The following is a 144,179-nucleotide window of genomic DNA, read 5'->3' on the forward strand; positions in this document are numbered from 1 at the left end:
TTGCTTCTAGATGGGATACTGGTCAGGGTCCTCTAAAGAAATAGATCCAACAGGATGAAAGGAGGGGTGGGGAGAGAGAGAAAAAGAAATCCACAGGGCAGGCCTAGAGGTGCAGGGAAGGGTTGATGCTGCAGTTCATGTCCAAAGACCTTCTGAAGGTTGAACTATTTCCGGCTTAAGGATGGTCAGCCTGATCTTTCTTGAGGCCTCAACTGATCGGACAAGGCCCACTCACTCCAAAGAGGGACATCTACTTTATTCAAAGTCTACTAATTTAAATGGAGAAGGAAATGGCAACCCACTCCAGCATTCTTGCCTGGAGAATCTCATGGACAGAGGAGCCTGGAAGTCTGCAGTCCATAGGATCACAAAAAGCTGGACATGATTTAAATGCTAACCTTATCTAAAAAACACCTTCACGGCAACATCTAGACTGGTGTTTTGATCAAATATCTGGGTATCATGGCCCAACCAAGTTGACACATAAACATGCGTGTGCCTCATACTAATGTACTTCACTCGGAGAAGCTGCCTCTGAATGGGGGAGGAGGGGGGAATGTGTGGAAAGCTGCCACCTAAGCTGTGGAGCCCAGGAGAGACCAGAAGAGCTGGAAAGGTGCTGTTGTGGGGGGGGGGGGGGCGGGAAAGGAAGGCTGGCCACTGCCTTGCCTTGGAGGGGGTGCTCAGCAACACCAAGGGGCTGCCTTCCCACCCACAGAAGGTGGGCTGTGAGGCGCCTCCCAAGAGAGTGGAGGCAGCTCCACCAGCATGGGGTCCCCTGGAAGTCGTCACCACACATTTGCAGGTGGTGGTACTGTGATTTTCATCCTCATCTTACAGGTAAGTTTGCTGAAGCACAAAGTGAACCCACCACCCAGGTGCACACAGGAGTCACATGAAGATCCAGGACCAGGGTGAGGGCTCCCGCTCCAGAGTCAGAGATGCTTTCCCTCTTCACCATTCAGCCTCCCTCTGCATGAGAGTGAAAAGAGCCCTAAGAACTCAAGGCTGACATGGTTGAGACCTTGGAGGAAGGAAGTAACAGCTGCATTCTTTTCTCAATCAGCCCTAGTATCTCAGCAAAGGAAAGAGAGCTGCCTCTCCAAGCCCAAGACAAAGGTGCCCACTTCTGTGCTTGTTGGCATTGAGGGGAGGCTCATTTGTCCTGTATCACTTGACAGATTGTGGCTTCAGCGAGAAGCTACTGATTCCTCCATACCTGGCGACTCCCCATCACTGGAAATTTCCCAGCGATGGTTTCCCTTTCTTGCAGAGGTCCATTTCTTCTTCTCCAAGTCTAGACACCAGTTGTCTCAAGTGAGCACATCTTGGGGAGGACACATGTGGTGGCAGCAAGCTGAAGGGAGGCTTCATGGAGACTCAAGGAAGTGGGAGCTTGTGTCCCAGCCAGCACAGCTTCTCTGCAAACAGCAAGTGCCAGGGGAAGACCAAAAAATGCTCTTCACTTTGACAGACCAGCCTGTCTTGTGTTTGCTCAGGGCCTCTCTTGAGTCAGCAGGCCTGGTACTCTCCTTGACACCCATACACCTGCATAGGGAAAGTCCATTGAAATTGGTGTTCTAAAAGCTCTTGACCTTTGGCCGCCGCAGAGGTTTGGATGTAATTGGAGGGAAGGGGTGCAGCCTGGTCACTGGGATTATAGGTGCAGCCCCAGTGAGAAGTGCACCCCATGGGAGTGCAGCATCACTGTCCTGAGAGCTTGTCAGCCACTCGGGTGGAACTCTGTGACCACCCAGACCTCCTGGATCATCATCTGCCTTTCTGCCGGTGGTGAGTTTGCATGTGGAGTTTGAGAAATGCAGCTCTAAAGAGGAGCAATCCTGCTGCTTCTTCAGAAACAGGCGGTGATGAGGGGGACCTCAAAGCAGGCGCACACGTAGGTTTCAGGAAGCCAGGGAGCAAAGCAACACAGTAAGTCTCCTCCATCCTCTGCCTGCGCCCTGGGGCCGTGGACCTGCTGGGAGGAGAGCCAGGGCCCAAGGGTGGGCGTGGGACACCTGTGGGTGCTCAGGCAGTGTCTGGACCGGCACCAGCTCAGGGTGCCCATGACAGCTCATCCCCTCCCTCAGCCCTTCCCCTGCTTTGGGTGAAGGGTATGTTTTCATTAATTTGTCAACAATCATACACACTAAATAGAGATTCCTAAATATGCTGCTGACCTCTCCAGTTGGTATCCAGATGTAATGATTAAATGACCACTACAGCAGTGCTTCAAGTGGGGGTGTTCTCAGAGGGCTCAGGTGGCAATGAGGGGAAAGGTGGGGTCAGGAATGGTTGTTGGCTTGTGGCAACACTGGTAGGGAAGAGGCTCCCACGCTGGCTGCAGGTGTGTGACCCTGGGGCTGGCTGGCACTCACTAGGCTGGGCCTTAGCTCGAAGAGATATCTCTGAGCTGACTCTGCCCTAGCCTCCTCCCTGCCTTGATGCTGTGAGTCTTCCTTCTTGAGACCACTGGAAGGGGAACCATCGATGCTGGCAACAGTGTCCAATCTGCAGAGGCCACGGTCCTGCCGGGACTGTTCTCGGGTGGGGGACGGGACCTGTGGCTCTGGGAGCCTGAACTTTGGCCCCTCTCAGAGGACAAGTTATCCTGAAGGAGGACAAACAGGACTTTCAAGAGGGAGGGACATACCCAGAGACCCCGCAACCACACCTGCCTTCTGGATTTGGTGGCCTCCTGGGAATGCCAGACCAGGGTCACAGGAAAGAGGCAACACGTGCCTTTCCCTAGGTCCTGTGGTCTGGGTGATGGGATTGAGGCCATTCGGGGACTCGGGACTCAGCTACAGATGCCAGCCTCCCCAGGCAGCACAGGAGACTAGGAGGCCTGCCCACCTCCAGCAGGGGCTGCAGAGCCTCAGGAGGATGTGCCACAAGAAAGACTGTGCACCCTGGGATCTGTGCCCACCCTCCCTGTGGCCACCTTCTAGAACGTCAGGCCATCGGTGAGAGACTCAACCCCACCCACCTGTGTGAGGAGAAGGCAGCCTTTCTGGATGGCCAAAGAAAAAAAATGAAAGAGTGTTTTGGCATATGCACTGTCTCGGCCACGCCCTGTCTCACACATATGCACAACCACATGAACACATATGCTCACCCACATTGACACACTCACCACGAGTCACCCAGATGGCTACATTGAGAAACCACATGGCATCCGGTGCACAGGTGCTTCTTGAGGCCCCCTGTGGCAGTCAGTGAATGGCATTCTTGGAAGAACACAAAGGTGATGCCTGGGGTCTCCAGAGGCTTTGTGCTAACCCCATAAGAGACCACAGAACTGGGCCCTGTGTGCATGGAAGCTGAGGGTCTGCCTAAGGGGGTGGTTCTGGCCCTACAGGGCTCAGGCTCCTTAACTGATTCAAGCTGACAGAGATGGGTGGGGGAGAATGCAGAGCAAGACCCTTCCTCCCAGAAGTGCCCTGAGGCCCTGCCAGGGAGGGTTCTGAGTGCCTGGTGAGGGCTGGCCTGAGTCTGCTTCCCAGGAGTTCCAGTACTCAGCTTTGAAAAAGGTGGCTCCTGGGTTAGGTTCCGTGGTGGACAAATTCTGAAAACAGTAGCCACTCAACTCCCACGACTCTTCTAGGGTCACAGGGTGTACTCAGCAAAAATGTAAAAGATTTTGTAATTAGAATGTTGGATTCCTACTGCAAAAACAACCCAAACAAGATCCATACAATCTTTGTGCTAGAGCCGGTCTCCCTCCTGGACCATGAAGCCCAGCTACAGTCACAAAGATGAAAGTGTGGGAGCGGCCAGAACTGTCAGCAATCAGACACCTGCCCCTTCACAGGCGGAAGTCCCTCCCTTGGGCAGCCCTGCCTCCCAAACCATCCTTCTCAGCTTGGCACCCAAAATGTATACTTAGGGAAATTGGTGGTGACTTAAAAAAATCTTCTGCTGCCTTCTTGGTTGATCTCATATGGACACCCTATCAGGCATAGCAAGGGCTTGTGTGACCCCGCAGTCTGCTGCCCCATTGGTTCCTTGCAAGGTGGTGGATGTGTAGCTTGTCCTGCTCCTGGACTGCAAAGCTCAGCTTCCCCTCCAGGACCCGCCCATTGTGTGCACTTGTGTGAAGCAGGGATTCATAGATGAGCATCAGGATAGCGGATGTGTTGCTCTACATTTTTCCAACAGAGCTGTCCTTTAACCAGGATCTCTGCTGCTGCTGCTAAGTCGATTCAGTCGTGTCGGACTCTGTGCGACTTCATAGACGGCAGCCCACCAGGCTCCCCCATCCCTGGGATTCTCCAGGCAAGAACACTGGAGTGGGTTGCCATTTCCTTCTCCAATGCATGAAAGTGAAAAGAGAAAGTGAAGTCGCTCGGTCGTGTCTGACTCTTAACGACCCCATGGACTGCAGCCCACCAGGCTCTTCCATCCATGGGATTTTCCAGGCAAGAGTACTGGAGTTTGGTGCCATTGCCTTCTCAGAACCAGGATCTCTACACTGGGCCAATAGTGAGATCCAGAATTCAAGGAAGGATATTGTCTTTTGCATCGGAGCATCAAATGCTATTACATCGTCACTATTAATGACCAGAAAAGCTAAAATAAGCTCACTGCAAGCCTTCTAATCTATAAGGCCCCCGTGCCTGCCTGATTGTCACTTCCTTGGTGACCAATGGGGTCACACTGGAGCCCTTGTTATGTATGGTAGATTTTCTAGGTGGCGCTAGTGGTAGAGAACCCACCTGCTAATGCAGGAGACTAAGAGAAATACATTCCTTCCCTCAGTTGGGAAGATCCTTTGGAGGAGGGGATGCAACCCATCCAATATTCTTGCCTGGAGAACCCCATGGACAGAGGAGCCTGGTCCATAGGGTCGCACAGAGTTGGACACAACTGAAGTGACTTAGCACTCATGCATGCAGAATTTTTCTAAAAGGAGTTTTGTACTCATTATGGAAACTCAGAAATTTAGATTTTACCTATTCTTGAGCTTTTGAGCTAAAAAGAGGGGGAAAAGGTCAAGGAAAGACATTGTCTTTTGCTTTGGAGCGCCAAGCACTATTACGTTGTCACTATTATGGACCAGAAAAGCTAAGATAAGCGCACTGGAAGCCTTCTAATCTATTTATACGGCCCTTCCTGCCTGCCTGATTGTCACTTCCTATTATTTCAAAGTCACCTTTGGTCTCAGTTTGTATAATACCAAGAGCTGTATAATACCATCCTGCCCAGGAACTTTTATTTAGTTCTTGATACTGTCCAAGCGGTGGCTTTTATGAAGCATGCTGACAGCTTTAGCCTTCCAAAGGAGCACAGATTTAAAAGGAGCCTGAGACAAAAAGGGGGCGTGCCGTCACAGCCCTTTCCTTTGCTAGAGCCTCAGGGGTGGGGCCTGGGGGCAGGCTCCATCCCCACTGCTGTTCCCTGGCCTTCCTCTCACCCTGGCATCCCTCCTGACAGCCACAGGGCAGCAAGGCCAGTCCCAGTGGATTTTCACAAAGAAGGAAAAGGAGCCCCATGTGCAGCCTTGACCTGTTTCCCCTCCCCCTTCCCCATCCCCAAACAGACAGGTCTGCAGAGAAGCCAGGTGCCCCTACAACCTCCACGCCACCTCCAAGCCAAAGCTGACCCCAGGATCCTAGAGGTCGCACTGGGCCACGTGGTCTCCTCTTTCTTCCTGCGACCTGCCTGGTAACCTCACTTGAGCTGAGTCCTGTCTGAATCTCAGCCATCTGAGCCTGCAGGTCATGCAGGGCCCATGGGTCAGGGTCTCCATCACCTCTGGCCTCCATTCCCCTACCCACATTTTCTCTCCCATCCTCTTCCCAGGGGCCTAGTTTTCCTCTGACATTTTACAGAAAGGCTTATAATTTTATATTTTGCATTTAATAAGTTTTGTTTTCCTCCTTTCGTTAGCACTAATTAATTTTATCGTCACAAAAACATCATCTGTGAGGTAACATGCAAGCAGGGATTCTTACCCCCATTTCACAGACTGGGACCTGAAACCAGAAAAAAAGGCAAACATGCTAAGACCACACAATGAGGAGGAGCCAGGAGCTCCAGAGTTTCAGGGGACTTCAAAGCAGCTAATATGCAAGGCTTTCCTCAGCCTGCACTGCTTTTGTCGTGAATGTAACGCCCACTCATTCTGAATTCGGAATATCTTGGTTGTTCTGTATTTTCTCAACTGGCAGGTAATGAAAGAACAATCACTGTCTAGGGAAAGTGCACACATTTTTTGTTTCTTTTCATTTAAAAAAACCTCCTTATAAAAGGTTACGAATCCCTGAGAAGGGCCAAAGTAGGGTGTACATTCTGCCACTTGTACACAAGATAATTTTCAGGGCATGTTTGCATGCCCAGTCGCTCAGTCACGCCTGACTCTTTGCGACCCTATGGACCATAACCCATCAGGCTCCTCTCTCCATGAAATTTCCCAGGCAAGAATACTGGAGTAGGTTGCCATTTCCTGCTCCAGAGGATCTTTCAGACCTAGGAATTGAACCGGCATCTCCCGTGTCTCCTGCATTGCAGGTAGATTCTTTACCACTTGAGCCATTGGGGATGACCTTTCAGGGCTATACCAACATTTTTATTTGAATGTGCCAGCCTGCATTTATGACTCCATTATGACCATTTATGTCTATTTATTACATTTGTGGTAGGAGGGGTGCAATCATGATAAAATCAAACCCCATATCCACTGGGTGGGCAACCCATAAACTGGAGAACAATAATACCGAAGAAGTCTTTGCACTGTTGTGAAGATTCTAGGCCCTGGGGATCCGGCAAAGGGACTGGAAATCCCCAGGGAATCTGACTTTGAAGGACAGTGGGATTTGATTACAGCACTTATGCAAGACTGGGGGAAACATAGACTCTTGGAAGACACAAACAAAATCTGTGCGCACCAGGACCCAGGAGAAAGGAGCAGTGACCCCACATGAGACTGAGGCAGACTTGCCTGTGAGTATTTGAAGGTCTCCTGCAGAGGCGTGGGTGGAAGCGGCCCGCTGTGGGGACAGGAGGCGTGTGTCCTTTTTGGAGGTCACCAGTGGCCCTACTATAGAGATTGCAGACTCTAGGACTGGGTCACCTCAGGCCAAACAACTAACAGGGAAGGAGCACAGCACCACTCATAAGTAGACAATTGGATTAAAAATTTACTGAGCCTGATCCAGCCCGCTAGAGCAAGACCCAGTTTTCCCCACAGCCAGTCCCTCCCACCAGGAAGCTTCCGCAAGCCTCTCATCCATCAAAGGGCAGACAGAAGAAGCAAGAACTATAATCCCATTTATGACAGTAGTATTAAAGTTGGGGGGAGAATATTCAATAAAAGTAGGTTGATATAAAGAAAAGGCTGGTAGGTATGAGAAATGGAGTATTTCTTGCTGTATCAGTAAGCAAGGATGTCACAGTTATCAGCGATGCTAGCCCTCCTGTGATCCAGCCGCTCTTGCCTGCAGCCACTCCCTACAGTGAGCACTGAGGATCTCAGGAAGTGAAGAAGCACAGGAGGCTGGCTACAGACAGCCAAAGAGCATATAAAAGGAATGATTTCTGTGAGTCCAGACTCTTGCATCTTCCCATACATAGAAAAGGGCTAAATTCCTTCACTTCAGAAATCTAGTTTTCTTTAATTCACAAAAATACTTTTGATGTTCAGACAACCTGCCCTTTGTTGCAAACTTCTGTATTTATAATCTGACTCCTCCCCTCCACCTCCTTGTAGCAGTTTTCTCAAGGTCACGTGAGATGCTGTCTCCTAGACTTGAAGCCCTAAAAATTCCCACCAAATAAAATATAACTCTCAACTTTTAGGTTGTGACTAATATTTTTTAGGTCAACAAGTGTTCTGGGAGAGTGCTAATTGCAGGAGTAAAGGATGTTTGTCCAAACCAAGCTGTCTGAGCTACGCAGTCAGGATGTTGAAGACAGAATCACTGATGAATGAATGAAATCCATTACAAACCATCAGGTGGGAGGCGTCTCTGCAAAGGTGTCCATGTGAGGTTAACACAACCGTTAGGGCCTGAGAAGGTCCCTACCCTGTGATTCTTGAAGTCCCTCCAAGAAGAGCCCCATGAGGACAATGCAGCAGAGAAGCCCTGGGGCAGTTCTGCCAGTTATTCCTCTCCTCCCAGGATCCTCTCTCCACAGGCCCCTGGGACTGCCTCCTGCAGCGGTGGCAAGACACTCACCCCATGTCACCACGTGAGGGCCACATCAAGGGGAAAACCTCTCTCTCCTGAAGGGTACGCCATTTTCACCATTATTAGGCTGTGAAATCCAAAATTCATTCTGAAGAGTTGTAGGCTTCAGAGTGATTCAAAGTTTGAATGCAGATCTCCAACAGTTGTTCCAGTGGATTTCATTCATGTGGACAACTTGATGCTGGTTGGGCCAGAGAAAGGACTAAAGTAAGCAGAAATAATAAAAGCAGCTCTACCTGTACACACCCACAGACCCCTGCCTACAGGAGCAGGTGCAAAGAGTTACAAAGTAGCCCAAAGTAGCAGAGCTGTAAGGACCAACCTGGTGAAAATCTGTGCCCCATAATTAATAGAGTGCAGCCCAGAGGAGCAGCAGGTGGACCAGCTGAGGAGATGCACAAAAATCCCAACAGAAGATTCTTGTGCTGCCTGCTGGGTTCCCAAATGACTGCAGCAGGCTTACAGTTTACAAAAAAAAAAAAAAAAACAGGCTAGCTTTTTAAATTCTTCCTTTCTTGCTTTGTAACAATGAAAATATGAGGTGGAGCTTTGTTATGAGTTGACTTTTTCCCTGTCTCTATTTATGTATAGAAATCTTACTGCCAGTACCTGAGAATCTTGTCTACAGTGACCCAGGGTGATTAGCAAAGATGAGGTCACACTTGAGTGGGGTGGGCCCCTCAACCAATATGACTGTTTACAATAAAGAACACCACACAAAGGAAAGAGGAAATGCACACAAAGGGAAGGAGATGGAGAGAGACACAGGGAGAAGAGGCTGTGGGCAGACCAAGGTCTCAGAAAGAACCAACCCTGGTCATACCTTGATCTCAGACTCCTGGCCTCCAGAACTGTGTGGCAGTGTCCTTCTGCTGTTTAAGCCTGCCCGTCTGTGGCAGCTCCTAGGCCACAAGTATATGCTTCTTGTAAATTCTTTATGATACACATGAATAAAAGAATTTTTTTAATTTAAAACAGAAAACAAGTACAATAAAAAAATTGCCTTTCCCACATCCTCAGAAATGCAGATGACCCCACCCTAATGACGAAAGGCAAAGAGGAACTAAAGAGCCTCTTGATGAAGGTGAAAGAGGAGGGTGAAAAAGCTGGCTTAAAACTCCACATTCAAAAAATGAAGATCATGACATCCAGTCCCATCACTTCATGGCAAATAGATGGGAAAACAATAGAACCAGTGAAAGACTTTATTTTCTTGGGCTCCAAAATCACTGCAGATGGTGACTGCAGCCATGAAATTAAAAGACGCTTGCTTCTTGGAAGGAAAGCTATGACAAATCTAGATAGTGTATTAAAAAGCAGAGACATCACTTGGCCAACACAGGTCTGTACAGTCAAAGCTATTGTTTTTCCGGTAGTTGTGTAGAGATGTGAGAGTAGGACCGTAAAGGAGGCTGAGTGCTGAAGAATTGACGCTTTCGAACTGTGGTGCTGGAGAAGACTCCTGAGAGTCGCTTGGACAGCAAGGAAATCAAACCAGTCAATGATAAAGGAAACCAACCCTGAATATTCATTGGAAGGACTGATGCTAAAGCTGAAGCTCCAATACTTTGGCCACCTGATGTGAAGAGACAACTCATTGGAACTGACCCTGATGCTGGGGAAGATTGAGGGCAGGAGGAGAGGGGGGCAAGAGAGCACGAGATGGTTGAAAGGCATCATTGACTCAATGGACATGAGTTTGAGTAAACTCTGGGAGATAGTGAAGGACAAGGAAGCCTGGTACGCTGCAGTCCATGGAGTCACAAAGAGTTGGACATGACTGAGCAACTGAACAACAACAACAATAACATGACTCAAGGATACATTTCTATCATATAATCTAAAATTAAAATAAAATTCTTTCCAAAACACCCCTGACTGAGAAACTTTATCCTGGTATATGCTATGCAAAAATGGATTAGACACAGTGTCTCTTTCGAGAGTTTATTCAGGTATAATTGGTGTACAATAAGCTTCACACATATAAAGTATACAAACTGTAAAATTTGTAAACCATGAAAGTTCAGCACAACCAGGACAGTGAACAGAACCATCTCTTCCAGAAGTTTCTTCTGTCACCTCTGCAATCCTATTCTTGTTCCCTTCCTTCCTCTCCCCCAGTCCAAAGAAACCAGTGATCTGCTTTCTATATTTTCTAGAATTTTATATAAATGGAATTATGGCATGACATTTTAATATTCTCTTTACTTCTCTCAGCTTAATTATTTTGAGATTTTTTTTTCTCCCATGAGCTTACATGTATCAGTAATTCATTCCTGTTTATTGTTGAGTAGTAGTCTACTGTGGGATATGACTTTATTCATTCATTTCTTGACAGGCATTTGCAACATTTCTAGTTTTAGGCTATCCAAATGTACTGCTGTGAACATTTGTGCGTTAAGTCTTTGCAAGGACAAAGGTTTCTTCTCTCTTAGTTAAGTACCTAGGGGTGGAATGGCTGGCTCATATGGCATATGTTTAACTTTTTGGGAGATCACCAGATGACTTTACAAAATGCTATAATTTGTTATGTGTCCACCAGCGTGCATGAGTGTTCTGGTTGCGCACACACTTGCCAGTGCTTGTAGGGTCCACTCTGTTCTCGTACGTGTGCAATGGTGTCTCACTGCACAGCGCAGGAACTTTGGTGTGAGCCATTCCCCAGAGCCTTATGATGGAGACCCTGTGTGGAACCAGGATCACAGGTAAATGTTGGACCTACCTTTGCTAACGAGTGAGGGAACAGTGAAGATGGTGCTAAAAAGCGTGATGCCTTTCCTTCTGACACACAAAATAAATTCTAGGTGGATTACATCTGCAGCAAGGTCCTACCATATAACACAGGGAACTATATTCAGTATTCTGTAACAAACCATAATGGAAGACAATATAAAAAAAAAAAATATATATATATATATATATAAAACTAAGTCACTTTGCAATAGAGCTGAAATAACACAGCTTTGTAAATCAACTATACTTAAATAAATTGTTTTAAAAAATTAAAAATTTCGGGTAAAAAGTACTACTGTTTGTTCCATAGCAAAAATACACAAATGTGTGAAGAGAAAATGCTCCAACCCACACCCTTGCCCACCTGCTCCCAGGCTCCTTCCGTCTCCCCTCTGGGCCCAAAGTCATGTCCTGGGCTCCAGTCACGCAGGGCTGCTGGCCATCCCTGGGGATGAGCCCTTGCACACGTCAGCAGCTTTGCCGTATGTCTCTGCCAAGAAGTGCTTCCCTGTATTACCCACCTCCAACAACTTCTCTCACTCTGAAGGATCCACAGTGAATAGGTTCCTCATCCCTGTGAACCAGCTGTTAACTCCCAACCTGTGTGTTCTTACAGTTACCTGTGTGTTCTTACAGTTACCTGTCACATTGCTTGAAATGAACAGGTTATAGAGGTTGGCCTCCATGCATCTGTGTGTCTCTGCTGGGTGTCGAATTTGCATTTTGGAGGACTGTGTTCCTGGTACCCAGCACAAAGCAGGAACCAACCAGTGTGTGCCTAATAAAAGAAGGAAGCATGTGCTCGTGTTTAAAACATACAGGACATTGTAGTGGGTAGCCATCCAACCCTGAGTGAGTTTAGCTCACTACCACAACCCTCCCTATCACAAGACTAGACCCCCTGACTGGGCACTCCTGGCTCCACCTCCCCTCAGGAAATTCATGGGTTGCTGTTGAGATCCCCAGGCCCTTGACTGATTCTTTAAGATTCATGCCTCCCTAGAGTTGGCAGCTTTGCTATACAGCCCCAGTGGGCTTTGATATTACTGTGTACTTTTAATTAAACATTACCTAATGCCATGACATAAGAGTGGAAAAAGAGAGTGGTAGTTTCTATGAAAAACAATTCCAAAGCTTTGGAAAGACTCAGTAATTGTAAATCATGAAAAAAAAAATAATGTTTCATTATATGTGCATGGTAGAACTTTAAAGATGGGAGAGGGAGTAAAAATCCATAGGAATCTGCGTTTAGAGTCGTGTGCAAATGTCTTAGTTTCTCACATCACTTTAAATAAGCTGAAATTGGTCTGTATAGTCTCTATACAGATAATGCGTTATGGCTGTGTGTGCTTTAGACAGGAAATGTGGATTGAAAATTATCAAATCAGATGATCAGCATGTATATCTACATATTTAAATTTCAAGCTAAAATAAAATGTTATATGTATATATATATATATATATTATTGTTGCTTCTTCAGTTGCTAAGTTGTGTCTGACTCTTTGCCAACCCATGAACTGCAGGACACCAGGCTTCCCCGTCCTTGACTATATATTAACATATATATATATATATGTGTGTGTGTGTGTGTGTGTGTATACATATATACATATATGTAACATATATATGTGTGTGTGTATATATATATATATATATATGGCTTCCCAGGTGGTGCTAGTGGTAAAGAACCTGCCTGCCAATGCAGGTGGAGAAGGAAATGGCAACCCACTCTAGTATTCTTGCCTGGAGAATCCCATGGACAGAGGAGCCTGGCAGGCCTTGGTCCATAGGGTCCCAGAGAGTCAGACACAACTGAAGTGACTAAGCACGCACACCAATGCAGGAGACTCAAGAGATGTGAGTTTGATCCCTGGGTTGGGAAGATCCCCTGGAGGAGGAAATGGCACCCCACTCCAGTATTCTTGCCTGGAGAATCCCATGGACAGAGGAGCCTGGTGGTCTACAGGGTAGGGTCGCACAGAGTTGGACACGACCAAAGCAATTTAGCACATATGCATGCATATATGTATATATGCACATGTATGTGTTATGTGTGTGTGTACATACATACATACATATGTACATACGCTTCCATATATACACATTTATATGCATATATGTATATGTATATTTGTGTTGGCATGAGTGTACAGGTGTTTTATATATATATACACACATACATACACTTACATGTATATACATTTATATACATGTGTATATATATCAGAGAAGGCAATGGCAACCCACTCCAGTACTCTTGCCTGGAAAATCCCATGGACGGAGGAGCCTGGTAGGCTGCACTCTATGGGGTTGCTAAGAGTTGGATTCAACTGAGTGACTTCACTTTCACTTTTCACTTTCCTGCATTGGAGAAGGAAATGGCAACCCACTCCAGTGTTCTTGCCTGGAGAATCCCAGGGATGGGGGAGCCTGGTGGGCTGCCGTCTATGGGGTCGCACAGAGTCAGACACGACTGAGAGATGCAGCAGCAGCAGTATATATGTATGTTTGTGTGGGCATGAGTGTACACACACACACACACACGTATAATGATTTTCTACTTTAATATATGATTAAATGATTTTGGCTCTTTACTTACAAGTTACTTGTCTTATATGTGTTAGATAAGAGAGTTCCTATTAAATACATAATTTATATAAATAAATACACAATATATAAATATAGATTTTAAATATTTATGTGTATGCATTAAACATTATACTTCTGTGTAAATATATTTTGTGTACAGAATACTTTTTTGCATATGGATAAGTAGTATATAAAGTGAACACTTGTTTTGCTTTTAATTTTTATTTTGCTTTGGAGTATTGTTGATTAACAATGTTTTGTTGGTTCCAAGTGTACAGCAAAGTGATTTCAGTTATACATATAAATGCACCTATTCTTTTTCAATATTTTGTATTTTTGTGTTTGTAAACCCATGACTGATTCATATCAACATATGGCAAAAACCACTACAATATTGTAATTAGCCTGCAACTAAAACAAATAAATTAAAAAAGAAAAAGTATTTCCTCCTCATTTCTAGGACAGATGGCTATAGCTGCTGGGTTCCCAGGAAGCCAGCTCTGAGGTGGAGTCGGATAGGGAAAACCTTTGGGAGCATCGCCTGTGCAGGAGAGACAGGAATCTGGATCAGGAGAGGAGGAGCCGGGATGAGAAGAAGCTGAGCAGCGCAGCGGTCCTGGGTGCTCTGGGCTTGTAGAGGTCATTGTCATCCCAATGGGGAGGGGGTGGCAGGGCCCAGACCTGCAGCAGGACGTGGGCTGTGCAGCAGGATGAGGCCTTTGGGGAGTCACCGAGCTGGGAGGCCCTGCTGCCAAGGGGCTGAAGGCTAGAAGCCGACTGCCCTCAGCTCCCCTGAGCTCGGGCAGTGAGCCTCGATGCAGGGATTCCAGGCAGTGCAGCCCAGGATCCTCCGCAGGAGTGGTTGGCTTTGTTCTAGAATGAGTTTCCTCCATCACATGGAGGGGATTCCAAAGTACTTACCAGAATGTGCCTGCATTCTGAGTCACTTCAGTCATGTCCCACTCTTTGCGACCCTATGAACTGATCCTGCCAGGCTCCTCTGTCCACGGGGATTCTCCAGGCAGGAACACTGGAGTGGGTTGCCATGCCCTCCTCCAGGGGATCTTCCCGACCAGGGAGGGAACCCACATTTCCTGCATTGCCGGTGAATTCTTTACCGCTGAGCCACCAAGGAAGCCCGCTTACCAGAGCACTTGGATGGAAAACTGGTCCTTTCCTTATTTTCATGCCATTTCTCTTTTTCTTCATCTCAAAATGTCACAGAGGACAGATCCAGTCACCAGTGGTGAGCACGCTATAGGGGAGAACTCCCTTTTTACAAAGGGGCTGAAGAATATTTGGACTGAAACCTCACAGTACCCACACACACAGTGACACACACATAAACACATACACTCAGGCAATGCGAAGTGGCTCTGCCCTGCTAATGACACACAGATTCTTACATGGAGCTGGGAGGAGGGAAATTCTAGCCTCCTAGCTCTTCATCCTACTCAAGGATTCCATGAGTCCACAGTCTTAGGGAGGGGTGGCTGCTCCGCTGTTGGTGGGAGACAAAAACTCTACAGCCATGACGACAGGTTACAAGTGTTGAAAGCCTGGTAACGGGCCTGGGTGGAAATTCTGGTTGCGTGAGACAAGTTTCTTTCCCTCTCTGAGCCTTTCTTTCTGTTTCCCAGCTCTATACAGTGAACAGTGAGATCATTCATACTAAAGTGCATGCTGCCCGGTGAGAGCCAAGTTTAGAAAAGCAGTTGCTATACTGTCAGCTACTGTTTGTCTTCAAATATGCTCAAATACATAAATATGTGTGTGCAGAAAACCAAAGTGAACAGTGGTTATTACTGGGTGGGGAGATTATGGGTGAATTTTTTTCACATAAATTCTTTCCCATGAATTTTTTCAAGAGATATTACATTGGTATTCAGAAAGAAAAATAATTTTTAAAAATAATTAAGGTTTACCTAGATAAAGTACTTTGCACAATGCCTAGGAAATGGCAAGAGTTCAATAAAGTCTAACTCTAAGTATAAAAAAAAATAAAATAAAATAAAATAAAAATAATTAAGGTTAAAAATCATACTGTTTTCTGCCATGGGTGAAGTCAACAGAAGAGTCAGTTTTGTGGCCTGACTCCCCCACCTCAGGAAGGAGAAAGTATCATGAAGGCACTTTTACCAGGAGGTCTCAGAGAGGCCAGATTACTTGCCTTAGCTCTGGAACAGTGGCTAACATGCTGTAGGAGACAGGGCTAATGTTTTCAGGCCCCAAATTATCAGGTGAACCCATACTTTTCCCCCAGCTCATGTATAAGTTTTAGCACCCAATTACTTCTCCTTTAAGAAGAAACAGATAAAATTTAGTCAAAGAATGGTAACACTTACCCAGCACAGAGGAGGTCCACCTGCTACTGCCATTGGAATGGTCTGGCCCCAGAAGAGCTCTCTGGTCATTGTGTGACCTCAGCCGTACTCTTGGAGGCTGCCTAGGAGAAGTGCTGGGTGTTCAGATGGGGCTGCCAAGCTGTGTTGGGAACTCCCTGTGAATCCTGAGATAATGAGGAACATGAGGTTTTATACCTCGAAATTTGGACAAGCTTGTCTTGAAGACCACCTCTGTGCTGAACCTATGCAACTTTGCAAAATGCATTCTGTAGCTTGGATTGGAAGCTGCAGACTCACTCCTGATGAGGTTGCCCTCAGGTCTCTGGTTGTCCCCACCTTCCTCCTTGTTGTTGCTTTTCAGAAGCAGCTAAGTTGTGTCTAACTCTGTGCCCCATGGACTGTAGCACACCAGGCTCCTCTGTCCTCCAAGTTCTTGCCTGGAGAATCTTCCTCCCTAGGCAATTCATAATCATGTCACCTCACCTTTCCTTCCGTTTTTCTTTTAAAAATTTGAGGTCATTTTTCTCTCTTCCAATTTCCTTTTTTTTTTTTTTAAATTTAACAAAGCATATTTCTTGTAAAAAGTGACATAGTAAACAAAAGAAAAAATCATAAAGCAAAAGTTAATGGTTCATTATCACTTACATGCCCTCATCATTTCATCCTGAAGTTTAAGGTATTCTCAAAGTTGTCATGTCATCCCTAGGAGTCAGACAGTATAACCACCTAGGCTGACACATTTTTATTTCATTCATTAACATTTTGTTCCTTTATGATGATGATCCTCTGTTAACTTCTGGTTGTTCAGAGAGGGAATCATCATACAGCGGCATCCCCTCATAGGCCACGGTTTAGCTGCTCACACTCCATGTTTCAGATTTGTGCCATTCAGGACACCTGGAGTGACACTGATTCTGAAGTGGAAGAGAAGCTCTGCACCAAGCTGCAGAGGGCAGTGGTTGGCCGGAGGTGGGGGTTGGGGGAAGAGTGGGCACTCCCGTTTGCTCCACAACTGTTCATAGATGCAGGTCGTGGGTCTGTGGAGACCGTAAGACCATTCACCCGGTATCCTCATTCATATTTATGAAGTCTTCTTAGAAATAGTTTTCTCTGAAACTTCAGCAATGTAAGTTTGAAGGGTTTTCTTAAAGTCATACCACCTTGGGGAGGGAAAGAAGGAAATTAAGAGAACTAAACTGTGTCCAGACTATGCTTATCTCAAACTATCTTAACCGTTAGAATCTCACATCTCCCCCCTTGTCCCTTGCCTTACACTGGAGGCCTCACCCTACTGCTTAGTCAGTTAAACAGGCTGGGAAGATGGCTGATGTTGTGAGCCTGCAGTCTGCCTCTCAGTCACTGCTGGACGAGGCTGAGGCTCAAAGCCGCCTTCCTGCAGTGCTGGCACTTTCCAGAGTCATCACTTCCTTGGGGGCAGCACTTCATGTCATCAGCCATGAGTCTGAGGCCACAGAGGTGACCCAGTGATCCAGAGTGCTGGACAGGTAGTGCAGAGCTGGCACAAGGCCACAGACAACACCGAGTAACACCAGATGGGCAAAGCAAATACTGCTTCTGTTGAAGCCAAGTTTCGCATGCATGTCCCAGGCTTTATGGTCATTTTACCCCAGAGTTCAACTCAGCTGTTCTCCATTCCACCCTCAGTCTCTGAGCCACGCTGGACCTGAAACCAAAGACATGTACACCCACTTGTACCCACCCTACACTGTCCCTCAACTGTGGGTTCCCTTTCCTATAGCCCCAAGCTCCGCTTCCTTCTGCTGGAGCTCCTGCTCTGGGCTTTCCTCTCCAGTCTCCCATCCCTGTTCTCTATAGAGTGAGGCCTTCCTTCTTCTTGTCTGTCCCCTTCTCAGACGTCAGAGGGGCCAGTGATGAAGAGTGTCAGGAAAGAGGGCAGCCAGGTTGGAAGGAACAGATGATGGGTAGGAGAAGTTAGGATGAAAGAAGGAAGGATGCAGGGCATGTCCTGGGACACAGCAAATGATGCTCCCCAGGCCTGTTCAGAGGTATCCATGTGCCCTGAAGCCCCAGTTTTATGCTTCCTTGATTAAGTTCCTGACAGTTGACTCACAAAAGCATTTGTTGGATTCAATTCTAAGCAAAGTAAAAATGGGAGAAGCCTTTTTTTGCAATATAATCACAGTGAAGCAGATGACCAATGGTGAGTACAGGGAAGTGCTGAATCATCCATTTCCCCCATGAGCTCAAATGTAAACCCATGGAAGCAACCCAAGTGTTCATGGATAGGTAAATGAGTAAATAAGATGTGGTACATATGTACAATGGAATACTACTTGGCCATAAAAAAATGCAATGCTGCCATTTGTAGCAACATGGACGGACCCAGAGATTATCATACAAGTGAAGTGAGTCAGTCAGAGAAAGACAAATATATCACTTGCTGCTAAGTCACTTCAGTCGTGTCCGACTCTGTGCAACCCCGTAGACGGCAGCCCACCAGGCTTTCCCGTCCCTGGGATTCTCCAGGCAAGAACACTGGAGTGGGTTGCCATTTCCTTCTCCAGTGCATGAAAGTGAAAAGTGAAAGTGAAGTCGCTCAGTCATATCAGACTCTTAGCGACCCCATGGACTGCAGCCTACCAGGCTCCTCCGTCCATGGGATTTTCCAGACAAGAGTACTGGAGTGGGGTGCCATTGCCTTCTCCGATATATCACTTAGTGGGATCTAAAAAATAATGCAAGTAAGTTTATTTACAAAACAGAAACAAACTCACAGACATAGAAAACAAACATGGTTACCAAGGGGGAAAGTGAGGAGGGGAAGGACAAATTATGAGTTTAAAAATAACAGACACGTTAATAGATACACTGAAGTGAAGTGAAGTGAAAGTCGCTCAGTCATGTCCTATTCCTTGCAACCCCACGGACTGTACAGTCCATGGAATTCTCCAGGCCAGAATGCTGGAGTGGGTAGCCTTTCCCCTCTCCAGGGGATCTTCCCAACCCAGGGATTGAATCCAGGTCTCCAGCGTTGCAGGCAGATTCTTTACCAGCTGAGCCACAAGGGAAGCCCAATATATACATGTGAAGTGAAGTGAAAGTCGATCAGTTGAGAAATACACTGCTGCTGCTGCTGCTGCTGCTAAGTCACTTCAGTCATGTACGACTCTGTGTGACCCCATAGACAGCAGCCCACCAGGCTCCCCTGTCCCTGGGATTCTCCAGGCAAGAACACTGGAGTGGGTTGCCATTGCCTTGTCCAATGCATGAAAGTAAAAAGTGAAGGTGAAGTTGTTCAGTCGTGTCCGACTCTTCCCGACCCCATGGACTGCAGCCTACCAGGCTCCACCACCCATGGGATTTTCCAGGCAGGAGTACTGGAGTGGGTTGCCATTGCCTTCTCCGAGAGATACACTATTATATTTATAATAGATAAACAACAAGATCTTACTGTATAACACAGGGAACAATATTTTGTAATAATAATGAAAAAGAATATACATATATATATATGCACACGCACACACACACACACACACACACAACTGAATCACTTTGCTGTACACCTGAAACTAACATAATATAATAAATCACCTATTTGTTGCTGTTGTTCAGTCACTTAAATTGTGTTCGACTCTTTGTGATCCCATGGACTGTAGCACGCCAGTCTCCTCTGTTCTCCACTATCTCCCAGAGTTTGTTCAAATTTATGTCCACTGAGTCAGTGATACTATCTAAGTATCTCATCCTCTGTTGTCCCGTTCTCCTTTTCCTTCAATCTTTCTCAGAATCAGGGTCCTTTCCAATCAGTCAGCTCTTCAAATCAGATGGACAAAGTATTGGAGCTCCAGCTTCAGCATCAGTTATTCCAATAAATATTCAGGGTTGATTTCCTTTAGGATTGACTAGTTTGATCTCCTTGCTGTTCAAGGGACTCTCAAGAGTCTTCTCCAGCACCACAGTTTGAAAGCATCAGTTCTTTGGCACTCAGTTTTCTTTATGGCCCAACTCTCACCAAGTATACATGACTACTGACTATACAGACCTTTGTCGACAAAGTGATGTCTCTGCTTTTTAATATGCTGTCTAGGTCATGACAACCCACTCCAGAATTCTTGCCTGGAGAGTTCTATGGACAGAGTCTGGGAGGCTACAGTCCACAGGGTCACAAAGAGTTGGACACGATTGAGCACGCATGTGTTGATGAGGCAGCAACAATTGTGGGAGCTCACCAGGGACTGTCCGAGGAACTTCCAAGGAACAAAGGTCTTTTAATCATCTATAGTTAAATTTTAAAAAGACATTTAAAAAAATATGTAAGCACAGACTCCAAATGATTTCTGCTGTGCCCTTCACAGCTAGACCCTCAGCGAGCCCCTGCCCAGCACCTTCAGTCCTATAGACCATCTTGTCCCCTTCCCAGGTCTGGACATTGTCCCTTTTTACACTTTGCTTGTTGTGTTAACAGCCCCTTGTTTCCTAGTAGGTATCCCTGTGACTACTTGCCCAAGGCGGTTCACATAGAACTTGTAGTCAGAATCCTGTAAGACTATTTCCCTGGAAGCAGCTTCAAGAAGAATCCAGGCATGAAGGGAAACATTTCCACTTAGCAGCACCTTCCAATGAGACATCATCCACCACAGCTGCTCTCAGCTGTGAACTGTGAACTCCCAACAGCACAAAGTATTTGCTCTAATGCTGTGCTAAGAGTCCTAACCAAACTTGTGCTTGGCTTGCAACTGCAATAGGTTGGTCCTTGAAAGTGACTTCAGCCGCCATGTTGAGTCTTTGCTCAAGAAAGCACGAAAACACTCATTGTCTCAACCTCCATTGCCAAACCACTTTCAATACTTCTTCACTTAACCCTTTCTGCAATTTCCCATTTACTCAGAGTCCCAAATCGCCTTCCTCAGACTCAGCAGTCTCAGTCTGTTTCTGACAGGTGAACAGGAAGCTTGTGGGCACCAATAGCTGGTGAGTGTCTGCCGCCAACACACAGGCCAGGATGGAGAGAACTTGGCTTCAGAGTGGGCAGGACCCCTAGGAGCTGGGCAGCATTCTCAGGGTGGCCCCAGGCCCAAGTTAGTGAAAGGCAGACAAGCATTCAGGTCCCAGACATCGAAGTATCTTCTTCAACACTCATGGGGGCTGGTGGTGCCTCTGAGGGGGAGCTGGCTGTGGCCGAGACTCTCTGGAAAGAAGAGAAGACAGACTGACAAGCCCAATGTCTATGCCACTGAACCCACACCCAGGCACAGAACAGCTTAGCCTGGGCCCTGGTCAGGGCAATCTGATCATGGTCTTGGCAGATTTACCACCTCAGAAAATCACTCTTTCCTCTTTAAATTTTAAAAAATGTTTTATTTTTCCCATGGCTTTTTTAGAATATATTTTTTATTTTTAAATTGTGGCAAAATACATATATAATAAAGTTTACCACCAGAATCATTTTAAAGTGTATGCTGTAATGAGTTTAAGGACATTCACACTGTTGTACAGCCATCCCCTCCAGCCATCTCTCAAAAGTTTTCATCTTCTCTGATTGAAATTCATCCCCATTGAACACAAATTCCATTCTTTGCTCTCCCAGCCCTTGGTAACCACTAGCAGGTTTCTGCTTCTGTGAATGTGACTATTCTAGTGACCTCACATGAGTACAATCAAATGCATATAAATTTTTGATCCCTAAATAAAAGAAGTAGGGGAGTGCTTATGCTTAGGGCCAAAGAACCTAAATGGGCAGAGTGCTGGGTAGACGTAACAGTCCCTTTCTCAGTACTGTATTTCATATGCCTAAGATACATGCTTGCTCATATGCACCTGTAAGTCTGACTGTCTCAGACTGAGAAGCCTACAAGGCTTGTCACTGTGATCGCTACATTCCCAAGTCCTAGTAAAGAGCCTGGCACACAGCAGGGGACATAGAATGGTGCATTTCCTAAGCTCTTGAACACAGACATACTTTCCCCAGACACATCCAGCTTCCACCAAGTTCTCCACACGCTTCTTGTCCATAGACGGGCTTTCTGCACAGAACAGAAAAACACTTTGTCTTCTCTTGCTACATTGCCTCGTGAGATTTGCTGTGGACTACTAGATGAGGCATTTCTCATGCCTGCTGCCTGGTCCCATCTCTGCCCTAAGCCCACAGGGAAGCATAAATGACTCTCCTTCTAAGCTGGAATGTTTCCAAATAACCACAGACAGATTAGAGAAAGGCAGGAGTGCCTGTTAAGGAAATGAACTTGGTGTGAGAGAATAAGCTTCGGAGCATGCAGGGAGCCCATCTGAACAGTGACGGGGAGGGCCATGTCTGCTCATCCCACATGGCTGATGGGCATTAGGCTGCACTTTGGGGATGACTTTCAAATCATCAGCTGTTAATTTCAACCTAAAGAGGTTCAGGAAAATGCCTGGAATAGTCAGCTCAAGTCGCAACTCACTTCCACTGGAGATGGACCTTACAGTCAACATGTCCAAGTCCTCATGTTCCTGCAAGGAAGGGTCTGGTGCTGTCACTGATCGTGACACTCGAGTGCAGAGAAGGTGGTCAGAAAGTCTAGGGCTGGATTGTGGGTTCTCCACTTGACACAAAGGAAAAAGCAAATTTGGAGGAGGGTGGTTGTTAAACCATGTGGCAAGGCCAAGGTCTCAAATCTCAGAAGAGTATTGCACCTAAATGTTCATTGACAGATAAATGGATAAAGTTGGGCTTCTTTCATAGCTCAGTCCGTAAAGAATCTGCCTGCAATGCAAGAGACCCAGGTTCAATTCCTGGGTTGGGAAGACCCCCTGGAGAAGGAAATGACAACCCACCCCAGTATTCTTGCCTGAAAAACCCATGGACAGAGGAGCCTGGCGGGCTACAGTCCATGGGGTTGCAAGAGTCAGACACGACTTAGCTACTAAACCACCACCATAAAAAAGAATGAGATGATGCCATTTGCAGAAACATGGATGGGCCTGGAATGATTATACTAAGGGAAATAAGTCAGTGAAAGACATATATCATATGATATCACTTATATGTGGAATCTAAAAAAATACAAATGAACTTATATACAAAATAGAAACAGATTCACAGTCATAGAAAACAAACTTATGGTTACCAAAGGAGACAGGTGGGTGGGAGGGTTAAATTAGTAATTTGGGAATAATATATATGTATATATTTGTTGCTGTTGTTGTTCAGTTGCTCAGTAGTGTGCAACTCTTTGTGACCGCATGAAGTGCAGCATGCCAGGCTTCCTTCTCCTTCACCATCTCCCTGAGTTTGCTCAAACTCATGTCCATTGAATCTGTGATGCCATCAAACTGTTTCATCCTCTGTCACCCCCTTCTTTTCTTGCCCTCAATCTTTCTCAGCATCAGGGTCTTTTCCAATGAGTCAGCTCAAAACAACAGGTGGCCAAAGTATTGGAGCTTCAGCTTCAGCTCCAGTTCTTCAAATGAATATTCAGGGTTGATTTCCCTTAGAATTAACTGGTTTGATCTCCTTGCGGTCCGAGGGACTCTCAAGAGTCTTCTCCAACACCACAGTTCAAAAGCATCAATTCTGCAGCACTCAGCCTTCTTTAGGGTCTGACTCTCACATCCTTACATGACTACTGGAAAAACTAGCTTTGACTATATGGACCTTTGTCAGCTGAGTTATGTCTCTGCTTTTTAATATGCTGTCTAGTTTGGTCATAGCTTTTCTTCCAAGAAGCAAGTGTCTTTTAAATTATGGCTGCAGTTATCATCCACATTGATTTTGGAGATCAAAAAAATTAAATCTGACACTGTATCCACATTTTCCCCATCTATTTGCCATGAAGTGATACGACTGGATGCTATGATCTTTGTTTTTGAATGTTGAGTTTTAAGCCAGCTTTTTCACTCTCCTTTCACTTTCATCAAGAGGCTCTTTAGTTATTCTTCACTTTCTGCCATAAGAGTGGTGTTGGCATCTGCGTATCTGAGGTTATTGATATTTCTTCCTGCAATCTTGATTCCAGCTTGTGTTTCATCCAGCCCAGCATTTTGCATGATGTACTCTGCATATAAGTTAAAAAAGCAGGGTGACAATATAGAGCCTTGACATACTCCTTTCTCAATTTTGACCCAGTCCCTTTTTCCATGTCCAGATCTAACTGTTGCTTCTTGACCTGTATACCGATTTCTCAGGAGGCAGGTAAGGTGGTCTGGTATCCCCATCTCTTGAGGACTTTTCCACAGTCTGTTGTGATCCACACAGTCTGTTGGCCACCTGATGCGAAGAACTGACTGATTTGAAAAGACCCTGATGCTGGGAAAGATTGAAGGCGGGAGAAGGGGATGACAGAAGATGAGATGCTTGGATGGCATCACTGGCTCAATGGACATGAGCCTGAGTAAACTCTTAGATTTGGTGATGGACAAAGAAGTCTGGTGTGCTGCAGTCCATGGGTCACAAAGAGTTGAACGTGACTGCACAACTGAACTGAAGAGTTCATGATGAAAGTGAAAGTGAAAGTCGCTCAGCTGTGTCCAACTCTTTGTGATCCCCATGGACTGAATTCTCCAGAATACTGGCATGGGTAGCCTTTCCCTTCTCCAGGAGATCTACAAAAGATAAAGAGATCTCTCTGGCCTATGTCCATCATGGCACAACAGGTCCACCCACATTTAATACAGGCTCTGCTTCCCTTTTTTCAGCTCTTCTCAGCTGAGAAGCTTCCAAATTGGAAAAGGACTATGTCAAGGTTGCATATTGTCACCCTGCTTATTTAACTTACATGCAGAGTACATCATGCAAAATGCCAGGCTGGTTGAAGCACAAGCTGGAATCAAGATTGCCGGGAGAAATATCAATAACCTTAGATATGCAGATCACACCACCCTTATGGCAGAAAGTAAAGAGGAACTAAACAGCCTCTTGATGAAAGTTAAAGAGGAGAGTAAAAATGTTGGCTTAAAACAAAACATTCAAAAAACAAAGATCATAGCAACCAGTCTCATCACTTCATGGCAAATAGATGGGGAAATAGTAACAGACTTTATTTTCTTGGGCTCCAAAATCACTGCAGATGGTGACTGCAGACATGAATTTAAAAGATGCTTGCTCCTTGGAAGAAAAGCTATGACTAACCTAGACAGCATATTAAGAACTGAGACATTGCTTTGCCAACAAAGGTCCATCTAGTCAAAGCTATGGTTTTTCCAGTAGTCATGTATGGATGTGAGAATTGGACTATAAAAAAGCTGAGTGCTGAAGAACTGATGCTTTTGAACTGTTGTTTTGGAGAAGACTCTTGAGAGTCCCTTGGACTGCAAGAAGATCCAATCAGTCCATCCTAAAGGAGATCAGTCCTGGATATTCATTGGAAGGATTGATGTTGAAGCTGAAACTCCAATACTTTGGCCATCTAATGCAAAAAGCTGACTCCTTGGAAAAGACCCTGCTGCTGGGAAAGAATGAAGGTGGGAGAAGAAGAGGATGACAGGGATGGCTGGATGGCATCACCAATTCGATGGACATGAGTTTGAATAAATTCCAGGAGTTGGTGATAGACAGGGAAGCCTGGCTTGCTACAGTCTGTGGAATCACAAAGAGTTGGACACGACTGAGTGACTGAACTGAACTGCTTTACTTTGGCTATGTCCATTGAAGTTCAAGGCCTCACGAGGCTAACAAAGTCTTTCAGGTGTTTTACAAGTTCCAAAAAGTGATGAAATGATGAAAGGGTATTTATTTTGGGATTTCCTGACATTCGCAAAAAAAAAAAAAAAAACATTTTGAATGTAGACTTCAGTACTTCTAAAACTAGCAACATAACATTTCCTTTAAAATGTCAACAAACTTTCAAAAAACACTGCAGTCCTGGCCTGTCTGATCTACAGTAAGCTCCAAAGTGAGTTGAGAAGATATATACAAAAGCTATCTATCTATTGGCTTGTCAAGGACTTACTGGCCAAAGCAAAATTACAGAGATGACATCCCTACAGAAGTCTTGTGTAGAGAAAAATTTCTTCATGGATTCTGTGGAAGAGACCCTGATTCAAGGATTTAAGTGCAGGTAGTGTTTTGGGGAGTTGATGCAGAAAAGACTGCTAGAGGGTGGGGAAGTCAAAAGGGAGGAAATACAGTCTGCAGGGTAGAGGGTGGGAGAGTGGGGAGTGGGGTATAATCAAGCAAATAATCACAGGGACAGCTTGAGCTTATCTCAGTAGAGATCTCTACCCACAGTGGTAAAGACACCTCAAAGTTATTCCAACCAAGGGGTGAGGAAGCATTGTAAATTATTACCATAAATTTTAATGTTCATCTTTATCCTGTGCAAGGCTTTAAATGCAAATATCAGCATTTAACTCATACAGAATCATCAAAATTATGCAATTTGTATTTGGTAGTTCACAACACATTTATATCTCTTATCAGAATGGTGGCCACATAAAACTAACTCATCTGGGTTTATTTCATCCATTCCTTCCACCCTCCACTGGCTACCTTTGGCTCACTGATGAATAAAGACGGCCCTAAAGGAGAGATGGGTTGGCATATCTTTCCATTTCCTTCTGTCTCTTCACTGTCAGCATAACCAATTGGCTAATATGGGAAGTAGCAAGAGTAAGAAAGGATGAGATAGGGTTGGCTCCTGAATCTGCTCTCTGCAGAAGAAGCAAGTTGTGATGTGATCAGAAAATGTGACCTCCTGGACTGTTGGCACCTCTTTACTCAGTCAGGGATGTGACACGCTTAACCTTGTACTTACTCTCTCCCAGCATCCTGGATCCCTAAATTCTGGGCTCGTGGGCCATTGGGAAAGCTTTGTGGAAACTGGGGAAGCAAGGAACGACAGTGGGGATCACATACCCCATGGGAATTTCCTCTGCTCAGGCCTCATCACTTTCGCTTACAAAAGCCCAAGGATAGAGCTACTCTAATCTCATGACAAGGACAGAAAAGCATTGAACCCGGAGCAGGGTCCTTCTGAATGTGAGAACCCCTGGAAGGCTGGTCTTGGCTAGCCCTCCTGTGGTACATCCATGCCGTGCCAGAGGGATGATGAGAGAAAGCCTTGGGCAGAGATGCAGATGTCTGCCACCTTCACTTAATGTGCAAAGGTAGGTGCTAGAGCAGGTGCAGGGTGATGGGCAGTCTCCAAAGACATCTCTGAGCTTTAAACAGAAGAGCATTGTACTTCAGGGTTTGTTTGCTGAGTATGCTGGACTCACCATTTCCTGCAATGTAGATGAGAGTCAGGAGATTTGTCACAGGGATATTTTTTATGTGTCAGCCCCATCAAAATGAAGATCACATGTTTCCCTCATCAATTTACCCTTTCCCATAGTTTTAAAAATCGAGGTATGGTATATTTCCAATATAGTATTAGTTTCGGGTATAAAATATAGTGATTCAAAATTTTTTAAAGATTATACTTCACTTACAGTTATTATAAAATACTGGCTATATTTGCTGTACTATACATCACCTCCTTATAGCTTGTTTATTTTACTTTTAAAAATTATCTGTATTTAATATTGAGGTATAGTTGATATACAGTATTATATAAGTTTCAGGTGTATAGCATAGCTATTTATGATTTTTTTTCTTTTTTAAATTATTTATTTTTAACTGAAGGATACTTGTTTTTCAGAATTTTGTTGTTTTCTGTCAACAAAACAGAAAGGTTTTTTAGAGGTTATACTCTATTTATAGTGCTTATAAAATATTGGCTTTATTCCCAGTTCAGTTCAGTTCAGTCGCTCAATTGTGTCCGACTCTTTTCGACCCCATGAATCGCAGCACACCAGGCCTCCCTGTCCATCACCAACTCCCGGAGTTCACCGAGACTCACATCCATCGAGTCAGTGATGCCATCCAGCCATCTCATCCTCTTACGTCCCCTTCTCCTCTTGCCCCCAATCCCTCCCAGCATCAGAGTCTTTTCCAATGAGTCAACTCTTCGTATGAGGTGGCCAAAATCCTGGAGTTTCAGCTTTAGCATCATTCCTTCCAAAGAAATCCCAGGGCTGATCTCCTGCAGAATGGACTGGTTGGATCTTCTTGCAGTCCAAGGGACTCTCAAGACTCTTCTCCAACACCACAGTTCAAAAGCATCAATTCTTCAGCTCTCAGCCTTCTTCACAGTCCAACCCTCACATCCATACATGACCACAGGAAAAACCATAGCCTTGACTAGACGGATCTTTGTTGGCAAAGTAATGTCTCTGCTTTTGAATATGCTATCTAGGTTGGTCATAACTTTCCTTGCAAGGAGTAAGCGTCTTTTAATTTCATGGCTGCAGTCACCATCTGCAGTGATTTTGGAGCCCCCAAAAATAAAGTCTGACACTGTTTCCACTGTTTCCCCATCTATTTCCCATGAAGTGATGGGACCGGATGCCATGATCTCCGTTTTCTGAATGTTGAGCTTTAAGCCAACTTTTTTGCTCTCCTCTTTCACTTTCATCAAGAGGCTTTTGAGTTCCTCTTCACTTTCTGCCATAAGGGTGGTGTCATCTGCATATCTGAGGTTATTGATATTTCTCCTGGCAATCTTGATTCCAGCTTGTGCTTCTTCCAGCCCAGCATTTCTCATGATGTACTCTGCATATAAGTTAAATAAGCAGGGTGACAATATACAGCCTTGATGTATTCCTTTTCCTATGTGGAACCAGTCTGTTGTTCCATATCCAGTTCTAACTGTTGCTTCCTGACCTGCATACAGATTTCTCAAGAGGCAGATCAGGTGATCTGGTATTCCCATCTCTTTCAGAATACAATAAATCCGTATGACTTACTTTTTTAAATTGGAAGATAGGTGCTTTACAATATTGTACCAGTTTCTGCTGTACAACACAAATCAGCCATAAGTACATATGTATATATCCCCTCCCTCTTGAGTCTGCCTCCCTCCCACTCCCGTCTCACCCCTCTAGGTCATCACAGAGTGTCAGGCTGGGCTCCCTGTGTTATATAGCAGCTTACCATTAGCTATCTGTTTCACATATGGTGGTGTATATGTCAATGCTACTTTCTCGATTTGTCCCACCCTTTCCTTCTCCTGTTGTGTCCATAAGACCATCCTCCTCTACATCTGTGTCTCTATTTCTGCCATGCATATAGTTTCATCAGTACCATTTTTCTAGATTCCATATATATACATTAACATATGATATTTGTTTTTCTCTTTTTTACTTATTTCACTCTGTATAACAGGTTCTAGGTTCATCTACCTCATTTCAATTGACTCAAATTCATTCTGTTTTATGGCTGAGTAATATTCCATTGTATATGTATACCACAATTTCTTTATGCACTCATTTGCTGATGGACACGTAGGATGGTTCCAAGTTCTGGCTATTGTAAATAGTGCTGCAGTGAACACTGGGGTACTGTGTCGTTTTGAATAGTGGTTTTCTCAGGGTACATGCCCAGTAGTGGGATTGCTGGGTCATATAGTAGCTTTGTTCCTAGTTTTTAAAGAAGCCTCCATATAGTTTTCCATGGGGGTTGTATCATTGTTCATTCCCACCAACAGTGCAAGAGGGTTCCCTTTTCTCTATATCCTCTGCAGCAATTATTGTAGATTTTTTAATGATGGCCATTCTGACTGGTGTGAGATGATACCTCACTGTAGTTTTGATTTGCATTTCTATAATAATGAACAATGCTGAGCATCTTTTCATATGTTTGTTGGTCAGCTGTATGTCTTCTCTGGAGAAATGTCTCTTTAGGTCTTCCACCCATTTTTTGATTGGGTTGTTTGTTTTTCTTATATTGAGCTGCATGAGCTGCTTGTATATTTTGGAGATTAATCCTTTGTAAGTTGCTTCATTTGTAATTATTTTCTCACATTCTGAGGGCTGTCGATTCATTTTGCTTATAGCTTCCTTTGCTGTGCAAAAGATTTTAAATTTAATTAAAATATGCTTGCTATTTCAGTTTAAATAAAACTATTTGTTTATTTTTGCTTTTATTTCCATTACTCTAGGACGTGGGTCATAGAGGATATTGCTGTGATTTACATTGAAAGAGTGTTCTGCCTATGTTTTCCTCTAAGAATTTTATAGTTTCTGTTCTTATACTTAGGTCTTTAATCCATTTTGAGCTTTGTGTATGTGTGTGTGTGTATATGGTGTTGGGAAGTTCTCTAATTCATTCTTTTACACGTAACCATCTAGTTTTCCAAGCATCACTTTTTGAAGAGGTTGTCTTTTCTCCATTGTGTATCTTGCCTCCTTTGTCAAAGGTAAGGTGCCCACAGGTACTTGGGTTTATTTCTAGACTTTCTATCTTGTCCCATTGATCTATATTTCTCTTCTTGTGCCAGTACTATATTGTCCTGATGACAGTGACTTTGAAATATAATCTGAAGTCAAGAAAATCGATTCCTCCAGCTCCACATTTCTTTCTCAAGATTGCTTTGGTGATTCAGGGTCTTTTGTTGCCATACAAATTACAAAATATTTTGTTGTAGTTGTGTGAAAAATATCATTGGTAATTTGATAGGGATTGCATTGAATTTGTAGAATGCTTTGGGTAGTATAGTCATTTTCACAATATTAATTTTTCCAGTTCAAGAACATGGTATATCTTTCCACCTGTTTGTGTCATCTTTGATTTCTTTCATCAGTGTCTTATACTTTTATGCATACAGACATTTTGTCTCTTTAGGTAGGTTGAAGGAGACCAGCCCTGGGATTTCTTTGGAAGGAATGATGCTAAAGCTGAAACTCCAGTACTTTGGGCACCTCATGCAAAGAGTTGACTCATTGGAAAAGACTCTGATGCTGGGAGGGATTGGGGCCAAGAGGAGAAGGGGACGACAGAGGATGAGATGGCTGAATGGCATCACTGACTCGATGGACGTGAGTCTCAGTGAACTCCGGGAATTGGTTATTGTCAGGGAGGCCTGGCGTGCTGCGATTCATGGGGTCGCAAAGAGTCGGACATGACTGAGCGACTGATCTGATCTGATCTGATTCATAGGTATTTTATTCTTTTTGCTGCAATGGTGAATGGGATGGTTTCTGTAATTTTATTATCTGATTTTTTTTGTTGTTGTTGTTGGTCTATAGGAGTGCAAGGAATTTCTGTGTATTAATTTTGTATCCTGCAACCTTTCTAAATTCACTGATTTGCTCTAGTAATTTTCTGGTGGCATCTTTAGGGTTTGCTATGTAGAGCATCTGTTGCTTTCTTCTATTTCTTTGCATTGATTGCTGAAGAAGGCTTTCTTATCTCTTCTTGCTATTCTTTGGAACTCTGCATACAGATGTTTCTATCTTTCCTTTTCTCCTTTGCTTTTCGCTTCTCTTTTCACAGCTATTTGTAAGGCCTCCCCAGACAGCCATTTGCTTTTCTGCATTTCTTTTTATGCAAAGAAATAGAGGAAAACAACAGAATGGGAAAGACTAGAGATCTCTTCAAGAAAATCAGAGATACCAAAGGAACATTTCATGCAAAAATGGGCTCGATAAAGGACAGAAATCGTATGGATCTAACAGAAGCAGAAGATATTAAGAAGAGGTGGCAAGAATACACAGAAGAACTGTACAAAAAAGAGCTTCACGACCCAGATAATCACGATGATGTGATCACTGACCTAGAGCCAGACATCCTGGAATGTGAAGTCAAGTGGGCCTTAGAAAGAATCACTATGAACAAAGCTAGTGGAGGTGATAGAATTCCAGCTGAGCTATTCCAAATCCTGAAAGATGATGCTATGAAAGTGCTGCACTCAATATGCCAGCAAATTTGGAAAACTCAGCAGTGGCCACAGGACTGGAAAAGGTCAGTTTTCATTCCAACCCCAAAGAAAGGTAATGCCAAAGAATGCTCAAACTACCGCACAATTGCACTCATCTTACACGCTAGTAAAGTAATGCTCAAAGTTCTCCAAGCCAGGCTTCAGCAATACGTGAACCGTGAACTTCCTGATGTTCAAGTTGGTTTTAGAAAAGGCAGAGGAACCAGAGATCAAATTGCCAACATCCACTGGATCTTGGAAAAAGTAAGAGAGTTCCAGAAAAACATCTATTTCTGCTTTATTGACTATGCCAAAGCCTTTGACTGTGTGGATCACAATCAACTGTGGAAAATTCTGAAAGAGATGGGAATACCAGACCACCTGATCTGCCTCTTGAGAAATTTGTATGCAAGTCAGGAAGCAACAGTTAGAACTGGACGTGGGACAACAGACTGGTTCCAAATAGGAAAAGGAGTATGTCAAGGATGTATATTGTCACCCTGTTTATTTAACTTCTATGCAGAGTACATCATGAGAAAGCCTTGGCTAGAAGAAGCACAAGCTGGAATTAAGATTGCCGGGAGAAATATCAATAACCTAAGATATGCAGATGATACCACCCTTATGGCAGAAAGTGAAGAGGAACTCAAAAGCCTCTTGATGAAAGTGAAAGAGGAGAGTGAAAAAGTTGGCTTAAAGCTCAACATTCAGAAAACGAAGATTATGGCATCTGGTCCCATCACTGCATGGGAAATAGATGGGGAAACAGTGGAAAGAGTGTCAAACTTTATTTTTCTGGGCTCCAAAATCACTGCAGATGATGACTGCAGCCATGAAATTAAAAGACGGTTACTCCTTGGAAGGAAAGTTAGGACCAACCTAGATAGCATATTGAAAAGCAGAGACATTACTTTGCCAACAAAGGTTCATATAGTCAAGGCTATGGTTTTTCCTGTGGTCATGTATGGATGTGAGAGTTGGACTGTGAAGAAGACTGAGCGCCGAAGAATTGATGCTTTTGAACTGTGGTGTTGGAGAAGAGTCTTGAGAGTCCCTTGGACTGCAAGGAGATCCAACCAGTCCATCCTAAAGGAGATCAGCCCTGGGATTTCTTTGGAAGGAATGATGCTGAAGCTGAAACTCCAGTACTTTGGGCACTCCATGTGAAGAGTTGACTCATTGGAAAAGACTCTGATGCTGGGAGGGATTGGGGGCAAGAGGAGAAGGGGACGTAAGAGGATGAGATGGCTGGATGGCATCACTGACTCGATGGATGTGAGTCTCGGTGAACTCCGGGAGTTGGTGATGGACAGGGAGGCCTGGTGTGCTGCGATTCATGGGGTCGAAAAGAGTCGGACACGACTGAGCGACTGATCTGATCTGATGTAGAGTATCATGTCATCTGCAAACAGTGAAAGTTTTATTTCCTCTTTTCCAGTCTGGGTTCCTTGTATTTCTTTGTCTTCTCTGCTTGCCATGGCTAGACCTTCCAAACTTATATTGAATAACAGTGGCAAGAGTGGCACTCTCATCTTGTTCCTGATCTTAGTGGAAATGTTTCAGTTTTCCACTATCTAGAATAATGTTTTCTGTGGATTTGTCATGTATGGTTTTTACTATGTTGAGGTGGGCTCCTTCTATGCCTACTTTTGGAGACTTTTTAAAAAATCACAAATGGGTATTAAACTTTGTCAAAAGCTTTTTCAGCATTTTTGTTGCAATATTGAGATTATCATATGATTTTTATTTTTCAATTCATTAATAGTATATTAATAAATCACAAGCATTGATTTGTGTACTTTGAAGAATCCTTGAATTCCTGGAATAAACCCAATTAATTATGTTTATTGACCAGTTTAATGTGTTATTGAATTCTGCTTGTCAGAATTTTGTTGAGGATTTTTCCATCTACATTCATCAGTGATATTGGTCTGTAATTTTCTTGTGGCATCTTTGTCTGGTTTTGGTATCATGATGGTGGCTTCATAGAATAAGTTTGGGAGTGTTCCTCCCTTTACAAGTTTTTGTAAGAGTTTGAGCAGGATAGGTGTTAGCTCTCCTGTAAATGTTTGATAGAATTTACCTGTGAAGCCATCTGGTCTTGGGCTTTTGTTTGTTGGAAGATTTTTGATGACAGTTTGACTTCAGTGCTTGTGGTTGATCTGTACATATTTTCTATTTCTTCCTGGTTTAGTCTTGAAGGTTGTACTTCTATAAGCATTTGTCCATTTCTTCCAGGTTGTCCTTTTTATTCTCATATAGTTACTCATAATAGTCTTTTATGATCCTTTTATTTCTGCATGGTCTGCTGTAACTTCTTTTTCTTTTCTAATATTATTGATTTTAGTCTTTTCCATTTTGTTGAGTTTGACTAATGCTTTGTCAATTTTATTTATCTTCTCAAAAAAACAGCTCTTAGTATTAATGGTCTTTACTAGTGTTTCCTTCATTCCTTTTTCATTTATTTCTGCTCTGATTTTTAATGATTTCTTTCCTTCTACTAAATTTGAGGGTTTTTTTCCTTCTTTATCTAGTTGCTTTACATGTAAAGTTAGGTTGCTTTATGCTTTTTTCTTTCTTGAAGTATAATTGTATTGTTACAAACTGCCTCTTAGGACTGCTTTTGCTGCATCACATAGGCTTTGAGAATAATGATCAATTGGAAAGAAATAGAGGAAAACAATAGAATAGGAAAGACTAGAGACGTCTTCAAGAAAATTAGAGATACCAGGGGAACACTTCATGCAAAACTGGGCAAAATAAAGGACAGAAATGGTACAGACCTAACAGAAGAAGAAGATATTAAGAGATGGCAAGAATACACAGAAGAACTATACAGAAAAGATCTTCATGACCCAGATACTCACGATGGTGTGATCACTCACTTACAACCATACATCCTGGGATGCAAAGTCAAGTGGGCCTTAGGAAGCATCACTACAAACAAAGCTAGTGGAGGTGATGAAATTCCAGTTGAGCTATTTCAAATCCTGAAAGATGATGCTGTGAAAGTGCTGTCCTCAATATGCCAGTAAATTTGGAAAACTCAGCAGTGGCCAAAGGACTGGAAAAGGTCAGTTTTCATTCCAATCCCAAAGAAAGGCAATGCCAAAAATGTTCACACTACTTCACAATTGCCCTGGTCTCACATGCTAGTAAAGTCATGCACAAAATTCTCCAAGCCAGGCTTCAATAGTATGTGAACTAAGAACTTCCAGATGTTCAAGCTGGATTTAGAAATGGCAGAGGAACCAGAGATCCAACTGCTGACATCCACTGGATCATCAAAAAAGCAAAAGAGGTCCAGAAAAAACATCTATTTCTGCATTATTGACTATGCCTAAGACTTTGACTGTGTGGATCACAACAAACTGTGGAGAATTCTTCAAGAGATGGGAATACCAGACTCCTGAGAAAGGTACTGAGAAAGGTACCGAGGCATATCTGCCTCCTGAGAAATCTGAATGTGGGTCAAGAAGCAACAGAACTGGACATGGAACAATGGACTGGTTCCAAGTTAGGAAAGGAGTACGTCAAGGTTGTATATTGTCACCCTGCTTATTTAACTTATATGCAGAGTACATCATGCAAATTGCCAGGCTGAATGAAGCACAAGCTGGAATCAAGATTGCCAGGAGAAATATCAATAACCTCAGATATGGAGATCATACCATCCTTATGACAGAAATTGATGAGGAACTAAAGAGTCTCTTGATGAAAGTGAAAGAGGAGAGTGAAAATGTTGGCTTAAAATTCAACATTCAAAAACCTAAGATTATGGCATCTGGTCCCATCGTTTCATGGCAAATAGATGGGGAAACAATGAAAACGGTGACAGACTTTTTTGTGGGGTAAGAGAGCTCTAAAATCACTGCAGATGGTGACTGAAGCCCTGAAATTAAAAGACACTTGCTCCTTGGAAGAAAAGCTATGACCAATGGAGATAGCATATTAAAAAGCAGAAACATTACTTTGCCAACAAAGGTCTGTCTAGTCAAAGCTCTGGTTTTTCCAGCAGTTATGTAAGTATTAGAGAGTTGAACTATAAAGAAAGCTGAGCACCAAAGAACTGATGTTTTTGAGCTGTGATGCTGGAGAAGACTCTTGAGAGTCCCTTGGACTGCAAGGAGATCAAACCAGTCACTCCTAAAGGAAATCAGTCCTGAATATTCATTGGAAAGACTGATATTGAAGCTGAAACTCCAATACTTTGGCTACCTGATATGAAGAACTGACTCTTTGGAAATGACACTGATCCTGGAAAATATTGAGGGCAAGAGGACAGGGGGGACAACAGAGGATGAGATGGTTGGACGGCATCACTGACTCGATGGACATGAGTTCGAGTAAACTCTGGGAGCTGGTGGTGGACAGGGAGGCCTGGGTCACAAAGAGTCAGACATGACTGAGTGACTGAACTGAACTGATAGGTTTTGGGTCATCATGTTTTGTTGTCATTTGTTTATAGGTATGTTTTTATTTCCCCTTTGGTTTCTTCAGTAACCTGTTGGTTATTTAGAAGCACATTGCTAATCTCCATGTGTTTGTGTTTTTCATAGATTTTTTTCCCTGTAATTGATATCTAATCTCATAGCATTGTGGTCAGAAAAGATGTTGGATATGATTTGGATTTTTTTAAATTTACTAGGATTTGATTTGTGTCCCAAGAGGTGATCTATCTTGGGGATTGTTCCATGTGCACTTGAGAAAAAAAGTGTATTCTGATGCTTTTGGGTGGAATGTCTTATAGATATCAATTAAATTTATTTGGTCTAATGTGTTATTAGGGCTTGCACTTCCTTGTCAATTTTCTGTCTGGATGATTTGTCCACTGGTGTAAGTGGGGTGTTAAAGTTCCCCACTATTATTGTGTTACTGCCAAATCCCCTTTTTGTAGCTGTTGATGTTTGCCTTATGTATTGAGGTGCTTCTATGTTCAGTTCAGTTCAGTTGCTCAGTCGTGTCCGACTCCTTGCAACCCCATGAATCGCAGCACGCCAGGCCTCCTTGTCCATCACCAACTCCCGGAGTTCACTCAGACTCACGTCCATTGAGTCAGTGATGCCATCCAGCCATCTCATTCTCTGTCATCTCCTTCTCCTCCTGCCCCTAATCCCTCCCAGCATCAGGGTCTTTTCCAATGAGTCAGCTCTTTGTATGAGGTGGCCAAAGTATTGGAGTTTCAGCTTCAGTATCAGTCCTTCCAATGAACACCCAGGGCTGATCTCCTTTAGGATGGACTGGTTGGATCTCCTTGCAGTCCAAGGGACTCTCAAGACTCTTCTCCAACACCACAGTTCAAAAGCATCAATTCTTCAGCACTCAGCTTTCTTCATAGTCCAACTCTCATATCCATACATGACCACTGGAAAAACCATAGCCTTGACTAGACAGACTTCTGATGGCAAAGGAATATCTCTGCTTTTTAATATGCTATCTAGGTAGGTCATAACTTTCCTTCCAAGGAGTAACCGTCTTTTAATTTCATGGCTGCAGTCACCATCTGCAGTGAAATAAAGTCTGACACTGTTTCCACGGTTTCCCCATCTATTTCCCATGCAGTGATAGGACCAGATGCCATGATCTTCGTTTTCTGAATGTTGAGCTTTAAGCCAACTTTTTCACCCTCCTCTTTCACTTTCATCAAGAGGCTTTTTAGTTCCTCTTCACTTTCTGCCATAATGGTGGTGTCATCTGCATATTTGAAGTTATTGATATTTCTCCCAGCAATTTTGATTCCAGCTTGTGCTTCTTCCAGTCCAGAGTTTATCATGATGTACTCTGCATATAAGTTAAATAAGCAGGGTGACAATATACAGCCTTGACAATATACCACACAATTGCACTCATCTCACACGCTAGTAAAGTAATGCTCAAAATTCTCCAAGCCAGGCTTCAGCAGTACATGAACTGTTAACTTTCAGATGTTCAAGCTGGTTTTAGAAAAGGCAGAGGAACCTGAGATCAAATTGCCAACATCTGCTGGATCATTGAAAAAGCAAGAGAGTTCCAGAAAAACATCTATTTCTGCTTTATTGACTATGCCAAAGCCTTTGTGTGGATCACAATAAACTGGAAAATTCTGAAAGAGATGGGAATACCAGACCACCTGACCTGCCTCTTGAGAAATCTGTATGCAGGTCAGGAAGCAACAGTTAGAACTGGACATGGAACAACAGACTGGTTCCAAATAGGAAAAGGAGTACGTCAGGGCTGTATATTGTCACCCTGCTTATTTAACTTATATATGCTTCTATGTTGGGTGTATGTATATATTTTTTTTTTCTTTCTAAATTCCATATACATGAGTTAGTATACTGTATTTATGTTTTTCCTTCTGGCTTACTTCACTCTGTATAATAGTCTCCAGTTTCATCCACCTCATTAGAACTGATTCAAATGTATTCTTTTTAATGGCTGAGTAATACTCCATTGTGTATATGTACCATAGCTTTCTTATCCATTCATCTGCTGATGGACATCTAGGTTGCTTCCATGTCCTGGCTATTATAAACAGTGCTGCGATGAACATTGGGGTACACGTGTCTCTTTCCCTTCTGGTTTCCTCAGTGTGTATGTATATTTTTAATTGCTATATCTTCTTCTTGGATTGATCCTTTGATCATTATGTAATGTTCTTCATTGTCTCTTGTAACAGTATTTACTTTAAAGTCTGATATAAGTATTGCTACTCCAATTTTTTCTGAATTCCATTTGCATGGAATACCTGTTTCCAATGCCTCACTTTCAGTCTGTATGTGCCCCTAGGTCTGAAGTGGGTCTCTGTGCACAGTGTATGTATGGGTCTTGTTTTTGTATTCATTTAGTCAGTTTTGTCATTTGGTTGGGGCATTTGGTCCATTTACATTTAAGGTAATTCTTGATATATATGATCCTATTATCATTTTTAAGTCTTTTCCTTTTCTTCTGTTTCCTTTTCTTTTCCTTCTCTTATGTTCCTTAACATTTGTTATAAGGCTGGTTTGGTGATGCTGAATTCTCTTTCACTTGTCTGTAAGGCTTTTGATTTCTCCATTGAATCTGAATGAGATCCTTGCTTGGTAAATAATCTTGCTTGTAGGATTTTTCCTTTCATCACTTTAAGCATATCCTGCCACTCACTTCTATCCTGCAGCATTTCTTCTAATAGATCAGCTGCTAACCTTATGGGGATTCCCTTGCATGTTATTTGTTGCTCTTCCCTCGCTGCTTTTAATATTTTTATATGTGTATAAGTTTTGTTAGTTTGATTATTAAGTGTCTTGGCATATTTCTCCTTGGGTTTACCTTGTGTGGGACTTTCTGGACTTGTGTGGCTATTTACTTTCCCATCTTAGGGAGGTTTTCAAGTATAATCTCCTCGAATATTTTCTTATACCCTTTCATTTTGTCTTCTTCTTCTGGAACCCCTATAACTTGAATGTTGGTGTGCTTAATGTTGACCCAATGGTCTCTGAGACTGTCTTCACTTTTTTTCATTCTTTTCTATTTATTCTACTCTGCTTCAGTTATTTTCACTATTCTGTCTTCCATCTCACTTACCCATTCTTCTGCTTCGGTTATTCTGCTATTGATTCCAGCTACTGTATTTTTTATTTCAGTTGTTGTGCTGTTCATCAATAATTATTTGTTCTTTAGTTTCATACATCGCAGAAGATGAGATGGTTGGATGACATCACCAACTCAATGGACATGAGTTTGAGTGAACTCCAGGAGTTGGTGATGGACAGGGAGGCCTGGCGTGCTGCAGTCCATGGGATCACAAAGAGTCAGACTCAACAGAGTGACTGAACTGACTGACTGAGTCCTTGTAAGTCCTTGTTAAACATTTTTTGTATCTTCTTAATCTGTGCCTCCATTTTATTTATTTGTGCCTCCATTCTATTTCTGAGATTTTGGTTCATTTTTACTATCATTACTGTAAATTCTTTTTCAGGTAGACTGCCCATTTCCTCTTCATTTGTTTGGTCTTATGGATTTTTACCTTTTTCCTTCACCTGCTGCATATTTCTTTATCTTCTCATTTTGTTTGACTTACTGTTTGGGGTCTCCTTTCTGCAGGCTTCAGGGTAATAGCTCCTCTTGCTTGTGGTGTTTGCCTCCAGTGAGCCTTGTGCAAGCTTCCTGGTGGGGAGAAGTCGTGCCTGTGTTCCCGTGGGTAGACCTGGATCTTGTCTCTTTGTTGGGCAGTGCTGCATCCAGTGGTGTGCTTTGGGTTGGGCTGTCTATGAGCTTAGTATAGCTTTAGGCAGACTTTTTGCTAATGGGCAGGGTTGCGTTCCTATTTTGCTAGTTGTTTGGTATGAGGCATCCAGCACTAGAGCTTGCTGGCTGTTGGTTGGAGCTAGGTCTTAGTATTGAGATACAGGCTTCTGGGAGAGCTCTTACCAATTAACATTCTGTGCAGTTGGGAGTTCTCTGGTGCTTCAACATTCTGGACTCAGGTCTTCCACCTTGGAGGCTCATGCCTAACCCCTGGCTAGAGCACCAAGACCTTGCAAGCCACACAGCACAAAAGAAAAGGAGGAAGGGGGGGAAAAAAAAAACAAGTAAATAAACAAACAAAAAAAGTGGAGAGAGAAAACCCCAGGCAAATGGTAAAAGAAAAACTAAACAGCCAAAAACACACAAAGAAATACACTCAGAAAAAGTAAGAAGAGAAAAAAAAAATAAGAAAGAAAAAAGAGGAAACAAAAAAGAAGAGAGTGATCAAATCAATAAGACAGCCCAGAAAGGGAAACAAAACTAAAAACAACTAGCAAAAACAAAAAATAAAGAGGAAATCAAACACAGAAAACAAACTAAAAAGGGGCAAAGAAAACATAAAGCAAGCAAAAATACAATGAAAAGGAAAAAATCTAAAAACAAAATAGAGATGGAAACAAAAGGAAAAGTTACCAAACATCAAAGAAGTACAGTAAAAATAGGAAAATATAAAATATAGTTAAAATAAGATTCAAACAAAAGAAAAAAGAAAAACATGGGAAAAAGGGAATATAACCAAAAAGTACAGTAGAAATAGTAAAAGTAAAATTAAAATATATTTTAAAATTACAGCATAAGAAATAAAATGGAAATAAAATAAATATTAAAAGAATAATAAAAAGAACATCAGTAGAATGGAAGCATATATATAGAGAGAGTAGTAGGAAGAAGAATATTTTCCTGTAGCCTCAGCTGTCAATGCCCTTACCTCCACAGTGAGCCTTACCCAGTGTGCCTACCCAGGAAGTCCTTCAGTATTTCTAGGAAGGTCTCTGGACCTGCTGTGCACAATGTGGGGCCAGCTCAGGCTTTGATCTGGCCTTATGCCAGCATGTGCTTGACTCCAAAATCTGCAATTGCCCCCAAAGTTCATGGCCTCAAATGTGAGAACACACATTTTCTAGGGTTGGGAAGATCCCCTGGAGGAGGAGGCATGGCAACCCACTCCAGTATTCTTGCCTGGAGAATCCCACGGACAGAGGAGCCTGACTGGCTGCATTCCATGGGGTCACAAAGAGCTGGACATGACAGACTGAGCGACCAAGCACACAGCTCACAGATGTAGAGTTTACTAAGCCAATTGCGGAAATTTAACCTGTTGCTCCTGCAGCTGCACACGAGACTCTTCCTCTTCACTGGTCACACTTCCGGAACTCAGTTTCAGTTTTGGATCTGCCTCTGTTTGTGTGCTGTCCTCTGATGGCTGTTCTCTACCCAGATGAGAAGGTGAAAGCTGTGGTTGCCTGGGGCTCAGTGGCTCATTCAGGCCAGGCAGAGTGAGTGATATGGCAGTCCCAGTCGGAACATGAGGGGAGTGCCTGTGGTGGCAGAGGATGTCAGGGAGTTGCTACAGCTTGAGGTGGGCCACGTGTTCTCCTGGGGGAGTCGTACCCGGACCATAGGATGCATGGCAGTGCCAGGCTGCAGGCTTCTGGGAAGCTAAGGGTGGTGACCTGCGCTTGCTCACACGTTTGTAGAAGCCGAGGCAGGTCTCCTGCCCACCTCTGAACTTGGAGATAGCCACCAAAGTTTGTACCGCCTCTGGAGCCTATGTAGATGGTGCCCTCCCGTCTGTGAGCGCACGGAGTTAGAGGTTCCTGGGCTGGCCCACCCTTTCCATGCACCCCACGACAATGATCTCTTGCCTCTCCAGCAAGCCCAGCTTTTCCTTGGACTTCCTCAGGTGTGTTATATTAGCACCCCCAGGCTGTCTTCACAGCAGTCAATCCCTGTCATCTCCCTGGGGTCTGACCTCCAAGGTCTATGCCTCAGCACCCAGCCCCCACCACCCCGGCGGGCATGCAAACAAATGTCTCATGCTGAGGGGTGTTGGTTAGCACCAACATCTAAGCAGAATTTTCTCTGCTTTGCTCTCCACATGCCTGTTGCTTCACTCCTCTGAGGCTCTGAAACTTCCCCCTGTCCCCACCAGTGAGGGGATTCACTTGTGTGCAAAAAATTTTCCTCCTTCACAGCTCCCTCCTAGAGGCACAGGTTCTGTCTGGATTCCTTTCTCTCTCTCTCTCTCTCTCTCTCTCTTTTATTTTATTTTTTTAAATTTCTTTACCCTACCCTGTTATGTGGAGATCATCTTACCATTTTGGCAGTCTGAGGTCTTCTGCCAGCATTCAGGAGGTGTTCTGTAGGAGCTGTTCCACATGCAGAAGTATTTTTGATGCATTTGTAGGAAGGAAGGGGATCTTCATGTCTTCTCTGCCATCCTGAGGGCCTCACTTTTGTTTATTTTATATATTGTAGTTTACATCTGTATGTTTCTATGTGACATGTGACGTTGCAACAAGCTGACAGCTGCTTGTGAGGTGCCTGCAGCACTCACAGAAGAGAGACAGAGAGTTGGGCAGAAGAGAGAAAGGGACAGCCTCTGTATGGGAGGAACACAGAAGCAGAGGAGCAGACGGAGGTCAGAGGGACAGAATCTGCTCGTTTTCCAGAATCTATCCAGCTTAATTGGAAAGCAGAGCCTACATAGGGATGAACGGAGGTGGCTGGAGAATGTTCTCTCTGTGTTGATTACAAGGGCTGGAGAGGCATTGGTGAATTGGGCTGACTGCAAGGAGAGTGTATATGTTGATAGCTTCTGGGTAAGCAATTTGATCACATGTATTTAGAACTTTAATAATGTTTATACCCTCTGCCCAGGAATTACTCTCTTAGGAGTTTATTCTAATAAACATTTATTCAAATACATTTACTTGGGAAAATTATACACAGTTCAATAAGGAAAAATCTTCCAAGTTTCCAGATGAAGCGGTGCTGTGCAGCTAAAAGATTATTTTGCTTTGGAATAATAATTACAAACCTGGTAAAGAGTTAGACAGGTACATGTTCCCATGTGTCCATCAGAATCCTGATCTGTACCTGTGACCTGGGAGAATTACTGCGGGGATGCCTTTCACTGTCACTCTACTATAATGTAGCGACTGCACAGAGATGGCCATGAAACTTTACATGCTTTTTTAACTGGGACTCTCTGGGAAACTGGCTCTGATTATATATAGCATCTGCCAATTTCTGTGGTGTAAATACTTCCCCTGTGGCCTATATCAAGCTACAACAGGAGGTCCCTGAAGATGGGTTTGGGCTGAGATGAGCACAGTCAGTCTCCTGAACCATCCAAGAAAACTCAGCCCACTTCTGGGGAAAAGTGATAGTATGTGGTGAGGACTCCACAAGGACTGTCTTTGTGTTTGAAGGTAGCTTTTTGCTCTTCTCAGTTTTGCAGGGGCCGGGGGCAGGCAGTGTGACACCCACTAGACACCATCCCTAGAGAGGGAAACCCCTGCATTTGAGGCAGTCAGGGGTTGGAGTTCCTGCTGCTCTTTGGGGAGGGGGTGCCTTGTGCTTGATTTCCTTGTTGGTCCAGGAGGTGCTCCCCCTTCATATGCCCCACCTCAGGGCAACAGGGCCAGCTCTGATCGCTGGCCTTGCTCCTATCCTCCCAGTCTTCCAAGGATGGCAGGGACAGGCTGACTCCTTGGGGACATTTAACAGTATACAGAACAGGAAACAGGTCCTAATGGAGAGGAAGGACAAGGAATCACAGAGCAGGGGGGAGCTGCAGGAAACACTGGGTGTTCTTGTGCCATCCTTGGATAGAAGTGGGATGTAGATGGCCAGGCCCAGGAATCTAAGTTATTGACAAACTTCACCATCCTGTGTTTTCAAGGGATGCAGCCACACCATGAATATGAACTAAGAGGAAACCAGAGTGACCATGTCCTTGTCTGTCCTTGTCTGTCATCCCCACTGGCTTCTGCTTCTGAGCTGCAGTCACAAAGCCCATCACAGCCAGAGCCATGAGCAAAGCACACCTGGATAGGGATCCTTCTCGGTGTGGCCAAAGTGTCTGAAGGTATTTCCAAACTCAGATTATATTTTCACACTGCTATGATCTAAATTTTCTCTCTCCTCAAAGTTCATATGCTAATCCAAATGCTCAAGGATGATAGCATTAGGAGATGGGATCTTTGGGAGGTGATTAAACTATAAGGATGGAGCCTTCAGGGATGGGATTGGATTTTTATAAAAGAGGCTCCAGAGAGATGTCTCAGCCCCTCCATGTGAGTATACAGCAAGAAGGTGCACATTATGAACCAGGATGCAGCCTCTCAGCAGACCAAGATCCCACCCACACCTTAATCTTGGACTCCCAGCCTCCAGAACCATGAGAAATAAACTTCTGTTGTATAAGTCATCCACTCTGTGCCATTTTGTTATAAAGCCCAAAGGGATTAAGACACAGACATTCATTTCCTCTCGGAATATTTATTAAGCACCTACTAGGTGCTAGGCACAACTGTGGACACTCAGGATACCCCAGTTAACAGTAACAACAAAAAATAAATAAGAATTCCTACCTGTGAAGATCTATTTTTTGCAAAGACAGATGATCAATGATGTGCTGTATTGAAGGTGGTCAGTGCTTGAGAAATAATAGAGCAGGGCAAGGGGATGGAAGTACAGTCTGCCCTTGGAGTCTGTGGGTTCCTCTCTACATATTCAATCAACTTTGGATCAAAAGTATTCTGGAAAAAAAAAAAAAAAAACTAATGCCAGAAAGTTCCAAAAAGCAAAACTGGCCACATGTAGCAGTTATTTGCATTATATTTACAACTATTTACATAGTATTTACATTGTATCAGATGTTATAAGTAGTTATATTGTTGCTGTTCAGTCATAAGTTCAATTCAGTTCAGTTCAGTGGATCAGTCGAGTCCGACTCTTTGCGATCCCATGAATCACAGCACGCCAGGCCTCTCTGTCCATCACCAACTCCCGGAGTTCACTCAAACTCCTGTCCATCAAATCGGTGATGCCATCCAGCCATCTCATCCTCTGTCATCCTCCTCTCCTCTTGCCCCCATCCTTCCCAGCATCAGGGTCTTTTCCAATGAGTCGACCCTTCACATGATGTGGCCAGAGTACTGGAGTTTCAGCTTCAGCATCAGTCCTTCCAATGAACACCCAAGACTGAACTCCTTTAGGATGGACTGATTGGATCTCCTTGCAGTCCAAGTGACTCTCAAAAGTCTTCTCCAACACCACAGTTCAAAAGCATCAATTCTTCATCTCCAACTCTGAGATCCTATGGACTGCAGCAAGCCAAGCTTCCCTGTCCTTCACTGTCTCTCAGAGTTTGCTCAGATTCAGGTCCATTGAGTCTATGATGCTATCTAACCATGTCTTCCTCTGCTACCGCCTTCTCCTTTTGCATTTAATCTTTCCCAGCATGAGGGTCTTTTCCAGTGAGTTGCCTCTTTGCATCAGGTGGTCAAAGGATTATTCAAGACTGATTTCCTATAGGATTGACTGGTTTGATCTCCTTGAAGTCCAAGGGATTAAGAGTCTTCTCCGCACCACAATTTAAAAGCATCAGTTATTCCCCATTCAGCTTTCTTTATGATCCAACTCTCACATCCATACCTAACTACTGAAAAAAACACATAGCTTTGACTAAACTAACCTTTCTCAGCAAAGTGATGTCTCTGCTTTTTAATATCCTGTCTAGGTTTGCCATAGCTTTCCTTCCAAGGAGCAAGCATATTTTAATTTCATGACTGCAGTCAGAGTCGCAGTGACTTTGGAACCCAAGAAAATAAAATCTGGTGCTGTTTCCACCTTTTCTCCTTCTATTTGCTGTGAAGTGATGGGACAGAAAGCCATGATCTTAGTTTTTTGAATGTAGAGTTTTAAGCCAGCTCTATCATTCTCCTCTTTCACCCTTACCAAGAAGTTCTTTAGTTCCTCTTCACTTTATGCCATTAAAGTGGTATCATCTGCATATCTGAGATTGTTGATATTTCTCCTGGCAATCTTGATACCAGCTTGAGCTTCATCCAGCCTAGCATTTCATTTGATGTACTCTGCATATAAGTTAAATAAGCATGGTGACAATATACAGCACTGATATACCCTTTTCCCAATTTTGAACCAGTCCATTGTTCCATGTACAGTTCTGTTACTTCCTGACCTGCATGCAGGTTTCTCAGGAAACAGATTAGGTGGTCTGGTATTCCCATCTCTTTAGGAATTTTCCACAGTTTGTTGTGATCCACACAGTTAAAGGCTTTAGCATAGTCAATGAGGCAGAAGTAGATTTTTTTCTTGAATTCTCTTGCTTTATGATCCAATGAATGTTGGCAATTTGATCTCTGGTTCCTCTGCTTTTTATAAACCCAACTTGTACATCTGGGATTTCTCGGTTCACGTACTGTTGAAGACTAGCTCAAAAGATTTTGAGCATAGCCCTGCTAGCATGTGAAATGAGTGCCATTGTATGGTAGTTTGAACATTCTTTTGCATTGCCCTTTTTGAGGATAGGAATGAAAACTGACCTTTTTAACCTTTTCCAGTCCTGTGGCCACTGATGAGTTTTCCAAATTTGCTGGCATATTGAGTACAGCATCATCATTTAGGATTTGAAATAGCTCAACTAGAACTCTATTACCTCCAGTAGTTTTGTTCATAGTAATGCTTCCTTAAGGCCCACTTGACTTCACACTCTGGGATGTCTGGCTTTAGGTTAGTAACTACACCATTGTGGTTATATGGGTTATTAAGACTTTTTGTATAGTTCTTCTGTGTATTGTTACCCTCTTCTTAATCTCTTCCACTTCTGTTAGGTCCTTACTGTTTCTGTCCTTTATTGTGCCCATCCTAGATAAGTAATCTGGAGAGTTTATAATATATGGTAGGATGTGCACAGATTACATGCAAATATCATATCATTTTATAAAAGGAGTTTGAACATGCATGGATTTTAGCATCTTTAGGAGTGAAGGTGGGTGAGACGGTTCTGTGGGTACTGAGAGATGACTGTACTTGATGGGCACCAGGGAGGAAATCCAAAACTCTCCCTTAATTTTCCCATCAATCAGCCACATAATTTAGTGAAGTAATGTGTTGGTCCAGTCAGTCTCCAGCACAGAGCCCACTGGGTCCTGTTCCCACATTCACACTCCCATGGCTGCATCCAAGTCTCACTGCTGTGGAAACTAAGTCCTCTCTAAGGGATTTACCAGCATGTCCCAATGGCACAGGTCACTAGGTCCCTGCGAGACACACTCCCTTCCTTGGTGAATGAGACAGAAATCCTGATCCTGACGGGGCTACATTTGTGGTGGAAAAATGCAAACTGTTCCAAACATGGGAGGAAGGGTTGGAGACAGCTGAAGGTTCTGGAGTGTGTGGAAGGGTATGTGGAGGGGAGGAAGGTCAAGGGAAATGCTACAGAGGAAGATGAGCCTTCCTCAGGTAGACGAGGGAGACAAGGAGCTTCCAGAAAAGGAAATACTCGAACACTTTCTCCATTCTTATCTGATCACCTGCAGATAGTCAGGTCCCCATTTACCTTGTCCACTCCCTCCTTAGTCCCTATGGGATGAGGACACAGTCAGTGCTAGGTAAATACTTATTATGAGGAAGAAGAGAAGGGAAAAACACAAGGAAACACTCTTCAGCTGGGAGACAGGCTAGTCTGGTAGAGCTGAGGTGGGAAAACCAAGAAAAGAGGTGAAATTAGAAATTCAGAGGAGGCAGAGGCAAGAGAAGACCTGGTGTGCTGCAGTACATGGGGTCGCAGAGAGTTGGACACAACTGAGTGACTGAACTGAACTGAACTGAACTGAGAGGCAAGAGTCTGGTGTGACATAGTGAGGAACTAGGCTTCATTCTGAAGGGGTGATGGGAACTCTTAGAGTATTTTAAGAAGGAGAGAACACATGATTGGTGTTACATATTAGAAAAATTGCCCTGGAAGTGGTAGGCCAGATGGACATGGAGCAGAAAGGGTAGTTGGAGGGTTGGACAGGATATGTGCCTTCAGACCAGTTTAGAAAACTTGGGAAAGCTGGAGCGGCACGGTGCATCGAGCAGGGTGGTCAGGCCAGGTAGGCAGGGGTGGAGGGAGGGCAGGGCAGAAAGAAGGAGTGTCATGTTGCTTAAAGATGCATTATGTTTCTTCAAGAATCAAGACTGCACATTGAAAATATTTTTTTCATCCATCCTAATTGGCATTTCTCCAGTTACATTTTTTTTCAGGTCAGAAATTTGTGGTAAATTAAAGGAAAACGCCAACTTAGTGTATGCAAAAAGTCCCCAACAGTGTAACAGAACTGTGTTAGATCAGTCCTGGTGAAACTGCAGAGATCTAGCCTACACTCTGCTTTGCACCCTCCCTCTCAGGCACTGCCCAAGAAGGGTGCCCCTCTGTGCTGACCATGGTGAAGGCTCAGTCCACTATAGGTTTTAATGACAGGGCTCTGGGTTAGCATCTCTTCCCATTCAGACTTGGAGTGAGAGTAGCCCTACCTTTACATACTCTAAATTCTCTTTTTGTGGTTGTTTTTCTGAGCTTCAAAATTTAACATGGGAACTTGCTTGTGAGCTTCATTTCTCTTGCTCAAATTGGATTTCTGTTCATGAAGTTCCTTTTTATATCAACAAACAGATTCCTCAGGAGGCCAAAAACAAACCTGGACTTGACTACGTAGCAATATTATGTTGACTATATGATGGTAAACATAATCAATTTTCCTCGCAAATTTTTATTATGAAAAATTTAAACATAAAGAAGAATTGAAGGACTACTACAGTGAACATTCACATATCCACCAACAATATTCAATATTCCACACTTTGTCATGTGAACTTCTTTACCTAACCTAGCTGCACTTTTTATGGACCTATTAGAAAGTACATTACACTACTTTACTTCTTCAGCATGCATCTCTTAGGGAAAAAAAGAATTCTCCATGACTACAACAGCATCAGTTCAGTTCAGTTCAGTCACTCAGTCGTGTCCAACTCTTTGCAACCTCATAGATGCAGCATGCGAGGCTTCTTTGACTATCACCAACTTCCAGAACTTGCTCAAACTCATGTCCATGGAATTGCTGATGTCATCCAACCATCTCATCCTCTGTTGTCCCCTTCTCCTCCTGCCTTCAATCTTTCCCAGCATCAGTATCTTTTCTAAGAAGTCAGTTCTTCACATCAGGTGGGCAAAGGATTGGAGCTTCAGCTTCAACATCAGTCCTTCCAATGAATATTCAGGACTGATTTCTTTTAGGATGGATTGGTTGGACCTCCTTGCAGTTCAAGGAACTCTCAAGTCTTCTCCAACACCACAGTTCAAAAGCATCAATTCTTCAGCACTCTGCCTTCTTTATAGTCCAACTCTCACATCCATACATGACTACTGGAAAAACCATAGCTTTGATTAGACAGACCTTTGTTGGCAAAGTAATGTCTGCTTTTTAATATGCTGTCTAGGTTGGTCATAACTTTTCTTCCAAGGAGCAAGTGTCTTTCAATTTCATAGCTGCAGTCACCATCTGCAGTGATTTAGGAGATCCCCCCAACAACAACAAAAAAGATCTCTACTGTTTCCAATGTTTCCCCATCTATTTGCCATGAAATGATGGGACCAGATGCCATGGTCTTAGTTTTTTTAATGTTGAGTTTTGAGTCAGCTTTTTCACTCTCCTCTTTCACTTTCATTAAGAGTTCCTCTTCACTTTCTGGCATAAAAGTAGTGTCATCTGCATATCTGAGATTATAGATATTTCTCCTGGCAATCTTGATTCCAGCTTGTGCTTCATTCAGCCTGGCATTTCACATGATGTACTCTGCTCATAAGTTAAATAACTGCTACTGCTACTGCTAAGTCACTTCAGTCGTGTCTGACTCTGTGCGACCCCATAGACGGCAGCTCACCATTCTCCCCTGTCCCTGGGATTCTCCAGGCAAGAACACTGGAGTGGATTGCCCTTTCCTTCTCGAATGCATGAAAGTGAAAAGTGAAAGTAAAGTCACTCAGTCATGTCTGACTTTTAGTGACCCCATGGACTGCAGCCCACCAGGCTCCTCCATCCATGGGATTTTCCAGGCAAGAGTACTGGAGTGGGGTGCCATTGCCTTCTCCAAAGTTAAATAAGCAGGGTGACAATATACAGCCTTGAAGTACTCCTTTCCCAGCTTGGAACCAATCTGTTGTTCCATGTTAAGTTCTAACTGTTCCTTCTTGACCTACATACAGATTTATCAGGAGGCAAGTAAGGTGGTCTGGTATTCCTTCAACAGCATAATTACACTTAACTTCAATTCCCTAATATCATCTAATATCTTCTACATATTAGCATTTACCAGTTGTGTCTAAAATGTTTTCTAATTAATGTATTTCTTTTAAATGGAGGCTAATTACTTTGCAATATTGTGGTGGTTTTGCCACACATTGACATGAATCAGCCATGGCTGTACAAGTGTCCCCCATCCCGAAACTCATCCCACCTCCCTCCCTACTCCACCCCTCTGGGTTTTCTCACAGCACTGGCTTTCAGTGCCCTGTTTCATGCATCAAACTTTGACTGGTTATCTATTTCACATATGGTAATATACATGTTTCAATGTTATTCTCTCAAATCATCCCACCCTTGCCTTCTCCCACAGAGTCTAAAAGTCTTTTCTTTACATCTGTCTCTTTTGCTGTCTTGCATATAGGGTCATCCTTACCATCTTTTGAAATTCCCTATATATGCATTAATATACTGTATTGGTGTTTTTCTTTCTGACTTACTTCACTCTGTATAATAGGTTCTAGTTTCATCCATCTCATTAGAACTGATTCAAGTGAGTTCTTTTTAATAGCTGAGTAATATTCCATTGTGTATATGTACCAGAGCTTTCTTATCCATTCCTCTGCCAATGGGCATCCAGGTTGCTTCCATGTCCAAGCTATTGTAAACAGTGCTGCCATGAACATTGGGGTACACGTACCTCTTTCAATTCTGGTTTCCTTAGTGTGTATGCCCACCAGTGGGATTGCTGGGTCATATGGCAGTTCTATTTCCAGTTTTTAAAGGAATCTCCACACTGTTCTCCATAGTGACTATATTAGTTTGCAGTCCCACCAACAGTGTAAGAGGGTTCCCTTTTCTCCACACCCTCTCCAGCATTTATTGTTTGTAGACTTTTTGATAGCAGCTATTCTGACTGGGGTGAGATGGTACCTCATTGTGATTTTGATTTGCATTTCTCTGATAATGAGTGATGTTGAGCATCTTTTCATGTGTTTGTTAGCCATCTATACGTCTTCTTTAAAGAAATGTCTGTTTAGTTCTTTGTCCCATTTTTTGATTGGGTCATTTATTTTTCTGATATTGAGCTCCATGAGATGTTTGTATATTTTTGAGATTAATTCTTTGTCAGTTGCTTCATTTGCTATTATTTTCTCCCATTCTGAATGCTGTCTTTTCACCTTGCTTATACTTTCCTTCATCATGCAAAAACTTTTAAGTTTAATTAGGTCCCATTTGTTTATTTTTGCTTTTATTTCCATTACTCTGGGAGGTGGGTCATAAAGAATCTTGCTGTGATGTATGTCAGAGAGTGTTTTGCCTATGTTTTCCTCTAGGAGTTTTATAGTTTCTGGTCTTACATTTAGATCTTTAATCCATTTTGAGTTTATTTTTGTGTATGGTGCTAGAAAGTGTTCTAGTTTCATTCTTTTACAGGTGGTTGACCAGTTTTCTCAGCACCACTTATTAAAGAGATTGTCTTTTCTTCATTGCATATTTTTCCCTCCTTTGTCAAAGATAAGGTGTCTATAGGTGCATGGATTTATCTCTGGGCTTTCTATTTTGTTCCATTGATCTATATGTCTGTCTTTGTAGCAGTACCATAGTGTCTTGATGACTGTAGCTTTGTAGTGTAGTGTGAAGTCTGACACGTTGATTCCTCTAGTTCAATTCTTCTTTCTCAATATTTCTTTGGCTATTCAAGGTTTTATGTATTTCCATACAAATTGTGAAATTATTTGTTCCAGTTCTGTGAAAAATACCATTGGTAGCTTAATAAGGATTGCATTGAATCTATGGATTGCTTTGGGTAGTATACTCATTTTCACTATATTGATTCTTCTGATCCATGAACATGGTATATAAAAGACAATAAAAGTTGTCCATTTTATTGGCATATAGTTGCTGATAGTAGTTTCTTACCATCCTTTGTATTTCTGTGTTGTCTGTTGTGGTTTCTCCTTTTTCTTTTCTAATTTTGTTGACTTGATTCTTCTCTCTTTTTTTGTTGATGAGTCTGGCTAATAGTTTGCCTATTTTCTTTATCTTCTCAAAGAACCAGCTTTTAGTTTTGCTGATTTTTGCTACAGTCTCCTTTGTTTCTTTTTCATTTATTTCTGCTCTATGTTCTGCTCCATCTATTCGTGTCACCTTTGATTTCTCTCATCAGTGTTTTATTGTTCTCTGTATATAGGTCTTTTGTTTCTTTTGGTATATTTAGTCCTAAGTATTTTATTCTTTTTGTTGCAATGGCAAATGGGATTGTTTCCTTAATTTCTCTTTCTGTTTTCTCATTGTTAGTGTATAGGAATGCAAGGGATTTCTGTGTGTTAATTTTATATCCTGCAACTTTACTATATTCATTGAGTAGTTCTAGTAATTTTCTGGTAGTGTCTTTAGGGTTTTCTATGCAAAGGATCATGTCATCTGCAAACAGGGAGAGTTTTACTTCTTCTTTTCCAATCTGGATTCCCTTTATTTCTTTTCCTTCTCTGATCAATGTTGCTAAAACTTTCAAAACTATGTTGGATAGTAGTAGTGAGTGGGCACCCTTGTCTTGTTCCTGACTTTAGGGGAAATGCTTTCAAGTTTTCACCATTGAGGATAATGTTTGCTGTGGGTTTATCATATATGGCTTTTATTATGCTGAGGTATGTTCCTTCTACACCTGCTGTCTGGAGAGTTTTTATCATAAATGGGTATTGAATTTTGTCCAAGGCTTTCTCTTCATCTATTGAGATAATCATATGGTTTTTATCTTTCAATTTGTTAATGTGGTGTATCACATTGATTGATTTGTGAATATTGAAGAATCTTTGCATGCCTGGGATAAAGCTTACTTGTTAATGATGTATGATCTTTTTAATATGATGTTGGATTCTGTTTGCTAGAATTTTGTTGAGGATTTTTGCATCTATGTTCATCAGTGATATTGGCGTGTAGTTTTCTTTTTTTGTGGCATCTTTATCTGGTTTTGGTATTAGGGTGATAGTGGCCTCATAAAATGAATTTGGCAGTTTACCTTCCTCTACAATTTTCTGGAAGAGTTTGAGTAGGATAGGTGTTAGCTCTTCTCTAAATTTTTGGTAGAATTCACCTCTGAAGCCATCTGGTCCTGGGCTTTTGTTTGTTGAAAGATTTTTGATTACAGTTTCGACTCCTGTGCTTGTGATGGGTCTGTTAATACTTTCTATTTCTTTCTGGTTCAGTTTTGAAAGGTTATGCTTTTCTAAGAATTCGTCCATTTCTTTGAAGTTGTCCATTTTATTGGCATATAGTTGCTGATAGTAGTTTCTTACCATCCTTTGTATTTCTGTGTTGTCTGTTGTGGTTTCTCCTTTTTCTTTTCTAATTTTGTTGATTTGATTCTTCTCCCCTTTTTTCTTTATGAGTCTGGCTAATGGTTTGTCTATTTTCTTTATCTTCTCAAAGAACCAGCTTTTAGTTTTGCTGATTTTTGCTATAGTTTCCTTTGTTTCTTTTTCATTTGTTTCTGCTCTAATTTTTATGATTTCTTTCCTTCTACTAACCCTGAGGTTCTTCATTTCCTCTTTTCCTAGTTGGTTTAGGGTATTTATTTGTTTTCTCTCTTGTTTCTTGAGGTAAACTTGTATTGCTATGAATCCTCTCCTTAGCACTGCTTTTACTGAGTCCCATAGGCTTTGGATGGAGAAGGAAATGGCAACCCACTCCAGTATTCTTGCCTGGAGAATCCTAGGGACAGAGGAGCCTGGTGCCATCTATGGGGTCTCACAGAGTTGGTCACGACTGAAGTGACTTAGCAGCAGCAGCAGCACAGGTTTTGGGTTGTCATGTTTTCATTTTCATTTGTTTCTATGCAAATTTTTATTTCATTTCTGATTTCTTCCATGATTTGTTGGTTATTGAGAAGTGTGTTGTATAGCCTCCATATGATTGTATTTTTAATAGTTTTTTTCTCCTGTTGCTGACATCTAATCTTACTGCATTGTGATCAGAAAAGATTCTTGAAATTATTTCATTTTTTTTGAATTTACTAAGGCTAGATTTATGGCCCAGGATGTGATCTATCCTGGAGAATGTTCCATGTGCACTTGAGAAAAGGGTGAAATTCATTGTTTTTTTTTGGGGGGGGGTGGGGATGACCTATAGATATCAATTAGGTCTAACTGGTCTATTGTATCATTTAAAGTTTGTGTTTCCTTGCTAATTTTCTGTTTGCTTCATCTATCCATAGGTCCAAGTGGGGTATTAAAGTCTCCCACTATTATTGTGTTACTGTTAATTTCCCCTTTCATACTTGTTAGCGTTTGCCTATGTATTGAGGTGCTCCTATGTTGGATGCATATGTATTTATAATTGTTGTATCTTCTTCTTGGATTGATCCTTTGATCATTATGTAGTGTCCTCCTTTGTCTCTTTTCATGGTCTTTACTTCAAAGTCTCTTTTATCTGATATGAGTATTGCTACTCTGCTTTGTCTTGGTCTGCATTTGCATGAAATATGTTTTTCCAACTCTTCACTTTCAGTCTGCTATGTCTCTTGGTTTGAGGTGGGTCTCCTGTAGACAGCATATATAAAGGTCTTGTTTTTATATCCATTCAGCCAGTCTTCATCTTTTGATTGGGCTTTCAACCCATTTACATTTAAGGTAATTATTGATAAGTATAATCCCATTGCCATTTACTTTGTTGTTTTGGGTTTGAGTTTATAAAACTTTTTTTGTGTTTCCTGTCTGGAGAAGATCCTTTAGCATTTGTTGAAGAGCTGGTTTCATGGTTGCTGAATTCTCTCAGCTTTTGTTTGTCTTTAAAGCTTTTGGCTTCTTCATATTTGAGTGAGATCCTTGCTGGGTATAGTAATCTGGGTTGTAGGCTTTTCTCTTTCATCACTTTAAGTATGTCCTGCCATTCCCTTCTGGCTTCTTTCAATAGAAGAGCTTCTATTGAAAAATTAGCTGTTATCCATATGGGAATCCCCTTGTATGTTATTTGCTGCTTTTAACATTTGCTCTTTGTGTTTGGTCTTCATTAGTTTGATTAATGCATGTCTTGGGGTGTTTCGCCTTGGGTTTATCCTGTCTCAGACCCTCTGGGTTTCTTGGACTTGGGTGGCTGTTTCCTTCCCCATTTTAGGGAAGTTTCCAACTATTATATCCTCAAGTATTTTCTCATGCCCGTTCTTTATGTCTTCTTCTGGGACTCCTATGATTCGAATGTTGGGACATTTAACATTGTCCCAGAGGTCTCTGAGGTTGCCCTCATTTCTTTTAATTCTTTTTTTCCCCTCTCTGCTTCATTTATTTCCATCATTCTATCTTCCACCTCACTTAACCTATCTTCTGCCTCAGTTATTCTACTGTTGTTTCCCTCCAGAGTGCTTTTGATCTCAGTTACTGCATTATTCATTATTGACTGACTTTTCTTTATTTCTTCTAGGTCCTTGTTAAATATTTCTTGCATCTTCTCAATCCTTGTCTCTAATCTATTTATCTGTAACTCCATTTTGTTTACAAGATTTTGGATCATCTGTACTATCATTATTCTGAATTCTTTTTCAGGTAGACTCCCTATCCCCTCCTCTTTGGTTTGGTTTGGTGGGCATTTATCATGTTCTTTTACCTGCCAAATATTTCTCGGACATTTCATTTTGTTTAGATTTCTGTATCTGGGGTGTCCTTTCTTTGGCTGGAAGTTCACGGTTCCTCTTTATTGTGGAGCCTGCTCCCTGTAGCTGGGGTTGGACAAAGTTTCCTGGTTAGGGGAGCTTGCATCTGTGTTCTGGTGGGTGGAGCTGGATCTCTTCTCTGAATTGCAATGAAATGTCCAGTAGTGAGTTTTGGGGTGTCTATAGCTTTGGCATGGCTTTGGGCAGCCTTTCTTTTAATGCTCAGGGTTGTGTTCCTGCTCTGCTGGAGAATTAGCTTGGTATGTCTTGCTATGGAACTTGTTGGCTCCTGGGTGGAGCTTGGTTTCAGTGTAGGTATGGAGGCTTTTGGGTGAGCTTTTGTCTATTAATGTTCCCTGGAATCAGGTGTTCTCTGATGTTCTCAAGTTTTGGAATTAAGCCTTCTGCCTCTGGCTTTTAGTCTTATTCTTACAGTAGCCTCAAGGCTTATCCATCCATACAGCACAGATGATAAAACTTCTAGGTTAAAGGTGAAACAGTTCTCCACAGTGAGGGACACCCAGGGAGGTTCACAGAGTTACACGGAGAAGAGAAGAGGGAGGAAGGAGATAGAGGTGATCAGGAGAAGAGGGGGAGTCAAAAGAGGAGAGCCCAATCTAGCCAGTGATAAGTTTCCTAAGTGTTCCCCACCGCCTGGAACACCCAGCGAGATTCACGAAGTTAAGTAGAGAAGAGAAGGGGGAGAGAGGAGATAGAGGTGACTTGGGGAAGAAAAGGGAGAGTCAATAGGGGAGAGAGCAATCAAACAAGTAATCATACCCCTAAGTGAAAATGGATACTGAAGATTAAATTCTTAAAGGTACAAAATTGATAACAAATACCAAAAAGCAAAGATTAAAAATCTAGAGTAGAGTTTAGACTCTCAAAAATACAATATTAAAAATACAAAACAAAACCAACCACAAAAATTGTAAAAAAAAAAAAAAAATATATATATATATATATATATATATATGAAATTTACATTAAAAATAGGGTCATTTTGGGGGACAAGCGAGGCCTATGGAGAGCTGCTGCCTGTGTGGTTGCCAGCAGGACCTGCTGGGTTTCACACGTGCCTGTCTTCCATTCATTCACCCTTTCTATTCTGCGTGCATGCCTCAGAGAATGCACATGGGTCTAGATCTGTCTGTTCTTCTGAGTCTTTACCGTCTGGAAGATCTCACAGACACAGTTTATTGAAAATAGAAACTTAACTTTTCAAGTTAATTTTCCATTTGATTTTCTCTTTATCTCTTCTACTGGCTTCCCTCCCAATTTAGGAAAACACCCCTACTCCAAATCCCCCGCCTACATAGAAGAGAAAACAGAATCTAATCAGGAGGTTGCTAACCCAGAACACTATATTAAACACCCTTTACAGAACAGATGGGCACTCTGGTTTTTAAAAAATGATAAAAGCAAAACTTGGCAAGCAAACCTTTGATTAATCTCTAAGTTTGATATTGTTGATGACTTTTGGGCTCTGTACAACCACATCCAGTTGTCTAGTAATTTAATGCCTGGCTGTGACTACTCACTTTTAAAGGATGGTATTGAGTCTATGTGGGAAGATGAGAAAAACAAATGAGGAGGATGACAGCTAATTACTCTGAACAAACAGCAGAGACGAAGTGACCTCGATTGTTTTTGGCTAGAGACACTGCTGTGCCTTATTGGAGAATCTTTTGATGGCTACAGTGATGATGTATGTAGAGTTATTGTTAATGTTAGAGCTAAAGGTGATAAAATAGCAATGTAGACTACTGAATGTGAAAACAGAGAAGCTGCTATACACGTAGAGAAGGTGCACAAGGAAAGGTTACGACTTCCTCCAAAGACAGTGATTGGTTATCAGTCCTATGCAGGCACAGCTACTCAGAGTGGCTCCACCATTAAAAATAGGTTTGTCGTTTAAGAAGACACCTTCTAAGTATTCTCATAGGAGACTGCCTCAAGCAATTGAAATTTTGGAACCGAACCAAATCCTCTTCAAAAGAAGCGTGGACTGCATTTAAATTTGATTTCCATCTAAATGTGGCTAAGATATAAGAGAAGTCTCATTTGCCTTTGTCTTAATACTTCTGTGTACATATTTTCTTCTTCTTCTTCTTCTTCTTTTTTTTTTTTTTTTGAGTGTCCATTATCCCAATCAAAGAATTAAGTACACATCATCCCCAGAATCCATAAATGTGTTCCTGTTCCACTCTGTAATAGCTTAATAGAATTAACCATTACAAACACATTTGACCCATCTACACTATTAAAAAAAGAAAGAAAGAAAGAAAAAGAGCTTTCATTTCTATTCCTGACAAGACAATGATTTTGTTTATGTTCTATTGTATGCAGGAGCATATTTTGCTGATTTGAAAGAGTATGATGCATACAGTTTTCTGGCAATTTTCTTTGTTTCTTTTTACAGCATTATCTTTGCTATACTCTTGCTGATGGTTGCTAGATTTTAATTTATTTTTTTCCCACTTGATAAGATTAGTGATTCTGATTTCAGTTTTTCATTTGTTTTGCTTTAGTTTTTCTTTCTCATGTAATATTGGTGAAGGATCCAGGAATATGACACAAAGGTGGAATAAACATCAATTTTGTGCATTCTTTGGTAATCTTCTTTTGTAACTTAACTACACTTTACTAAAAATTTATGCATTTCATTCAAATCAGTGATCTATGTTTTTGTGATTTCCTAAGCTTAATTGTGGATTATAAAAAGAAAGTAACATCATAATTCATTCTTAATTAGAATTAGTATGTCTGTTTTTGTATCTTAATGCTGTATTTTAACACTTTGTATTATTTAGGTTATTTTGTTTTGGTTAAAAAATTGGGTCAAGTAGAAAGGCAGTCCCATTCATATTAAGACAGTGTACAAAACTGTAAATAAAATGTGTACAGTGAATTTTCTTTTGGCAAATGGAATTGTCCTTTTATTTCTCCATCTCTGTAGCAAGAATTTGTACTTATTATTGCAAGACAGTCTCTATTGTGTCTTCCACATGAGCAGCATAAGTTTGGAGCATAAGTTTGCTTATTTAGTTTATTTTAATTTTTAATAAATTGAATAGGGAGCATCATAAAAAATAGTCTTTTTTTGCAAGGTAATAGGTTATAAATATGAAAATTAAAGGAGTAATAAAGAACTTAAATTTTAAAAAAATTAAAAAGTGGTAATAGTAAAAATACATCTAGGAATTTCTCTGGAGCTGTTTTGGGCAGTATGGGATCAATTCAGTTTGACAGTTCCTTGTTCCAGCTTGTGCTTGTTTTCAAGCATAAGCTCCTTCCAATGCTTAGTCAATGTTAATGACGGGGTTTTAATCTGTCGCACCTGTCACTTCCAGAGCAGTTTCTTCTTTATTTTGGATCCTCTTTTTGCAAGTCTCTTCAGTGTCTAATTTCCGCCCTGACACAAGGGGGCAAAGGTGGTCACTTATTTAGGCTCACTTGTTCAGCCGTGCTGTGGGAAGGGAGAAACACTGCAAAAAAATATCACTGGCATGTGTGGGGAGTGCTCGCAGTGTCTTGGCCACAGTGGGTTTGCTCCCACTCACAAGGCATGTGCTTTCCCAGTCTACAGTGCTCAGGCTCCAGGTTGTTCTGCAGGGGAACTGTCCAAAGTGGGCCCTGGGTTTCGTGCACTTCCCAGGTCTAAGCCACTTAGGTTCAGGTTCTTGGGTACTCCACAAGGGCACAGACTCAGTTGGGCCTGCGTTTTGTGCCCTTCCCAGGTCCAAGCAGCTCCGGTGACCAGGTGCTTGGTGAGCGCACTGTCCCATGTGGTCTCTGCATCTTAATCACCTCCCCAGTCCCAGCCACTTTGTTTCCAGGGTGCTCCACGGGAGCACTGCCTCAGATGTGCTGTGTGTCTCCTCTGGGGAGCTGATCTCAGGCTGTGACCCTACTGGCAGATGTCAACCATCCAGGAAGATGTGGTTAGCAACTGGGAGCCTGCTCACAGTTTGGTGGAGGATGCCAGTCTCTGTGGCCAAGATTGCAGCAGCCCCTTGCCTTCTAGCTCTGGGTGTCGCTCTCCTACCTCTCAGCCTCCAGCAGGGGTGGGAGGGGGAGTGGGAGAGGGGCCTGTATGCAGCTGGCTAGCTCTTCTTTGGTATTGGAGCAATCCTTTGTTCTGTGAGCAGGCCGGTGTGCACGTTAGAGCCTTTCGCAGGAAAGTTCTCTTTCTTTTCTCTCTGGCAATTCCACAGTTTAGGTTGCCGTCTCCCATTAGCTCCCTCAGATTGTCCTCAGGGCACTCAGGCCCGGTCCTTATCCTAAGCACTGATTATGCAGCCCATGCCTCTCTGTCCAGCCCCCACTCCCAGGTGGCATACACGAGCGTCTGGGCTACTTCTCCACTGGCCCTTGTGGTTAGGCGTGTATTCTGTAGTTTTTTTCTTCTCCCAGTTACTTTGCTCTCTGAGAGTCCAAAACTCCCCACAGACCTGCCTGTGAAAGGGTTTCCTGCTGTTTGGAAACTTCTCCTCCTTCAGGACTCCCTCCCCAGGACAGGTCTCTGTCCTTAACTCTTTTGTCCCTCTTTTTGTCTTTTATATTTTGTCCTACCTCCTTTTGCAGAGATTGGTCTGCCTTTCTGGGTGCCTGGTGTCCTCGCCAGCGTTCAGAAGTTGTTTTGTGTAAGTTGCTCAGCATTCAAATGATCTTTTGATGAATTCACAAGGGAGAAAGTGGTCTCCCCTATTCCTCCACCATCTTGGGACCACCCCCTCTCTGAAATGTTTTTTATAGCTCAATTAAAAAAAAAAAAGTAGGTGCAACCAAGATTGACATGTTGTATTTGGTGACTGCATCTTCTCAGTCCTTTTTGATCATGATATTTGGAAGAGACTAGGACAATTGCCTCATGAAATGTTCAAGTTCTGGATTTGATGGTGATGTCATTTTTTGCATCATTTGACAGTCTCCTATAAACTAGATGTCAAAACAAAGCTGCACTTGGATTTAGTGTAGACATTTTCATCAAGAATACTTTAACTTGACTAAAATATTTCCCTTTTTAAAACTGTGCCAAATTGGATTTGATAGCCCCAAGAATACAATGAGGTCATGTTGTAGCCATGTTGAAGATCTTCCATACTCCTCCATCTGTGTCTGGGTGTCAGAACTATGGTAAGTTACTTCACTGAAAAATCCATGAACATCACCACTGTTCTAGGTGGTGGAACAGTGTAGATATGGATTCCAAGGTGTTTTTGAATCAAAATAACCCTGAAGCTTCAGTTTAGCACTTTAGCTTCTTAAATTTTCTTTAGCAATGACATTCACATTGTCATGTAACAATCACCAACATCCATCTGTCTTCCAACTTCTCAGCTTCCCAAGCTAAAACTCTGTATTCATTAATGTACAACTCCCCATTTTCTTCTCACTCCCCAGCCCATGGCAACCATTCTTCTTTCTATCTCTGTGGGTTTGTTTTCTCTAGCTACTTTGTATAAATGGAATCATACAATATTTGTCCTTTTGTGACTGGCTACTTTTCACTTAGCATAAAGTTCTCAGAGCTAATCCATGCTGTAGCATGTGCCATTCTATTTTAAGACTGAATACTATTCCATTGTATGTATAGACCACATTTTGTTTATCCATTTATCTTTTGATGAACTTTTGAATTATTTTCTTTTGGCTATTGTGAGTAATGCTACTATGAACATAAACGTGCAAATGTGTTTGAGTTCCTGCTTTTAAAGCTTTGTGGTATATACCTAGAAGTGGAATTGATGGATTTTATGGTAATCTTATGTTTTTTTTAAACTTATTGATAACATAACCTTTAAGTATGGCAAGTAAAAGTATGATGAAATTTCTATACATAATATTAAAGAAGTCACAAGGACAATTTACACATTTCAGTTAAGGTCACATTTTCCTCAGGTAAATAGAATCTGTGAAGCAGCTTCTTGATCCCAGTTTCTGAGACCAGCATCTCAGTGAATGGTGCATAATCTTCATTAGGACCCATGTAAATGCTTCCAAAGTGGGCCAATCTGCAGGGGATAGTCCAGGCAGATGGACAGTGAATTATAAGAACCAATAGAACAGATGACAAAAACATTCATCAAAGCTGCCAGATCCAGCAATGTACAAATTCCAGAGATGTTATTAATAGGATGAAAAGAGGTAAACTTTAGATACTGGTTCAGATATGCTAACTAAGGGGGAAATCACACAGACTTTGAGAAAGCAACTCTCTACATTGTACTGGCCATTTTATTTTATTTTATTTTTATTGATGGCAACAGAGAACTCAACATGTCAGAAACTGGGCCAGTCTCTCTTTTTTAAAATTCTTTTTTGGTTTTTACTCAGACTAGTCTGAGGGAATTTACTCTTTTATGTTGTTGAAAAAAGGATTTCTGAAGGAGGAGAAGAAACTGAAATCTGAAGGAGGAAAAAAATAACAAAGAAAATAAAAGAAATGGAGATGAGCCAGCATCTAATAAGTAAATGGATAGCTTTGCATGTATGTATATGTCCTGTAAGTATCTCCTTCTCTGGAATCAGTGGGTTCCAATGCCAGCAGACACTCTGAAAGCTGTCACCGAACTCTGCAGTAGGAAGGTAGGGAACGATCAGCCAGGCCTCCACATGATCTAGGGGCGGTCCTAAAACCCAGGGACAGGACAGGGAAGGCCAGCAGACTGCCTCTGCAAATAGGAGAAAATGAATTATTCACTCTGGAAAATAGAGTCATCCAGAGATCATGAACTCCTTAATGCAAAATTCAAACTTAAATTGAAGACAGTAGGGGAAACCACTAGATCATTCAGGTATGACCTAAATCAAATCCCTTATGACTATACAAAGGAAATGACAAATAGACTCAAGGGACTAGATCTGATGGAGTGTCAGAAAAACTATGGATGGAGGTTCATAACAGTGTACCAGAGGTGGTGACCAAATCCATCTCCAAGAAAAAGAAATGCAAAAAGGCAAAGTGGTTGACTAAAAAAGGGCTTACAAATAGCTGAGAAAAGAAGAGAAGCAAAAGGCAAAGGAGAAGAGGAAAGACATACCCATCTGAATGCAGAGTTCCAGAGAATAGCAGGGAGAGATAAGAAAGCCTTCCTAAGTGAACAATGCAAAGAAATAAAGGAAAACAATAGAATGGGAAAGACTAGAGATCTCTTCAAGAAAATTAGAAATACCAAGGGAACATTTTATGTGAAGATGGGCACAATAAAGGACAGAAATGTCATGGATCTAACAGAAGCAGAAGATATTAAGAAAAGAGAGCAAAAATACACAGAACTATACAAAAAAGATCTTAATGACCCAGATAACCACGATGGTGTTATCACTTACCTAGAACCAGACATCCTAGAGTGTGAAGTCAAGTGGGCCTTAGGAAGCATTAGTAAAAACAAAGCTAGTGGAGGTGATGGAATTCCAGCTGAGCTATTTCAAATCCCAAAAGATGATGCTCTTAAAGTGCTGTACTCAATATGCCAGCAAATTCGGAAAACTGATCAGTAGCCACAGGACTGCAAAATGTCAGTTTTCATTCCAATCCTAAAGAAGAGCAATGTACTCTGGAAGATAGTGAAGGACAGAGAAGCCTGGTGTGCTGTAATCCATGGGGTCACAAAGAGTCAGACATAACTTGGGGACTGAACAACAAGAGATACTTTGCTCACCCAGCTTAGGATCTGAGGATCTGAAGTTAATATGTTCTCCAGACAGAGTGCTTAGGGAGCTGTTGACCTGTATACCAGCCCAACAGAACTCTGATTCTCCATGGACAGCAGCAATCACCAAGCAGGACCTGGGTGCCTGAGAAGGAGGACTACAAACAGAAGTCACTTCAGCATGAGAGGGCTTTCCTCCTGAGGCAAGACTAGATCACAAACACCAACATGGCCTTCTTTCACTGTTTTAATTTTCACTCCATTGCTTACCACGTGGATAATAGCTGGAGTCACACAGAGGAGCTTCTGTTCACACAGATGCTGCACCATCCATAAGCCCTTCACATGCCACTTTTTTGGCCATATAGAATCAGCAGCAAAGACCAGATGGGGCCCTGCATCTCTTTTCAACAAAATTAGACACATTTTTGCCTTACTTTTCCTGCTCTTCTTGACCCCTGGCTGTCAGTGCTCTCTTTCAGTCCTGGGGACCATCATAGCATGGAAATTCAGGTCTAGGGAACAAGGCTGAGTGTCTGATGCTGGGGTCCATGGTGCCCAGGATACTAGTGGGGACAGATGGGGCTTGACTCAGTTCCATTCTCATCATGCTTCCTCCCTCCTCAGCAGCTGCTGATAACACTCCCTTAAGCTCTCCTGAGAGACAACTGGCTACACTGTGGGCCCATGTCTCTCACCTCACTCTGGTCCTAGGCACAGATGCACTGGACAAAAAGCTCTTCTGCAGAGGTCATCTGCATGACTTTTTATATCAAATGTTACAGCATCTCCTGAAGAGGGCCTTAGTGTAGAAAATGAGGTGCACAATTGGGCACATGATAATTGCATGCATAGTCCATGTAAACTGTCCTTGATGTTCTCCCAGCGACCACTCAGGTCACATGTAGCACTGGGCTCCTTTTTGCGAAGTTCAGGCCTAGAAACAAGTGATCTCTGATTTGTTCCTTCTATGTATCTGTTCATTCCCTCACATCTCTATCTGAGAAATGATTGCTGGGCTCTGAGACTCTGCCTTGCTTCTGCAGTCTCTCTCAGCTTTGGATAATGAGATTTGGATGTATTGGAAGACTTTCTTTAAAAATATCTGCAGTACCTCCCTACAAATCATGGTCCATTAACCTGTAACTGCTTTTGGAACATCCCAAGGCTCACACAGAAGCTTTATTTTCTAAGGTGCTTAAACTTATGTGATCAAAAAGAACTATACAGACAAAGAGTGCTCAGTTGCTAATGTGTGTCCTACTCTTTGCAGCCTCATGGACTGTAGCTCACTAGGCTCCTCTGCCCATGGAATTTTCCAGGCAAGAATACAGGAGTAGGGCCATTTCATACTCCAGGGGATCTTCCTGACCTAGGGATCAAACCCACATCTCTTGCATCTCCTGCATTGGCAGGCTGATTCTTTATCACCATACCACCTGGGAAGCCCATACACAAAAGGAGAAGATGATAATGCTAACATGACTTTTTTGATTCAGCATCCATAGTCAGAACTGACATTTATACCCCAAATTATTATAAATGCTTCTGTTTAATTTTTCCCAACTATGGAAGTAATAAATTGTTCTAGCAATGATAAACTGAGCAATTCAGACCAGCTCTTGTTCTAGGAAAAGCTAAACTATCTGGATTATGCTAAAATATATCATCTTAAAAGCATCCAAAAGTTACATATATGTGGGCATGCTGTCACTTCAGTTGTGTCCAATTGTTTGTGACCCTATGGACTGTAGCCCACCAGCCTCTGTCCAGGGGATTCTCCAGGGAAGAATGCTGGAGTTGGTGGCCATGCCCCCCTCCAGAGTATCTTCCAACCCAGGGATCGAACCCAGATCTCTTATGTCTCCCACATTGACGGGAAGGTTCTTCACTACTAGTGCCACCTGGGAAGCCCCATCCAAGAGCTAACTAGAGAGTAAAGAACTATTCAGACCACACTTTAAAAGAAGACAAAAAAACAGAAAAGGTAAGCCAAAGACTCAGAGGTATTTTCCCCTGGGAATCTTCTCTATACACAAACAGCAAGAAAACTGATTTTTAGGTCAGAAGGAATTCAAGTCAAAACTCCAAGCCTCCTAAAATAGGACTGCAAATAGACCACATTCACATACAGTCAGGGCTCTAAAGGCCAACACTTCCAGGGTGAGAGTGAAGTGGACATAAATAAACCTGTGCCTAGACTTGCAGCTTGCCTTTGATCTCTCTATGTGCCAAAGGAACCTCAGGCTTTGAATAGGATATAAGGAGTCCTAGCTGAGTGGTACATCCAAATCCTGACATATAAATTGGTGGTGCATACAGAAATTGGAGTACTGTCTTACTATTAAAAGAGATTATGCTGGGGAGTAAACTCCAGGATATATTTTTTAAGAGAAAAGAAAGATGGAAAAAATCTGTTGCATGTAGCATGCTTCATTTATCTGGTCAGGGTAGAGGTAAAATATACACATATTACATGTAATATATAGGTACGTATGTATATGTGAGCTTATATTTTTGAATACAAAATAAACAATAGATTGTTCTCAGTTTAGTGTGTTTTACAAATTTGACTTTGGGGTTATATGTTTTCTACAATTGAGCTATTTCAAATCCTGAAAGATGATGCTGTGAAAGTGCTGCACTCAATATGCCAGCAAATTTGGAACACTCAGCAGTGGCCACAGGACTGGAAAAAGTCAGTTTTCATTCCAATCCCAAGAAAGGCAATGCCAAAGAATGCTCAAACTACCGCACAATTGCACTCATCTCACGCGCTAGTAAAGTAATGCTCAAAATTCTCCAAGCCAGGCGTCAACTGTACATGAACCGTGAACTTCCTGATGTTCAAGCTGGATTTAGAAAAGGCAGAGGAATGAGAGATCCTATTGCCAACATCTGTTGGCTCATCAAAAAAGTAAGACAATTCCAGAAAAACTTCTGCTCTATTGACTATGCCAAAGCCTTTGACTGTGTGGATCACAACAAACTGTAGAAAGTTCTTAAAGAGACGGGAATACCAAGCCACCTTACCTGCCTCTTGAGAAATCTGTATGCAGGTCAAGAAGCAACAGTTAGAATCAGATATGGAACAACAGACTGGTTCCAAATTGGGAAAGGAGTACGTCAAGGTTGTATATTGTCATACTGCTTATTTAACTTATATGCAGAGTATATCATGCAAAATGCCAGGCTGGATGAAGCACAAGCTTGAATCAAGGTTGCTGGGAGAAATACCAATAACTTCAGATATGCAGATGACACCAATCTTATGCAGAAAGTGAAGAATATCTGAAGAGCCTCTTTAATCCATTTTGAGTTTATTTTTGTGTATGGTGTTAGAAAGTGTTCTAGTTTCATTCTTTTACAAGTGGTTGACCAGTTTTCCCAGCACCACTTGTTAAAGAGATTGTCTTTTCTCCATTGTATATTCTTGCCTCCTTTGTCAAAGATAAGGTGTCCATGGGTGCATGGGTTTATCTCTGGGCTTTCTATTTTGTTCCATTGATCTATATTTCTGTCTTTGTGCCAGTACCATACTGTCTTGATGACTGTGGCTTTGTAGTAGAGCCTGAAGTCAGTCAGCTTGATTCCTCCAGTTCCATTCTTCTTTCTCAAGATTGCTTTGGCTATTCAAGGTTTTTTGTATTTCCATACAAATTGTGAAATTATTTGTTCTAGCTCTGTGAAAAATATCACTGGTAGTTTGATAGGGATTGCATTGATTCTATAGATTGCTTTGGGTAGTATACTCATTTTCACTATATTGATTCTTCTGATCCATGAAAATGGTATATTTCTCCATCTATTAGTGTCTTCTTTGATTTCTTTCATCAGTGTTTTATAGTTTTCTATATATAGGTCTTCAGTTTCTTTAGGTAGATATATTCCTAAGTATTTTATTCTTTTTGTTGCAACTCAAAATGGACTAAAGATCTAAACATAAGACCAGAAACTATAAAACTCTTAGAGGAGAACATAGGCAAAACACTCTCCAACTTACATCACAGCAGGATCCTCTATGACCCACCTCCCAGAATATTGGAAATAAAAGCAAAAATAAACAAATGGGATCTAATTAAAGTTAAAAGCTTCTGCACAACAAAAGAAACTATAAGCAAGGTGAAAAAACAGCCTTCAGAATGGGAGAAAATAATAGCAAATGAAGCAACTGACAAACAACTAATCTCAAAAATATACAAGCAACTCCTGCAGCTCAATTCCAGAAAAATAAATGACTCAATCAAAAAATGGGCCAAAGAACTAAATAGACATTTCTCCAAAGAAGACATACAGATGGCTAACAAATGCATGAAAAGATGCTCAACATCACTCATTATCAGAGAAATGCAAATCAAAACCACAATGAGGTACCATTTCACACCAGTCAGAAAGGCTGCAATCCAAAAGTCTACAAGCAATAAATGCTGGAGAGGGTGTGGAGAAAAGGGAACCCTCTTACACTATTGGTGGGAATGCAAACTAGTACAGTCACTATGGAGGACAGTGTGGAGATTCCTTAAAAAAGTGGAAATAGAACTGCCATATGACCCAGCAATCCCACTGCTGGGCATACACACTCAGGAAACCAGAATTGAAAGAGACACATGTACCCCAATGTTCATCGCAGCACTGTTAATAATAGCCAGGACATGGAAGCAACCTAGATGTCCATCAGCAAACGAATGGATAAGAAAGCTGTGATACATATACACAATGGAGTATTACTCAGCCATTAAAAAGAATACATTTGAATCAGTTCTAATGAGGTGGGTGAAACTGGAGCCTATTATACAGCATGAAGTAAGCCAGAAATAAAAATACAAATACAGTATACTAACACATATATATGGAATTTAGAAAGATGGTAACGACAACCCTGTATGCAAGACAGCAAAAGAGACACAGATGTATAGAACAGTCTTTCGGACTCTGTGGGAGAGGGAGGGAGGGGATGATTTGGGAGAATGGCATTAAAGCATGTATAATATCATATAAGAAATGAATCGTTAGTCCACGTTCGATGCTGGATACAGGAAGCTTGGGGCTGGTGCACTGGGATGAACCAGAGGGATGGTATGAGGAGGGAGGTGGGAGAGGGGTTCAGGATGCGGAACACGTGTACACCCATGGCAGATGCATTTTGATATATGGCCAAATCAATATAATATTGTAAAGTAAAAGGGGGGAGGGAGGAGGGTTCAAGATGGGGAACACGTGTATACCTGTGGCAGATTCATGTTGATATATGGCAAAACCAATACAATATTGTAAAGTTAAAAAATAAAAAAAAATATTTCAACAACAAAAAATAATAATAAAGAAGAAAGGGAATAAATTAATTAATTAAAAAATAATAAAGAGCCTCTGATGAAAGTGAAAGAGGAGAGTGAAAAAACTGGCTTAAAGGTCAAAATTCAAAAAATACATCATGGCATCCAATCCAATCACTTCATGGCAAATAGATGGGGAAACAATGGAAACAGTGACAGACTTTATTATGGGGGAGCTCCAAAATCACTGCAGATGGTGACTGCAGCCATGAAATTAAAAGATGCTTGCTCCTTGGAAGAAAAGCTAGGACCAACCGTGATAGCATATTAAAAAGCAGAGACATTACTTTACCAACAAAAGTTTTTCTAATCAAAGGTATGGCTTTTCCAGTAGTCATGTATGGATGTGAGATCTGGACTGTAAAGAAAGCTGAGCAGCAAAGAATTTATGCTTTTGAATGGTGGTGTTGGAGAAGACTCTTGAGAGTCCCTTGGATTGCAAGGAGATCCAACCAGTCAATCCTAAAGGAAATCAGTCCTGAATATTCATTGGAAGGACTGATGTTGAAGCTGAAATTCCAATACTTTGGCCACCTGATGAGAAGAGCTGACTCATTTGAAAAGACCTGATGCCGGTAAAGATTGAAGGCAGAAGAAGGGGACGACAGAGGATGAGATGGTTAGATGGCATCACTGATTCAATGGACATGAATTGGGTAAACTCCGGGAGTTGGTGATGGACTGGGAGGCCGGCGAGCTGTAGTTCATGGGATCGCAAAGAGTCAGACACAACTGAGCCACTGAACTGAACTGAACTGAAGAAGGAAGTGTATTACATGAGCAGAAAGCAAGGAAACTTTCAGCCTCCTAGGGTCATGCCAAAAAGACTCAGAGTCTGTCTGAAGAGGCTTCCAATGGACAAGATAGGAGAACTGTAGCCTCAAGAAAGCTAATAATGCTACAGGCTAAAAACAAATCAAACTCATTAAATCCATTAAATCATAAGGATAATAATAGTAGCAACAATAACAAAATTCTGGGCTCATTTTGTTGATGCCTGGAGGCCAGTTCATTCTTTTGGAATAAAGGGAAAGAATGAAAGCTTTTATTCTGCTTTTCCTATTCAAATTGTACATAAGGGCATGCAATCAATAAATAAGAAATTAAAAGAAAAAGAAGTATATTTGATTTACAAAATTGTGTTAGTTTCAGGTGTACAGCAAAGTAATTCAGTTTTTTATATATATGTGAATATATATATATTCTTTTTCAGATTCTTCTCCTTTATTGGTTACTTTATGATAGTGAATGGAATTCTATGTGCTATACAGTAAATCCTTCCTTTTTATGTTTAGTAGTGTGTATCTGTCAATCACATACTCCTAATTTATTCATCCCTTTCCTTCTTTGACCTTTGGTAAGACCATCCCCATGGAAAAGAAATGCAAAAAAGCAAAATGGCTGTCTTAGGAGGCCTTACAAATAGCTGTGAAAAGAAGGGAAGTGAAAAGCAAAGGAGAAAAGGAAAGATATAAGCATCTGAATGCAGAGTTCCAAAGAATAGCAAGAAGAGGTAAGAAAGCCTTCCTCAGTGACCAATGCAAAGAAATAGAGGAAAACAACAGAATGGGAAAGACTAGAGATCTTTTCAGGAAAATTAGAGATACCAAGGGAACATTTCATGCAAAGATGGGCTCAATAAAGGACAGAAATGGTATGGACCTAACAGAAGCAGAAGATATTAAGAAGAGGTGGCAAGAATACACAGAAGAACTGTACAAAAAAGATCTTCATGACCAAGATAATCATAATGGTGTGATCACTCATCTAGAGCCAGACATCCTGGAATGTGAAGTCAAGTGGGCCTTAGAAAGCATCACTACAAACAAAGCTAGTGGAGGTGATGGCATTCCAGTTGAGCTATTTCAAATCCTGAAAGATGATGCTGTGAAAGTGCTGCACTTAATATGCCAGCAAATTTGGAAAACTCAGCAGTGGCCACAGGACTGGAAAAGGTCAGTTCTCATTCCAATCCCAAAGAAAGGTAATGCCAAAGAATGCTCAAACTACCACACAATTCCACTCATCTCACACGCTAGTAAAGTAATGCTCTAATTCTCCAAGCCAGGCTTCAGTAATACATGAACCATGAACTTCCAGATGTTCAAGCTGGTTTTAAAAAAAGCAGAGGAACCAGAGATCAAATTGCCAACATCTGCTGGATCATGGAAAAAGCAAGAGAGTTCCAGAAAAGCATCTATTTCTGCTTTATTGACTATGCCAAAGCCTTTGACTGTGTGGATCACAATAAACTGTGGAAAATTCTTCAAGAGATGGGAATACCAGACCACCTGATCTGCCTCTTAAGAAACCTGTATGCAGGTCAGGAAGCAACAGTTAGAACTGGACATGGAACAACAGACTGGTTCCAAATAGGAAAAGGAGTCCATCAAGGCTGTATATTGTCACCCTGCTTATTTAACTTCTATGCAGAGTACATCATAAGAAATGCTAGACTGGAGGAAGCACAAACTGGAATCAAGATTGCCAGGAGAAATATCAATAACCTCAGATATGCAGATGACACCACCCTTATGGCAGAAAGTGAAGAGGAACTAAAAAGTCTCTTGATGAAAGTGAAAGAGGAAAGTGAAAAAGTTGGCTTAAATCTCAGCATTCAGAAAACTAAGATCATGGCATCTGGTCCCATCACTACATGGGAAATAGATGGGGAAACAGTATCAGACTTTATCTTTTTGGGCTCCAAAATCACTGCAGATGGTGATTGCAGCCATGAAATTAAAAGACGCTTACTTCTTGGAAGGAAAGTTATGACCAACCTAGATAGCATATTGAAAAGCAGAGACATTACTTTGCCAACAAAGGTCTGTCTAGTCAAGGCTATGGTTTTTCCTGTGGTCATGTATGGATGTGAGAGTTGGACTGTGAAGAAAGCTGAGCACCGAAGAATTGATACTTTTGAACTGTGGTGTTGGAGAAGACTCTTGAGAGTCCCCTTGGAGTGCAAAGAGATCCAACCAGTCCATTCTGAAGGAGATCAGCCCTGGGATTTCTTTGGAAGGAATGATGCTAAAGCTGAAACTCCAGTACTTTGGCCACCTCATGTGAAGAGTTGACTCATTGGAAAAGACTCTGATGCTGGGAGGGATTGGGGGCAGGAGGAGAAGGGGACAGCAGAGGATGAGATGGCTGGATGGCATCACTGACTGGATGGACGTGAGTCTGAGTGAACTCCGGGAGATGGTGATGGACAGGGAGGCCTGGCGTGCTGCGATTCATAGGGTTGCAAAGAGTCGGACACGACTGAGCAACTGAACTAAACTGAACTGAACTGAACCATAAGTTTGTTTTCTATGTCTGTGCATCTGTTTCTGTTTTGTGAATAAGTTCATTGAATTATTTTTTAGATTCTACAGATAAGTAATATATTTGTCTTTTACTGTCTGACTTACTTCACTTAGTGTGATAATTCTATTTCCATCCATATTGCTGATGACAGTATTTCATTCTTTTTTATGGCTGACTAACATTCTATTGTGCCCTGGTGGCTCTGTGGTAAAGAATTTGCTTGCCATTGCAGGATAGGCAGGTTCAGTCCCTAGGTCAGGAAGATTCCCTGGAGAAGGAAATGGCAACCCACTCTGGTACAGTTGCCTGGGAAATCCCATGGACAGATGAGTTTGGCGGGCTGCAGTCCATGTAGTTGTGAAACAGTCGACATGACTTATCAACTAAAAAGCAACAACAATTCTGTTTCATTAATCATTATGTCTATTTCTATGACAATACCATGTTGTTTTGATTACTGTAGCTTTTTAACGTTGTCTGAAGTCTGGAATGGTTATGCCTCCAGCTTTATATTTTTGTTTTGTTTTTTTGTTTTTTCCTGATTGCTTTGGCAAGTCTGGTTCAAAATTGGGAAAGGAGTAGGTCAAGGCTGTACATTACCACCTCCTTGTTTAACTTATCTGCAGAGTATATCATGCAATATGCCATGCTGTGTAAGTCAAAGGCTGGAATCAAGATTGCTGGGAGAAATATCAATAACCTCAGATATGAAGATGACACCAATCTTATAGCAGAAAGCAAAGAGTAACTAAAGGCCCTCTTGATGAAGATGAAAGAGAAGAGTGAAAAACTGGCTTGGGGAAGGCGCCAAGATGGCGGAGGAGTAGGACGGGGAAAACACTTTCTCCCCCACAAATTCATCAAAAGAGCATTTAAACGTGGAGTAAATTCCACAAAACAACTTCTGAATGCCAGCAGAGGACATCAGGCACCCAGAAAAGCAACCCAACTCCTCGAAAGGAGGTAGGAAAAAATATTAAAGACAATAAAAGAGACAAAAGAGGGAGGGACGGAGTTCCGTCCCGGGAAGGGAGTCTTAAAAAGAGAGAAGTTTCCAAACACCAGGAAACCTTCTCACTGCCGAATCCGTGCCGAGCTTTGGAAGCACAGAGGACAACATAACAGGGAGAAAAAATAAATAAACAATTAAAACTCGCAGATTGCGAGCCCTACGGTAACTCCTCCAGCGGAGAAGCAGCGCAGACGCCTGCATCCGCCATTAGCAAGCGGGGGCTGGGCAGGGAGGCGCGGCACGGGCTGCATCGCTGAGAGTAAGAATCTGGCCTGAATACCTTGAGCACTATCTGAGCGAAATAATTTGGGCTAGCAAACCAGACTGTGGGATATCTACCATGCGAAAAGCCAGCCCTAACCTAAGACACCACCAGCCCGCGCACGGAACAAAGGACTAAACAGAGGTAGCCGGCTGCAAACCTTCCCCCTCCGGTGACAGGCAGCCAGAGCCAGAAGGGGACAATCGCAGCCCCAGAGAGACATTATCTATAAAACTGGCTTCTTTGCTAACTAAAACTTATTGGGGGTCTGGATGGTCAACATCTGCCTGAGAAGGTGCGCCGGTTTTACACCCAGATAACTAAGTGGCGGGGAGGCGATAAGTCGCAGCATTGGCGCTCGCCAAACACCTCATCACCTGAGCTGCTCGGACCTGGGAAGAGCACAAAACGCAGCCCCAACTGAGTCTGTGCCTCTGAGGACTACCTGAGTGCCTGAACCTGAGCGGCTTGGACCTGGGAGGTGCATGCAACCCAGGGCCAGCCTCGGATTGTTCCCGGCGGAACAACCTAGAGCCTGAGCAGTGTGGGCAGGGAGGCTACACGCGCCGTGAGCAGGGGCAGACCCAGTGTGGCTGAGGCACTGCGAGCGCACGCCAGTGTCATTTGTTTGCAGCATCCCTCCCTCCCCCCCCATAGCGCGACTGAACAAAGAGAAGAAATACAGCTCCACCCACCAGAACACCGACACAAGCTTCCCTAACCAGGAAACCTTGACAAGCCACCTCTACATACCCACACACAGCGAGGAAACGCCACAATAAAGAGAACTCCACAAACTGCCAGAATACAGAAAGGACTCCCAAACTCAGCAATTTAAACAAGATGAAGAGACAGAGGAATACCCAGCAGATAAAGGAACAGGATAAATGCCCACCAAACCAAACAAAAGAGGAAGAGATAGGGAATCTACCTGATAAAGAATTCCAAATAATGATAGTGAAATTGATGCAAAATCTTGAAATTAAAATGGAATCACAGATAAATAGCCTGGAGACAAGGACTGAGAAGATGCAAGAAAAGTTTAACAAGGACCTAGAAGAAATAAAAAAGAGTCAATATATAATGAATAATGCAATAAATGAAATTAAAAACACTCTGGAGCCAACAAATAGTAGAATAACAGAGGCAGAAGATAGGATTAGTGAATTAGAAGATAGAATGGTAGAAATAAATGAATCAGAGAGGATAAAAGAAAAACGAATTAAAAGAAATGAGGACAATCTCAGAGACCTCCAGGACAATATTAAACGCTACAACATTCGAATCATAGGGGTTCCAGAAGAAGAAGACAAAAAGAAAGACCATGAGAAAATACTTGAGGAGATAATAGTTGAAAACTTCCCTAAAATGGGGAAGGAAATAATCACCCAAGTCCAAGAAACCCAGAGAGTACCAAACAGGATAAACCCAAGGAGAAACACCCCAAGACACATATTAATCAAATTAACAAAGATCAAACACAAAGAACAAATATTAAAAGCAGCAAGGGAAAAACAACAAATAACACACAAGGGAATTCCCATAAGGATAACAGCTGATCTTTCAATAGAAACTCTTCAAGCCAGGAGGGAATGGCAAGGCATACTTAAAATGATGAAAGAAAATAACCTACAGCCCAGATTATTGTACCCAGCAAGGATCTCATTCAAGTATGAAGGAGAAATAAAAGCTTTTCAGACAAGCAAAAGCTGAGAGAATTCTGCACCACCAAACCAGCTCTCCAACAAATACTAAAGGATATTCTCTAGACAGGAAACACAAAAATGGTGTATAAACTCGAACCCAAAACAATAAAGTAAATGGCAACGGGATCATACTTATTAGTAATTACCTTAAACATAAATGGGTTGAATGCCCCAACCAAAAGACAAAGACTGGCTGAATGGATACAAAAACAAGACCCCTACATATGTTGTCTACAAGAGACCCACCTCAAAACAGGGGACACATACAGACTGAAAGTGAAGGGCTGGAAAAAGATTTTCCATGCAAATTGGGACCAAAAGAAAGCAGGAGTCACAATACTCGTATCAGATAAATTAGACTTTAAAACAAAGGCTGTGAAAAGAGACAAAGAAGGTCACTACATAATGATCAAAGGATCAATCCAAGAAGAAGATATAACAATTATAAATATATATCCACCCAACATGGGAGCACCGCAGTATGTAAGACAAATCCTAACAAGTATGAAAGGAGAAATTAACAATAACACAATAATAGTGGGAGACTTTAATACCCCACTCACACTTATGGATAGATTAACTAAACAGAAAATTAACAAGGAAAAAAAAAAACAAAAAACATGTATCTATAAAGCTCACTAAAGCAAAGCACAGTAAAATGAGGTATGGCAATAAAAATAAATAAATAAATAAATTACTATGTTTAGACATTTTAAAGTAAATCTCATTTTTGAGTTCACATAATTAAATCTTTTTGTATAAAGAGAAAAACTGAAATTAAAAAAAAAATCTAAAAAAGAGTCGGTATATGTATATGTATAGATGATTCAGTTTGCTGTACTGCAGAAACTAACACAACACTGTAAATCAACTATAGTTCAATAAAAATAAAAAAAGTAGTATTTGGACATTTTTGTCACCTATATTTAATATGCACTCCATAAGGAGGAAATGGAAAATACATGTACAAGTTTGGCGAAATATCTTCAAAAAAGTAGAAGGTTAAAATGGAAAAATTAGCAGGAAAGATTTGAGAGCTCCTAATATCCACTATTAGGTTCGTGACATTGTACAGGAGAAGGGATCAAGACCATCCCCATGGAAAAGAAATGCAAAAAAGCAAAATGGCTGTCTGGGGAGGCCTTACAAATAGCTGTGAAAAGAAGAGAAGCAAAAAGCAAAGGAAAAAAGGAAAGATATAAGCATCTGAATGCAGAGTTCCAAAGAATAGCAAGAAGAGATAAGAAAGCCTTCTTCAGCGATCAATGAAAAGAAATAGAGGAAAACAACAGAATGGGAAAGACTAGAGATCTCTTCAAGAAAATTAGAGATACCAAGGGAACATTTCATGCAAAGATGTGCTCGATAAAGGACAGAAATGGTATGGACCTAACAGAAGCAGAAGATATTAAGAAGAGGTGGCAAGAATACACAGAAGAACTGTACAAAAAAGATCTTAAAAAAAAAAAAAACTCAACATTTAAAAAACAAAGATCATGGCATCTGATCATATCACTTCATGGCCAATAGATGGGGAAACAATGGAAACAGTGACAGACAATTTTTGGGGGCTCCAAAATCACTGTGGATGGTGATGGGAGCCATGAAATTAAAAGACATTTATTTGCTCCTTGAAAGAAAAGATAAGACAAATCTAGACAGTGTATTAAAAAGCAAATGTATCATTTTGCCGACAAAGGTTCATATAGTCAAAGCTATGGTTTTTCTAGTAGTCATGTATGGATATGAGAGTTGGGCCATAAAGAAGGCTGAGTACCAAAGAATTGATGCTTTCAAATCATGGTCCCAGAGAAGACTCTTGAGAGTCCCTTGGGCTGCAAAGAGATCAAACCAGTCAATCCTTAAGGAAGTCAATCCTGAATATACATTAGAAGGACTGATGCTGAAGCTGAAGCTCCAATACTTTGGCCACCTGATGCAATGAGATGACTCATTGGAAAACACCCTGGTGCTGGGAAAGATTGAGAGCAAGAGGAGAAGGGGATGATAGAGGATGTGATGTTTGGATGGCATCATCAACTCAAGGGACATGAGTTTGAGCAAACTCTGAGAGATAATGAAGGGCAGGGAAGGCTGGCATGCTGCAGTCCATGGTGTCACAAAGAGTCAGACAACAACTGAGCAACTGAACAACAACAATGACATGTTTAAGGAGATTCATATGGGTGCCAAGTTGACAATGGGTGAAATTGTGAAGGATAATTTTGTGTCAACTTAGATGGATCATACTACTCAGATATTTGATCAAACAGCTGGATGTTTCTCTGAAGGCCCTTTTAGGATGAAACTGACATTTAAATTGATAGACTTTGAGTAAAACAGATTACACGCCATAATGTTCGTGGACCTCATCCAGTCAATCGAAGCCTTAATAAAACAAAGACTGACTTCTCCTGAGCAGGAAGAAATTCTGCCAGATGACTGTCTTTGGGTTTGAATTGCAACCCTGCAATTTTTGGACTTACCAAGCTTCACAATCACATGAGTCAATTCCTTAAAATAAACATCTTTATATGTGTGTGAATGTGTGCACACACACATCCTGTTGGTTATGTTTCTCTGGAGAATTTCCTAATACACTAGAAACTCTCACTGAAAGAAATGAAAAAGATTGAATAAATGGAGAACTATTCCAAGTTCATAAGATTGAGAAGATCAGATTGTTAGGATTTCAAGTTTTGCCATATTGCTTGATGAATTCAAATAAATCCTACTTGTTTTTGTTCTTGTGAAGAAAATAGACAAACTAATTTTAAAATATATGTGAAAATGCAAAGGAACTAGAAGAAACAGCACAGTTAAAGAAGAAAAGCAAATTCAAGAATTTCAAGACTTTTTAAAATTTAAATTTATTTATTTTAATTAGAGGCTAATTACTTTACAATATTGTATTGGTTTTGCCATACATCAACATGATGTTACAGGCATTCAGATAGAGAGGTAGTGGAGGGAAGATGGATAGAGAAAAGCATAACCCATACACGGTCCAAAAATAGACACAAACATGACTTATGCCAAACGTGCACTCACTGCTAGTCAGTCAGAAGCAGATGGTGTTTCTAATAAATAAATCAATTAGCTATCTGTTTGAGAAAAATAAACCTCAACTCCTATCTCACATTTTAAACAAAAGTTAAGTCAAGATGGATCATTTATCTCAGCATAAAAACTAAAAAAATCTAAATTTTAGGAGAAAGTATAGTAGAATTTCATAATTCTATAATAGGTTAAGACTTTAAAAATATGATATAGAAAGCACAAACCACAAAAGAAAAATCTGGCAATTTGGACTCTCAAAATGAAGACCTTTTGTTCAACAAAGGACATCATTAAGAAAAGGAAAAGTCAAGACAAATGGAAGAATATATCTGCAATAAATAAACATGATAAAAGACTCATCTAGAATATATAAATAATTCCTATGAATAAATAATAAAAATATGAACAACTCAAGTAAAAATGGGCAAAAAACTTGAACATGCAGTTTACAAGAGTATATCCAAATGCCCAATAATCATATAAATCAATGTTCATCATCATTATTCATCAGGCTTCCCTCATAGTTCAGTTGGTAAAGAATCCACCTGCAATGCAGGAGACCCCAGTTTGATTCCTGAGTCAGGAAGATCCACTGGAAAAGGAATAGGCTACCTACTCCAGAATTCTTGGGCTTCCCTTGTGGCTCAGCTGGTAAAGAATCCGCCTGCAGTGCGGAAGACCTGGGTTCAATCCTTGGATTGGGAAGATCCCCTGGAGAAGTAAAAGGCTACCCACTTCAGTATTCTGGCCTGGAGAATTCCATGGACTGTATAGTCAGTCCATGGGGTTGCAAAGAGTTGGACACGACTAGGCGACATTCACTTTCACTTTCACTATCATTACTCATCAGTGAAATGCAAAGTTTGGCAATACCAAGTATTGGTGAAGATTTGAGGCAAGTTACACTTTCATACTTTGATGAAAAATAAGCTGGGTCAATAACTTGAAAATTTTGTCACAGAACACCAGGTTGAACTCCCTGCATCATACAGCAAACTCCCACTGGGTATCTGTTTTACATATGGTGATGTACATGTTTCAGTGCTACTCTTCAGTTTGTCCCACCCTCTCCTTCTCCTGCTGTGTCCACAGGTCAGTTCTCTATGTTTATGTCTCTATTGCTGCCCTGCAGCGCCATTTTCCTAGGTTCCATATACATGTGTTAATATATTTGTTTTTCTCTTTCTGACTTACTTCACTCTGTATAACAGGCTCTAGGTTCATCCACTTTAGTTCAACTGACTCAAATTCATTCCCTTTTATAGCTAAGTAATATCCCTTTGTGTGTGTGTGTGTGTGTGTGTGTGTGTGTGTGTGTGTGTGTGTGTATGTATACACATACCACAATGTCTTTATCCATTCATCTGTTGATGGGCATCTAGGTTGCTTCCAAGTCCTGGATATTGTAAACAGTGCTGCAATGAACATGTGTAAAAATATCTTATATCTTAACTGAAGTAATTGCTATCATTTTCACTCAAGGAAAATTTTCCTTGAGGAAATTTTTCAAGATGTCTAGAGCTCAGGTGTGCATCCATTTCTGGCTTCTCAAGCAAGAAGAAAAACACAGCTATGTGGGGCTGACAGCAGCCACAATCCAGCTTTGTCTTCAGGTCACAGTGACAAGTTTCAAACAAAAGCCTGGCATCCAGAAATGGACAGCTTTGGCCATGAAAGTATGAGCATAATCCTAAGTATTCCAAGACAGATCTTGCTGGCATCCACATTGGCCTATTCTGAGGAATCTTTTAAATAAGACTCCTGGCAACAGGCCCCTGTTGTTCAGTCGCTCAGTTGTGTCTGACTCTTTGATACCCCATGACTGTAGCACGCCAGGCTTCCCTGTCCTTCACCATCTCCCAGAGCTTGCTCAAACTCATGTCTTTTGAGCTGGTGATGCCACCCAACCATCCCATCCTTTGTCGTCCCCTTCTCCTCCTGCCGTCTATGTTTCCCAGCACCAGCGTCTTTTCAATAAGTCAACTCTTCACATCAGGGGGCCAAAGTATTAGAGCTTCAGCATCAGTCCTTCTAATGAATATTCAGGGTTGATTTCCTTTAGGATTGACTGGTTTGACCTCCTTGAAGTCCAAGGGATTCTAAAGAGTCTTCTCCAACACCACAGTTCAAAAGCATTAATTTTTCAGGGCTCAGCTTTCTTTATGGTCCAACTCTCACATCCATACATGACTATTGATTGGAAAAGCTGTAGCTTTGACTAGATGTACCTTTGTCAGCAAAGTGATGTCTCTGCTTTTTAATACACTGTCTAGGTTTGTCATAGCTTTTCTTCCAAGGAGCAAGCATCTTTTAATTTCAAGGCTGCAGTCACTGTCACCAGTGATTTTGGAGCCCAAGTAAATGATCTTTCACTGTTCCTATTGTTTCCTCATCTATATGCCATGTAGTGATGGGATAGGATGTCATGATCTTTGTTTTTTGAATGTTGAGTTTTAAGCCAACTTTTTCATTCTTCGCTTTCACCTTCATCAAGAGGCTCTTTAGTTTCTCCTTGCTTTCTGCCATAAAGGTGGTGTTATCTGCATATCTGAGGTTATTAATATTTCTCCCGGCAATCTTGATTTCAGCTTTTAATTCATCCAGCCCGGCATTTTGCATGATGTACTCTGCATATAAATTAAATAAACAGGGTGACATTATACAGCCTTGACATGCTCCTTTCCCGATTTGGAACCAGTGTGTTGTTCCATGTTTGGTTCTAACTGTTGCTTCTTGACCTGCATACAGGTTTCTCAGAGAGCAGATAAGGTAGTCTGGTATTCCCATTTCTTTTAAGAATATTCCACAGTTAGTTGTGATCCACACAAAGGCTTTAGCATAGTCAGTGAAGCAGAAGTAGATGTTTTTCTGAAATTCTCTTGCTTTTTTCTATGATCCAACAGATGTTGGCAATTTGATCTCTGGTGCTTCTGCCTTTCTAAATCCAACTTGAACATCTGAAAGTTCTCAGTTTACATACTGTTGAAATCTAGCATGGAGGATTTTGAGCATGACCTTGCTAGCATGAACAATGAGCGCAATTGTGTGGTAGGCCCATGTGCCTCAGAAATATACCATGGGTCCTCAAAGCAGTCACTGGCCCCATCTCTCTGAATGCTGTATGTTGGTGTTCTCGGTAATTCAGTTATTCTTCAAATTATTCTTTACATGAGCAGCCAATGAATCCAATTTCCTAAATAAAGGTTTAAAGGTGTCCCTCCTTATGAAGACATAATGACTGTAGGCTTGGTTGAGTGTGTGCTATCCGCAAAGCATCTGGAAACATCGTCCACCTTCTACATGTGCATGCCAGGGTTCAGTTCTATCCAACGACAATGACTTTCTGTACAAGTGACATACTGCCGGGGTCCAGCCCCGGTGGATCCAGGGAATTCGAAGCGTCAGCGAGGGGGATGGCCTCTGCGAGGATCAGGAAACAACTGCTTAATTAAACTTTAATTAAGGATATAAAGAGTAATAGAATAAGGATAGCTCAGTGAGGAAATTCAGTGGAGAAAAGAGGCTGAAATAAGGATAGCTCAGTGAGGAAATTCAGTGGAGAAAAGAGGCTGAATAATTCAGCCAGAAGGTAAGAGAAAGAATGACATGGGGAGACCAAGTTTTGGTGAACAAGGCCCGCACTTTATTTTCCAAAGTAGTTTTTATACCTTAAGTTATGCATAGAGGATAATGGGGGAAGGGGTAGAGTCATGCAGTAAGCCAGGCTTTCTTCCTGCAAACTTATCATATGCAAAAGTTTAGGTGATTTGCATCATCTTCTGGCCCGGAGGCCTGTTAACATTTTAAGACCCTTTCTTCAGAAAACTTATTTTTCTCTAAAGGTGATTAGTCAAGCGCCACCCTCAAAAGCATTAGATAAAGTTGCATTCCTACAGAGCAAAGGTGTGGTGGGCTATAACAAGAAAAAGAATTAACTCAAGGGTCCCAGGTTGCAAACATTAAAGCTACTACTTACACCAATTATATTAATCAATACACTGCCAGGGACACAGCAGGTAAGGGATATGGAGACTTAGCAGCAAACATTGGTCCAACAAGTGAAAAACCCTTCACCAATACAATTTCTAATCAATCTTTTAACTGCTCAAAGGAATCTGTATTTAGACAGTTTAGAACATCTCATGCCTCTTAGAGTTGGGAGGCTCTGAACAATCACATGTGGCCGGAAAAATCTATTCAGGCAGGCTAGAGGACTTCCAAAGGAGTTTGTAGGTTGAAACACTGTTACACCCAGGAATTATTAACTGGAGCTGTAAGTTAACTCTTTTTTTCAGAGAGAGGTAGTGGGGGACAGCCCCCTGTAAAGTCAGAGGTGTAGGTGAGAGCACAAAGCAGAAAGTAGGCAGACTCTGGTTTTGGGGGTAGATGCTCTAGAATTTCCAGGGGGACTCCTGAGGCTCGATCCTGCCTTTGCATATGCTGAGCCTCCTTCCTCATGACCTTTGCCATGGGCGGAGTTCCTCACGCTGGCTCCTGGCAGTGATAGAATTCTAGCTGAGCTATTCCAGATCCTGAAAGATGATGCTGTAGAAAGTGCTGCACTCAATATGCAATATGCAATATGCACTCAATATGCAATATGAAGGCTCCCGGCAGCATACTATATTCACAATGCTGCCAAGAAAATATGCAATAGAGAGCAGGCAAAAATCACCTTTTGGAATTCTCCCATATATCTGCTTTTCCCCGCTATCCTCAGAAATACATGTATGCATGTGCAAACCTGGCTTAAAAGGAGCAAGATTTTGTGATGTGCTTTCCAGATGGTGTATCAAGTAATGGTTATGTAGTGGAATTTAGGACCATGGAAAGAACTCTTATGTCTCCAGCATTACTCATTTAATTCCTATCAGGTTCAGCTGTCCCCACACTGGCACTGCCTCATGTATGTTGCCCTCACGTTCCCCTTAGTCTGGATAGCCTGCCAGTTTGATGACTGGAAATGAGCTTGCAAACTTCAGTCTCCTCCACAGAGCTGACAACTCACATAGAAACACACAGGGCACTGATTTAAGAGCTCTCGTGTGTCCTTCTAGAATTCCCACTCCCTAGTCAAAGCTATGGTTTTTCCAGTAGACATGTATGGATGTGAGAGTTGGACTATAAAGAAAGCTGAGCGCCAAAGAATCGATGCTTTTGAACTGTGGTGTTGGAGAACACTCTTAAAAGTCTCTTGGACTGCAAGGATATCCAACCAGTCAATCCTGAAGAAAATCAGTCCTGAATATTCATTGGAAGGACTGATGCTGAAACTGAAACTCCAGTACTTTGGCCACCTAATGTGAAGAACTGACTCTTAGGAAGAGACCCTGATGCTGGGAAAGATTGAAGGTGGGAGGAGAAGTGGACGACAGAGGATGAGATGGTTGGATGGCATCACCAATTCGATGGACATGAGTTTGAGCAAGCTCCAGGAGTTGGTGATGGACAGGGAGGCCTGACATGCTGCAGTCTGTGGCATTGCAGAGTTGGACACGACTGAATGACTGAACTGAACCACATCATAATTTTTTAGCTCAATCCACTTGGGTCAATTTGCATTTATTTCAGCATTGTGCATATGGAGTTTCTGATGTCTCCTTCTTATCTACTGTTATATTGGTCTTTTAAAAGAAAGTATTTAAAAAATTAGTTTTGTTATTAATGATGATATGGTTTATATATTTATTTATTAGTCTGTATAAACTACAGACAAGAGACATTAAGCTGAGCCACTTGTGAGAAGAAATCTGGATGGCCACTTCCTGCCAGGACGCTGCTGACCCCAGGGCAGGAAGGGTATGCAAGAGGATTTGCCTTGTCCATGGTGTAGGTAAAGTTATGGTCCCAGAAACATGAACAAGCCATTCAAGGGTCACAGCTGAATGGTTCCAGGGTTGCCCCAGAGTCAGGCACACTGGACAGGTATCCAGCCAGGTGTGCCATGTGTGAAATCTGAGGCTGAATGAATCTGAGCCCCGGATCTTGTTCCTGGGTTGGAAGCTTGTGAGCCTATAGGGCAGAGTCCCAGTGATGGATGCTATTCCAACACCTGCCACTCCCTTCTTGGCTCACATCTGTGTCCCTGAGTTCAATCCCTCATCGTGGAGATGAAACAATGATAATTAACCAACAATGCATATTTTCTAAGTTAAGAGACATTATTTTTTAGATCAGCTTTAAGTTCACCATATAACTGAGGGGAAGATACAGAAATTTCTGTACACATATGCCTCTTACTCACACACATGTATAGTGTCTCACATTAACAGCATCCCCCACCACTTGCTACAATCCATGAATCAACAGTATAACATAATTATCACTCAAAGTCCATAGTTTACATTAGGGTTTGCTCTTGTGGAGTACATCCTATGGGTTCAACAAATATATGATTCCATGTATCCACCGTCATAGTATCCTACAAAGCAGTTTCATTGTCCTAAAAATTCTCTATGCTCCATCTATTTATCTCTCCCCCCAACTCCTGGCAATCACTGATCTTTCTTACTCTCTCCATAGTTTGCCTTTAACAAAATGTCATAAAGCTGTAATCATTTAAAGTTTTTTTCAAATTGGCACTTAGTAAAATGCATTCAAGTCTCCATGCTTTTTCACTGCTTGATAGCTCATTTGTTTTCAGCACTGAATAATATTACATTATCTGAATGTATTTGGGCTTCCCAAGTGGCACTAATGGTAAAGAACCTGCATTCCAATGCAGGAGATGTAAGAAATGCGGATTCAGTCCCTGAGTGGGGAAGATGCCTGAAGGAGGGCATGGCATCTAAATTCAGTATTCTTGCCTGGAGAATCCCATGGACAGAGGAGCCTGGTGAGCTATGGTCCACAGGGTCCCAAAGAGTCAGACATGACTGAAGAGACTTAGCATGCATGCATGCATCAGTTTACTTATCTCTTCATCTACTGAAGGACATCTTGGTTGCCTTCAAGTTTTGGACAATTATGAATAAAACTTATATAAACATTCGGTTGTGGGTTTTTGTGTGGACATAGGTTTTCAGCTGCTTTGAGTAAATATCAAGAAGCACAATTGCTAGATTGTACAGTATGAGGATGTCTAGTTTTATTTTAAAAAATTCCCCAAACTGCCTTCCAAAGTGGTTGTATCAGTTTGCATTCCAATTTACGAGCATTTTTAACATATAGAGAATTCTCAGATATACTGTCTCATCCAATCATTAAGATAAACTCATCAGGTGATACAATTAACCCAAATGCATGACTGGAAATGGTGGCTGTGAGAGTCAGGAAATCCCCCCAGGGCCACACAGACAGGATGAGCAAACTCTCTGAGAAGCAAGTCTTAATATAAGTTAAGCTTGATGTAAGTTATGAGGTGAGAGACCTTACAAAAATGGAGGGTTGACCAGAATCTAAGGAAAATGATGCAACAAGATCCATAATGCAAGGAAGAATTAAAGAATAAGCATACAGAGACAAACAGCACAATTACTGAAATTAAAAATACTCTAGAAGGAATCAATAGCAGAATATCTGAGGCAGAAGAATGAATCAATGAGTGGAAGATAAAATAGTGGAAATAACTTCTGAAGAGTAGAATAAAGTAAAAAGAATGAAAAGAACTGAGGACAGTCTCAGAGACCTCTGGGACAATAGCAAACACACTAACATTGAATTATAGAGATCCCAGAAGAAGAAGAGAAAAAGAAAGAGTATGAGAAAATTTTTGAAGAGATTATAGTTGAAAATTTCTCCAACATGGAAAAGGAAATAGTCAATCAAGCCCAAGAGGCACAAAGAGTACCATACAGGGTAAACCCAAGGATAAACATGCCAGTTTAGTTCAGTCACTCAGTCGTGTCCGACTCTTTGTGACCCCATGAATCGCAGCACGGCAGGCCTCCCTGTCCATCACCATCTCCCGGAGTTCACACAAACTCATGTCCATCGAGTCGGTGATGCCATCCAGCCATCTCATCCTCTGTTGTCCCCCTCTCCTTCTGCCCCCAATCCCTCCCAGCATCAGAATCTTTTCCAATGAATCAACTCTTCGCATGAGGTGGCCAAAGTACTGGAGTTTCAGCTTTAGCGTCATTCCTTCCAAAGAACACCCAGGACTGATCTCCTTTAGAATGGACTGGTTGGATCTCCTTGCAGTCCAAGGGACTCTCAAGAGTCTTCTCCAACACCACAGTTCAAAAGCATCAATTCTTTGGCACTCCGCTTTCTTCACAGTCCAACTCTTGCATCCAAACATGACCACTGGAAAAACCATAGCCTTGACTAGACAGACCTTTATTGGCAAAGTAATGTCTCTGCTTTTGAATATCCTATCTAGGTTGGTCATAACTTTCCTTCCAAGGAGTAAGCGTCTTTTAATTTCATGGCTGCAGTCACCATCTGCAGTGATTTTGGAGCCCAAAAAGATAAAGTCTGACACCGTTTCCCCATCTATTTCCCATGTAGTGATCGGGCCAGATGCCATGATCTTCGTTTTCTGAATGTTGAGCACATACTAATCAAACTAACAAAGACTAAACACTAAGAAAGAATATTAAAAGCAGCAAGGGATAAGCAACAAGTAACATAAAAGGGAAACCTCATATGCTTAACAGCTGATCTTTCAGCAGAAATTCTGCAGGCCAGAAGGGAATGGCAGGATATATTTAAAGTACTGAAAGGAAAAATCTACAACCAAGATTACTGTACCTGGCAAGGATCTCATTCAAAATTGATAGAGAAATAAAAAGCTTTTCAGATGAGCAAACATTAAGAGAATTCAGTGCCACCAAACCAGCTTTACAACAAAGGGCTTATATAGTCAAGAAATACAAAAGAAGAAAAAATATCTACAAAATCAACCTCAAACAGTTAAGAAAATGGCAATAGGAACATATATATCAATAATTACTTTAAATATAAATGGATTAAATGCTCCAACCAAAAGACACAGACTGGCTGAATGGATACAAAAGCAAGACCCATATATATGCTGTCTACAAGAAGCCCACTTCAGACCTAAAAACACCTATAGACTGAAAGTGAGAGGATGGAAAAATATATTCCATGCAAATGGGAAGCAAAAGTAAGCTGGAATAGCAATCCTCATAGCAGACAAAATAGACCTTAAAATAAAAAAGATTACAAGAGATAAGGGAGGACACTGCATAATGATCAAGGGATCAATCCAAGTGGAAGACATAACAATTGTAAATATCTATGCACCCAACATAGAAGCACCTCAATACATAAAACAAACACTAACAGACATCAAAGGAGAAATTGACAGTAACACATTGATAGTAGACTTTAACACCTCACTCACACCAATGGACAGATCATCAAAACAAAATTAATAAGGAAACATAAGTCTTAAATGATACATTAGATGAGATGGATCTCAGTGATATTTTCAGGATATTACATTCAAATGCAGAAGAATACACTTTCTTCTCAAGTGCACATGGAACATTCTCAAGGCTAGACCACATCTTTGGTCACAAATCAAATCTCAGTAAATTTAAGAAAATTGAAATCATATCAAGTATCTTCTCTGACCACAATGCTATGAGATTAGATATCAATTACAAGAAAAAAAAAACTATAAGAAACACAAACACATGGAGATTAAACAACAGGTTTCTAAATAACCAACAGGTTACTGAAGAAATCAAGAAACAAATGACAATGAAAACACAACAACTCAAAACGTATGGGATGCTGCAAAAGCAGTTCTAAGAGAGAAGTTTATAACAATACAACCCTACCTCAAGAAACAAGAAAAACATCAAATAGAAAATCTAACTTTTCACCTAAAACCACTGGAAAAAAAAGAACAAAAAGCTGTACAATCAGTAGAAGGAAAGAAATAAATATCTGAGCATAAATAAATGAAAAAGAAAGGAAAGAAACAATAGTAAATATTAATAAAACTAAAAGCTGTTTCTTTAAGAAGATAAACAAAATTGACATGCCTTTAGCCAGGCTCATCAAGAAAAAAAGAGAGAAGAATCAAATCAACAAAATTAGAAACGAAAAAGGAGAGGTTACAACAGACAATGCATAAATACAAAGGATTATAAGAGGCTATTATGAACAACTATATGGCAATAAAATGGATAATATGGAAGAAATGGAAAGATTCTTAGGAAAGTTCAATCTTCCAAGACTGAACCAGGAAGAAATAGAAATTATGAACAACCCAATTACAAGCACTGAAATTGAAGCTGTGATCAAAAATCTCCCAGAAAACCAAGGCCCCGGACCAGATGGCTTCACAGGAGAATTCTATCAAACATTTACAGAAGAGCTAATGCCTATCCTTCTAAAACTCTTTCAAAAAATTGCAGAGGAAGGAACATTTCCAACCTCATTTTACAAGGCCACCATCACCCTGATACCAAAACCAGACAAAGACAACACAAACACACACAAAAGAAAACTACAGGCCAATATCACTGATGAACATAGATGCAAAAATCCTCAACAAAAATTTAGCAAACAGAATTCAGCAACACATAAAAAAGCTTATAAACCATAATCAAGTTGGGTTTATTCCAGGAATCAAGGGTTCTTCAATATACTTGAATAATTCAATGTGATACACCATATTAACAAATTAAAAGATAAAAACTATATTATAAACTCGACAGATGCAGAAAAAGCCTTTGACAAAATTCAGCACCCATTTATGATTAAAACTCCTCAAAAAATGGGCATAGAAGTAACCTACCTCAACATAATAAAGGCCATATATGATAAGCCTACAGCAAACATTATTCTCAATGGTGAAAAACTGAAAGCATTCCCCTTAAGAACAAGACAAGGGTGTCCACTTTCACCATTACTATTCAACATAGTTCTGGAAGTCCTAGCTACAGCAATCAGAGAAGAAAAGGAAATAAAAGGAATCCAGATCAGAAAAGAAGAAGTAAAGCTCTTACTGTTTGCAGATGACATGATACAGTACATAGATAACCTTAAAGATAGTATCAGAAAATTACTAGAGCTAATTAGTGAATTTAGCAAAGTTGCAGGATAAAAAATCAATACACAAAAATCACTTGTATTTCTATATACTAACTATGAAAAATCAGAAAGAGAAATCAAGGAATAAATCACAATTTTAGTTTATTTTTTTTTAATTTAAATTTATTTAATTGGAGGCTAGTTACTTTACAATATTGTATTGGTTTTGTCATACATCAACATGAATCCGACATGGGTGTCACATTTACCACTGCAACAAAAATAACTAAATATCTAGGAATAAACTTACCTAAGGAGACAAAACAATTGTACACAGAAAATTATAAGACACTAATGAAACAAATCAAAGATGACATAAACAGATGGAGAGCTATTCCATGCTCCTGGAGAGGAAGAATCAATATTGTTAAAATGACTATTCTACCAAATGCAATAGACAGATTCCATGTGATCCCTATCAAATTACCAATGGCATTTTTCACAGAACTAGAACGAAAAATTTCACAATTCATATGGAAACACAAAAGCTCCTGAATAGCCAAAGCACTCTTGATAAAGAAGGGAGCTGGAGGAATCAACCTTCCTGACTTCAGATTATACTACAAAGCTACAGTCATCAAGACAGTATGTTACTGGCACAAAAACAGAAATATAGACAAATGGGATAAGATAGAAAGCCTAGAAACAAACCCATGCACCTATCAATTCAGTTCAGTTCAGTTCAGTCGCTCAGTCGTGTCCGACTCTTTGAGACCTCATGAATCGCAGCACGCCAGGCCTCCCTGTCCATCACAAACTCCCAGAGTTTACTCAAACTTATGTCCATCAAGTCGGGGATGCCATCCAACCATCTCATCTTCTGTCATCCCCTTTTCTTCTTGCCCTCGATCCTTCCCAGCATCAGGGTCTTCTCAAATGAGTCAGCTCTTCGCATCAGGTGGCCAAAGTATTGGAGTTTCAGCTTCAACTTCAGTCCTTCCAGTGAACACCCAGAACTTATCTCCCTTAGGATGGACTGGTTGGATCTCCTTAGAGTCCAAGGGACTCTCAAGAGTCTTCTCCAACACCACAGTTCAAAAGAATCAATTCTTTGGTGCTCAGCTTTCTTTATAGTCCAACTCTCACATCCATACATGACTACTGGAAAAACCATAGCCTTGACTAGATGGACCTTTGTTGACAAAGTAATGTCTCTGCTTTTCAATATGCTCTCTAGGTTGGTCATAACTTTTCCTTCCGAGGAGTAAGTGTCTTTTAATTTCATGGCTGCAATCACCATCTGCAGTGACTTTAGAGCCCCCCAAAATAAAATCTCTCACTGTTTCCACTGTTTCCCCATTTATTTCTCACGAAGTGATGGAACTGGATGCCATGCATGATCTTAGTTTTCTGAATGTTGAGCTTTAAGCCAACTTTTCCACTCTCCTTTTTCACTTTCATCAAGAGGCTCTTTAGTTCTTCTTCACTTTCTGCCATAAGGGTGGTGTCATCTGCATATCTGAGGTTATTGATATTTCTCCTGACAATCTTGATTCCAGCTTGTGCTTCTTCCAGCCCACCATTTCTCATGATGTACTCTGCATATAAGTTAAATAAGCAGGGTGACAATATACAGCCTTGACGTACTCCTTTTCCTATTTGGAACCAGCCTGTTGTTCCATGTCCAGTTCTAACCGCTGCTTCCTGACCTGCATACAGGTTTCTCAAGAGGCACATCAGGTGGTCTGGTATTCCCATCTATTTCAGAATTTTCCACAGTTTATTGTGATCCACACTGTCAAAGGTTTTGGCATAGTCAATAAAGCAGAAATAGATGTTTTTCTGGAATTCTCTTGTTTTTTCCATGATCCAGAGGATGTTGGCAATTTGATCTCTGGTTCCTCTGCCTTTTCTAAAACCAGCTTGAACATCTGGAAATTCATGGTTCATGTACTGCTGAAGCCTGGCTTGGAGAATTTTAAGTATCACTTTACTAACATGTGAGATGAGTGCAATTGTGTGGTAGTTTGAGCATTCTTTGGCATTGTCTTTCTTTGGGGTTGAAATGAAAATTGACCTTTTCCAGTCCTGTGATCACTGTTAAGTTTTCCAAATTTGCTGGCATAGTGAGTGCAGCACTTTCACAGCAACATCTTTTAGGATTTGAAATAGCTCAACTAGAATTCCATCACCTCCACTAGCTTTGTTCATAGTGAGGCTTTCTAAGGCCCACTTGACTTCACATTCCAGGATGTCTGGCTCTAGGTCAGTGATCACACCATCGTGATTATCTTGTTTGTGAAGATCTTTTTTGTACAGTTCTTCTGTGTATTCTTGCCACCTCTTCTTAATATATTCTGCTTCTGTTAGGTCCCTACCATTTCTTTCCTTTATCGAGCCCATCTTTGTATGTTCCCTTGGTATCTCTAATTTTCTTGAAGAGATCTCTAGTCTTTCCCATTCTATTGTTTTCCTCTATTTCTTTTCATTGATCGCTGAGGAAGACTTGCTTATCTCTCCTTGATTTTCTTTGGAACTCTGCATTCAAATAGGTATATCTTTCCTTTTCTCCTTTGTTTTTCACTTCCCTTCTTTTTACCGCTATTTGTAAGGCCTCCTCAGACAGCCATTTGGCTTTTTTGCATTTCTTTTTATTGGGGATGGTCTTGATTCCTGTCTCCTGTACAATGTCATGAACCTCCATCCATAGTTCATCAGGCACTCTGTCTATCAGATCTAGTTCCTTAAATCTATTTCTCAATTCCACTGTATAGTCATAAGGGATTTGATCTAGGTCATACCTGAATGGTCTAGTTGTTTTCTCCACTTTCTTCAGTTTCAGTCTGAATTTGGCAATAAGGAGTTCATGATCTGAGCCACAGTCAGCTCCTGGTCTTGTTTTTGCTGACTGTATAGAGCTTCTCCGTCTTTGGCTGCAAAGGATATAATCAATCTGATTTCAATATTGACCATCTGGTGATGTCCATGTGTAGTCTTCTCTACACATAGTTGGAAGAGGGTGGTTGCTATGACCAGTGCGTTCTCTTGGCTGAACTCTATTAGCCTTTGCCCTGCTTCAATCTGTACTCCAAGGCCAAATTTGCCAGTTACTCCAGGTGTTTCTTGACTTCCTACTTTTGCATTCCAGTCCCCTATAATGAAAAGGGCATCTTTCTTGGGTGTTAGTTCTAGAAGGTCTTGTAGGTCTTCATAGAACTGTTCAACTTCAGCTTCTTCAGGGTTACTGGTCAGAGCATAGACTTGGATTACTGTGATATTGAATGGTTTGCCTTGGAAACGAACAGAAACCATTCTGTCATTTATGAGATTGCATCCAAGTACTGCATTTTGGACTCTTTGTTGACTATGATGGCTACTCCATTTCTTCTAAGGGATTCCTGCCCACAGTCATAGATATAATGGTCATTCACCCATTCTAGTCTGTCTTAGTTCAAGATTCCTAAAATGTCGACCACTTCCAATTTGCCTTGATTTATGGACCTAATATTCCAGGTTCCTGTGCAATATTGCTCTTACAGAATCGGAATTTACTTTCATCACCAGTCACATCCATAGCTGGGCATTGCCCTTTGGCTCCATCTCTTCATTCTTTCTGGAACTATTTCCCCACTCCTCTCCAGTAGCATATTGAGCATCTACTGACCTGGAGAGTTCATCTTTCAGCGTCCTATCTTTTTGCCTTTTCATACCGTTCATGGGGTTCTCAAGGCAAGAATACTAAAATAGTTTGCCATTCCCTTCTCCAGTGGAACACATTCTGTCAGGCCTCTCCACCATGACCCATCCATCTTAGGTGGCCCCACATGCCATGGCTTAGTTCCATTGAGTTAGACAAGGCTTTGGTCTATGTGATCAGATTAGCTAGTTGTCTGTAATAGTGGAGGACGGTATGGAGATTCTTTAAAAAACTAGGACTAAAACCACTATATGACCCTACAATTCCACTCCTAGGCATACACTCTGAGGAAACCAAAATTGAAAAAGACACATATATCCTCTTGTTCATTGTAGTGCTATTTACAATAGCTAGAGCATGGAAGTAACCTGGATGTCCATCAACAGATGAAAGGATAAAGAAGTTGTGGTACATATACACAATGGAATATTTTTCAGCCATAAAAAGCAATGAATTTCAGTCAGTTCTGATGAGGTGGATGAACCTAGAACCTGTTATACAGAATGAAGTAAATCAGAATGAGAAAGATAAATATCATATTCTAACACATATATATATGGAATCTAGAAAAATGGTACTGAGGAATTTATTTATAGGAGAGCAATGGAGAAAGAGACATAGAGAACAGACTTATGGACAGAGAATAGACTTATGGACAGAGAATAGACTTATGGACATGGGGAGAGGGGAAGAGATGGTGAGATGCATGCAAAGAGTAACATGGAAACTTACGTTACCCTATGTGAAATTGATAGTCAATGAGATTTTGCTGTATGGCTAAGGAAACTCAAACAGGGGCTCTGTATCAATCTAGAGGGGTCAGATGGGGTGGGAGATGGGAGGTAGTTTCAAAAAGGGAGGGTATATATGTATACCTATGGTTGATTCAAGTTAAGGTTTGACAGAAAACAACAAAATTCTGTAAAGCAATTATCCTTCAATAAAAAAATAAATTAAAAAAATGTCACCTCACAGAAATCAAAATCCCAAACTGGTATCATTTACAGGAGAGAATCCAAGTTCTGCATCATAAGATGCAGAAACCATACACTGAAAATTCAATATATCCACTAGCCTGGAACTCGTGAAATTTGAAGGGCAAACATGGGACCATCCTGTTGGGACACTTCTGAATCCCAAGGCCATAGGTCACACAAAGAAAATCCTCTCCATTCAAGATAACACTCAGGGAGCAAGCAGCAAGGGAATCGGTTGTTTGTTCTCACCATCCCACCCCTCTCCTGTAGCAGGGGCCCCAGTAAACACTTGCTTAAAAAAAAAAAACTTTCCTGGCGTCAAGAACCACACAGTATAAAATCCAAACACATTACCCCCTAATAGAATTTTACCCATCACATTAGTAGTTTCTGCATTTTCACAAAGCAGCATATTAAAAGGGGGTGAATGGTATCTTTTAATTTTGCCAATAAGAACTTAATTTTTAAAAAATATCCTTTAGTGTCACCACCATTTGATTAGAGAAAGAATATTTTACCACCAAAAAAGTAAGGAGGACATAATCTCAACATGATTATATTTTGTTTCTGCAATTCCATTGTCCTGGTTTGTCTGTTTTGACAGGGGCCCATGAACACTTCATCAGTGCTGGGCACCACACAGGGACTGGCACCTGGGGACTATTGCTTTGGAGTTTTGTTTTTAATTAAAAGACACACACACACATATATATGCTTGCTTGCAAAGTTGCTTCAATCACTCTTTGTGATCCCATGGACTGTAGCCCACCAGACTCCTCTGTCCATGGGATTCTCCAGGCAAGAACACTGGAGTGGGTTGTATGCCCTCCTCCAGGGGATCGTCCTGACCCATTTCTCTTATGCCTCCTGCCTTGGCAGGTGGGTTCTTTACCACTAGTGCCACATGGTAAGCCTATATATACGTATGTATGTGTATATATATATGTACATATACATACATATATATACACACATATATAGCACATGTGTATGCAAATATATATGTGTGTATGTGTATATAACACACACACACACACACACACACACATATAACCGTCTATCTTCAGATGGCAGTAAAAGGACCAGGGGTCAAGTAGTTTTCCTTGCTCAAGGCCACATTCTAACTATGGGCAGTCTGCCTGGATCTCAGCACACTGCCTCACACACTATGTATGTTGGATGCCCACTGCATAGCCTGCTGTATGCATACTCATGAGCCCACGCACGTCCCTGACACATGGAGGCAGCAGCCCCACAGACCTCTGTGCTCCTGTGCACATTCCTGTCTAGACATGGAAAACGCAGCAGGTGCCTGAGACTTTTCTGCAGGCCAGACAGCCCCCAGTGCTGGTGCACCTCCTGCTGAGGCAGCAGAATCATCATGCTCCCTGCGTCCTCCTCATGAGTGCAAAGCACAACCCGCCACTACCTTTGGAGGCACACACTTCCTATTGGAAGAAAATCTGAAATGATCCAGGGAAAGGGTGCAAAGATGGCTGGGTGGGAAGATGCCCTATTCTAGAATCCCCTTGCCACTGCAATGCTTTCTTCCAAGCCGGCTGTTTTTCACCAGCTTTCCCAGCCCACAGGAAAAGACAGGGAGAAACAGGAAATCCAAACTTCCAACAAGGACTGGGGAGAAGGAGGGTTACTCAGATCCTTGGCAGGAGCTGAGCTCAGCCAGGAAAGTGGAAACATAGCCAGTGCCCTCGTGATTCAAGGGAGCATTGGTAGCAATAGAGAGTGGGGACTTGGGGGACAACTGGCTATTCCAGCAATCTGGCAGCTGGGATCAGAAGCTCCTGGAGCTAGAAGGGATAGGGAGGACACAGAAGCAGCTTGAGGAACCCAAGCTGACCAGTCCTGGGCAGGTCAGGCATGGTCCCAGTCCTGAGCCCAGTGCCCTCTCCAAGCTGCCTCCTTGGGGGATGTGTTCACTCCAGCTCCCTCGTGAGGCTGTCCTTAAGTGACATCCCACAACTCACAATCCTGATCCCTGAGTCTAAATGTGTACAAGCAGCCCCTAGAAAGAGTCTTATTTTCCAGGATTTGGGAAGCACTGTTCCACCTCATTGTAACACATCACTAGATATATTTCTTATTCTTATGGTTTTTGACAGATATTTTATTTTCTCTGCTTTGGCACCTTAATCAGTGATTTTTGACTCTTTTTCTGCTCCAATTTAGTTTGAGGAACTAAATGGGATGGGACTCTACAAAAGAGTAGGTATATGTTTATGCATAACTGATTCACTTTGCTGTGCAGCAGAAGCTAACATAATATTGTGAAGCAACTATATTCCGATAAAAATTTATTTCAAAAACAATGAGGAAGAAGGTAGCCTTCTCCCCCTCCCCAGTTTTCCTTTGATTATAAAACCGTAGCTCACTAAATTTTCAGGGTAGCATTCTCCTGCCAACCCACTTGTAAACCTCGAAATGCATCCTATTCTAATAAGTCACTTTTTCTCTATCACTTTGAAAAGTGAAAAGTGTTAGTCACTCAGTCTTTTCTGGCTTTTTGTGACCCCATGACTTTGTCTCTCACTAAATTCTTTCTAGGCTGACACATAAAGAACCACAGCTCCTCACAGTCCCTTGAAACCCATTTCCTGGGTTTCACATCCAGGGCAGTATCTAGAAATTCTGAAACTCTTGGTCCCCTTTCATCAGGGGTCTCCAGGAGAGGGTCTGTTCTGACAGAGAAGGGTCCTCTTTCCTGGACTGCCCTAGACAACAGGGCTGCCCCATCTCCTTGAGCCCACCAAGTTTGGAGTATTTATTTGCAACCTTAATAAAGGCAAGACAAACTGAAAAAGAAACTGGTTTTATGAATGACAAATTTCGTTTCTCACAAGCTGACTCTTCTCCAGCATGACTCTTCCTGAGCATCTTCTGAGATCTCACACAGGCACCACTCCCTTGGAGAAGGCTTCAGGAACTCCCCAATACCGCCCCCCCCCTCCACCCCCCAACGCCCTCTGTCTGTGCTGCTGGGAGGCTGAGGTCTAACAGTTGTCTACACATCGGCAGCCCTTAGAGACTGAACACCATAAGCATAGTGGTGGGACAGAGCAAGGTCATTCATTCTGCATTCACTCCTGTGTCTGGCATACAGCAGAAGCCTCTAACTAAATATTGGCAGATGGCTAACTTTCTTGTGCCTTTTACATCTCCATAAGTATTATATCTCTTATGATAAATCAAAACAAGCAATATGTGGCTTCCTACCATACATGCATGCATGTGTACCAAGTAACTTCAGTTGTGTCCAACACTCTGCATCCCTATGGACTGTAGCCTGCCAGGCTCCTCTGTCCCTGGGATTCTCCATGCAAGAATACCAGAGTGGGTTGCCATGCTCTCCTCCAGGTGATCTTCCCTACCCAGGGATTGAACCCACATCTCTTATGTCTCCTGCATTGGCAAGCAGATTCTTTACAAGTAGTCCCATGGGGGAAACCCTCTACCATGCATAAAGTGAAGTCATTCAGTCGTGTCTGACTCTTTGCCACCCCATGCACTATAGTCTGCCAGGTTCTCTCTCCGTGGGATTTTCCAGGTAAGAACACTGGAGTGGGTTGCCATTTCCTTCTCCAGGGGAACCTCCTGACCCAGGGACTGAAACCAGGTCTCCTGCACTACAGGCAGACTCTTTACCAACTTCATGGAGGTGGGTCAGAACACCAAGTGATGGCTATGTTCCAGCCTTTCAGCTGCAGGCTTTGAGAAAATAAGTGAAGACCAACCAAATGAGAAAAGCAAAGGCTATAGCAAAGGAGTCAGTGAGTCACCATCATCTGAGTTTGCCAGAGACTCAAAGGCAGGCAGAAGAGGAGAAGAGATTTATAGTGGAAAACAGAGAGGGCTTCAGGAGTGCCTTATTGGCCTGGGGGGACTGGGGGTGGGTTCACTGGAAGTGGGGTGTACTGTGTGATTGCGTAGGGGTACATATTTGGTTTTCTCTGGATGGTTCTGAATTGGAATTGGGGACAAAAATTAAGGAAACCGCCAGTTATTAATCAAGGCCTGGCCAATTTTAGTTGATTGTTACAGAAGTTGTTCACCTTCCTGGGTTGTCACAGTAACTAGAGATGGCAGTCTGGACTCCAGCAAGTCTGACTGAGAGCAGGCTGCTTCTTGGGCTGGTCCCAGTCCACCAGGGCGTTGGTTAGTTAAGCTGCGGGTCCGAGTTTTATTTTTACTATATGATCCGGTCTTTGTCCCTTTCTATTTTCAGTTTCTCAGTTTGGAATCACTAATATGAACATGCTGCTCAGAGCCACAGAATTAGGTAGCTGAAAGAAAACCTAGAATTCTCTGCTGCAGCCCCAATTGTTGTGTGAATACACACACACACACACACACACACACACACACACACACCTCTGTCTCCATGATTCAGGGGATGTTCTCTCAGCAGCCTCTGTTCCAAAAATTACATAAAATCCCCACACATCCGGGAATGTCCTCAAAGGCAGACAAGCTATCCTAAATGAAAGTTACTCCTCCACCCCCACACGCTTTCTTAAAGAGGGGACAGAATTCAGCACTTCTTGGACTGTATTCTCTCACCCCACTCTGCATCCACTCCATTTAAATCCCACGGTCTTTTCCTGGAGTCCTGTGTGTGTTTAAACCGTGGGGATGGTGGGGAGTGACTTCTCAGAAGTCAGACAGGGCTCTTTTTGGTCTTCTGGTATCTGTCTTTCCAGACAAATTTCGAAATCCATAAATACAAGAGCTACGAATTAGCTTGTGAAACCCATAATCGAAGGCTGCGGATTCCGGGCACTAACACGGCCAAGGCTGGTCCGCGCTCGGCCCTCTACTGGCTCAAGCCAGTCCAGATGCAGTAGCTGGGCCGACACCGCGTGGTCCCTGCGTCCTTAGTGTTCCCAGGCGCCGGCCCCCGGCGCTGCTATTTTCCTCCTCTCAGCGCTGCGGTCCGCGCGGCGGTGCCGGAGATGCCGCCCGAGCGTGTCCCACCAGCCCTGCAGGGACGCAGACCCTCCCCGCCCAGAGAAGGCTTTCTGTAGCTCTGTCCGCTCCCTCGGGCCCCAGTGAACGTGCAAGCTGCCTAAGAGGGTCAGTATTGTCATTTCATTTTAAAGAGATTTTATCGGACTCAGAGGGAGGGGCGCCGGGGAGTAGAAGGGCTCTCTCCCACGGGAGCCCTGCCCGAGCTGCAGGGCTGGGTTTTCCCAGGAAGGGTCAGCTCTAGGAGTCTCGCCCTCCCCAGCCGAGGGACTCCGTTTGCCACACTATCGATCTCGCTCCTACAGGCAGGGGTCTATCGGCCACCTGGAGGCGCCCTTGATAGGTGGAAGCCGTCCCCTCCCCTCGCCCTCTGGCCTCCTGGGGCTCCCCCTACTGTGTCCGAAGGCGTCCCCCCAGCACTCAGATGGGGGGCCAAGCTCTGCCCCTGCCTGACCTGGAGGCCCGCACACTACATTTTTGGCTATGATCTGCTGTGGAAACTTAACTGTCCAAGTCAAATATCATCGATCAGGCAAACAAGACTGAAATGTATCATGTCCTCTAAGGTCATTTGGAAATGTTGTGTGAATTTGCTACCCTTTTGCATGATCAAACAAGTGATAGTTTGGGGGCATAGATTGAGATGGCCTATAAATTAAAATGTTTTATAGGTATATAATTTTTGGCCACACCCTCCCCAGCTTGTAACATTTTAGTTCCCCAACAAGGGATGGGAGGGCACTCTCCGCAGTGAAAGCACAAGAGTCCTAACCGACGGACTGTAAGAGAATTTCCTAAAGAGTTCTGTACTGTATTTCCAACAAGCCAGATTTTATTTTTAGATATTATGTTACTAGATCTAGGGACCTAGAAAGCAGAGGAAAGTTGTATGTTGGTGGGGGGTTGGCAGGAGGGTTACAGTTACAGAATGCAGGGTTGGTAACAGCCAGCAGATAAAGATGCCAAGGAGCCTTTGCTCCTACTTCCAGCTGTGTATGAGGCCAGACTGGGTGGAGGGCTCTGGCAGAATTTGGAGATAACGTGGCAAACCATTTTGTACTTTCTATTCTCCAGAAATTTAATGACTAAAAGGAAAGACTGATGCAGGGATATTTGGTCTCCAGATGCATGAGTGTTGGAAACACATGGGCAATAATTCTGTTAAAGACAGATGATCTTGATGTGTGAAAACACAGACTGTCAAGCTGGGTACATAATTTGTATGGCACAGTCCAGTGGTTAAGAATCCGTTTGCCAATGCAGGGGACTTGGGAAGATTCCTGGTCCCGGAAGATTCCATGTGCTGCAGACCAGCTAAGCCCAGAAAGCCACAACTACTGAAGCCCGTGTGCCCTAGAGCCCTGTTCTGCAACAAGAGAAGCCGCTGCAATGAGAAGTCCACGCACCACAATTAGAGAGTAGCCCCTGCTTGCCACAACTAGAGAAAGCCTACGTGCAGTGAGACCCAGCCAAAAATTAAGAAATCTGCGCCACCCAATACAGAGTGAAAGAGGTAGAGAACCACCCTCCCCTCATCAAAAATTATTAAGAATTTCAAGATGGTGACAGGAAAGCTTTAAACCTATGGTGGACCTTGTGTGACTACCCACATCACAGCCTGTAAAAACTACCCTAGAAGGTATGGAAATGCTAGAAATGCAAAGAATTCACCAGTGTGGCCACAGGGTACTGTGCTATGCTTAGCAGGTATCAAGAAGCAGTTGTGTTCAGAGAAATATTCTAGCAGCTCTAAGGAGAGACGTAAAGTAAAATTTACGGAAAATAAGACTTACGGAAAGTAAGATTTATTTCAAGGTATATTCACCAGGGAAATATGGTTCTGCTGAGATGTCCAGTTGAGGGTAACATCACCTGTCTTTTTCCTAGTAGTCCCGGGGAGACTACATGTATGTGTATGGCCGAGTCCCTTTGCTGTTCACCTGAAACTGTCACAACATTTTTAATCAGCTGTGTGCTGTGCTGTGCTTAGTCGCTCAGTCATGTCTGACTCTCTGTGACCCCATGGACTGTAGCCCACCAGGCTCTTCTGTCCTTAGGGGTTCTCCAGGCTATACCCGAATACAAAATGAAAAGTTTATAAATGAAAAAAAAAAAAAAAAAAGAATAGAGGACACACACCAAACCACTGAAATACTTTTATCTGTTGCTTTATTTTTTTAATATTTCAAAAGAACATATTTTATAATTCTAAAATATTAAAGAGCCTTTTTCCAAAAAAAAAAAGTGAGGTATGGCAAGAAGAGAGGGATGAGACTGCCACTGTGAGTGGATGTGAAGAAGCCTTCCCTATAAACTTACTCCTACCTAGAAGCTTCCAGAACTTTCTTATGCCTCCAAATGCTGTTGTTCTGTTCTGATGGTAGCAGTTTTTCAATAAGCTGATAGAAGGAGCTAACATGGGTACATTCTAATGCTTATTCCCAAAAGAGCAATGGAACTTGCTATATAGTCTCTGGTCTTTCATCCAGTATGTTAAAGATGGATTCTGAAATACCCTATTGCATTTTGTTTATACTGATACAAAAGGCCCGTTTCTGCACATCAATTATATGCAGAAAGCAACTTGGCTTTAAAAAGTATCTGGGCCATTGCTTTTCCCATAATCAAAAACATAAGAATAAGAATTTAGTTTAAAAGAATGAAAAAAATGCCAATTACAGGAACATGGATGAAAAGTTTATTAGTATGATAGACATTATCATACTAAGTGGATCAAGCCAGGAGGAGAAAGACAAATATTATATGTAAAATCTAAAATATGACACAAATGAAGTTCTTTACAAAACAAAAATCAACTTATAGACAGAAAACAAACTTATGGCTACCAAAGAGGAAAGAAAAAGGATAAATAAATTAGGTTTGAATTAACATATAAACACTACTATATATAGATAGCAAACAAGGACCTATTGTACAGCACGAGAAAATGTACTCAATATTTTTTAATTGCCTATAATGAAAATTAATCTGAATATATATATACGCATTACTGAACCACTTTGCTGTACACCTGAAACTAACATGATATTGTAAATCAACTATACTTCAATTTAAAAAATAAAAAAATTTTGTTTAAGAAGAAATTGGCAAATACTGGCTCTTATAAGTGTATGAAAAAATTATGCAAATTATTTTAATACCTCTAAAATAGCTAAGCTAAACCTCTGGGCTAAAAGCTTCCTGTAGATCACTCATCACAGCCGATGGAGGAAAGTCCGAATACCTGTTTCCCTCCACAGCATTTACTGAGCAGTCATTTATGAAGGTTCCTGAGAAATGATGAATTCTCACTTAGCTACTCACTTCTGGAAGACTTCTGGATTTTGCTGAGTGGACAAAAATTTGAAAGGTATTTATGAAGGTCTGTTTTAGAAAACATTATAAAGATGAAAAACTTATTTGTTTATGTCAAATGTCTTTGTGAGGTTCATTGTTCAATACAAACATCCAAGTGGACAAAGGTGGTTACCCACCATCAATTTCCAGGCTGTTCTTGAGACTCTCTTGCTTCTGACAATAAAATATTCTTGATTTCATGCTTTATTTCACCTGATACTTCCTGGCTCAGACTTTGTGTTAGTTTAGAGAGGAAAGAGGCAAAGTAGTAACGGAATGAGAGGCTAGAGGGTCATGGAATTAAAGGTCATGGATCTGAAAGGAAGAAAGTATTCAGATTTGAAATCTGCCTGTGATGCAGGAGATCAGGGTTCAATCCCTGGGTTGGGAAGTTCCTCTGGAGAAGGAAATGGCAACCCACTCCAGTATTCTTGCCTGGACAATCCCATCGAGAAGCCTGATGGGCTACAGTCCTTGGGGTCACAAAGAGTCAGACACGACTGAGCAACTAGCACACAAAAAGGACAAGAAACAATCATAATAATGGCAATTAAGCTATAATACTTACTCTGTCAAGCATTTTTTAACAACATTATTATCCCCATTTTACAAATGAGAAGATTGAGGCAAAGATAGGTTAAGTAACTTGCTTAAAGTCATGGACAAGTAAGTGGGAGGCCAGGAGGTACAGCTGGGCATTCTAATCTAAACCACCCACTGCCCCCACCACCAATCTGGGATCACAGCACAAAGACCAAGAGTTCTAGAATGCCGTGAATGAAGAAAGGGATTTGTTTCCAACCCAGTTGAAATGTCAAAGACTGAGGATTTTAGTCCCAGACGGAATTTTTAAATGTCAGTACTTGATTACTTCTGGTCCCACCAAAGCAGAGCAACCCATTGCTGCCAAGTTTTCCCCTCACAACTGTAAATCCCTGGATATAAACCAACAAACGCACCTGGGAAGACTGGCAAGTGGGAGGAGAAGTGTTGCTGCCTCCCAGCGTCCTGGTAGGGCTGCAGAGCCTCCCCTGAGCCACTGCAAGCACAGACACAGAGAGCCTTGAGCACACTGGCCCTCCAAGCCGGGAAGGCTGAGCTAAGGATGGAAAATCATTTGGCACTATCCATCCTCCATCAGCCAAGTGCCAAGGGAGAGAACTGCTCCTTCCCTGGCTTCAGTTGGTCTCCTACCTACTCCCTGCACCATGGAGCAGGTGACAATCCCCCTGTCATGGGGCTGAATGGTGAGCTCACACTCTTACCAGAGACACAGGTGGACACCAATTTCCCTCACCAAAATCTCTTCAGAATAAGCTCTTTTCTGGTGACTTAGTAAAGAATCTGCCTGCAAAACAGGAGACCTGGGTTTGATCCCTGGGTCAGGAAGATCCCCTGGAGAAGGGAATGGCAGCCCACTCTAGTATTTGTGCCTGGAGAATCCCATGGACAGAGGAGCCTGGTGAGCTGCAGTTTATGGGGTCACAAAAAGTCGGACACAACTGAGTGACTGGCACCCCAACAGTGTGAGTCAGCCCTCTGCTTCCCTCCCCTCAGGCCAGCAGGGACTGAGCTTATACCACCAGTTCCTCAACTTGGAGGCAACGTGCTGGTGTGTCATACAATGTTTCCCCCAGAAGGGGTCAATAGCAGAAGGAAGGCGGACTTTCACCTACATCCCCACAGGGAGGCAAGTGAGTCAGTGTGCTCCACTTTTGTAGTGAAGCATTGGCAGGGCTCAGTGGAAAGATGAATACATACACCCAGGAGGATGTTGCACCTCTGTGTTGCACCTCTACAGGCAAGATTCCTGCTAAAAAGATGATCATGTAGGATCAAGTCTCATAATATAATATCCTAGAAGGCTAGGATACAAGTGAAAGTCATGCATCAAACTAAGAACTGGGAAGATAGCAACATGAATGAGAGAAGGCAATCAACAGACCAAAGCCAAACGTTGAAGTTCTCTGACAAGGATTTTAAAGCAAACATCATGAAGATGTTTTAACAAGCATTTACTGATTCTCTTGAAACAAATTGAAAGAAATGGAAAATTACAGAAAAGAAATAGTTATCTTAAAAGTATCAGGTGCAAATTACAGAACTGAAAAAATATAATAACTAAAATAAAAACCTACCTGGATAAATTGAATAGCAGAGTGGAGATTGAACTCAGGCCATGGCAGGAGAGTGCTGAATACTAGCCACTCGACCTCCAAGACCAGTAGCCAGTGACAAGGCCTTGACCTATCAGCTTTTTAGAAATAAATTCTCATTAAGAGACAGAAAGCAGCGAAACAAGTCAAGTGCTTATTAGGAGGAAAAGAGTACATGTGAATAGGCACATATAGGTGGACTCAGAGGGAATCGTGCCCTCATGGCTGTTTGAATCATTTATGTGAGGCATTTCTTCCAGGATTCCCTTGGCCAATCATCTTGCTTTACCTGACAAGATCCATTTTCAAATCAAGGCATTGTTGACTGGTTCCCCAAGGTTTGACATAGATATTTTTTGGATGGGGGCATTTGTCAGTCTCCCATGCCTACAGATTCAAGAAGTTGAATGAACCTCAAGTAAGATAAAGCCAAAGACATGCCAAGACACATCATAATTAAATGTCTGAAAACCTAAGACAAAGAGAAATCTTCAAAGCTTCAAAGCAAATGACATGTTGCTTTTAAGGGAAAACAATTTGAATAACAATGGATTTCTACTCTGAAGTCATAGAAGCCAAAGTGAAGAATTCAATGTGTGAAAGCCAGAAATGTAAAACAGCAGGGCTGTTCTTGCTTTTGTCAGAGTAGATGCCACGTTCCACCTGCTCACCTACCCAGTTCTTACCTCCCACCAGCAAAAAATGTCACCAAGACCTCTTTACAAAACATAAGATTTAGTCAAGCACTTTTACACAAGTATCCAAAAATATAACATTTCAAACCATCTCCATTTCTTTTTTCAAGATCTGCTGTTCCAAGCGACTTTCATTCATACTTTAATATACTAGCTCTGTCTCATGCGTAGTGTCATACACAGTGAACATGGAATTGATAGAAACAACACACTGGACAATGAGCATAGTGCTTCTCAGACTTTAATTAGCAAAGCGGTTCCTGAGTCTCTGCTAAATCAGCGGGTCAGGATGGTGGTGGAACTGAGAGCTGAGTCTGATTTACTTTTTTTGAACAATCTGCCTTTTATTTAAATGTAGTATTAGAGTTTTATTTTATTTACTTTATTTTGTATTTTTAAACCCAGTGAAGTGAGAAACACATACAAGTTAGGAATAATCCAAAATTAAAGCAGAAAGCCACAACTGGAAAAATAAAAGTGATCTTTCTTTGATATTAACTATATAATATAAACCTATCAACTCCATATACAAAGTTTTACCAACAACAAAAAAGGCTATATATATTTTTTCTAAAATTTACACCCTTAGTTCATTACTTGAATGTCAACAATTAAATTAAAATCTCTTGAGAAGTTGTTATCATGATATTTTTAATTCCATAATATTGGTATCTTTGATTTTTTCTTGCATAATTTTCTAATTTATAATGCAATGTTGCTTGTTTCTATACTTTTAGCTTTACTGAGATATAATTGGCAAATACAGTTATAAGATATTTAAAATATACATTGTGATTTTTCAGTGCATGTATGCATTATGAAAGGATTCATCTCATCTGCTTAGTTGACACATCCATCACTATATATCTTTGGTGAGAACATTTAATTCTACTCCCTCAGGGAATTTCAATTATACAATACAGTGTTATCAACTATAGTTGCTCAGAACTTATTCATTGTGTAGCTAAATTTGTACCCTGTTGCAAAAGCAGTATAAACATCTCATGTACCATTAACCCAGTTTCCCCAAATGGTCATATCTTACATGATTACAGTGTAAAAAAAGTCCAAGAATTTGACATTGATATGATGTGAGCATATAATCCATGTTATTTTATTGCATATGTGCATTTCCATAACCATTATCACATACAAGACACAGAATTTTTCCATTACTACCAAGATGATTTTTTTCTATATTTCCTCACCTGTAGTTTGTTTGCTATCTCTATAATTTGCTCTCGTTTCAAGAATGTGATATATTAATAAATGGTGTTATATGGTGTGTAACCTTCTGATGTTGGCTTTTTTCACTCAGCACAATGTGCTTGATATATATCCAAGTTATTATATCAATAATTCATTCCATTTATTGCTAAGTAGTATTCCATAGTATGGACTTACTCTAATTTGTTTAGCTATTCACCCACTAGAAATATTTTGATTGTTGCCAAATTGGGGCTATTACAATATAGTAATATTGCTAAGAACAATTATGTGCAGATTTTTGTGTAAATATGTCTTCAGTCCTCTGAGATAAATCCTAAGCATTGTGTGGTAGTATATATCAATTTTTTAAAGAAATTGTCAAAGTGTTTTCCATAGTAGTTGTACTATCTTGCATTTCTACCAGCAACATATGAGAAATTCAGTTTCTCTACATAAATTGCAGGGTTTGGTATTGTCACTTTTTTTTTCTTACTTTAGATGTTCTAATAGGTATGTATGTGCATGCACGCTAAGCTGCTTCAGTTGTGTCCAGCTCTTTGCTACCCTATGGACTATAGCTCACCAGGCTCTTCTGTCCATGGGACTCACCAGGCAAGAATACTGCAGTGGGTTGCTTTGCCCTCCTCCAGGGATCTTCCCAACCCAAGGATCAAACCCACCTCTCCTGTGTCTCCTGCATTGGCAGACAGGTTCTTTACCACTACTGCCACCTGGGAAGTCCAATAAGTATGTATTTGATATCTAATTGTGATCTTAATTTTCATTTCCCTAATAGCTTATGACAAAAGTGAAAGTTGCTCAGCCGTGTCTGACTCTTTGTGACCCCCATGGACTGAATTCTCCAAGCCAGAATACTGGAGTGGGTAAACTTTCCCTTCCTCAGGGGATCTTCCCAACCCAGGGATCGAAACCAGGTCTGCTGCATTGCAGGCAGATTCTTTACCAGCTGATCCACAAGGGGAGCCCAAGAATGCTGGAGTGGGTAGCCTATTCCTACTCCAGCGGATCTTTCTGACCCAGGAATTGAACTGGGGTCTCCTGTATTGCGGGCAGATTCTTTACCAGCTGAGCAATCAGGGAAGCTCCTAATAGTTTATGATGTTGAACATCTTATGTGCTTATTTGCCATCTATATATAATCAGAATATCTTTTTAAGTGAAACGTCTCTTCAGGTCTTTTGTTCATTTCCTGACTGGTTTCTTTAAGTATTGCATTTTAAATATTCTAGATATGATTCTCTTGTCATATACATGATTTGGGAATACATTCTCCAGTCTTTACTTCATCTTCTCATATTTTTAACAAGGTATTTCCCAGATTTAAAAAATAAGTAAATTTTAAGAATTCCTATTCATCAATTTATGTTTGCAATACCCTACAACTTCACTGAACTCAGTTCTAGGACTGTTTAGTATATTCTCTGAGATTTACAATATAAACAATGTCTTACACAAGTAGAACAGTTTTATTTCTCCCTTTCTGATGTGCATAGCTTTAATTTCTTATTCTTGCTTTATTGAGCTGGCTAGAACTTTGAGTACTATGTTGAACAGCAGTGGCAAGAGTGAACATCTTTGCTTTGTTCTCAACCTTAGAAAAAGAATTCAGTGTTCATCATTAAAGATGATATTAGTTGCAACATTTTGTAGATGATTTTTAATAAGTTGAAGAAGTTCCCCTCTATTCCTATATTTCTGAGGATTTGTAACAAAAAAGTGTATTGAATTTTGTCAGATGCTTTTCTGCCTGATATGACATGATCATGTGATTTTTCTTCTTTAGCTTATTGATATGATAATTTTCAAATATGGAACAAACCTTGCATCACTGGAATAACTCCCTCTTGGTTATGCCTTATAATGCTTTTATATATTGCTGAAATACATTTGATAATTTTAAAAGAATTTTTATGTCTATATTCATGAAGGATATAGGCCCATAACTTTCTTTTTGAGCTGTGTTTGCTTGGTTTTGGTAGCAAGACAACACTGGCTTTATAAAATAAGCTAGCAAAGTTTCTAAAAAATATTGTGTAGAATTGGTATTATTTCTTCATCAAGTTTTCAGTAGAATTCTGCAGTGAAATAATCTGTACCTAGAATATTGTCACCTGCTTATTTAACTTATATGCAGAGTACATCATGCGAAATGCCAGGCTGGATGAAGCACAAGCTGGAATCAAGATTACTGGGAGAAATATCAATAACCTCAGGTAGGCAGATGACACCACCCTTATGGCAGAAATTGAAGAAGAACTAAAGAGCCTCTTGATGAAAGGGAAAGAGGAGAGTGAAAAAGCTGGCTTAAAACTCAACATTCAAAAAACAAAGATCATGGCATCAGGTCCCATCACTTCATGGCAAATAGATGGCAAAAGAGTGACAGTCTTTATTTTCTTGGGCTCCAAAATCACTGTAGATGGTGACTGCAGCCATTAAATTAAAAGATGCTTGCTCCTTGGAAGAAAAGCTATGACCAACGGAGACAGCATATTAAAAAGAAGAGACATTACTTTGTCAGCAAAGGTCCGTCTAGTCAAGGCTATGGTTTTTCCAGTAGTCATGTATGGATGTGAGAGTTGGACTATAAAGAAAGCTAAGTGCCAAAGGATTGATGTTTTTGAACTGTGGTGCTGGAGAAGACTTGAGAGTCCCTTGGACTGCAAGGAGATCCAACCAGTTCATCCTAAAGGAAACCAGTCCTGAATGTTCATTGGAAGGACTGATGCTGAAGCTGAAGCTCCAATACTTTGGCCACCTGATGCGAAGAACTGACTCCTTGGGAAAGACCCTGATGCTGGGAGGGACTGGGGGCAGGAGCAGAAGGGGACAACAAAGGATGAGATGGCTGGATGGCATCAACGACTCGATGCACATGGGTTTGGGCAAATTCCAGGAGGTAGTGATGGAGAGAGAAGCCTGGGATGCTGCAGTCTACAGGGTCACAAAGAGTCAGACACGACTGAGCAACTGAACTGAACTGAAAATTATGCTTATTTTTCTTAATAGCAATGCTGCTGCTGCTAAGTCGCCTCAGTCGTGTCCGATTCTGTACACCTCCATAAATGGCAGCCCACCAGGCTCCTCTGTCCCTCGGATTCTCAAGGCAAGAATCCTGGAGTGGATTTCCATTTCCTCCTCCAATGCATGCATCCATGCTAAGTCGCTTCAGTCATGTCTGACTCTGTAATAAGGCTATTCAAATAATTACTTCACTTTGGGTAAGTTGTGGTAGTTTCATACAGTCTGTATCAGATTTTGGTTCTTTTGGTTTTCCCAGTTTTTCTGTTTTAATTTTATTGATATCTTTTTTTATCTTTATTATTTTCTACTTCTGCTTAAGTTTAGTTCAGTTGCTCAGTCGTGTCCTGCTCTTTGCGACCTCATGAACCACAGCACGCCAGACTACCCTGCCCATCATCAACTCCTGGAGTCCACCCAAACCCATGTCCATTGAATCAGTGATGCCATCCAACCATCTCATCCTCTGTTGTCCCCTTCTCCTCCTGCCCTCAACCCTTCCCAGAATCAGGGTCTTTTCAAATGAGTCACCTCTTTGATACTTACCAAAGTATCAAAGGTGGCCAAAGTATTGGAGTTTCAGCTTCAACATCAGTCCTTCCAATGAACACCCAGGACTGGTCTCCTTTAGAATGGACTGGTTGGATCTCTTGCAGCCCAAGGGACTCTCAAGAGTCTTCTCCAACACCACAGTTCAAAAGCATCAGTTCTTCAGCACGCAGCCTTCTTTATAGTCCAACTCTCACATCCATACATGACTACTGGAAAAACCATAGCCTTGACTAGATGGACCTTTGTTGGCAAAGTAATGTCTCTGCTTTTTAATATGCTGTCTAGGTTGGTCATAACTTTCCTTCCAAGGAGTCAGTTCAGTTCAGTTCAGTCGCTCAGTCATGTATGACTCTTTGTGACCCCAGGAATTGCAGCACGCCAGGCCTCCCTGTCCATCACCATCTCCTGGAGTTCACTCAAACTCACGTCCATCGAGTCAGTGATGCCATCCAGCTATCTCATCCTCTGTCGTCCCCTTTTCCTCCTGCCCCCAATCCCTCCCAGCATCAGAGTCTTTTCCAATGAGTCAACTCTTCACATGAGGTGGCCAAAGTACTGGAGTTTCAACTTTAGCATCATTCCTTCCAAAGAACACGCAGGGCTGATCTCCTTCAGAATGGACTGGTTGGATCTCCTTGCAGTCCAAGGGACTCTCAAGAATCTTCTCCAACACCACAGTTCAAAAGCAGCAACTCTTTGGTGCTCAGCTTTCTTCACAGTCCAGCTCTCTTATCCATACATGACCACTGGAAAAACCATAGCCTTGACTAAACGGACCTTTGTTGGCAAAGTAATGTCTCTGCTTTTCAATATGCTATCTATGTTGGTCATAACTTTCCTTCCAAGGAGTAAGTGTCTTTTAATTTCATGGCTGCAGTCACCATCCGCAGTGATTTTGGAGCCCAAAAAGATAAAATCTGACACTGTTTCCACTGTTTCCCCATCTATTTCCCATGAAGTGATGGAACCAGATGCCATGATCTTAGTTTTCTGAATGTCGAGCTTTAAGCCAATTTTTTCACTTTCCTCTTCATCAAGAGGCTCTTTAGTTCTTCACTTTCTGCCATAAGGGTAGTGTCATCTGCATATCTGAAGTTATTGATATTTCTCCTGGCAATCTTGATCCCAGCTTGTGCTTCTTCCAGCCCAGCGTTTCTCATGATGTATTCTGCATAGAAGTTAAATAAGCAGGGTGACAATATACAGCCTGGATGTACTCCTTTTCCTATTTGGAATCAGTCTGTCCTTCCAGGTCCAGTTCTAACTGTTGTGTCCTGACCTGCATACAGATTTCTCAAGAGGCAGGTCAGGTGGTCTGGTATTCACATCTCTCTCAGAATTTTCCACAGTTTGTTGTGATCCACACAGTCAAAGGCTGTGGCATAGTCAATAAAGCAGAGACAGATGTTTTTCTGGAACTCTCTTGCTTTTTCAATGATCCAGCAGATGTTGGCAATTTGATCTCTGGTTTTTCTGATTTTTCTAAAACCAGCTTGAACATCTGGAAGTTCATGGTTCACATATTGCTGAAGCCTGGCTTGGAAAATTTTGAGCATTACTTTAGTAGCATGTGAGATGAGTGCAATTGTGCGTCAGTTTGAGCATTCTTTGGCATTGCCTTTCTTGGGATTGGAATGAAAACTGACCTTTTCCATGGCCACTGCTGAGTTTTCCAAATTTCAGGGGCGGCGGTCGAGCGGTGATACCCCTCATCTAAGGTAAGGAGCAGTGGCTGTGCTTTGCTGGAGCAGTCATGAAGACATACCCCACGTCCAAGGTAAGAGAAACCCAAGTAAGACGGCAGGCCCTGAGAGGGCATCAGAGGGCAGACAGACGGAAACCACAATCACAGACAACTAGCCAATCTGACCACATGGACCACAGCCTTGTCTAACTCAATGAAACTAAGTCATGCCATGTGGGGCCACCCAAGACAAACAGGTCATGGTGGTGAAGTCTGACAGAACGTGGTTCATTGGAGAACGGAATGGGAAAGCAATTCAGTATTCTTGTCTTAAGAACCCCATGAACAATACTTCTGCTTACTTTGAGCTTATTTTGGCCTTTTTGTGATTTCTTAAGGTGGAAGGTTACATTATTGATTTGACTTTTCCTCTTCTCAAAGTATTTAGTGATATAAATTTCTCTTTTCTTGCTGAATAGCTGAGTTTCACAAATTCTGATGTGTTCTATTTTCACTTCTATTCATTTCATTTAGTTGCTAAGGCATGCACGACTCTTGTGACCCCATGGACTGTAGACCACCAGGCTCCTCTGTCCAGAGGGGATTGCCTGGGATTCTCCAGGCAAGAATACTGGAGTGGGTTGCCATTTCCTTCTCCAACATTTATATTAAGTTCAATGTATTTCTAAAGTATCTATGAAATTTCTTCTTTTATAAAGTATGTATTTATTTATTTTTGGCTGCACTGGGTCTTCATTGCTGCATACAGGCTTTTCTCTAGTTGCACCCAGCAAATTGGGGCTAATCTGTAGTTGTGGTGCATGGGTTTCTCATTGTGGTGGCTTCTCTTGTTGTAGATCACTGGCTCTAGGGCACACGGGCTCAGTAGTCGTGGCGCACAGGCTTAGTTGCCCCACAGCATGTGGAAGCTTCCCAGACCAGGAAACCAACCTATGCATTCGCAGGCAGGTTCCAATCCACTGGACTAATCGTCCCAACATCTGTTGCTGTTTTGTCAACTAATTTTAGGTCATAGTCTAAAGCTTTTGTTGTCATTCTATTGACTTCACAGCATCCTCATCAGAAGGAAATTCTATTTCAAGAAATAACTTTCTTTGCTCATCCATAAGAAGAAAATTAAAATTTTATCTTTATATTATAGCAATTCAGTCACAACTTCAGGGAAGTCTGAAATTTCCTCTTTAGCCAGCAGAATATTGAGGAGTGTGCTAGTTTTTTCTATGTCTTGAGGTTTTCCTGTTACCTCTCTGTTATTGATTTATAGTTCCGTTCTCTTGTGGTCAGAAAGCACACAGCTACACTTCAGTTCCAGACCACCAAAATAAAACCAGTATTGCAGAAAAGGTAGTCATATGAATGTTTCTGTTTTCCCAGTACACACAAAAGTTGTGCTTATGCTATTCTGCAGTCACTTAAGTGCACAATAGCATTATGTCTAAGAAATGTATATATATATACAAATTTAAAAATATTGTATTGCTAAAATGTACTAACTATCTGAGCCTTAAGCAAGTCATAATCTTTTTAATGGTGGAGGATCTTACCTTGATGTTGATGGCTGCAGACTGATCAGGGTGGTGGCAGCTGAAGGTTTGGGTAGCTGTGACAATTTCTTAAAATAAGATAATAGTGAAGTCTGCTGCACAAATGATTTCATTGCAGCATGGTAAAGTGTCTGTCTACAATGAGGGAGACCCAGGTTCGATCCCTGGGGTGGGAAGATTCCCTGGAGACAGAAATGGCAATCCACTCCAGTACTATTGCCTGGAAAACCCCATGGACACAGGAGCCTGGTAGGCTACAGTCCATTGGGTTGCAAAGAGTTGGGCACGACTGAGCGACTTCACTTCACTTCACTTCATACAGTTTGATAACATTTTATCCACAATAGGACTTCTTTCAAAATTGGAGTCAGTCGTCTCAACATCTGTTGCTGTTTTGTCAACTAATTTTAGTTAATATTCTAAAGCTTTTGTTGTCATTCCACTGACTTCACAGCATCCTCATCAGAAGGAAATTCTATTTCAAGAAATAACTTTCTTTGCTCATCCATAAAAAGAAAATTAAAATTTTATCTTTAGATTGCAGCAATTCAGTCACATTTTCAGGTGCCACTTCTAATTCTAGTTCTTTTATTTTCCACCGCATCTGCAGTTACTTCCTCCCCTGAGGTCTTGATCCCCTCAAAGTCTTCCATGAGGGTAGGAATCAACTTCTTCCAAACTCCTGTTAATGTTGATATTTTGACCTCTTCCAATGACTCACAAATATTCTTAACAGCATTTAGAATGATGAGTCCTTTCTAGAAGATTTTCAATAGACTTTGCCCAGATCCACTGTCTATGGCAGCTACAGCATTATGCGATATATTTCTTAAGTAATAAGACTTGAAAGTTGAAATTACTTTTTGATTAATGGGCTGCAGAATAGATATTGTGTTAGCAGGCATGAAAACAACATTCATCTCATTGTACATCTCCACCAGCATTCTTGGGTGACTAGGTGCACTGTTGATGAGCAGTAATATTTTGAAAAGGATCTTTTTTACTGAACAGTAAATCTCAGCAGTGGGCTTAAAATATGCAGTAAACCATGTTGTAAACAGATGTGTTGTTATCTGGGTTTTGTTGTCCCATTTAGAGCACATAGGCCAAGTTAGCAGAGTAGATTCAGCATAATTCTTAAGGGTCCCAGGACTTCCAGAATGATAAATGAACATTGGCTTTGAGTTTAAGTCACCAGATACTTTAGCCCCTAACAAGAGAGTCAGCCTGTCCTTTGCAGCTTGGAAGTCAGGCATTGACTTCTCCTCTCTAACTATGAATTTTAGATGACATCTTCTTCCAATAGATGGCTGTTTCACCTGCGTTGAAAATCAGTTGTGTAGTGTTGCCACCTTCATTAATTATCTTAGCTAGATCTTCTGGATAACTTGCTGCAGCTTCTGTATCACAACTTAGTGGTTCACACTTTATATCATGGAAACGGCTTCTTTCACGCATATGAGAATGGTTTTCCCTTCACTTCAGAATATTTTCACTGAATATACAACTCTGGGTTTAAAATATTTTTCTTTTAGTACTGGAAAAATGTTGCACCACTTCCTCCTGGCCTCCGTGGTTTCTGATGTGAAATGAAATCTTCGAACATTTGAATTGTTTTGCCCTACACATATGCATCATTTTTCTCTGATTGCTTTCAAGATTTTTCCCTTGTTTTTCAGATTCTATTGTTTTACTATGGTATGATTTGGCATAGACTAATTTGGGTTTATCTTGCTTGAGGTTCTCTCCATTTAATGAATCTCAATGTTTACAGTGTTTGATGTTTACAAAATTTTCAGATATTAATTCTTCCACCCACATTATATTCTTCTGGGACTCTAAAGACACAAAGATTGAAATTATTTTTCTTATAGTCTCAAATGTCCATGAGGCTTTATTTTTATTTTTTCAATCTGTTTTCCCCTATATTGTTCGTACTGTTAATTTCTTCTCTTCTGTCATCAAGTCCATTGATTCTTTTCTGTCTCCTTCTTACTCTGCTGTTGGGATATTCCTGGTTTTGGGTATAAGTGATTTGTTTATTAAAACTTGGATATTTTGGTTATCATGTTATGAAACTGTGGATCTTATTAAACTTTCTATTTTAACTAGCTTTCTTTGACATCACTTTTGCAAGGGAAGAAGGGCAACCACCTCATTCCTGTCAGATTGGAGAAAAATCCAGATTTATTACCTGGCCTCCACTGATGCCTAAGGAAATGACTACCCCTTACTGTAGGCTATTTGTGGGAGTACCAGAGGCCAGCAGGCTTCTACTCATACGTCCCTAGCTGGGAAGGAGAGGGACATCTTGTTACTGACCCTCCTGTGACCTCCACTGAAACTATGTGTGGATGTGGCCTTCATACCACTGAACATCTGAGAAAGTTCTGACTTTTATCTAGGCTGTTTCAGATGCTAGCCCGTGTGGAGGGGTAGAGTTGCTTCCTCAGCACTGGATGAGTCAAAGTGGAAGGCTAGGCTCTTTGTATGGTCTCCACTGACACTGTGGGGGAGTGGTGAGCTGGCTCCCTGCTTGGCTGTCCTGACACCACTCTGGTAGGGGAAGAGTAGTTGGAATGCAAGTGCGGAAACCTAGACTCTTCATTCTATATTTGCTGGTGATGGAGGGGTTGGGGCCTCACTTTTTTTTTTTTTTTTAATTTTGTAGTGTGTGGCCACAGTAGAGTGTTTATTTTCTCAAAGTTTTTGTTCTGGCAAGGTTCTAATTCTTTGCCTAGAAATAAAGTTTTCTTTCGTGGTTTTTCTGTGACAGTTGGTGTTTCTGGGTTTCCAGCATCTCTAGTTTTTAGTCTGGGATATATGAGGCAAAAATAAAACTCAAGTAACTAACTATCATGTTACTTTGCTGAGTTTTAAGCTGTGTTTAGAAAAAGAAATACAGAAGCATTTATCTGTCCCATCATTCAAGAGATGGAAATCATCAACTGATTGAGATTGACTGACCAAAAATACCAAGGTAATTCAATAGGAAAAAGATAATCTTTCCAATAAATTGTGCTGGAACAAATGGACATCAAAATAAAAACTAAACTTTGGCCCTTACAACACTGTATACAAAAATTAACTCAAAATTGACATTGGACTCAAATTTAAGAGCTCAAATTACAATATTTCCTGAAGAAAAAAAAGACAATATTATGTTGGTGGTGGTGTTGTTCAGTTGCTAAGTCATGTCCAGCTCTTTGAGACCCCATGGATTGCAGCTTGCCAGGCTTCCCTGTCCTTCACTGTCTCCTGGAGTTTGATCAGACTCATGTCCATTGATAGTCAGTGATGCTATCTAACCATCTCATCTTCTGCCACTATCTTCTCCTATTGCCTTCAATCTTTCCCATGATCGGTATCTTTTCCAATGAGTCCACTCTTTGCATCAGGTCGCCAAAGTATTGGAACTTTAGTTTCAGCATAAGTCTTTCCAATGAATATTCAGGACTTATTTCCTTTAGGACTGACTGTCCTTGCAGTCCAAAGGACTCTCAAGAGTCTTATCCAGCACCACAATTCAAAAACATCAGTTCTTTGGCATTCATCCTTCTTTATGGCCCATCTCTCACATCCATACATGACTATTGGAAAAACTATAGATTTGACTATATGTACCTTTGTCAGCAAAATGATGTTTTGCTTTTTAATATGCTGTCTAAGTTTGTCATAGCTTTCCTTCCAAGGAGAAAGCATCTTTTAATTTCCTGATTGCAGTCACCATCCACAGTTGATTTTGGAGCCAAAGAAAATAAAATCTGTCACTGCTTCCACTTTTCCCCCTTCCATTTGCCATGAAGTGATGGGACCAGATGTCACGATCTTTTTTTTTTTGAATGTTGAGTTTTAAGCCAGATTTTTTAATCTTCTCCTTCACCCTCATCAAGAGGCTCTTTAGTTCCTCTTCACTTTCTGCCACTAGAGTGGAGAATATTTTAGTAACTGTGAATTTGAGATTTAGTGGATACAACACAAAAGTCCAAATGATAAAAGAAAAAAATCAGTAAGTTGTTTTTATTCAAAGTTTTTTAAAATTTTTGCTCTTCAAAGATACAGTCAAAAAATGAAAGTTCATCCAAGTTCACAGAACTTGTATCTAAAAATCTTTTATTTAATATATACAGAACTCATAGCCTAATAAGAGAAGACAAACATCCCAATTAAAAGTGAGCAAAATATTTGAGCAAATACTTCACCAAGGAAGATACACAAATGGCCAACATGCACATGGAAAGATGCTCAGCATTATAAATCATAGGGAAAAGCAAATAAATATCACACAAAGATAGTACTACATACTCACTATAAGTGCAAAAATAGAGGGAACTGATTACAGCAAGTGTAGGCAGGCTGTGAAGCAACCAGAACTCCTCATACATTGCTGATTAGAATGAAAAATGAAATAACCACTTTGGAAGAGATTCTGGCTATTTCTTAAAAACTTCAATATGCCCAATCCCTATGACCCAAAAATTCAACTCCTGGGCATTTACCCAAGAAGAATGAAAGCAAATGCTCACAGAAAGAAAATGCAGAAACATTCATAGAAGCTTATTTATAATAGACCTAAACTTCAAATAACCCAAATGCCCATCAAGAGGTGAACAGATAAAATAATGGTGCATCCATATGACAAAATGGAGGTGAAGTTGCCTTCATGGGAAAGAGGGAATTTATTGCTAGAAGAGGCAAGAGGAGGTTTACCAAGAAACATGAAGAAATTTCCGTGGATGGATACACTCATAATATAAATTTAGCTTGTTTTATCAGCCTCATCAATTTTTACAATTTAAATTTGTGCAGCTTAATATCAGTTTATTATACCTCAATAATGCCAACTATAACATAGTGAGTTGTCTGTTTGAGCTGAGGATTAAAATGTGACAGCATGCAAAGACACTAAATGTTTCATGCCTCTTTTGATTTTCATTCTCCTCTTCCTCTGCTCCTCATTCCCCCTCTCTCCATATTGGAGACTCAGTAAAGTACAAGAAGAATGTATTTTCCTTTCCTTTTTGTGGGATCTGACAGAGTGTTCTGAATACCACAGATACTACATCAAAGCTGAAACAACTATGTCAGTGAGAGCTCATTCATTATATTGGTTTATAATAGGAGTCACAGAGTAAGCAAAACATCACTGTTAGGACTTAGTCTTTTATTAAATCATTTTAATTTAAGAACTTATGTTTCTTTTTTCTCACTTTTAATTCCTTTCTGCTGACTTAACTTCCTTAAATCCTCATCTTCATTTTTCTTTCCATTTCTACATCTATGCTGCTAGGTTCTATTGGGGCTTGGCTTGAAATCCTTTTAAATTACTCATTCTTCATCTATTTTCCACATGCTTGTCAAAGTATACTTTAAACAAATAACATTTAACCTTACAAAATGGTGCTAATATCTTATTCACTGACATACAGCCTTTTGTACCATACAATTCATTCTTCTCTTTTTTGTATTGTCCTCTCTTGGCTGTCCTCTGATTCTTAGTGAAGCATCAGATGGGTGTACAGATGCCCTTTGAAACCACAGAAAACAGCAGCATGTGGGAGGAAGGACAGTGACTCATCGGCCCATGAATATCTGTTCTAAAAAACCAAATGAGTTTGCTTTTTAATATGCTGTCTAAGTTTGTCATAGCTTTCCTTCAAAGGAGAAGTGTCTTTTCATTTCATGGCTGCAGTCACCTGCAGTGATTTTGGAGCCCAAGAAAATAAAGTCTGCCACTGTTTTCACTGTTTCCCCATCTATTTGCCATGAAGTGATGGGACCAGATGCCATGATCTTAGTTTTCTGAGTGTTGAGCTTGAAGTCAACTTTTTCACTCTCCTCTTTCACTTCCATCAAAAGGCTGTTTAGTTCTTCTTCAGTTTCTGCCATAAGGGTGGTGTCATCTGCATATCTGAAGTTATTGATATTTCTCCCGGCAATCTTGATTCCAGCTTGTGCTTCATCCAGCCCAGCATTTCTCATAATGTACTCTGCATGTAAGTTAAATAAGCAGGGTGACAATATACAGCCTTGATGTATTCTTTTCCCTATTTGGAACCAGTCTGTTGTTCCATGTCCAGTTCTAGCTGTTGTGTCCTGACCTGCATACAAATTTCTCAGGAGGCAGGTCAGGTGGTCTGGTATTCCCATCTCTTTCAGAATTTTCCACAGTTTGTTGTGATCCACATAGTCAAAGGCTTCTGGCATAGTCAATCAAGCAGAAATAGATGTTTTTCTAGAACTCTCTCACTTTTTTGATGATCCAGCGGATGTTGGCAATTTGACCTCTGGTTTCTCTGCCTTTTCTAAATCCAGCTTGAACATCTGAAAGTTCATAGTTCATGTATTGTTGAAGCCTGGCCTGAAGAATTTTGAGCATTACTTTACTAGCGTGTGAGATGAGTGCAATTGTGTGGTAGTTTGAGCGTTCTTTGGCATTGCCTTTCTTTGGGATTGGAATGAAAACTGACCTTTTCCAGTTTTGTGGCCACTGCTGAGTTTTCCAAATTTCTGGCATATTGAGTGCAGCACTTTCACACATCATCTTTTAGGATTTGAAACAGCTCAGCTGGAATTCCATCACCTCTACTAGCTTTGTTCATAATGATGCTTCCTAAGGCCCACTTGACTTCACAATTCAGGATGTCTGGCTCCAGCTGAGTGATCACACCATCGTGAGTATCTGGGTCATGAAGATCTTTTTTGTATAGTTCTTCTATGTATTCTTGCCACCTCTTCTTAATATCTTCTGCTTCTGTTAGGTCCATACCATTTCTGACTTTTATTTCGCCCATCTTTGCATGAAATGTTCCCTTGGTATCTCTAATTTTCCTGAAGAGATCTCTAGTCTTTCCCATTCTATTGTTTTCCTCTATTTCTTTGTACTGATCACTGAGGAAGGCTTTCTTATCTCTCTTTGCTATTCTTTGGAATTCTGATTCAAATGGGTATATCTTCTTTTTTCTCCTTTGCTTTTCACTTCTCTTCTTTTCTCCTCAGACAACCATTTTGCCTTTTTGCACGTCTTTTTCTTGTGGATGGTGTTGATCCCTGCCTCCTATACACTGTTACAAACCTCCATCCATAGTTATTCAGGCACTCTATCAGATCTATATTTCAATTAAAAAAAAAACAGCTATTCTTCAATTAAAAAAAAAGAAAAAAAGTTACTTTCTCTGGAACAATAGTAGGACCATCTGAGTCCAGGTTCATTTCAGACCTTTCTAAAGATTTCAAAAGATGGATAAAGGCTATATCATATGAGTACATTTAATGACTTGTAGAAAGTCTTAATTCATTATTTTAAAAGTCATATAAAGAATTCTATGTAAAATTCTGAAGGTGACCTCAGGTCACTTGTGAGAGAATATAATTCATTTGGGATCCCTCCTAGATCTCCTCTATCCTAATTTAATTACAAACTTTCTGGCTTAGAACTGTTTCTTGTTGCTTGTGATAATGATCAAATCATTGAGCATTTGCTGAAATCATTTAATGACCATATCTGTCATGTTACATCCCACACCTATTGCCTTTCTTTATTTAAAGAGCATGAGAATTAACTGGATAACTCTCAAAAAAATGCCACATTAACAACAAACTTAACACGCTTCCAAAAGAAGTGATCTCTTCATTTCTGTATTCCAGTGCCTGGTACAGAGTCTGGAAGAAGCAGGACTCAATCAGTATTTAGTAAGGGGAATTAATGAACAAATTCGTGAATCACAACTTTGATTCATTCATAATCCTTCCAGTGGCCTGTCTTCATGATGCTTGTCTGAGCTTCATGATCTTTTGGTTCTTGTTCCATAGCACCAGGTAGAGGCTGATTTAAATGTTTCCAGAGGTCTCTGATGATTCTGAGATTCCACATTTCCTTTAAAGTTCATGAAAGATACTAGCTGCTGTAAGACACAGAGATTAAACAGCAAATGAGAAAAACAGAGAACCAAGAGGAAGGGCCATGAGGAAGAAGGGGAAGGAAAAAAAGACCAAACTCAGGGGAAAAGGGGGCACTGAACTCAAGAGATTGATGGGAAGAGGAAAGAAAAGGTAAAAACAGGATGAGAAGGATGCCTGGAGGATGAGAAGTTGAAATTTGATATGGGGCCTGTTCACTTCAGTTCAGTTGCTCAGTCTTTTCTGACTCTGTGACCCCATGGACTGCAGCAAGCCAGGCTTCCCTGTTCATCACCAACTCCTGGAGCTTGCTCAAATGCATGTCCATTGAGTCGGTGATGCCATCCAACCATCTCATCTTCTGTTGTCCCCTTCTCCTCCTGCCTTCAGTCTTTCCCAGCATCAGGGTCTTTCCCAAGGAGTCAGTTCTTTGCATCAGGTGGCCAAAGTATTGGAGTTTCAGCTTCAGTATCAATCCTTCCAATGAACATTCAAGACTGGTTTTCCTTTAGGAGACCTGGTTTGATCTCCTTTCAGTCCAAGGGACTCTCAAGAGTCTTCTCCAACACCACCGTTCAAAAGCATCAATTCTTTGGTGCTCACCTTTCTTTATAGTCCAACTGTTACATCCATGCATGACTACTGGAAAAACCATAGCTTTGACTAGATGGACCTTTGTCAGAAAAGTAACATCTCTACTTTTTAATATGCTGTCTCAGTTGGACATAGCTTTTTTTCCAAGGAGCAAGCATCTTTTAATTTCATGGCTACAGTCACCATCTGCAGTCATTTTGGAGTACAAGAAAATAAAGTCTGTCACTGTTTCCATTGTTTCCCCATCTATTTGACATGAAGTGATGGGACCAGATGCCATGATCTTCGATTTTTGAATGTTGAGTTTTAAGCCAGCTTTTTCACTCTCCTCTTTCACTTTTATCAAGAGGCTCTTTAGTTCTTCTTCACTTTCTGCCATAAGGGGATATGGGGCCAAGGAAAATAAAAAATCAGATGGGTGGTTTAGGAAGAAACCAGTGGGTGACTGGGTAATGGAAATGTCCCATTGGCTCCTAAGTAGACTAGGGTTCCTCATTAGTTCTATTTCCAAGGCTAGCAGCACAGCAGATAAATGTGTTCTCTTTGCCTTAGATGCCACTTACAGCCTGACCCAAATGAAACAAAGAGGAGGTATGAGACTCTTCCCCTTGAGTTACATTTTACCGAACCCTGGCTCATAGCCCAGATCCTAGAAATAGGTCATTTTTGATAAAGCAATACAGCCTGCAGCCGTAGAACACATCTGAGGATCTGGCTAAACTAGAGGGATACAAAGCAAAAACAATAGGTATATGCAGTCAGTCATTCAATCAATCTGTATCCTTCAAGTAGTTCAGGGCACAGCTTTCTTTGAATAAATTCAGAAAGAAGTGCTCCTGCTCCTACTTCAACTCAGGCATTGGGAGGTGGAAAGTCAACCTAAAGTTTTTACAGTTGCTAATGCAAGTGGAAAAGGAAGTCAAGGTCCTCAATTCTAAGCTATGATTTTTTCCCTTTTCCTTTCTTTCTTTCTGCCTTTCTTCCATCTTTCCCTCTCTTCCTTCCTTTCCTCCTTCTTTCCTTGTGGCCTTTCTCTTCTTTTTAAAATTAATCAATTCTGTCTCATCACAAACTCATGCTCAGTTTAAAATCACCACCATCAATTTATCCACTTCATGAAAAATCTCAGAGAATTTGGCGATATCACCCTTGACTCCATGTTACCACCAGGCAAAGACTCCCTCTCAGTGTTGTTGTGGAATATGCAATCTAAATCATCCTTGTGCTCCAGAAGCTGGTGTGAAAAACATGTTGAAAACCCAGTGTGAACCCCAGTCCCACTCCAGTCCTGCCTCTTTATACCCTGCTCTGTGGAGGGAAGATTTATTCTTTGAAGTAGATGCTACTCATGAGACCAAATCCTTGATTGAAATGAGAGGTGGGGAGAAAAGATGGGAAGTGCTATGCTGATGATCAATTACCTGAGCACCGAGAAACTAGTTGATCTACATTTTGTTTGCCACTTTATATAGTTTTTATGCTTCCCATTGGCCATTTTTATCCAATGTCATTATCAAAGACATCATTTCCTTGCCCTACTTCTATATCAATGCAAATCAATAAATGTTTACTGATTCTCTCTTCTATCTAGGACTCTGTTATGCTGATTTTGTGGTGAATAACAGATAAATATAAGAAGTTCTCTGTTTTTGGAGTATCAGAAGCAAATTCCAAATGCAAATTTCTGGTGGATCAAATTAAATTTAAATAAAGAACCAAGAAACTTTTAACTTTTCACTTCTGGTAAAAGAGTCTAAAAATTTTTGAAAAGACTTAAAAGGAAATGATAGTTTTCAGTGATCATAGCACTACCACTCATTCTAATACCATGTTTCTTTGTGGTGTCTATCAGAGACCTGCCCCAAATCTTAAAAGTTGAGACTGACTCTGTGGAGAGGCTCACTCAACATCATCTCCCCACTACAGTCTCACTCATCCACCACTACTACAAAAGGACAACTTTTCTGGCAGAGGAACATGTTTACCTGTTGCAGATAGTATGGGTGGAGAAAAGCATCCCTATTAACAGAGCAGACATTGCTGGTGCCACCATTTCCCCCTCTTTGTCCTTCCTGCCATGCAGCTGAGATGCATAGAGCCTGGCAACACTCTTGTGACCATGAGAGAAAAACCAAGAGAATGACAGAGACACAAACTGTGACCTGGAAATTCTGAACCATTGCCAGCAGCTGTCTACTTCCAGATTCCTTTTTCATTGAGAAAAAAAAAATTATTAATTTGTTTAAAAAAATGTTAAGGGCAATGCTCTGTAAATGGCTTAGTACAGTCACTCTTAAACTAGACTTCCAAGCATTAAATACCAATATTATGACATTCATGGATTTGTGTGAAAAGTCAGGATTTCTTTTAGTGATTCAGAACTGCAGTATTTTAGATATTACTGACATTTTTTCCTTTATTTCAAAAAAACCTCATACTGGAAAAATACTTACATTTATAATTTCTTCCTAAATTCATTTATGAAGTCTCAATTAAAATCCCAGCAAATTTCCTGAAGGTCATTGATAATATAATTCTGAAATCTAAATGGAAATGAAGAGTCAAGAACAGTTAGGACACTCTAAAAACAAACAAAAAAATGAGGGAGACTTTCCTTTTGCACATTTAGTTCAGTTCAGTTCAGTTCAGTCGATCAGTCGGTCCGACTCGTTGCGACCCCATGAATCGCAGCATGCCAGGCCTCCCTGTCCATCACCAACTCCCAGAGTTCACTCAGACTCACGTCCATCGAGTCTGTGATGCCATCCAGCCATCTCATCCTCTGTCGTCCCCTTCTCCTCCTGCCCCCAATCCCTCCCAGCATCAGAGTCTTTTCCAATGAGTCAACTCTTAATTTACTATAAAGCTGCAGTAGTTAAGACAGAGGATAGATAAACTAATGAAGCAGAATAGACAGCCGAGAAATAAACCAATGCATACTGTAACACTTGAATTTTGAAAACCTGGTATACAAAACAATGAAAAAAGGATAATATTTTAAATAAATGGTGCTGTCAACTACATATCCTTTAGAAGAAAAAAAATTAAAGTTGACCCTCCTAACACAAAAATCAAGTTTCAGTATATTGTAGACCTAAGTAGAGAAGGCAAAACAATAAATCATCAAGAAAGTAATAAAAGAAGATGTTTTCACGAACTTGGGGGTGGGATAATATTTCCTAAATAGGACACAAAAAGGGTTAATCATACAAGAAAAGATTGATAATTCAAAGTACATTCAGATTGAATGAAAAAGCAAGCTAAAGACTGAGAGAGGATATTTGTAATTCATGTAGCCCACAAAATAATCATACCCAGAATATCAAAAGCACTCCTAACAAATCAATAAGAAGACAGATGAGTCAAGTGAAAAATAGTAAAGTGATTCACACTGGGATTTCCCAAAAGATGTATTGTTCCAAATGGACAGTAATGTATGAAAAGGTTCTCAACTCTATTAGTAACCAGGGAAGTGTAAATCTATAGAAAAGAGGTTGATCATAAGTGTTGGGGAGGATATGGAGCATAAATTATCATCAAATTGGAAACTATCTGGCATCATTTCTTTGAGCTGGAAATAAGTATTCACTATAGCTAGTGAATATTTTGGAGAGCAAATGGAGGCTCTAACCAGTTAGGATGTCAGGACAGCAGGCGTAAGTCAGGACTGTCCCAGGTAAGTCAGGGTGTCTGTGCACATCAGTTGTGGTGTTTTCTCTCACCACATTCTCTAGTAATGCCACTCATAGAAACATCAAAACACAGGCTCAAAAGGTGCAGTGTAAACAAAAGCACAGAACTGGGTACAACTCAGACATCCATCCACTTAGAATGTATACATAAATCGTGGTGCATTTACACAGTAGAATACTATAATAATGAATCAGTGAACTAGAGTTACAGAATGAATCTCACATCATGTTGAGGGGGAAAAATGCAGACACGAAAAAGAGCTTACAGTGTAATTTCAGACAACATAAACTATAATGCAAAAAGTTAGGATAGTGTTAATGCAGTTGACAGAACCACAGCTCCCCAAGGATGTCCATGCCCTAAAGTTCCAACATCTGTGCATATATAAATATGGCTAAAGGGACACTGTGGATGTGGTTAAGATTAAGGAGCCCCAGGTGGGGATATTGTCCTGAATTATTCCACAGGCCCAGTATAAACACAAGGGTCCTAAAACATGAAAAAAAGGAGGCAACCGAGTCAGAATCAAAGAGGTTGCAACAGAAAGAGTCAGAATGATGTCATGTGAAAAATACTCAACTGAACATGGCAATGGCTTTACACATGAAGAAGGAGCTATGACCCAAGGAATGCAAGTGGCCTCTAGAAGTTGGAACAGGAAAGAAATGGATCCTCCCCTACAGCCTCCAGACAGGAAGGTCGTTCTCCCAACACCGTGATTTTAGGACTTCTGACCTTCATAACTATAAAATAACAAACTTGTGCTATTTCAAGCCACTGTGTTTGTTATGATCTGTTATAATAACAATAGAAAACTAAGTAGAGCACCATTTCTAAAGGATGGAAGGTACGGGAAGGAGGTTTGGGGTGTTGTGGAAGCATTCTATTTTTGGATTTCGGTGCTCCTGAGAAACTTTTTTGAATCCTACATTTGTTTTGTGTGTGCTTTTTTCTAAGTGTGTTATCTCTGTCTCTCTCTCTCTCTCACTCACACACACACACAAACACTCCACTACTTAATGAGGAAAAGAGGCAAGATACTCAGAGCCACTGCCACAAGAGGCTCACTGCCTAAGGCATATATTCCATGCTTAGGAAGACACAGTTTCCTCAAGGATTTAAATTAGATGAAAGCAGCTCAAACCTGCCTCATAGACAAAAGAATGTGGATGCCTCACTTCAGCGCCTCCAGCAAATGACTGCTTCATAAGAAGATCCAGATAATGCTGTTAAAGTGCTGCACTCAATATGCCAGCAAATTTGGAAAACTCAGCAGTGACCACAGGACTGGAAAAGATCAGTTTTCATTCAAATCCCAAAGAAAGACAGTGCCAAAGAATGCTCGAACTACTGAATAATTGCACTCATTTCACATGCTAGCAAAGTAATGCTGAAAATTCTCCAAGCCAGGCTTCAATAGTATATGATCCAAAAATTTCCAGATGTTCAAGCTGGATTTTAAAAAGTCAGAGGTACCAGAGATCAAACTGCCAACATGTTGAATCATAGAAAAAGCAAGAGAATTCCAGAAAAACATCTACTTCTGTTTCATTGGCTACGCTAAAGCCTTTGACTGTGTGGATCACAACAAACTGCAGAAAACTCTTAAAGAGATGGGAATACTAGACCATCTCACTTGCCTCCTGAGTAACCTGTATGCAGGTCAAGAAGCAACATTTAAAACCAGACATGGAACAACAGACTGGTTCCAAACTGGGAAAGAAGTATGTCAAGGCTGTATAATGTCACCCTATTTATTTAACTTATATATGGAGTACATCATGAGAAATGTTGGATTGGATGAAGCACAAGCTAGAATCAGAATTGCCAGGAGAAATATCATTTACCTCAGATATGCAGATGACACCACCCTTACGGCAGAAAGCCAAGAGGAACTAAAGAGTCTCTTGATGAAAGTGAAAGAGGAGAGTGAAAAAGCTGACTTAAAACTCAACATTCAAAAAACAAAAATCATGCATGCTCAAATTCATGTCCATTGAGTCAGTGATGCCATCCAGTGGACACAGTGACAGACTTTATTTTCTTGGGCTCCAAAATCACTGCTAAAGGTCACTGCAGCCATGAAATTAAAAGACACTTGCTGCTTGGAAGAAAAGCCATGACAAGCCTAGACAGCATATTAAAAGGCAGAGACATTACTTTGCCAACAAAGATACATATAGTCAAAGCTATGGTTTTTCCAGTGGTCATGTATGGATGGGACAATTGAACCATAAAGAAGGGTGCTGCTGCTAAGTCGCTTCAGTCGTGTCCGACTCTGTGTGACCCCATAGACGGCAGCCCACCAGGCTCCACCATCCCTGGGATTGTCCAGGCAAGAACACTGGAGTGGGTTGCCATTTCCTTCTCCAATGCAGGAAAGTGAAAAGTGAAAGTGACGTCGCTCAGTCGTGTCCGACTCCTCGAGACCCCATGGACTGCAGCCCACCAGGCTCCTCCGTCCATGGGATTTTCCAGGCAAGAGTACTGGAGTGGGGTGCCATGAGCACCAAAGAATTGATGCTTTTGAACTGCTGTGTTGGAGAAGACTCTTGAATGTCCCTTGGATGGCAAGAAGATCAGTCAATCCTAAAGGAAATCAGTCCTGAATGTTCATTGGAAGGACCCATGCTAAAGTTGAAGCTCCAATACTCTGGCCACCTTATGTGAAGAGCTGACTCATTGGAAAAGACCCTGATGCTGGGGAAGATTGAAGGCAGGAGGAGAAGGGAATGACAGAGGATGAGATGGTTGGATGGCATCACCGACTCGATGGACATGAGTTTGAGCAAGCTTTGAGAGTTGGTGATGGACAGGGAAACCTGGTGTGCTGCAGTCCGTGGGGTCTCAAGGAGTTGGACATGACTGAGTGACTAAACAACAACAAAGAAGATCCAGAGTCTTGTCTTTCTGTTTTTAATTGGCTCCCCTCTGTAGGAAGTCAGGTTGAAGTGCCCCTCACATATTAACTCCCAATGGCCAGTGCAAGAGTGTGGATATTTTCATTTACTTATTTATTTATTGGCTGTACTGGGTCTTTGTGCTGCATGGGGACTTTCTCTAGCTGTGGCAGTCAGAGGCTACTCTGAGTTGTGGTGCTTGGGCTACTCGTTGCCCAAGCAATGAGGTTTCTTTTGTTGAGGCTCAGGGGCTCTGAAGCACTGGCTCAGTAGTTCTGACTCACAGGCTTAGCTGTGTTGTAGCCACGCGTTCCGGGAAACAAACTCACTCAGAAGGACAATGCAGATAGTGGAGTGCAGTTTATTACACCGGCGGGCCCAAGGCAGAGTCTCCTCTTAGCCAAGGACCCCGACCAGCATTTGTGAAAATCTTTTATACCCCATGTGTACATGTCTGAACCCACCACTCCAAATTCCTTGAGATTTACATAAACCAAGGAAAATACAATCCCAATAACCCCATCATTCACGTGCTATGTGCTCACACGCTCAAACTGTCAAACGATTAGCCAATAATCAATAAACCTGAGGTTACACTCTGATTGATATGGAAAAATTTATGGCCTGTCTGGAGGAAGGGGTGATTAGTGTATGTTTTCTTTTAGGCGATGAGTAACCTAGATACGATCTTCAAGGTTCCCCTGTCTGGAGGGGGTCTTATCCTTCGGTTGTTGTTTTCATAGGCACTAAACATAGAGTTCAGAGTCCATTGGAAAAGCGGCCGAGCATGGTCAGCATGAACAGGCCTAAGATGGAGTCCAGGCCCTACGAATTCCTTCTTCAGCTGCCCCATGGCATGTGGGATCCTCCCAGACCAGGGATCAAACCCACAGGACTTTTTACCACTGAGCCACCAGAGAAGCTCTTGGAATTTTTCTTTCCACTTTGAGATCTTTTACAGGAAATCAGCACTTAAACCTCAATTTAGCAACAAAATAGTAACTGCACCGTGTTTGCCACATCGGTTTCTAAAAACCCGGCTCTGTGAAAATTACCTGACTCATGCACATTCCACATAGAAGATACCAAGTGGGAAGGTTCATAAGAGGCCATTCTTATGAACCAGAGGAAGGCATACAAACAGGAACTAGAAAGCATTATGCCACAGCCACTGGCCCATTGAAATAAACTCAAAATATAAAAATTACAAACATTCAGATAGGACATGAGATATTGTGCATTGATAACAATAAAGGGATTCTCTGGCCTAGCATAATTCTCTTGGGAATTTAAGAAGCTTATTTTACAGAAGACTTAAAAAGGATGGGAGGTCTTTTCATTTGCAGCCAAATATTTCTTACATATCATCCTGGTGCCTTGCTGGGTGTTGTCAGTATGTGCATGAAATGACCATGCTGACCCATTGCTTCTTTTGGGAACTAATTACAGGTGAGGAAGGTTTGGGGGTTCAAACTCTTCATCACATTTACTCCCACAGAACAAGGTCAACGTATAATAGTGAAAAAAATGGATGCCATTTGCGATATAATGAAATGCAGTGGGGAAAAGAAAAACCTGATACTAGTCAAGTGCATCATTTCAGTTAAGTAAAATATGTACATCTAGTACACAGAAGCTAGGAAAAAAAGCATAACTGAGATGAGTCCCATCTGAATTAGGAGACGGCAGATGATTAGTTTTTATCATTTTGACACTTCCCAAAATTTTCTTATATTGATTTTACAGTCAAATAAACATAAAAGATGTATTGCTTTATAAAGAGATGTTATCATAAGATTTATTTCAATAACAAGCTCTGCATTTGCAAAATAACTTAATGGCAAACATTTAAATTAAAAAAACGGTATTTAAGATGTGCATATATCACATGCAATAAGGGGTATATGTCCCCTGCCCAGGTCTCTAAACAGAGAATCTGACAGGAGTAATACTCTAGCCATCACACACTTTGCTGTTAAGTTCCAGAGTTTCAGTACGTTGTTTGGGATTTGGGGGAAAGACATCTGCTTATCTTGGCTTGGCCTGTTCTCTCTATTTTTGGCGCTTAGGAGAGAATTTCAGACTGTATCATTTGCGACCTACACAGAGAAAAATGTGCTTTTATTGCCAGCAATGGAGCTGGCAAATTTTCTGTAAGCACTCTAGTCCAAAAGGGAAAAAGTCCTGTATAATACACACTATATGCTCTGAATACCCGTAGAATTCAGAAGGGACAAAAGAACTCAAGTCAGCAGACGTGCTTTGTAATGCACAGCCCGCTCTGTAAATATGTTGACACTTTTCTGCAGGGAAATGAAGACAGCCCTGTGGAGAGGCGTTTCCTGCTCACCCTCTCTATTCAATGGCCTGATGTTATTTTTTATTGACTGTGTAGAGGCTAATGGCATGATTGCCTTGAGGAAATCAGGAGCATAATGCGGAGGATGGGGAACTAATTGGCCAACATGCAAGCAAAGTGCCTATGGCCAGCTCCTTCCTAAACAGCCAGAAGAGAGACCACAAATCAAAAAGAAAACAGTTCAGGAATTTCTAGGTCCCTTTAAAAATAAAGGGAAAAAATAAATTAATGAGCACCAGCCAACTATTTTAGATCCAAGGGGTTTCGTTCTTAGAGGTAGATTCAGTGAAATGAATGCGAAAATGTAGATTTTGTGAGGGTGGGCTGGCTGGGTGCTGTGTTCCTCAGTTCCTCACAAGCTCCCAGCTGAGGCTGTATTATGAAGATGTTAAGTAGGAGCTCGGAAAACATTCATAATACTAAACAAGAATTTTTTTTAAGTATGAGGCATTTCTTATGGGGAAAAAAATGAAGATATTTTGAAAATGTGCTTAAACACAAAAAATGAAGAGGATTAAATACCCAGAAGTGGGATTGCTGGATCACATGGTAGTTCTATTTTGAATCCTGTGAGGAACCCCCATACTAAATAGGGTCTTTTTTTTTTTTTTTTTTTTTATTTACTTGGCTGCATCAGGTCTTACTTGCAGCATGTGGAATCTTTTGCTACATTATGAGGCGCTTTTGTTGCAGCACACTGATGCTCTGATTGTGGCTTGCAGGCACAGTAATTAAGGCTTGCAGGCTTAGTTGATAGTAAGCATGTGGGATCTTAGTTCCCCAACCAGGAATCAAATCTGTGTCCCCTGCATTACCAGGTAGACTCTTAACCACTGGACCACCAGAGAAGTCCCTCTCCATAGGATGTTGAAGAGATTTCTACACAACATGTTCACTGCAGCACTGTTCACAACAGCCACAGTGTGGAAACAACCTAAATGTCCATCAGCAGATGGGTAGATAAAGAAAATGTGGTATATAGATACACAGAGTATTATCCAGCCTGAAAAAATAAGGCAATTCTGCAATATGTAACCACAAGGATGAAACTTGAGGACACTATGCTTAGTGAAATAAGCCAGTTACAGAAGGACAAATGTTACATGTTCTACTTACATGAGGGATCTAAAGTAGTCAAATTCATAGAATCAAAGAGTGGAATGGTGGCTGCCAGGCCCTTGGGTGCTGGTGGGGGGAATGGGGAATCTCTAAGCAAGAGGCATAAAGTTTCAGGCAAGCAGGATGAATGAGTTCTGGAGACGGGCTGCACAGCTTCATGCCTGAGACAGCGACTGTATTGTATAGTGGAAAGTGCATTAAAAGGGAAATCCGTGTTAACTGTTTTTACCACGATAAAATACAATTTAAAGGAAGGGAGGGAGGGAGGGAGGAAAGGAGGGAGAGAATAAGGGCTTGCAAGAGAGAAATTTAAGGCTTATGATGGAGAAGCTTGTGGTTTGTCTCTGGGGAAAGAGCAAATTGCTGAGTCCTCCAGTCAGGCAGGAGCACAGGGAAGGCCAGTGGGGCTCATATGGAAATGCTGAAAGGGAGCTGACATGTAGAGCCTCCTCCAGGGCATTAATTACCACGTAGCCCCAGTTCTGTGTGCCTTCAGTCACTGTGGTGGATCACTCAGAACCTACAGAGGTTTGTCAAGGCTGTCTCTTTAAATCCACTTCAGAGTTCTCCCCAGGAGTCTAACTTCTTTCCACTGAAGGTTGAGTTTCTTTTCTTTTCACACCAGGCTGCAGGACCTATCTTCTGCAAGACAAGAAAAGAGGGTCAGGCAGAGAAGTGCTTATTTCAGCCTCTGTTTTGGCTCTTTTCAAAGGAAAGAAACAAATAGATAAGATGAAATGGACCCAGCATGGAATAGATTTCAAATGGCATCCTAAAATAGGAACAGATTGTACCTTATCTGGGTTATAGAATTCATGTGTTTAAAAAATTTTTTTTAATTCTATAACTACTTGAAAATGTGAGCAGAACAGAATCCATTTCTCTCACAGGCCTCTCTCACCAAAGGCTCTATGGTTCTTTGCTTTTCATCCACATTTGGCATACATTTCTAAAACTTCATGGGTGGTACAGCCCCCCAGAAATCAGAGATGAACAGAGAACAGACAGTCAATTTATGTTGTCTGTGGCTCATCTCCTCTGAAAAATGGAAAACATACCATGCTGTCTTGGGTCAGACTGGCTTAATTATCCATCAATCTAAACTGATTGTGGACCCAGCAATAATAGACTGGACCCTGAAGTGTCTGCAGAGATGCCCAAAGGCAATGTGCTGGTTGAAAAAAAGGACAAGAGCTGGAAGAAAGGATGGTTGTACTGAGAGATGTGAGTCAAACTCATGTGATGGGCCAATGCATCTGCACATTGCTGTGTCACCTGGGCCTTTCCTTTCTGCCCCTCCATGAGGCTCCAGGACCACCATATTACACTGAACTGGGATTTACCCAGGTACTGTATGAGACAGCCTCCCCCATCCCACACTTGTACTTGCTGTTGCTCACCTGGCATGATTGTTACATGTTTGCTCACCAACATCTTCTTGGCTTCCTTGCCCATCTCCTTCCCCATTTTCCATTTTATTAATAACTTTTCTTTGTTCCCATATTATTCCAGCTGGTTTGGAAGCTATATATCCCCTTTGTATTCTTTGAGAGATTATTTTTTACTGTTTAACATGATTATTTAACACAATAGATATCTCAGTTCTGGTCCCACAGAATATAAAACTCTCAGACTTTGTTCCCTATAAACTTGTCATCTTCTATAGTTATTGCTTCCTAATATTTTAGATTTACCACCTTTAAAAAATCTATCCAGATCAGTCTTTAATGTTATTATATAATACATATTTGGATTTTCCAATATGTTCATGGAGTTCTTTCTTCATCATAGTTTTCAGTGTTCTGCTCTCTCCTTTTCAGATGAATTTCTTTTTTTGCTGAAGTTCAAGCTATAGTTTATATATATATATATATATTTATATTATATATATATATATATATATATATTTTTTTTTTTTTCAAATGGAGACTTGTCAAGCATTCACACTTGAAGAATCTCTGTGCCTGAAAATACCTTTTGTGCCCAGTAGTTAGTTTTGCCCTGGCAATTGTAAGGTCTGATTCCATTTTTCTTCTTGAATTTCTAGTTGCTGATCTTCTAAGAGGCATACCTTGAAAGCCCTTTGAAAGCTCACCTGCCTCCTTTCACCAACCTGTGATGTACCTCAGTGGTTTTTCTGATTTTCTGTGTTTTTAAAGTTTAAACTCCACTACAATATATCCAGGTAGAGATTTTTTTTTTTCATTCATTCTGTTCAGGACTAAGTGCATTCTTTTTTTAATATTCTCTCTTTCCATGATCTCAATTCTCTCCTTCCCAGGTCTCTTTTAGAGCTTAAATCTGAGTCTTAGGATGCAGACTCTCCCATTTGTGTTGTCTACTGACTCTCCTTCATATATAATTCATTTCCTGCTACAGCTTGTCACTGTTTCATTGTGTGTGCATACTCAGTGGAGACAGTGTTCTATGGCAGTGCACCCTGAGCACAGCGGGTTCCTTCAGGATTGTTTTGTGTTCATTCTGCTGCAGTCTAACAGGTTACAGCTCTGCCTTCAAAACCCCACCAACTTCACCTCCACCCCACCAAGCCCATCACCCCATCACCACCACTGCCACTGCCTCTACCTTCACCGCTACCTCTACCACCTGCCCCTACATCATCACCTCTACCCCCACTCCCACCAGTATCACCACCATCTCGACCACCTCTCCTTCCTCTACAACCACCAACACTTCAAATACCAGCACTTTCACCAACATCTCCACCACCAGCACTAGTGTTTCCACTGTCACCACCACCCAAACGTTTCATTCTTTGTGAGTGCAAAGAAAATCGAGATTCAGTAAGTTGTATGACATAAGAAATCTTTATCACTCCTGGTTAAGAAGGAGTGTAACAACCAATGTGGTGCTAGGTCAGAAATTGATGGAACTATGACAAGAGATGGGTAGAGCCCAGCCCTGAGCAATGAGGATGACAAAAACAGTGATTAAATTAGGAGTGAAGAGAATACTCACTAGCAGCTTTCCAGAGGTAAGTTTCAGCAGTACAGGCCAGTAATATTTGATATAATGTTGATTGAGTGAAAGAAAAAATGATATAGATATATATGTTTCTGTGATATGATGTTAAGCTGGAACTGCTTTCATCTTAGTTTCAGCTGAAGAAAATAGAATAAAGTGGCAAATACCCTTATAACCTAGACTGATGTGCTAAAGCACCAATACTGAACTTACTAAGTGATTTTAAAATCAGTTCTGCTAGCAGGAATCCTTCACCTTTCTACTGGCTATGAATGTCTACAACTAAAAGGAGAGAAAAAGAGAGCATTCCTGTGAGGATGTTAGGGTGCTCCTCTCTATCTCATGGTAGTGGAAAGAACTTTTATCTCCCCCATCTCTTGCCAAGTGAGAGGTGCTTGGCACCAAGGATATCATAGATAGCATATGAAGATATGCTATCTTCATATGCTATGAAGCATATGCTTCATATCTTCTGGAGTCTGGGAGAAAAGGACTTACACAGGAACGAGGTTGTATGTTCAAAAACCTGAGATGAGTGCGAGAGAGAAAGAGGTTTCTCATTTGCTTATTTGGCCAAGTTGCATGGCTTGCTTGCAGGATCTTAGTTCCCTGACCAGGGATTGAACTTGGGGCAATAGCAGTGAGTGACCTGAGTCCTAACCATTGGACCACCAGGCAATTCCCTAACAGAGGTTTCAATGGGAGCAGCTTACTCCTCCAATGTGCCCCTTTCCCAGGGACTAAGCATGGTTCCACAGAGGCAACTGACATGAAGCCACTTGAAGGACACTTTGCCCAAGAAGGACACCTGGAGGGGTAAAATGACCTAGAAGACGATCGTAGTGGAGGCGGTTGAGAAGCTCGGAGAACAAAGCTCTGAAATTGACTGCCTTGTGGATGTGTGTCCTACATTACGATGTGCTCTGAGATTTCTCCAAGTTAATACAGAATCACCCATATCAGCAAAACACATGTAAAACACCCAACACCAGAGTGACACCTGCAGCCAGGCAAGTAGTGTGTTTTCTACCACCCTGGGGCACCACCCTGGAGGGGTCAGAAATTAGATCTTACCAAAAATGTGAGGCCCCTGCCCACTCTGCAGACTTCCAAGCCTCAAGCAGGTATGAGCTCTAGCTTGGATGGAGTTCACAGAGTTGACTTCTACACAAGATTAGACATTTTAATTATTGAAACTGTTCTACGTATGGTCAGAGGACATATCATAACAAAAACACATTCATCTGTTCTCAACAAGAGAAACGTGTGGGCAGTGAAATGTTCAGACCTAATTCTGAGCATAGTGAACATAAGAGTCTATTAACATAGACAAAGTCAAAATAGAATGTCTCTTCTCTCAGAAACACACTTGATAAGGAGCATAAACCAGATGGTTGGGGTTTTTTTTTTTTTTCCTTTTTTGAAAAGAATTGTACAAAAGAGAATTCCTTTTTCAATCAGTACTGGAAACAGGGTACATCTGTATGTAGAGCTGCATGTTTTATGCATCCTGACTATCAATAATAAACAAAAATGTAAATCAATCAGAAGAAAGCCTGAATCATCATTTTAATCTCTCTATACAAAATTGATCAAAGAACATGTAGTCAAAAATGAAGTAAACAAATATGATAGAGGTATGACAGGGAATTAATAAAAATATGATATTTTACTGGACTTTTTGATACTTTTTCCAGCTTCTTTAAATGTATAATTTGTTTAAATTTATTTTCTCTTTATAAACAAATATTCTCTTTTATGCCTAATTTTGTATTTATAATTTTCTATTCTGTTAGAAGAATTGATGTTTTGGAACTGTGGTGTTGGAGAAGACTCTTGCGAGTCCCTTGGACTGCAAGGAGAGCCAACCAGTCCATTCGGAAGGAGATCAGCTCTGGGATTTCTTTGGAAGGAATGATGCTAAAGCTGAAACTCCAGTACTTTGGCCACCTCATGCGAAGAGTTGACTCATTGGAAAAGACTCTGATGCTGGGAGGGATTGGGGGCAGGAGGAGAAGGGGAGGACAGAGGATGAGATGGCTGGATGGCATCACTGACTCGATGGACGTGAGTCTGAGTGAACTCCGGCAGTTGGTGATGGACAGGGAGGCCTGAGTCGGATATGACTGAGCGACTGAACTGAACTGAACTGATTCTGTTAGTGAGGATTACAAAAATAATATGAGTTTCAGGATTTCCAAAACTTGGATCTATCCTGAATAAAAGCACTGTAGTACATGAGGTATTATATGATACATTTTCAAATAAAGAAAAGAAGTTACTATTCAATAGAAGAATACACTGAGTAAAGCTTCAACAAAAACATCTCCAGCCTTCTGGACTGATAAGTAAACCCTGGCCCGTAGCCCTTGGCAGAGAAAACCTGCATCCAGGCAGTTGCATCTTGCATACTACAGATCCATCCAGGCACCTGTATATGAGTTAAGTTGTTATAATAATTCTTCACACCAGCCATGCACACACCAAGCTACAATGCAATTTTGTCTAATGTTTTAATTAGAAATGAATGCCTAGCTTATTTTCCTGTAAAATCAGCACTTAAAAAAAATAAAGACATAGTTTATTTAAAATAGATAAAAATAATTTTATGTACAAAAGATGGAGATACAGAGGGCTTATTAATTTCCCTTGACTTTTTTCTTTTCTAAACAAAACATTCTTTTCTTATATTGCTCCCAGTTCTTGGTCCAGTTGGAATGTCTACCACATTGCTCTGAATCGTTGGCTCAGAATCATTGAGAAACAATCTTCTTTAGCAATGCTTGGATTGAGATAGTACAGTCTGTATTCATACAACTTAAATAATGGCTGAATTGAACCAAATTATCTTTAGGGGGATCTATTATGAATCAGTGGTCTATCATTCCTTTTTAACATTATTTCTGGCTATTTTCATTGTTGTTCAAATAGGTATGTATTTAAATTACATATTTACGTTGAAGTTTGTTGAAGAAATATAACTAGCACAGCAAACCAGTGAATTTAAAGATATTGATTTAAATGAAAGTATTAAGTAATGATGGGTAGATATCAGGTGGTACATAGAGGGGGCAAGCAACCATGCTGGAAGTACAGGAATAGCTGAATCATGGAAAGCAGAAACAGCTGGAGTTTGCCTGAGTCTATCATGGTGATACCTTTTCTAACTTAGACATACATTAGTAAAATTTACTTTTGAGGGTTACTGTGCTATGAATTTGTACACATGTATGGATTCTTGTAATCACTACCACAGACAGAATACAGATTCCAAAGAATCTTCTCATGATACTCCTTTGTATTTATACCCTCACCCTACCTCTAACCCCAGGAAACTACTGATCTATTTTCTATTTCTTTATTTCTTTTTCCTTTTCTAGAACACTGTATAAATAGAATAATATAGTTTGCAATATTATGAAAATGATTTTTTTCACTTAGAAAATAAATTTTTTAATTCATTAATATTATTCTAAGTATTAGCAGTTCATTTCTTTTTATTGGGGAGTAGTTTTCCATTGTGTGGATGTACCACAGTTTGTTTAGTCAGTGGATGTTGAAAGACAATTGAGTTACTTCCAGTTTGGGGTGATTATCCTTTGTTTTGCAAGCAAAGTTATTTTTTTCCCTTTTACTTCTTTTCCTCCTCATTGCTTAAGTGCCAAAACACCCTTCTTTCTTCCGTTTTTCTTTTATCTCCCCAGTGGCTATATATTGGGAAGACCGTCCCTTTAATCATGTCTTCTCCATTAAACTGAATCTTTTTAAGTCATTTGCCTAGCCTAACCCATTAAATGGTAAGTATTTTGTGATTCCTTTCTTACATCTGCTTTGATCTGTTTCCTACAGTTTCTTTTTAACGTATTTTCATAGTTAAAGTGGATTTAGTCCCTCCATCAGTGGGCTCCAGTTGAGGAGCTCACTTCTGGTGGACTCCCTCAGACCCCTGTCTGCATCCCTCCTTTGTCTCTCTAGCAGTTTATCTTATCTATCTTAATATATCTTATGTATTCTGCATGTTACATTTGCTTTCAGTGAAAGAGCTGATTCCTAAAATGTAGAGGCTAAGACTGCTTCTGGTTCTCCTCTAGCAGCTCATGTAGTTTTGTGCAAAAAGTTAGTAGAGGACTTCAAAAAAGTATCTTTTCAACTTATAAAAACTCTTGATTCTGAGAACAGATAATCCTTTTATATCTCTACCACTCTCTGCTTGTAAGAAAACTATAAACAGTTGAAAATATTGAGAGAGGCAGAAAATATTGTGCTAGTTTGGGGAGAAAAGTAAAGGGGAGGTTAGATTGGATACTGAGTGCTTTGTTTTGATAAAAGCCTAGGAAAATTATTTTTACCTTTCTTCTGTCTGGACCTTAAGTTGGAAGAATCACAAAGAAACTGTCAATTTGGAGAGCAATTTTAAAAAATGAATCTTCACTAGATTTTATAAGAACTGAGATTTTGGTAACTCATTGGTATTTTTCTGTTCAATCCCCTAAATCTCTGCTTGTACAGAGATGAAAAATCTGAAGGTGGAAGAGAAACAATTTTTATAAGTCAAAGTTTTAGAAACATCTTCCAGTCTTTCCTAGGTGATCCTCTGGACACCATTAAGGTCTGAACTGCAAAAGAATGAATGGTAAATCTCTGCTCCAAAATCATTTCCCACCAAGCCCCCTGATTTGAATTCTCATTAGCTAGTCTCACCTCTTTATACATTCAATTTTTAAAAATACTTAAGTCTACACTTCTAAAGAAAGATCAAAGCCAAAAATAAACCCACTCAGGATCAGAGACTTTTTAAAGCTGTTACTTGCCCAAGTATCAGGAATTTAATCTTCTGAAATCTGAAAAGCTGTTAGAATCATCATAAATTTATCAGCTTTATCCTGGGAAATTAAGCTGGTAGCTTGAACAGTCCCTAGCTCAGTTCAGTTCAGTCGCTTAGTCGGGTCCAACTCCAACCCCATGAATCACAGCACACCAGGCCTCCCTGTCCATCACCAACTCCCAGAGTTTATTCAAACTGATGTCCATTAAGTCAGTGATGCCATCCAGCCAACTCATCCTCTGCCATCCCCTTCTCCTCCTGCCCCCAATCCCTCCCAGCATCAGGGGCTTTTCCAATGAGTCAGTTCTTCGTATGTGGTGGCCAGAGTATTGGAGTTTCAGCTTCAGCAGCAGTCCTTCCAATGAACACCCAGAACTGGTCTCCTTTAGGATGGACTGGTTGGATATCCTTGCAGTCCAAGGGACTCTCAAGAGTCTTCTCCAACACCACAGTTCAAAAGCATCAATTCTTTGGTGCTCAGCCTTCTTCACAGTCCAACTCTCACATCCATACATGACCACAGGAAAAACCATAGCCTTGACTAGACGGACCTTTGCTGGCAAAGAAATATCTCTGCTTTTTCAATATGTTATCTAGGTTGGTCATAACTTTCCTTCCAAGGAGTAAGCGTCTATTAATTTCATGGCTGCAATCACCATCTGCAGTGATTTTGGAGCCCCCAAAAATAAAGTCTGAAACTGCTTTCACTGTTCACCCATCTATTTCCCATGAAGTGATGGGACCAGATGCCATGAACTTCATTTTCTGAATGTTGAGCTTTAAGCCAACTTTTTCACTTTCTTCTTTCACTTTCATCAAGAGGCTTTTTAGCTCCTCTTCACTTTCTGCCATAAGGGTGGTGTCATCTGCATACCTGAGGTGATTGATATTTCTCCCGACAATCCTGATTCCAGCTTGTACTTCTTCAAGTCCACCATTTCTCATGATGTACTCTGCATATAAGTTAAATAAGCAGGGTGACAATATACAGCCTTGACATACTCCTTTTCCTATTTGGAACCAGTCTGTTGTTCCATGTCCAGTTCTAACTGTTGCTTCCTGACCTGCAAATAGGTTTCTCAAGAGACAGGTCAGGTGGTCTGGTATTCCCATCTCTTTCAGAATTTTCCACAGTTTATTGTGATCCACACAGTCAAAGGCTTTGGCATAGTCAGTAAAGCAGAAATAGATGTTTTTCTGGAATTCTCTTGCTTTTTCCATGATCCAGCAAATGTTGGCAATTTGATCTCTGGTTCCTCTGCCTTTTCTAAAACCAGCTTGAACACCTGAAAGTTAACAGTTCACGTACTGCTGAAGCCTGGCTTGGAGAATTTTAAATATCACTTTACTAGCATGTGAGATGAGTGCAACTGTGCAGTAGTTTGAGCATTCTTTGGCATTGCCTTTCTTTGGGATTGGAATGAAAACTGACCTTTTCCAGTCCTGTGGCCACTGCTGAGTTTTCCAAATTTGCTGGCATATTGAGTGCAGCACTTTCACAGCATCATCTTTCAGGATTTGAAATAGCTCAACTGGAATTCCATCACCTCCACTAGCTTTGTTCGTAGTGATGCTTTCTAAGGCCCACTTGACTTCACATTCCAGGATGTTTGACTCTAGGTGAGTGATTACACCATCGTGATTATCTTGGTCATGAAGATCTTTTTTGTACAGTTCTTCTGTGTATTCTTGCCACCTCTTCTTAATATCTTCTGCTTCTGTTAGGTCCATACTATTTCTGCCCTTTATCGAGCCCATCTTTGCATGAAATGCTCCCTTGGTATCTCTAATTTTCTTGAAGAGATCTCTAGTCTTTCCCATTCTGTTGTTTTCCTCTATTTCTTTGTATTGATCTCCAAGGAAGGCTTTCTTTTCTCTCCTTGCTATTCTTTGGAATTCTGCATTCAGATGTTTATATCTTCTCTTTTCTCCTTTGCTTTTCACATCTCTTCTTTTCACATCTATTTGTAAGGCCTCCTCAGACAACCATTTTGCTTTTTTGCATTTCTTTTCCATGGGGATGGTCTTGATCCCTGTCTCCTGTCCAGTGTCACAAGCCTCCATCTATAGTTCATCAGGCACTCTGTCTATCAGATCTAGTCCTTAAATTTATTTCTCACTTCCACTGTATAATCATAAGGGATTTGATTTAGGTCATACCTGAATGGTCTAGTGGTTTTCCCCACTTTCCTCAATTTAAGTTTGAATTTGGCAATAAGGAGTTCATGATCTGAGCCACAGTCATCTCCCGGTCTTGTTTTTGCTGACTGTATAGAGCTTCTCCATCTTTGGCTGCAAAGAATATAATCAGTCTGATTTCTGTGTTGACCATCTGGTGATGTCCATGTGTAGAGTCTTCTCTTGTGTTGTTGGAAGAGGGTGTTTGTTATGACCAGTGCGTTCTCTTGGCTGAACTCTATTAGCCTTTGCCCTGCTTCATTCCATATTCCAAGGCCAAATTTGCCTGTTACTCCAAGTGTTTCTTGACTTCCTACTTTTGCATTCCAGTCCCCTATAATGAAAGGGACATCTTTTTTCGGTGTTAGTTCTAAAAGGTCTTGTAGGTCTTCATAGAACCGTTCAGCTTCTTCAGCATTACTGGTTAGGGCATAGACTTGGATTACCATGAAACTGAATGGTTTGCCTTGGAAATGAACAGAGATCATTCTGTCGTTTTTGAGATTGCATCCAAGTACTACATTTCAGACTCTTTTGTTGACCATGATGGCTACTCCATTTCTTCTAAGGGATTCCTGCCCACAGTAGTGGATATAATGGTCATCTGATTTAAATTCACCCATTCCAGTCCATTTCAGTTCGCTGATTCCTAGAATGTCAGCGTTCACTCCTGCAATCTCTTGTGTGACCACTTCCAATTTGCCTTGATTCATGGACCTGACATTCCAGGTTCCTATGCAATATTGCTCTTTACAGCATTGGACCTTGCTTCTATCACCAGTCACATCCACAACTGGGTATTGTTTTTGCTTTGGCTCCATCCTTTCATTCTTTCTGGAGTGAATTCTCCACTCATCTCCAGTAGCATATTGGGCACCTATGACCCAGGGAGTTCCTCTTTCAGTATCCTATCATTTTGCCTTTTCATACTGTTCATGGGGTTCTCAAGGCAAGAATACTGAAGTGGTTTGCCATTCCCTTCTCTAGTGGACCACATTCTGCCAGATCTCTCCAACATGACCCATCCATCTTGGGTAGCCCCACATGGCATGGCTTAACTTCATTGAGTTAGACAAGGCTGTGGTCTGTGTGATCATATTGGCTAGTTTTCTGTGATTATGGTTTCAGTGTGTCTGTCTTCTGATGCCCTCTCACAACACCTACCATCTTACTTGGGTTTCTCTTACCTTGGACGTCGGGTATCTCTTCACAGCTGCTCCAGCAAAGTTCAGCTGCTGCTCCTTACCTTGGACGAGGGGTGTCTCCTCACAGCTACCCCTCCTGACCTTGAATGTGGAGTAGCTCCTCTGGGCCCTCCTGCACCTGCGCAGCTGCCTCTCCTTGGATGTGGGGTTGCTCCTCTTGGCTGCCTCCCCTGACCTCAGGCATGTGGTAGTTTCTCTCGGCCGCTGCCTTTACCTCGCGCGTGGGGTAGGTAGCTCATTTGGGCTGCTCCTGTGCCGATGCAGCCTGGCACTCTCAGTCGCCATCCCTGACCTTGGGCGAGGGGTAGCTCCTCTCGGTTGCACTTCAGTGTGGTCCGTCACAGCCGATGCGCTTCTAGCTGGGGCTGTATCCACCTCTTAACAGTAATTCCTGCACAGGGTTGTTTCACATCCATAGTCTAAAGTAGACCTCTTCAAAATCTAAATGCAGTTGAGCACAGATGCCTGGCAGCCTCATACTGTCAGCTGATTTCAGAACAAAAAATTAGGAAAATGTTTTTTTCTTTTGTGTGTGATTATATTATCTCTGATTCCAAGTTCAGCCACTACCTTGTAAATAATGTGCCTGGGACACAGTTCATATCTGTAGTGAATAATATTGATATTTGGCCCTTTAACTGATAACTTTGTTGACACCCATTCATTATAATCTCTAAGAATAAACTCATCTAGCTGGGTGTGGAATGAGTCCTTCCAAACCAAAACAGTGTGTTTCCAATTTCTCACCCAGTGATTTGCTCTTTCTTACGAGTTATAAGTTTAATGTGAGGAGCAGAAACAGTGTCAGTGAATTTCAAAAGAGAAAAATAACAAAAGTGATATATTCCAGTTAGCTGCTGCTTAACAGGTTCTAATTCAGAAGATTGAAAGGCAATAATATTAATGTAGGAGATGTGGTAAAGAACATGTCTGCAAATGCAGGTTCGATCCCTGGGTAGGGAAGGCCCCTGGAGGAGGAAATGGCAACCCACTCAGATATTCTTGGGTGGAGAATCCCATGGCAGAGGAGCCCAATAAGCTATAATCCGGAGAGTCGCAAAGATTTGGACACGACTGAAGGGACTTAGCATGCATGAATGCAGGAGATAGATGGGCTCCAGATTAGACATTTACAACTAGCCTCCTATTTGTATTTCCTGAGACAAAGGATAGGTAGGCTCCAGTTAAGAAATTTACCAGCCTCCTGCTTGCATTTCCTGAGACAAGAGGTAGATGGGCTCCAGCTGAGGCATTTACAGTCAGCCTCCTGTTTGCCCTCTGAAATAGAAGTAACAACAGAAACAGGGTAAATAACCTGTGTTTATCTCTTATAAATACCTTAATGTAGAGACAAGATGGCGGAGGGATAGATGGACGTGGAGTACATCTCTTTCCTCAAATACATCAGGAATACAACCTTCAGACACAG

The 144,179-nt window shown here is 41.3% G+C and overlaps 1 pseudogene; it reads left to right on the forward strand.

Annotated features, from left to right (window-relative positions):
- The first annotated feature begins 768 nt into the window (after positions 1-768).
- LOC147349843 (eukaryotic translation initiation factor 4E-like) lies at positions 769-57,704 on the forward strand (annotated as a pseudogene).
- The last annotated feature ends 86,475 nt before the right edge of the window (positions 57,705-144,179 follow it).

This window comes from Bos grunniens, chromosome 21 (genome assembly GCF_055505025.1).
Source record: "Bos grunniens cultivar Pamir isolate PY7600 chromosome 21, Bosgru_T2T1.0, whole genome shotgun sequence".
Lineage (NCBI taxonomy): Eukaryota > Metazoa > Chordata > Mammalia > Artiodactyla > Bovidae > Bos > Bos grunniens.